This window comes from Eubalaena glacialis, chromosome 11, assembly GCF_028564815.1.
Source record: "Eubalaena glacialis isolate mEubGla1 chromosome 11, mEubGla1.1.hap2.+ XY, whole genome shotgun sequence".
In the NCBI taxonomy this organism is placed as follows: Eukaryota; Metazoa; Chordata; class Mammalia; order Artiodactyla; family Balaenidae; genus Eubalaena; species Eubalaena glacialis.
Window position 1 is genome coordinate 100,847,632 of NC_083726.1, and position 144,179 is coordinate 100,991,810.

The 144,179-nt window shown below is 38.4% G+C and overlaps 1 protein-coding gene, 1 non-coding gene and 1 pseudogene across 3 annotated transcripts; 1 reads left to right on the top strand and 2 right to left on the bottom strand.

The window, feature by feature from the left end:
• Positions 1-14,496: 14,496 nt before the first annotated feature.
• On the bottom strand, positions 14,497-14,568 carry TRNAK-UUU (transfer RNA lysine (anticodon UUU)). The gene has a single exon. It is a non-coding gene; the product is annotated as a tRNA-Lys (tRNA).
• A 39,328-nt stretch (positions 14,569-53,896) lies between these two features.
• On the bottom strand, positions 53,897-114,944 carry AEBP2 (AE binding protein 2). Of its 2 annotated transcripts, XM_061205600.1 has the most exons (9): positions 114,184-114,944; positions 91,154-91,361; positions 85,573-85,680; positions 70,037-70,223; positions 67,282-67,406; positions 62,060-62,127; positions 59,559-59,672; positions 57,194-57,220; positions 53,897-56,622 (listed from the first exon to the last, which is right to left on the bottom strand). In XM_061205600.1, the coding sequence occupies exons 1-9, from the start codon at positions 114,855-114,857 to the stop codon at positions 56,577-56,579; spliced, it is 1,557 nt and encodes a 518-aa protein (XP_061061583.1). In that variant the 5' UTR covers positions 114,858-114,944; the 3' UTR covers positions 53,897-56,576. The 2 variants fall into 2 exon arrangements, with proteins under 2 accessions (XP_061061583.1, XP_061061584.1); XM_061205601.1 differs by lacking the exon at positions 85,573-85,680.
• On the top strand, positions 108,110-109,518 carry LOC133100618 (heterogeneous nuclear ribonucleoprotein A3-like; annotated as a pseudogene).
• Positions 114,945-144,179: the final 29,235 nt, after the last annotated feature.

Below are 144,179 nucleotides of genomic sequence, written 5' to 3' on the forward strand. Positions count from 1 at the left end.
GAATGCACCAGACTCAAAGGAGAGGATCAATCACCCCCCACCCCAGGTCTTAAAATCCCTCTAAATATAGGACAGCTTCACAGATAACCAGTAAGACCTTGGTTACTCTGGAATTGGAAGGAGGATGATTCTTGGAACTGAGCTTATGTAGCAGAAATCCCATCCATGCCCCCATCCACAGAATACAGAAGAAGATGGCATTCTAGAATTCTGCAGTGTTATACTGAAATGCCTGAAGTAAAAAAAAAAAAAAAAAAAAAGACTCCACACTCGCAATACAGGGGGCCAGGGTTTGATTCCTGGTCAGGGAACTAGATCCCACATGCATGCCGCAACTAAGAGTTTGCATGCCATAACTAAGGACCCTGCAACCCACAACTAAGGAGCACACATGCCACAACTAAAGGAGCCCACTGGCCGCAAATAAGGAGCCCACCTGCCACAACTAAGGAGCCCACCTGCCGCAACTAAGACCCAGCACAACCAACCAAATAAATAAATAAATAAATAAATAAATAAATAAATAGATGAAGTTAGTCTCCCCTCTCCTTGAATCTGAGCCAATCCTGTGCTTATTTTCACCTGTAGAATCTGGCAAAGGTGATGTTTGGGGACTTCCAAGCCCAAACCTTAAACGAACTGACTACTCATACTTTCTTCACTTGAAACACAGGAACCATGCTGTAAGAAGAATTAGGACAATTGAGGATAATCAAGGTCAGTGAAACCAGCTGAGCTCTGGGCCAACAGTTAGCCCAATAGAGAAGACATCTTAGATATTCTAGCCCAATTGAGCCTTTAGATGCCCTCAGCTCCAACCAACGTCACATGGAGCAAAAGAGTCACCCTAGATAATTCTAGTCAGGCCAAAGACTCATGAGTGATTAAATGTTTGTTTTTTTAAGCCACTAAGTTTTGAGGTGGTTTGTTATACAGGAATAAATAACTGACAAAAAATATGAGCATAGTACTTGATGATAATGTAGAAAAGGAAGTCAAGTCATATGACTGTAACGATCATCTATTTTAGATCAATGTGTTCACTCCAGGAGAAAAAATGTAGGCCACACAGTGAGTCCATAAGGAGACAAAATTCTAGAATCCATCTCTCCTACTTTACCAAGCTCTAGAGTCCTTAAAGCAAAAAATCATTGAACAGACCTGTGTTCTCTAAACCACAGAGATACATTTCAGAGTTACTCTTGAACATGATGTAAAATCCTGTTTTATTCTTTTGAATAAAAGCAGGAGCAGCAATTTCTTAGAGGTCAACCTAGAGTTTCTGAGAAGATATTTCTATGACTATGTGGCATGTGTGAAGCAACATTTGATTAGTTTATTCAGACAAATGATTTAGAGAATGTCTCTCTTCACATAAAACTTCAGAAGAGAAAAGGCTGATAAAGAAGAAAATATGTTCATCTAAAAAAATTTCTATAAAGAACAGAAAAAATCTGGCTGTTGTTCAGAGTCATTTTTCAGGTGGCAAGGAGATCTGCAGACCATATGTTGCTATTCAAGGTTAGGAAAACGCTCATGGAAAGTGAAGTCTTAGCTATCCTGTGGATGGCAATCCAAACTAAAGCTACCTTAGTCTCTAGGAAATCATTCTTACCCTTTGAAGGACCATGAAAACTCTTTTTCTCAAACTTTTTTTTTCTTTTATTTATTTATTTATTTATTTATGGCTGTGTTGGGTCTTCGTTTCTGTGCGAGGGCTTTCTCCAGTTGTGGCAAGTGGGGGCCACTCTTCATCGCAGTGCGCGGGCCCCTCACCATCGCGGCCTCTCTTGTTGCGGAGCACAGGCTCCAGACGCGCAGGCTCAGTAGTTGTGGCTCACGGGCCTAGTTGCTCCGCGGCATGTGGGATCCTCCCAGACCAGGGCTCGAACCCGCGTCCCCTGCATTGGCAGGCAGACTCTCAACCGCTGCGCCACCAGGGAAGCCCTTCTCAAACTGTTTGATGATTAACTCTCAAGCAGGTTTACAAACATGACTCCACCTGCTTATCTTTGATTTCTCTGACAACTATCCTATTTTTTGGAAGCATCAACCATCGGATTTGTAGTCTTTTCCACTGAATTGTTGTCTTCTTAAATGAATACACATGAAAAAGCTTTGGAGGAAAAACACTTGGCAACAAAAGTTTGGTTTTATTTTACATGTTGAACAAATGAGACCTAAAAGGAGAAATGTGACATTTTCACTGTCATACCGTTGCAAGTACTTAAACAAACTTGACAAAATTCAATGTTCAGTTCAAATGACACCATGTGACATATTACTGATATATAAGTATCCAACTGACTTGCTCAGTGTTGCCAGCCAAAGTATCAAAATTTAGGGGAAAAATATAAATATTTAAAAGGATGATATATTTATTTTTAGTAATTATATTACACTTGTTTTCACCAGAGTAAAAGGATTATAGGCTTCGAACAAATTGCATGTTTTGCCTTGGCCCCTTGCCTTGGGAAAGAAGTAATTGTTGTGAATTGATAACTAAGCCAAAATTAAGTCTCAATTCACCAATTTAAATGGTCTTGAAAGACCTCCTCTTTCTTTCTTCACAGGCCTTCCTCCATGAATTGTGTTTTAGAATTTTAATTTTTCTTGGATTCTGGGTTTAGAATCTCTTTTCACATAAGATCTTATATAACCCTCTCTGTCCTTTTTCTTCTCATAAAAATTCAATAAACTTGTAACAAGGACATTGTGCCTTTACAAGGTGTCACAACATTTTATCACCATGAAAGGAGGCATGGTTTCCCAACTATAATCATGGGAAGTTTAATTATGATTTCTCTCAGCAAAACACATGAACACTGACTATCTAATAAACAAGATACTTGGGAACAGAACACTAAATCTTCCAAATAAGCATTCTTATGAATTAAAAGATTAATCTGATATTTGGATGAACTTTTCTCTGAAATGTGTATGGATTAAACAAAAGGGAAAATAATTAAATAAAAGCATTTTAGGTTTTGTTAACTACTTAGATAGCTCTTTAAGACACTATCGTATCTATTGTAATATCTATTGGTTCTTCTCAAGAAGAAAATATCTCCTTCAGTTTATCTTTTTAAAAACATGCATTGGGCTTCCCTGGTGGCGCAGTAGTTGAGAATCTACCTGCCAATGCAGGGGACACGGGTTCGAGCCCTGGTCTGGGAAGATCCCACATGCCACGGAGCAACTGGGCCCGTGAGCCACAATTACTGAGCCTGCGCGTCTGGAGCCTGTGCTCCACAACAAGAGAGGCCGCAACAGTGAGAGGCCCGCGCACCGCGATGAAGAGTGGCCCCCGCTTGCCACAACTAGAGAAAGCCCTCGCACAGAAACGAAGACCCAACACAGCCATAAATAAATAAAAACTAAATTAATTAAAAAAAAACATGCATTAATATCAAAGTAACAGATCTTTTCAATGATAGTTTTATTAAAATTTTTCAAAGAATGTATACTGATAACCAACTTACATAATCCCTACTGTTTACATTTTTATGACCTTTTCAAAATGTAAATATTTTTACATAAACAATCTTTGTTGATAAATTATCTTTTAATTTTTTATTTGAAAATTATATATATATACATAATCATTAATCTTTCCTCACTTCTATCTTTATATACTCTGTTTGGATCTCCTTTATTTGACCCTTCACAATTACAGAAATATCTCATGAGTTTTCCAGTCCAAACTAGCTTTTCTTTGGTGCCTGCTTAAGAAAAGGGCTAGATAGATGCTACCTAAAATCTCCCTAGGCCCCACTAGTCATTGCCTTTTCCCTCTGAATGTTACACCTATCAGGTCAAGTTCATCTCACCTAACACAGGTGTGACATAACTAGAAATATACGTTTGATCTCTACTTCTGGTTCCTGACACAGAACTCCTAAATTCCTTGGAATTTCCCAAGTCATAGGACTGTCTTTTGTTCTAATGAGGTGACTCTTGGTGGGCTCCTGGATAGCTTCAGAATGGCAACTGATCACCAGTAAGACCAGGCCATGATTAGATTAGCTTGGGATTTTTTTTTTTTTTTCCTAGCCCTATCCCCCATTCTCCAGGGAGTGGAGAGGGGCTGGAGATGGAATTAATAATTGTTCATGCCTACGTGACGAAGCCTCCATAAAAATCCCAAAACTATGGGGTTCGGAGAGCTTCTGGGTTGGTGAACACATCCACATCCTGGGAAGATGGTACACCCCACCTCCAAGGGAAAAGAAGCTCCTGTACTCCAGACCCTTCCAGACTTTGCCCTCTGTACCCCTTCATCTGGCTGTTCATCTGCATCCTTTATTATATCCTTCATAATAAATCCGTAAATGTAAGTAATGTTTTTCTGACTTATGTGAGCCATCCAGCAAATTATTGAACTGGAGAAGGGGGTTGTGGGAAAGCCTGATTTATACCCAGTTGATCAGAAGTACAGGTGACATCCTGGGACTTACCGAAGTGGGAGGCAGTCTTGAGGGATTGAGCCCTCAACCTGTGGGGTCTCTGCTAATGCTGAGTCGGTAGTGTCAGAGTTGGACTGTAGCACCCAAATGGTGTTGAGAGAGTTGGAGAATTGTTTGGTTTGGGAAAAAAAACCTCCACACAATTGGCATCAGAAGTGGTCCATGGGGTAGGGAAAAAAGTTTTTTCCTTTTAACAGGGTTTCTGCTTCCCTTATTCTAAGGATTCTATAATTCTCTTCTCCTTTCTTCCTTCTGAACACCAACTGGCACTTTCTCTACAAAGAAAATCTCCTTGATATGGCCAGTGGTTAAGGGGATGACTAGTGATTCTGTCCTGCCGTGTTAATCCTTGAGAAATCAAAGTATAATTGTCGTCATCGCTCAGCAAATGGAAAACTAGAGAGTTTCTTTGAAGGAACTTTAGACATCTTCTAGCCAAACCAGTTTCAAGTGAATTTCAAAGAAGAAGAAATGGTTGATTTTAAGGTGTTAATTTTTTGTTTCATTGTGTTTGCTTAATTTATGTGGCATGATATTTCAAAGTATTAATGATGTGCTCTTTCCCACATGCCCAGTAAAATGACTGATCTTCCTACAAGTTGTCAACGTATCTTTGACTATAAAACAGGGAGAAAAAAAGATGTCGCATTCTTAACCTCTAAATCAAAGGAAATTGCCTCCCCGACTCCTGCTCTGATAAGACGACAAAATATTACAAAAAGTAGATACAAACAGGGAGGACAGATTTTCCTTTTGCTCCCTTATTCCTCGCCCCAAATAGATCCCGGTAGGAGAAGGAAAAAGGAGAGCTTCAGGGAATGAAACAGCATGATGGTGGCATAGTGGCCAGTCACCAGGAGAGAGAAGGCAATATGGAAAACCTTTCATTGGGAAATCCCAAAGTAAAGAGACACGTGTTCAGCTCCAACTTTGGGATATTTTGAAAGCCCCAGCCATACAGAATCGCTCTGCATTGTAAGGGGACAAGACTGTGGAGAAAGCAACAAGGTGTATCTATACCAAAGAGGAGCTAGAAGCATCCCCCTGGGTTTCCCTGCAGCTGCTAAGGGGATGGTGAAGATCCAGAAGTTTCCGTGGGCCCCACATGGGTAGGCATGGTGTCCACCTGCCAGGAGACCATCTTCAGGGCAAAGGTATGTACATTACTTGAACCTCCTGACATAAGTAAAAGAGGACTCCGCAGCTCAATTTCAGAGCCATAATTTTTGTCAGCTTGTTTGGTATGAATTAAATAAATAGAGACAGCCTTGCCATTTACCCCACAGGGGAAACAAGCCAAGGGAAGACCAACAAGTGAAGTGTCCCCTCCTCAGCTATCTGAGGCAGCCCTTGGGGGTTAGAATTGGGAGCTGGGCAAGGGAAAAGGAGAAAAACCCTGAGACGGGGTCATGCCTACACTGGAATTATTTATGAAGCTGACATGGAAATGACGAGATTGGACTGAGGGAAAGACAAGGATGAAAAGGACTAGACCAAGCTGAACTCCACTAGGGGGCTGAGAGCTCAGGCTGGTCAGACATCAGCCATTAGATTTTAACTACTTTTAAAATGTCATTAAAAACACCAATTTTGAACACATCGGAGATCACCGTTCTGTTACCTCCCATTCAGTCTTCTTCATTTTTATACAGACCTTAAATTATAGCTTTTTCAGCCATCTCTAGCATATATATAATACACTGAACCGAGTAAGTAGTAACTCTGCACCGGTCCTTTTTTTTTTTTTTTTTTCCAAGTCAGACTTGCATGTGGCCTCTCCCGTAAAATTATACTGGTGAGTCGACTTCCCCTAACATGCATTAATCAGATTCATCTAATGCCAGACAAGGCTCACATGCTTCTGCTCAGTGCTTGCTCCTGTCAGAAAGCCACAGAAAGCTGCACGGCAAAAAAGTAACACATGTCATGATAATTATTTAGGCTTAAGTGTTATGGTAAGTTTTGGATACTTTTTGTCTAAATTAAAATATTTTTTCTCATGAGACTAATTACCTTTAAAAGTAGAAAGGAATCGTTGGTTAAGGAATTAAATTTAACGAGAAAATAAGATGATGAGTAAAATAAGCTTGTCTCAAGACAAAAAGTGCCTATTTGGCCCAAAGTGATAGTCAAGCAATGGTCAACCACACCACTGTAACAACGGTATATGAAATGAAAGCAAATGCCTATGAGTTTCACAGGAAATCTTCTGAAGTCAAGGAAGTACAATGAGGAATATCTGTCACCCAGAGTCGTTTCAGTGTATCTAAAACTGCTCAACTTCCTGTATTTCATGCAGTGAAATCATACCATCTTTAATCCTGCTAAATTAGAGGGTTTGGAAACAAAACACAAAAGTTCCAAAAGCAAGGAACTCAGATGTTCCTGCTCAGTGTCATCAGCACAAATTTTATGTGAACTAAATTTAAATCTGTCAATGAAAACTCCTTAACAGGAGCATCCAAAGCTACAAGTGAGGAAAAGACAAATTCTTGTTAAAGCCTGGGCTACGTTAAATAAGCAGACATGTACAGAAACATAATTACCCTCATTTTCTGCTGGCATTTCAGGTGAGACAAATACAAGTCACTTAGCAACCCTGGCTCAAAGAAACTTAGTGCCAGGTGTGCCCTTGGGTATTGAGACAAGCAAAAGGCTCCCACAGATTTGCAAATATCCTTGAGGACCCATATCACGCTGGGTAGCACCACTGTTCTTACCCCCAAAATACACATCAAAACACATCTGGTGGGAGCTTCCCTGGTGGCGCAGTGGTTGAGAATCCGCCTGCCAATGCAGGGGACATGGGTTCGAGCCCTGGTCTGGGAAGATCCCACATGCCACGGAGCAACTGGGCCCGTGAGCCACAACTACTGAGCCTGCGCGTCTGGAGCCTGTGCTCCGCAACAAGAGAGGCTGCGACAGTGAGAGGCCTGTGCACTGCGATGAAGAGTGGCCCCTGCTCGCCGTAACTAGAGAAAGCCCTCGCACAGAAACGAAGACCCAACACAGCCAAAAATAAATTAATTAATTAATTAAAAAAAAAAAAACACACACATCTGGTGAATTCCCTTAAAGCTTAGCTTTTATGATTCAATTGAATGAAAATATGGATTTGCCGATCTCTGTGTTTTGCTTGTTTTTTATACAGTCATCCAAACGAACTCAAGGAAGATGTATTAGATAAAACACAACTGGAGAAAAAAAAATTGTTTTCAGATTAGATTATAATATACCATTGAACAACTTGTCAAAAATGTAGCATGTCTATTCTGAGGCTATGGAAAGAGTTGCTCAGATAAAAGAAGTTGTTGAAACATGCTGGTGGTCACTGCACTTGCGCTAAATGGTTGTCTGTGCAGCATTTTGCAAGAAGTTGGATAAAGCCATAAAACTGTCAAATTTAAGGCACAGTCTTTAAACTGGGGACATTTCAGAGTTATTTTCGTGATAAGGGTGGTAAGTTCCAGAATGTATGTTTTTACATTGAAGCTTTTAGTAGTTTCAAGACAAGGTTCTGGAGCAGATATTTCAAATAAAAATATAAATAACTTTTGTGTTAGGAAAAAACCTCCATTAATTAAACATCTCTCGAATGTAACTTAGTTGGACCAGCTGGAGTATCTAGATACTGTTTTCAACCAGCTGAATGGGCTCCTTGGGGGAGTTCACAGTCCCCACGTTATGGCTTACAATTGCAGAGAAAGTTTCAGCAACAAAACTGAAACCAAGTTGAGACTTGAAATACAAAATAACACTACTTCCTACTGTTTTGAAATTTTGAGGGAATGTCAGACAGGACAGGCCACTAGCAAGATGTTTTCAAATGGTGCCATTAAACCCAGGGTATGATGACATTTGAAAACACAGTGTCAGCCAAATATAATGATGACCTAAGCTTCCTCCAGAGTCCAGTTATCAACTCCTTTTAAAAAGTGAACCCTCTCCAGTAAGGAAGGTGAGTATTGTTCAGGAAATTGTCAGTAATTTAATGTTGATGCATAAATTTCCCAGTGTAGCTCTTTCAGACCTCGGGATCAGTTTAAATGAAGGGATTAAGATTGAGATTGCAAAATGACATGTTTACATTTAAAAAAAAAAAAAAAAGGACCACCATTTACATTTACTTATTAGTGTGGACCACGATTTTTCTCCATATGGTGCTACCAAACAAAATACAGAAGTGAATTGGTTACTGGTGTTAATATAACCCTGCAATTGTCATCTGTCACTCTTATTATTGTTGAATTGCATCCCTTCACACAATGTTGAAATCCTAATCCACAGTCCCTGTGAATGTGACCTTATTTGAAAATAGGGTCTTTAAAAAAAAGAAAAAGAAAATAGGGTATTTATGTTAAAAAAAAAATAGGGTCTTTGCAGATGTAATCAAGTGAAGCTGAGGTCAGGCTTGATTAGGGTGGGCCCTTAACCCAATGACTGATGTTCCTATAAGAAGAGAAAACAGACACAGAGAAGAGATCGCCATGTGACGACACAGAGACACAAACACAGAGGGAAGACGGCCATGGGAAGATGAGCAGAGATTGGAATTATGTTGCTGGGAGCCGAGGAACGCCTGGGGCTGCCAGAAGTTGGAAGAGGCAGGGGAGGAGCATCCTCCCCAGAGACTTCAGTGGGAGCATGGCCCTACCCACACCTTGATTTTGGACTTCTGACCTCCAGAACCGTGAGAGAATAAATTTCTATTGTCTAAAACCACCGGTTTGTAGTAGTTTGTTACGGCAGTCTTAGAAAATTAATACAACTCCCATTTCAGTTGTTTATGAACGCCCAAATGGCCTCTGTTCTTATGGCTTAACTTTTAATAAAGATTAATTTAGATCTCATAAATTGTCTTTTATCTAAATGATGTACTGGAGTTTATGTAAGATTATGTTTGATAAGAGGACACTGCAGTAAGAAAAAAACAAAATCAAGTTTAAATTCACTGCCTCAGTTTCACCACATCATCTTACTGATCAGTTAACCAAGGTGTAGAGGGAAAGGAAATGACTTGCCCAAGATGACAAAACACATTCGCAGTAGGTATGGTGCTCGGGCTTTTGCATCTCTTGATTTCTAATCCAGAATTTCTCTCCCGCCCCTTTGGAATGAGGCTTCACTCTCCAGGGCAGGAAGCCAAGGATGATTTGGGAAAGCATAGAAATATTTAAATAGCATGCTTCCCACACAATCCTCTCAAGGGATTGCCTTTCATATTTCGACAAGTGTACATTCTTTACCCTAGACCCGTCTGAGATTTGTCATAAATTTAAAAATAATTCTCACGTCTTTGGGTAGAGAGCTAAATTCCTACTTTTATGACAACAAAAGCAAATTAAAATTAAAATTGCATCTATTGAGTCAGGGGGAAAAAGAAGAAAAAAAGAAAGGGGGATTCATGAAGGCTACCACTTCCAATATGAACAAAATACTTTTTTTCACCCTAGGATATTACTGATCAAAAAGAAAGAAAAAAAAAGTAGTAACATCTCCATGTTTTTTATTACGCTTGTGTCGCTGAAAGAAGTAACTTTCAGGGGTTATTTGGGTCTTATTCGGGATGATAGAAGCCCCAATACTGTGTTTTGGATGCTGTTCAGAAGTTTGATCCAGTTTAATTTCTTGGCTGAGTTCTTGCCTTTGTTGAATTCTCTCCAAAGGTTGAGGTCGAAGGGGCCTCACTAACAGCAGGCCGCCGTCTCTCCAAACAGAGGAAAGACTCAAATTGGGAAAAGAATGCAGAGGCAGCGATGCCTATTTGATTTCTACAAATCATCAGTGATATGGAGGGTCAAGAAAGCAGGGCTGAGATGGAAACAGTGTGTTTCCATTTTAAAGAGGAATGTTAACAGCATGGGAAAAACTCGCAAATATGAAGGTGGGTGGAGTTTTACTGAGACTCGGGGATTGAAGGCTGAAAGTCCCTGAACTCCCAGCAGCATCAAGATGGTACTTGATGCAAAACGGTACTGAATGGAGCCCAGTGTGATAAAGGAAAATAAGTTCAGTCCTTGGCTAAAGGGGAAAAGAAAAAACCCAAAAACCTGCAAAGGTGCTTGTTTCCCTCGGTGTTGAATCGCTGAATCGCGGTTATGAACTTGAACGTGACCCTGAGAGGCCCTGGTTGGTTACCCTCACCCCAGAAATACTGACACCTTGTTTTTTCAAACATGCTGTGTCTCCAGGCAGATCTAGACCTTGCCGTAGGTCTAAACATCATCACCGCCACCTGGAAGCTGTACCAATTAGCCAGAGAAGCAGGCTTTGCACACCATTTGGCTGTACAAAAGAGGCCGCCGGGGCTGAGTCTGAGTTTTCAGGCAGGCTTTGCAAACTCCGTATGAAAGGCCGAGGGGGGAGTGCCATGAACAGTTTAAGATTATTTCATCCTTCCTTCAAGCTTTCAGAAAAAGCTTGCCACCAGATTTGTTTAAAGGGATTCCATCTCACGTGAGGGATTTCTTGGCATGAAGAACCTTTTCTTTCATGTTATATTAAGAGCGTGTGTGCCACATTTCTTCAAAAGGCAAGTTTTCCTCTCAAACAGAAAGCAAGCTCACAGAACCTATAATGATCCTAAGCAAAGCTACGGGTGGGTATCCCAAATCCCTTAGCTTTAGAAAAGCTTGAATTATATTTACCTCAAACATCATGGCTTTGCCTGAATTGGTTCATATTTTGTAAGGTGCTTTGTTTTTTTTTTTTTTTTTGGCTATTAAGGAAACAATCTTTGCTTCCTGGTGCTAAAATCATCAATGGTCTTTCTCTCAGCATTGGAAAATAGGAATATGACACTGAAAACTGTTTACTGCCCAGCAAACACTCTGGCCCCATGCTCTGGAGTAGAAAGCAAAGGCATTTCATTGCATCAATTGCCTGCAGCTGGAATCTCTCTTCCCAGGCAAACAAGAAGGTGGAGACACAGAGCAGGACCTCGGGCAGCTTTCTGGTGAGCGAAGCAAGCTGATTTGTGATTGGTACTAAAAACTGTTATCTTGCCCCACTGCACAGAGAAGCATGCAAGGCGGTGTGCCCTTTCTAGTCACCTAGTTAATGATAAAGCCCTGAGACCCGCAGAAGCCAGTGGCCAGATCACAGCCAGGTAGGTGCATCACCCTCTTTTCTGCTTTTCACCTGAAGTCATTGTTGGGCTTTTGAGGTCAAACAAAAGATTTGATGCAAAACACTGAGAAATGCAGCTCTCCAGAGATTTTTCAGATTCCATGCTTTGAAATTAATTTTGCTCCTCCACAAAAAGATTGTGAGGCAAATGGAAATATCATTCCACTTATTGTGGAATTATTTCCAATATTATATCTGGTGTGGACAGAGAAGTGTAACGTTTTTATTTAGCAATTTCTGCTTTCTCCTCTCTGCATCTTTCTTCAGTGTGAAGCTTAGCACTGAACATAAATCACTAGATCATGTTTCGCTTTTTTCATGTACACCAAAAATGAGCTGTAGGACTATTGAGGATTTCAGAGTACAAGAAGATTTTACATGCTCTGTTTTTAGGACAAAAGTGGTATAAAGATAGGGGACTTGTCAGACCTCTCTGTAAAATGGACCTAATACCACCTTTCTTTCAAGGTTGTTGTGAGATTTAGAAATAAGGCATGATGTAAAGTGCCCGGTTCATGCTATTGTTATTATTGCCAAAACTACCAATGCCTAATAAAAATTACATGCTTAAAAGATCATTGTTCTGTGGATGAATGAATGAATGAATGAACATGTACTAATGGTTCTCCTTTGATCCCCTCAACTGCCTGTGATGTAATTACTATGCTAAAGCAGTGCCTCTCTAACCTCAAAGGACCTGCCAGTCAACTGGCAATCTTGTTAAAATGCATATTCTGGGTCAGGAAGCCTCAGGTGGAGTCTGAGATTCTGCATTTCTCACAAGCTCCCAGGCCATGCTGACTAAGTCCTAGATAATTCCCTTATTGAGGACTAGACCAGTTCTTTAGATACTCACATGACACCAAAATATACTATCCAAATAAAAACTGAACATCAGTTGGACACAGCTGGTTTTTCCCACCAGAGCAACTAATACTGGATTCCCAGCAGTACTGTCATCTTTGCTGAAGTGATCAAGGAGTTCAGCACCAATTACCTCATCAACGAACTTATGTGCCATGAGCTAAGAGTCAAATTGCAGCCCATGCTTCCTATCAAGAGCTGCATCATACCTCTCTCCAGCTTTGTCTTATAAGTCAGGAAATGTCCGCTGTTATTCATGGTAACTAGAAACTGAGTTTTGAATGTCTCCATAACAAAAGTCAAGAATACACGTGACAATAACATTTATTTGCAACTCCACTTCAGTTTGTTTTGTGTCCATTAGGTGTCAGACAACGTAAGCACCAAAAGGGGGAATGGGGAGGACAAGAGAAATAAAGCTTTTGGCTCCAGGGAACTTACACTCCAGTGAAGAAGACATACTGACACAAAGATGGACACAAATATGATCAGTATTTGGTGCCACAGGACCCTAACCTAACACAAGGGAGCCTCATCGAGAGAAAGACACCAAAGAAGGCTGCTCTGAGGGAGTGATGCTCAAGCCAAGATCAGAAGGATGGATAGATGATTAAAGCCAGGTATCCGGGAGGAAAGGTATGGAGAATGTTCCAGGCAGAAGGAACAGCATGTTTACAGACACGGAAGCAGAAGAGGGCAGGAAGTGCTGGAAGAACAGAAATAAGTCCAATAGGGCTTCTCTCCACCAGCCAGATGCTCACATACAGAGGACAAAAGGGCAGAGGCAAGAATCCCCAAGTAACCCATATGCCAAGATCTGTCAAGATTTTTACTGAGCTTTTAGTTGTAAGTGCTTATTAGCTTTATACGGCACATAGTAAGTGCTATGAACATAAGTGCTATACAAGTGCAAATAAGTAAATAAATAAGTACCTAAATCCGTAAATGCATTGCTGGTTGGCTTCACTCTGCCAGGTCTCGTAAAACCACCCAGCAAATGAGCATAACAGAGAGCCTCTCTATCCAAAGACAGAGGAAAAAAGGGAAGACAACATATTTGGGAGTATGTGACAATTATAGAGGAAGTGAAAGTAATTAATCATTGAAAAATAATACTTCAAAAGCCAAGTGCTTTGCAAAGTATTGTTCGCAAAGCAGTTTTTCATTTGACTCCCATAGGTTTTAATTATAAAAATGTGAGTAGGTATGAATTTGCTTCATAATAATAAGATTTAAGCTTTCTTTTTTTTTTAATTTTTATAAATCAGACTAATTTGGTTTTGGTCCCTGCCTACCTTCACCTAGTAGAATTAGTGGAAAATTCAGTGTAACATATTTTAGAAGGAAGAGGGTTCTCCCTCCTATTATTTGAGGGAAGATCTTCCCATCTGTTTCCTCAAGACCGCATAAAAATTCTGGGGGCTGATACAGTGCTTGGAAAATGAGGGGAGGAGCTTTAGTCTGTGGTGGGTGTCATGGTTACCACTCTTCCTTCTTCACCTGAAGATGCTGACAAGCACTGGTCACCATCACTTCAGGGCGGCTCTGAGATACAATCCCAGCTGTCCTTTCCTCTTACCTCAGGCTCAGCTAGACAGATACTCGGTAATGTTCCCAAAACCAAGGCCCTTAAAGTTCAGTCTGCACAGGCTTCCTGCCGTCACCCTCATACATGCAGTCATGGGTGTTATAGGCCAATGGCCTTCACCACTCTTCCCAACGTCAAGGGAGTTTCTTCCCAGAATCAGCTTTCAACCAACCCTGCCTCCATCCTCTTATTCTCTGAGTCATCCAGCTTGATCCCCATCAGTGGATCTGAAATACAAAACCCAACACTTTCCCCACTGGGGCTGGGAGGTACAAGCAGGTTGTAGAACCACTGAGACCTTTAAGAAACAATGCTGGGCTCATCTTCTGGGGTAGGAGTGGTAACAGGGATAATTTAGGCTTCCCGGTTAAACACACAGCAGCAACAGTATTTTGTTTGCTTGTTTGTTTGTTTGTTTTTGGCCGAGCTGCGAGGCTGGCGGGATCTTAGTTCCTCGACCAGGGATTGAACCCGGGTCATGGCGGTAAAAGCGCCAAGTCCTAACTACTGGACCACCAGGGAATTCCCCACAGCAGCAAAATTAAAACCCAAAATATCAATTCCTTTTTTTCTTATTAATTCACATCTCTGACAGAAGTATTTACAGAAATCTCTCTACCAAAAAAAAAAAAAGTCTCTACAAACCAAAATCTATTTCCACAAACATCCGGTCACATGTTAGTTCAACTTGAACATTTACTCACCTTTCATTCCCTCTCCATCTCAGCTCTCTGTGGTTATTCATATTCATTCTTCCCATTCACACCACATTTGAGCAGATTTAATTAATCCTTTGACATTTCTCTCCAACTCCCTTCCTGAATCCTATTTTGATTGCAGGGATCTCATTTCTAACTCCCTGATTCACCTAGGCTAAGTCTTTATCTCATACATCCTCCATGGATGGTAGAAACCAAGTCTCTTGTCTAGATCATCAAGAGGGACTTACCATCCCATCCCGTCCTATTCCACAGTCCCCCATCCCCACACATACACACAACAGAAACCACCACTATCCCTCTCCAGGGCAACCTCAACTTACGCTAAGAAGGATATTCGGGTCAGACTAAATTGTCATATTGCTAAAACGAAAAGTCACTTTTTCTGTTTTCTTCCTTAATTGATACACTAGACCCATGCAGCTGGGGGAGGTAGGACCTCCCATATCTCTAAGGAAATAACGACTGAGGGAGGTGATCAAAAATCAAAATTCTATAAGATGAAATACTTACAACCGTGAAAGGAGAAGAAATAAAAGAAGAAAACATAGGCACTTAAAGCCCAGAAACTTTGATGCCGAGACAGGAGTTTTGATCAACCAGGATTAAAAAGATTTCTGAGAAGAGAGTGGCTTTTCTTACAAAGATGGGCAATTTTACAATAACTTCTAGGGATGGACAGCTTTAAAGAAAGGGACTGGATATTTTTGGGAACTTCTAAGTGAAAACACCTTTCAATGGTTTTGTTATTTTAGTTGATATGTAACAGACCATCTAAGTACAAATTGTGTGACTGCTATGCAAACTCAGCTCAAGAAAATTCTTTTAGCCTCTCCACCAATCACATTGCTGCTCCTCCCCCTGTTATAACAACTTCCTGAGCTGCTACTGGTGTGAGAGCTAACTAGGGAAGACCAGTGTTCCTTTCACACAGGCTCTCACAAAAAATATCCATTGCCCTTGTTAAATATATATTTTTTAATCTGAAGTTATTCTGAGGGCGAGGATGCATGGACTTTGAAGAAGCTATTCCCACTTCACCTCCATCTTCAATCCCATCAGATGACCTCACCTCCAACATCTAAGACAAAAACAAATTCACAAGAACCTCCTGGGACTTCCCTGGTGGTCAGAGTGGTTAAGACTCTGCGCTTTCACTGCTGAGGGCCTGGGCTCGATCCCTGGTCGGGGAACTAAGATCCTCCCACAAGCTGCGTGGCGTGGCCAAAAAACAAAATCAAGAACCTCTTTAATTTCCTCATCTGTAAAATAGGAATAACAGTATCTATGACATACGGGTGAATAACAGTATGACATATGTTATGAGGATTAAATGAGCTATAATTTACACAAAGCACTCAGATCAGCAATGGGTTAGGAAGCATTAAGCATCAGCTATTGTAATTATTATCCCTCAACTCCCCCCCCGCAAGCAAATCTATAAACCTACCTACATCTGCACCCACCAATTTTCCTTTCCTCCTCCTGCTCCAAAAAGAGTAATGTCCCGCCTCCTGTCTAAGCCTCTTGTGCTCTGGAGATCCCATCTGTCCCAGCCTCTACAGGACATGGTTATTATCATGTTCCCTCATTTCTGTATCTTCAATCTTATCTTCTCCATAGGCTCCTCTCCATCATGAGACAGTAAACTTTAGACTCATTACATCTCCACAACAAGAAGTCCACTTTATGGGAATTCCCCTGGTGGTCCAGTGGTTAGGACTCCGAGCTTCCACTGCAGGGGGCACAGGTTCGATCCCTGGTCGGGGAACTAAGATCCTGCAAGCCACACGGTGCAGCCTAAATAAATTAATTAATTTTTCAAAAAAAGAAGAAGTCCACATGATAATATCTTTGTCACTTTTTAGACAGACTGTTGCTGCTTACTAGTAATGGTCGAAAACTGAACTCATGATCTCCACATCTCTCTGTTCTCGGAGACCCTTGGTTCAATTTCTGTCTAGGTCTGAAGTCCCAAACCTCCACCATTTACGACAAAATTAATAAACTTCTCCTATATTAGAGGGGAAAAATCAGGTTATGCTGCAGCAAGAAATAACCCCTATTGTCAGTAGCTTAAAACAAAAATGTTTATTCTTTATTCAAATTATACATCCACTGCACACCAGTGGGGCCTCTGTTCCACGTTTCCTCAGTTAGGGACCCAGGCTGACAGAGAGGCTTCACCATCTGAAACATGCTACTGATAGCAGCAGTTGGAAGGAGATAGAGGGAGTGAAAGGGAAATTTTGCTCCGGTTCTTAAATGTTTCCACCTGGAAGTATATGCCATTTCCACTCTTATTTCACTGGCCAAAGCAAGTTAGATGGCTATACCTAAATTCAAGGAGGTGAAGTATAATCCATCACGCACAGAGCCAGAAACCATGAGGACAGCCCATCTGTCTACTACATTTCCTTGTGGCTAACAAACAGGACTAGGGAACTGCCACTGCTGTCCTTTGACCTTATCCAATTTTTACTAATGTTTTCCTAAGGGATAAATTATATTTACATTATATATACATTTTGCAACAAGGATGAGAACAAAAAAGCTTGCGGAAGTTCTGTAAGACATCTCTCTGTCCACAAATTACGTTTGCCTACTACATATTATATATTTTAGAAAAAGTCTATACTTTGAACCTGTCACGTGGGTCATCACCTCTACCCGCAGGGAGACAAAAAATGTGTCAGAAACGCTCCCTGTTTTTTAAAACGCTCTATGTTGAGTCCAAACTGACTGCCCTCCAACACCAAGTGAGACATGACAGATCAGAGTTTCTAGAGTGTTTAGACTTTCAAAGTAATTCTACCCTCAAAGATTAAAACAGAAACTAATAAAATTATTCTATATAGGCAGTGGGTAGGAAAGAGGCAGAAAGTATAGGAGATGAAATGGGACTGCTAAGTACACTTTTTTTTAATATATAGTTTTGACTTTTGAATGATGTTAAATTTTATATATTCAAAATAGTAAAATTAAACAAAAGTAGAAAAAAACCCCAAACAACTAGAAGTGGTAGTTAAAAAAAAAAAGAAAATTTACAATAGCATCAAAAAACACAAAATATTTAGGGAAAATTTAAACATCTATATAACCTAGCCAAAGAAAACTAAAAATATAACTGAGAGAAATTTTAAAACACCTAAAAAATCGATGGATATATGCATGGATTGGAAGCCAATATTGTTAACTCGTCATTTTCCCCAAATTGAAGACTCAAGACTCAAGAAGACTTAAAGACTCAAGACAATTTCAATCAAAACCTCAGCAAGTCTATTTGTAGAAACAAACAAACTGATTCTAAAATGTATATGGAAGTGCAAAAAACCAAGAATAGCCAAAAACAATCTTGAAAAAGGAGAACGAGGTTGGAGGACTTGTATCACCTGATTTTTTAAGCCATTTCTACAACAAAAAATGAGGGAAAGAAGGAGGGAAAAAAGGAAGAAGGAAAGGGAAAAATATAAAGGGGGTGCCTACAGATTAAAAGAAACTTCAGTGTGTATTAACCAAAGGCAATGTACAAATCTTTTTTGATTCCTAATTTCAAACTTTTGAAAACAATTATAAGGCAATCAGGAAAATGACACTGAATGATTGATATTAGGGATTACTGTTAAATTCTTTATGTGTGATAATGGTACTGTGGTTATGTTTGAAAAAGTGAAATCCTTATCTTTTAGAGATACAACCCTAAATATCAACAGATTAAATGATACTCAAATGCCTGAGATTTGCTTCTAAATACCCCAAGAGTATTTGGGGGCAGATATAGATGGAACAAGACTGGCCATGTACTGATATTTGTTAAAGATGGGTGATGACCACAGATTCATTATGCTCCTCTCTGTGACTCTTAAATACACTTGAAATTTTACGTAATTGTTTTCTAAAAAATGAAATCAAGAAATAACTTGAAGAAAATAGCTTACTCTGATATTTCATTGGAAAGGACTTTCTACACATTAACAAACAAAAGATCCATAATGAAAAAGATTGAGTTTTGATTCAAAATCTACATAAAAACAACAAAGTTAGACAAACATTTTTTGCAACATACAAGAGAAAAGGATGAATATTCTTACATATGAATATTAAAATAAGAAATACGACCTGGTCAATAAGCATAAAAATACGCCCAGGCTTTATTGTACTAAAATAAATGTAAATTAAAACAATGAGCTATCCTTTATACTTACTTTTTAAAAAATTTTAATGATAATATTAAGGGTTGGAAGGGCACTTAAAACCAATGCCACATACATTTTCTAGAATGCAAACAACAAAAGATACCAGGAACTAAAAAATGTTTCTACTCTTTGAGAAAATAATTCCCATTGTACGAATTCCATCTAGGGAAGTAACCAAATACACAAAGTTTTCAGTTCAAGGATGTTTGTGAAAGCATTATTCATACTGGGGAGACACTGGAAAGTAAAATACTCAATAGGTGCCCAGCTGACTGAAGTATGACACATACATACAGTGGCATATAACATCAGTGCTAGGAGTAGTCCAATGATGGGAAGATGCTCAGCATATACATGATACTTTATTAACCCAACATGGAAAAAGATCTGTCTGTGTAGACAGAAGAAAACATCCTTGGAGAGTTCCCTGGTGGCCTAGGGGCTAGAATTCCGAGCTTTCACTGTTGTGGCCAGCGAACTGAGATCCTGCAAGCCGCGCGGCCAAAAAAAAAATAAAATAAAATCCTCACACGTTGTTATCTAATATATTAACAGTGATTTTTAAAACATGATTAGATGCTAAATTTTTATTTTCATTATTTTTTGTCAGTATTTCCTAAATTCTCTATATTGAATATATGTTACTGTCATACTGTATTTGGAAAATTTCCAAGGAAATTATTTGATTTCTTTTGGAATACTTTTGGAAAATGTACTTTATTGACTAAGAATTTCTCTAATTTTTTGTTCTTTTACCAAGGGGCTATTTTTTCCTTTTATGCTATCCAGTTGCTATTTTAAATAAAAATTTAACTATTTGGAGCACTATAGTGTCTTCTGAAATCTGGACCTGTTTTCTCCCCCAAAGAAAAGCCTATACAACTTAAATTCATGTTCTATACCTATATCCTCTTTATGGATTAGATAATCTTGTAAACCAAAAAGGAAAGCGTCCTTCAGACGTGCTATACAATTTCCTTTGGGATCAATCCGTCTGGCTGGGTCTTGTCACTGAAACAATAATTGATTTAGGACTGAAATCATCCTGTTCAATACTCTATACGTATAAGGCTGGAAACAACTTAAGAGTTTTCTTTACCAATTTTCCAAATACTATCCTAAGTTTTCTCCTTACTTCTATCTGGCTATACCTGGGTGAAAAACAAAAGCTATCCCAAATTCCTCCTCCTAGTTATGACCAAAGCAACTTTTCTCAGCCAGTTGTATGGCACCTAGCAAAAAATAATTCAGCTATTTCTCATTAGACAAAGAGTAAAAAGCTACAACTATAAAACCAAAGCAGTTTGCACAAACTACAGCTGGATATGAAAGTTATTGCTGTTTTGGCCAAGTAGGCAAATAAATTTTGTCAAAAACATTAGCCTTTCCAAAGCCAGCTGCAGTCCAGTACTGTTTGCACAGGTAAATTATCTCCATTCTGTATCACTAATGCACATAACGGTTCTTAGGAGATTTGTAAATTTTAAAAGAATTCCAGAGGGACTTCCCTGGTGGTGCAGTGGTTAAGAATCCGCCTGCCAATGCAGGGGACATGGGTTCGAGCCCTGGGCCGGGAAGATCCCACATGCCGCAGCGCAACTAAGCCCGTGTGCCACAACTACTGAGCCTGTGCTCTAGAGCCCGTGAGCCACGACTACTGAGCCCGTGTGCCACAACTACTGAAGCCCGTGTGCCTAGAGCCCGTGCTCCACAACAAGAGAAGCCACTGCAATGAGAAGCCCACGCACCGCAACAAAGGGTAGCCCCTCCTTGCCGCAGCTAGAGAAAGCCCGCGTGCAGCAACGAAGACCCAATGCAGCCAAAAATTAATCAATTGATTAATTAATTTAAAAAAAATAATAATAAATTTACAGTAAAAAAAAAAAAAAATTCCAGAGACAAAGTCTAACATTATCCTGGCATCACCATTCACTCACTAACAACTTCTTAAGCATTTGCTGTGGGCCCCATACCATCAGCCAGGAGAAAAATTATTTGTAGATAAAAGATTTTTTTCCTGCTGCCTTCTAAATATTCTATAAACTCACTATACCTCTGCGGACATTCTATGCCTTGCCCTGGTCTTGGACTGATTTTGTTCTATGGGAATGGACAGCTATACGTCCACAATGAAAAGTGAGCACCTCAATTTAGAGACTACTCCTTTACAGATGACTTTTTAGGAACTGCTTAAAGGAAAAAAGAAATACCCGTATCTGAGACTATGAAATCCTTGAGAAAGTGAAAATCAAATTGCAAACCTTATCGGAAATGGATTAATTTTCCTGCTTCCTCATGACTTAAGTTTTAAATCACTCTGATCTTATTATAAATATACTTTAGCTACAACACACACTGGTTGTTCAATATTACACATTACAAAATCCTTATTAATAGAAACACTTTATACCCATTAAAATTATTTACATACAAAAAGCTAGTAAATGCCTCATAGTTTAAGCAAACTATGCAGAAGTATAACCACTACTTCCTAATCTTTCATCATGCTGTATTTGCATAAACGGTGAAAATTGCCTCTTGAAAACAGTTAACTTTAGGAAGTCTTTTATCTTCATTCGATAACAATTTATTAAAGCTCTTTTAACATATGAAACACTATGGTAGAGACTGAAAAATACAAAGGTAACATGAGATACAAAAGTCAGTTATAATCATTGAAAAGTATTTTGGCTTTTGACTTTGGTGACAGCTTTGTGATTGTATCACTGTTGAACACTCCGGATCAATGGATTCATTAAACTGATGCCTGAAGTAAATAATGCTCAAAGATATCACTGCCCTAGAAGGAAACTTCCATTCTTTCCCTTCCCAGCCCTTTCTTGCTTCTTCCAATTTCCATGATAGTCCAGGTTTTCACGTTTATAAAAATGCTGCTACGCCAGCAGAGGTTAGTTGTTGTGACACAGACCATAAAGCCCCCAACATTTAAAAAAATATTTACTATTTTTATATTAAAAAAGTTTGCCAATTCTTGTCCTTCGTAATGTGTCCCTAGTCTCCCCTCACTCACTGTGTTTCACTACCACAAACAGAAGGGAACTGACACCTGAGTGGTTAACTGATTGACCTGAAGCCACAGAGCTGATTAAAACCAGCAGTTACAACAATCTTCTGGCTCACTTGCCATCATTCACATTCACTGAAGAGTTTCACTTGCTTCCAAGCTTACTGCCTTGGTCTCCAGTACTACTCTGATGATCCCTGTGATTCCAAAATGCACGTGAAGGATAAGGGCCCACTCTAGCCTCTCCGTTACTGGACTTCCTTACATCCAACGATCACATCTTCATTCACATCCATCACCCGTTCTCCTGGTCCTGTGTTGCATCTTTCTGGTAGCAATTAATGTATCAATAGCAAAATCTGACCAAACTCTTGGCTTTCTATTTCACTTCCTCCAGTAACAATGAGTCCAACAATTCTTCAACCCCACCAGGACCTACGATCTATTCATTTTTCACTCCCCACCCGAACTGGATTCCACAGACCACATACTTTCCCAGGACTCTCTTCCTCCATTCAACCTGCTTAATAAAATCCAAGTTCTAGTTCAATCCAACCCTCCACCAACTCCACACCTGCACCACACAGCTCCTCACGGCTGGGGGAGCATGTACACAGTAATGGCATCTACTTTCACTTTAAATTGATGAGGACAGACCTTGTGCTATTTCAGGGCTGTCTAGTATGTCTCTTACGTTTCCTTATTCCATTCACTCTCCCAGAGGATTTACACACCTTTTCTTTTCCCTGGAAGAGAGAAGACTGGAATACCTCTAACTGCCTACCTCACTTCTGGCACCTAAATGTCTAACACGCATCTCAGATTTAACCACACTTGACTTCTCCACCAAATCTCATCCTTGTGAAGTCTTCCCTAAACTGCCTTTTACTCAGTTGCTCAAATAGTCTTAGTCAGTCATCCTTGGCCGCTTCTACACACACACACACACACACACATACACTCTTCATCTAACACCCCTTCTTGCCAACACCACGGCTGCTACGACCTCAGTTCGAGGCACCTTCTCTCAACTCATACAAAACCCCCAATAGCTTTCCCTGCTTCCATTCCTGTGTGGAGAAAACGTTCTGTTCCCTGTGAAGCCACCAGTAATCCTTTCAAAATTAATCCTATCACTTCACTGACCTGCTCATAACCCTCCAGCGACTATGATCATATTTAGACTAAAACCCAAAGCGCTTTCCAATGGCCTATGAGACCCTATGTTAGAAATTAGCAAACTATGGCCCACGTGCAAAATCTGGCCCACTGCCTGCTCCTGTAAAAAGTTTTTCTGGAACACAGCTGCCCATCTGTCTATGTAACATCTATGGCTGCTTTCTCACTACAACGGCAGGGACCTTAAAGCCCCCAAAATAAAAATAAATAAAAAATTACTGTTCTTACAGAAAAAAGGCTTGCTTATCCCTGTCTTTCATGATGTGCCTGGCGTCTCCCCTCACCCACTGGGTTCCAGCCATGCCGACGGGCTTTCTATCCATCAGCAGGCCGGGCCTCCTCCCCCCTCAGGCCTCCGCCCAGAACATTCTCTCCCACGCACACACACACGCCTTGCCCCCCATGTTAGTCAGGTCTCTCTCTGCCCAAACGTTACCACCTCGAAGGGCACTTCCGTGGCTGTGCTGACTAAAATCACACCCTCCATTTCTCCAGCACCTCTCTGCTTTGTTTTCCTTCATGGCCTCATCACTGACTTCATGCATCTGTTTATTATCTCAGCCCTTCCTTCCCCATTAGGATGTGGGTTCCATGAGGACTGGGCCTTTCGTTTTGTTTATTTCTGTATCCCCAGAACACGGCACACAGTAGAAATTCGGTAAGTACTGAATTAATGAATTTTCTCAATCCTCATTTGATCCCTCCCTCCTTTTTGCTCATTTGATCCCTCCTTTTCCTTGAAGTCCCTCCATTTTGGAGTCATGTAGAGGAAAACAAAACTTAAAAATCATAAAAAGAAAAATACCGTAATTCTGTTTGAGAATGCTTAATGTACGATGACACAAATCACATAACACACAGTCTGGAAACACAATCCTGATCTTTGTATATGCTGAACCCTCACAGTAATGAAGCCAAAGCAATGGATGAATCAATAGCAGATTACTATTTATTTCTAATGGATTAAACTTCTGATTTCTGGTCTGGCATGTAAGGAGCTTGAAAGTCATCATTCTGCCCTAACAAGTAAAGAGCTGAATTGTCAATCAACAACTCTTCTTAGACCCATCGGAGAATTGAGGTCACAGGGCAAACCACTGCCCCCAAAACTGGAGAGACAGGCAGATACAGAGAATGACAACTTACCGGAGCAGAAACCTCCATGGACCAGTAACGGGATAGGAGAACCTAAACTGTAATTGGCAATTTGCTGGAGGCACGGTGTGGACAACTTTGAGAGCTGAAAACTCTGAGACCCAGTGTTGGGGGCCCCATCACACTTCTGTGAGTTTTACCTCCAGGAGCTCTACCAGATTCTCACAGTGAAAAGAGAGAAAAGTCCCCTCCTGCTCTTGGCAGGAGGAGGGAAAAGTAGTCATTTTGAAATACAGTCGTCCCTCAGTATTCGCAGGGGATTGCTTCCAGGACCCCTGAAGATACCAAAATCTACGGATGCTCAAGACTCATATAAATCTGCATGCAACTACACACATCCTCCTGTATACGTTAAATCATCTTTAGATTACTTATAATACCTAATACAATGTAAAGGCTATGTAAATAGTTGCAAATGCAAGGCAAATGCCGGGTAAATAGTGGCCCAAGTAGGGCAAGTTCAAGTTTTGCTTTTTGGAACTTTCTGGAATTTTCTGCTTCCAAAATATTTTCCATCCACGGTTGGTTGAATCCAAGGATGCGGAACAGCAGATACAGAGGGTCAAATGTACACCCAAAGCATTCTGCCATTCTTAACAAGGCCCACCCTCAAAAGAAGAAACTTGCTTCACCAGAGCCTAACCCTACTGGAGTTTTATCAGAGCCTAACTGACCTGGGAGAATCTTCCAGGTGGGACAGGGAAAGTCCCAACTCCAGCCTCCTCCGGCCACCCTGCCCCACCTAAGGAAGGAAAAACTGAGAAGCACTCCTGAAGGTAACAGTCTAGGCACAGGCTCACCTAATCATAGGACTGGTTCTAGGTATTTTGTCATAAGAAGCTTCATGCAAGCAGTTTCGCCAGACAACTGATTGGCCATAAGGCAATTTTGCAGTAAAAGACAAAATAAATGGCCAATGGTTTGGTTTGACAGTTTGGTTTCAATGCTGTAAAAGATAAAATAACCGGTTGATGGTTTCGTTTCACAGTTTGGTTTCAGCTGGTTAACAGTTCGGTTTCGTTTCTCCATTGATGCAGTACTCCCATCTTTATATCATAGAAATCTTGGGCCTCAATGGTCTATACAGTGATGAGTACGTGTGGAGGTCTTAAGATGTGGAGAATAACAAATGTATATCAACTTGATAGAAAATACGGTGATAGAAGACTTACTGGAAGTGTGAGATAAGAGAGTGTAAAGCCAGATTGCATACTCTACTAGAAAATAACAAATCGGTTTGCAGATCCTTTGGTGAGCACCACCATCCTCACGCTCGACAAAACCAGAAGCTTACCAAGCTATGGCTAATAATTCACAGCGGTCTTCGAGAGCACTCAGTCTCGATTCTTTAGCTAATTTAGATCCAACAGCTTGTTCCCTAACACCATCTTTACCAAATTTTTCATGCAATATTAGAAGCTGGAGGCAAAAGTGGAATCACACTCCTCCGATCCCCCAAAAAAGAAATGGTTACGTGATTCCTGACAAGTAAAAGTTTCTTGAAAATGGTGAAAGCTTTTTGCTATTTGATAGTGAAGAACATTATGTGGATGGAATTTTGGTATTGGCACAGAATCTGGCTTAGATGATTCAGTGAAATATAAGGAACTGAGCGTGTGAGGGAACTTTAAAAAAGGTAGTCCAGATATGTACTACCACTTCCATACGTTACACGTATGGAAAAGAAACAGCAGCATCCCTGACTGTTCATTTTACTCCTAGGGAAATCTGAAGAGACGTAGATCTCTTTACATCATAAAGAATTTATGTCTGACGTTAGATCCTGAATCTTTAGTGACTGTCTTTGAGAAAGATGGTATCATTTCTTCCTCTAAGATATACTCAAATACAACTATCAGCGTGAATCTACACATATTTTAAATGTATTCAAATGTTTTTTGGATTTTTCACAATAAAATCTTTTAAAATTTGTTATTGATTTTTCATGTTTCATTATATCCTTTTTTTTAATGTTCCTCTTTTATTTTCATTATTTTATCTTTAACGGCATAATTGCCTTATGGCCAATTAGCGATGTGGTGAAGCTGCTTGCAGTAAAGATGTTTACAGTGAAGATACTGAACATGCAGAGGACTAAAGAACGCTTCACACTGCTAAAACCCAGAGTTCTTTTTACTAGGTACATCCCATCCAGCTTTCAACAAATTACATGGGTACTAAAAGGTAAAAAACACATTTTTAAAGAGACAGAGCAAGCATCAGAACCAGACTTGGATACAGCAGGCATTTTGGAATTATCAGACTAGGAATTTATTTTAGTTATTTATTTATTTTTAACTTTTTATTTTATATTGGAGCAGAGCCGGTTAACAACACTGTGATAGTTTCAGGTGCACAGCAAAGCAACTCAGCCATACATGTACATGGGTCCATTCTCCCCCAAACTCCCCTCCCATCCAGGCTGCCACATAACACTGAGCAGAGTTCCCTGTGCTGTACAGTAGGTCCTTGTTGGTTATCCTTTTTAAATATAGCAGTGTGTACATCAGTCTGGGAATTTAAAATAATTAAAATTAATATGCTAAGAGAATAAGTATTAATATGCTATGAAAAAAGTAGACAATATTCAAGAACAGATGAGTAATGTAAGCAGAGATGAAAGCTAAAAGAATCAAAAAGAAATGCTAGAAATAGAAAGCACTGTAACAGAAATTAAAAAAGACTGATGAGCTCAGGAAAGCACCTATGAGCTTGGGGATATATCAACAGAGACTTCCAAAGCTGAAAAGCAGAGAAAAAAAAAGACTTAAAAAAAAAAAAAAAGAAAGAAAAAAACAGAATATTCAAGAACTGTGGGACAACTACAAAGGTATAACATATGTGTAATGGGAATACCTCTAGAAGAAGAGAGAGAGAAAGGGCCAGAAGAAATATTTGAAGTGATAAAGACTGAGAATTTCCCAAAATTAATGTCAGACAGCAAACCACAGATACAGGAAACTCAGACAACAATAAGCAGGATAAATGCCAAAAAAAATCTACATGTAGGCATATCATATTCAAACTGCAGAAAATCAAAGATAAAAATCTTGGAAGAAGCCAGAGGGGGCAAAAAATACCTTATCTTTAAGGATCAAGGATAAGAATAACATCAGACATCTCCTCAGAAACCATGCAATCAAGGAAAGAGGAATGAAATATTTAAGTGTTGAGAGAACAGAGCTACCATATGATCCAGCAATCCCATTCCTGGGCATATATCTGGAGAAAACCATAATTCGAAAGGATACATGCACCTCAGTGTTCACTGCAGCACTATTTACAACAGCCAGGACATGGAAGCAACCTAAATGTCCATCAACGGAGGAATGGATAAAGAAGATGTGGTACATATATAAAAAGAATACTACTCAGCCATAAAAAAGAACTAAATAATGCCATTTGCAGCAACATGGATGGACTTAGAGATTGTCATACTGAGTGAAGTAAGTCAGAGAAAGACGAATATCATATGATATTGCTTATATGTGGAATCTAAAAAAAAAATAGTACAAATGAACCTATTTACCAAACAGAAATCGAGTCACAGATGTAGAAAACAAACTTATGGTTACCAAGAGGGTAAGGGTGGGTGGGAGGATAAACTGGGAGATTGGGATTGACATATACAAACTACTGTATTTAAAAGATAACTAATAAGAACCTACTGTATAGCACAGGGAACTCTATTCGGTGCTCTGTAATGACCTATATGAGAATGAAGTCTAGAGGAGAGTGGATATATGTATATGTATGGCTGATTCCCTTTGCTGTACAGCAGAAACTAACACAACACTGTAAATCAACCATACTCCAATAAAAAAAATTAACTAAAAAAAAAGTGTTGAGAGCAAAAAACCCAGCAACCAAGAATTCTGTATCATGTGAAATTACCCTTCAAAAGTGAAGGAGAAATACTTTCTCAGACAAACAGAAATTGGGGGAATTTCTTGCCAGTAGACCTGCCTTGCAAAAAATATTAAGAGACGTTCTTCAGAGAGAAGGAAATGATATATGTCAGAAACTCAGATCTGGAAAAATAAAGAGCATTAAGGAAGGAATAAATGAAGATAAAATACTTCCAATGGTTTTGTACAACACTTACCTTGCTGTTTGTCATAAATTAAAAGCAATTTCAATCCTTAGGCAGAGTTGCATTAATAAGTGAAAATCGCTTGGAAGGAGACAAGGAGAAAGATGAGCAAGACTTGGTTAAGATTTCCTTGACAGTAACTAAGATGCTTTCTTTCAGAGATGCTTATGCTTTTAACACAGGCTTGCAAAATACATTCAAATAATAAACCACTTATCCAAAAGGCATCGTGGTAAGACCTCTAGGTTTAGAATCAGGCAAAAGTGGTTCAAACTCCTGGCTCGGCAACTTGCTGACTGTATAGTCTTGGGTAAGTTGCCTGAGTAACTCATCTGTAAAACAAAAATAATGAAACCCACATTTCATATGTCAAGTGTAAGGATCAAACGGGAAGGATATGCAAATTCACCTAGCCCTCTGTCCCGATAATTCTAAGTGCTTAATGACTGAGTTGTAAACAGTATGAACCTGGCAACTTCCTCTTTACATTAGCTTCACAATAAGCTTAGAGGTAGCAAGTTGATGATCAATCTCTAGCAAATGTACAAAATTTCAGAGCATGCATTTTGCGGACATCACCCCAGCTGTACTTTACATTGAAATTTTTCCTATGTATTAAATTTCTTAGTTTTTAAAAATATTATCTTGCTTCATACTTCATAATAGTATGAAACCTTTTGAAACAAGGAGAGAAATAAAAAGGTAGAGACCAAACCAACAGTTTTATATTTTCTCCAAGGAATGGATGAAACGATCCTCAGAAGTATCTTCTAGAAGTACCTCAACTGCCAATCTTCATAATACGGCATCCAAGGCAGACCCGCTGGTCCATGTTCCCAACCACAGGAAATGCCTATCACACACATAGTTATGGGTCACTATGATTCATTTCTGTATTTTGCTTTTTTTTTTTTTCCTGGCAAGGATTAAGTTTCAATTATTTGATGTTTACCAAATCTGCTTTGAATACCTGCCTCATGTTCAAATTTCCTTATAAACTACAAACATCAACAAATCTCTCTTGTACTAAATATCATTCTCTATTTCAGGAAATATTCCCTATGTTGGTAAGTTCCTCAGTGATGTGCACAATGTCACAAACTAAATCAAAATGCTAGAAGCAAAAAACAAATAATTCTTGGTTCAGTCCCATGTTAATGAGGCTATGTTTTCCCCTATTTGGAAATACATCTAGGCAGGACTTGTCTGCCAGTTTGAATATGATATACCATAAAGGCAAGACCGTCTTTAAGTGCTTTAAGTGCTTTAAGGACATTTTTGATGTTTTACCTCTCACAAAGATAAAATGGGCAACGTATTGTACTCTGTACTCCACACCCCACTTTAAAAGAAAACATGATGGTACAATTAGAGCAACACACAACACAGAGCTAAAAACGTCACTTAGTCTAGCCCTCAACTTCACCCGAAGCAAGTCTGAATTTAATAGATAATATATTTGATTAAGAACTGTAAGAAAAGAAAATATATTAATTTCCCCAGTAACGAATTCTATTATTTTCAATTCTTGGGGAACTACTTTTCAGTAAAACTTACACACTTTTGAAAATTATGATTTTCTTACCTTCCTTTTCTTATTTTCCCCTTTCTGGAGAGCGAGGCAGAACACACTTTGAGTAGTCTCCCCATCACCCCTCCACCGGGCCCAGGTTCTCATGTACTACTGGGCACAGTGGCCAAAACAAATCTGACCATTAGTCCCCTTCCTGAAACCTTAAATAGTTTCCCATGAATCTTCCACATGAAACCCAAACTGTGATGCATGGAAATAAGGCCGTCAACAGAGGTCCCTCCTTACCTCTGCAGGACCACCTCCAGCATCACCTCACACAGGCTGTCCCAGCATCCGGCACACGGAGCTCCCGCTGTCCTAACCTACTCCGTCCTGTCCTCCACTCTCCAGCACTAAGTCCCAGGTAATCTTTAAAAGGTAACTCTGAGTTCTCTTCCGAGGGAACCTGCCCCAGTGCTACAGGCCGGCCAGATGCTCTCGGCGCTGCCACGATCGTCCAGGCAAACCTCCAACGTGGCCCTTCACACTGCACAGAAATTATGTTAACACACTATAACCTTCCTCCTCCCAAGTCTGGAAAGTATGAACAGAACACCTGATTCATTTTTATTCAAAGTACTAAATACATGCTGGGCACTGAACATTTTCACAGTTGTACTAAATTTTCTGTCTTGTTTGCACATGCTATTTCCTCTGGCAAATTTCACCACGTCCTTCTATGTCGAGTTTGAAAGTCACTTCCTCCGGGATATTATTCACAAATTCTCCAAGAGATTTCCCAAATACTTACCGTGTGATCTTGGAAACATCACTTAACCTCTCACTTAACCATCACCTAATCTCTGCACCTGTTTTCTCCACCATAAAATGGAATGATCCCAGCTTCACAGAGATATCTTGAGGATTAAATGAATTAATATGCCTAAGACACTCAGAACAGAGTCCGGCACTTGTTGTCTGAGAAACGTTCACTATTCCTATTATTCCAAGCGATAATGTTAATGCCCTCTTATCCCACATTATTGTAGAAAGGATTTAAGATGATTCCATTAAATCAGTATTTGGTATACAGGATATAAGGGATAAGCAGTTGTCTTTCTGTTCCTAAATTTCTTTTATCACAAGCAACTCTCAAACCACTGACCATTCTTTACCACCACTTGGCACTTGATAAACCAATCAAAAACTATCTGTTTCTTCTAGGTCTTTGCTTGAATTCCTGCTGCTTATAGCTTGTTCAAAAACGGCCCAGCGGTGGAGGGGCAAGATGGCGGAAGAGTAAGACGCGGAGATCACCTTCCTTCCCACAGATACATTAGAAATACATCTACACGTGGAACTGCTCCTACAGAACACCCACTGAACGCTGGCAGAAGACGTCAGACCTCCCAAAAGGCAAGAAAATCCCCACGTACTTGGGTAGGGCAAAAGAAAAAAGAAATAACAGAGACAAAAGAATAGGGACGGGACCTGCACCAGTGGGAGGGAGCTGTGAAGGAGGAAAGGTTTCCACACACTAGGAAGCCCCTTCGTGGGCAGAGACTGCGGGTAGCAGAGGGGGGAAGCTTCAGAGCCACGGAGGAGAGCGCAGCCACAGTGGTGCGGAGGGCAAAGCGGAGATTCCCGCACAGAGGAGCGGTGCCGACCAGCGCTCACCAGCCCGAGAGGCTTGTCTGCTCAGCCGCCGGGGCGGGCGGGGCCTGGGAGCTGGGGCTCGGGCTTCGGTGCTAGCCGGGAGGGAGTCCGGGAAAAAGACTGCAGCTGCCAAAGAGGCAAGAGAATTTTTCTTGCCTCTTTGTTTCGCGGCGCGCAAGGAGAGGGGATTCAGAGCGCCGCCTAAACGAGCTCCAGAGACGGGCGCGAGCCGCGGCTATCAGCGCGGATCCCACAGCAACAGGGACGCAGAGGGAAAAACGGAGAGATTCCCGCACAGAGGCTCGGCGCCGAGCAGCACTCACCAGCCCAAGAGGCTTGTCTGCTCAGCCGCCGGGGCGGGCGGGGGCTGGGAGCTGAGGCGCGGGCTTCGGTCGGATCCCAGGGAGAGGACTGGGGTTGGCGGCGTGAACACAGCCTGAAGGGGCTAGCGCACCACAGCTAGCCGGGAGGGTGCCCAAGAAAAAGTCTGCAGCTGCCGAAGGGGCAAGAGACTTTTTCTTGCCTCTTTGTTTCGCGGCGTGCAAGGAGAGGGGATTCAGAGCACCACTTAAACGGACTCCAGAGACGGGCGCGAGCCACGGCTATCAGCGCGGACCCCAGAGACGGGCATGAGACGCTGAGGCTGCTGCTGCCACCACCAAAAAGCCTGTGGGCGAGCACAGGTCATTCTCCACACCGCCCCTCCCGGGAGCCTGTGCAGCCCTCCACGGCCAGGCTCCCGTAATCTGGGGACAACTTCCCCGGGAGAGCGCACGGCGCGCCTCAGGCTGCTGCAACGTCACGCCGGCTTCTGCCGCCGCAGGCTCGCCCCGCCTCCTCCGTACCGCTCCCTCCCCCCGGCCTGACTGAGCCAGAGCCCCCGAAGCAGCTGCTCCTTTAACCCCGTTCTGTCTGGTTGGGGAACAGACGCCCTCAGGCGACCTACATGCAGAGGCGGGTCCAAATCCAAAGCTGAACCCCGGGAGCTGTACGAACAAAGAAGAGAAAGGGAAATCTCTCCCAGCAGCCTCAGAAGCAGCGGATTAAAGCTCCACAAACAACTTGATGTGCCTGCATCTGTTGAATACCTGAATAGACAACGAATTATCCCAAATTTAGGAGGTGGACTTTGGGAGCAGGATATATTAACTTTTCCCCTTTTCCTTTTTTTGTGAGTGTATATGTGTATGCTTCTGGGTGAGATTTTGTCTGTATAGCTTTGCTCTCACCGTTAGTCCTAGGGTTAGGTCCATCCGTTTTTTTTTTTTTGTTTTTTGTTTTTGTTTTTTTTTTTTACTTAAAAAAATTTTTTTTCCCTAATAAATGTTTTCTTAATAATTTTTTCCTTATTTTCTATTTTTAAAAAATTTAAAAAAAAATTTTTTAATACGTTTTTTCATATTTTTTATTTTAAAAAAATTAAAAATTTTTTTTGCTTAATAAATTTTTTCTTAAATTTTTTCTTATTTTTAGTATAAAAAAATTAATAAATCTATTTTTAAAAATTAAAAAAAAATTTTTTCTTAATAAATTTATTCTTAATAATTTTTTTTCTTATTTTTTTATTATAATTGCTTTATTTTATTTTCTTTTATTCTTTTTCTTTCTTTCTTTACATTTTTTCTCCCTTTTATTCTGACCCGTGTGGATGAAAGGCTCTTGGTGCTCCAGCCAGGCATCAGGGCTGTGCCTCTGAGGTGGGAGAGCCAACTTCAGGACACTGGTCCACAAGAGACCTCCCAGCTCCACGTAATACCAAACGGCAAAAATCTCTCAGAAATCTCCATCTCAACATCAAGACCCAGCTTCACTCAACGACCAGCAAGCTACAGTGCGGGACACCCTATGCCAAACAACTAGCAAGACAGGAACACAGCCCCATCCATTAACAGAGAGACTGCCTAAAATCATAATAAGGCCACAGACACCCCAAAACACACCACCAGACGTGGACGAGCCCACCAGAAAGACAACATCCAGCCTCATCCACCAGAACACAGGCACTAGTTCCCTCCACCAGGAAACCTACACAACCCACTGAACCAACCTTAGCCACTGGGGATAGATACCAAAAACAACGGGAACCACGAACCTGCAGCCTGTGAAAAGGAGACCCCAAACACAGTAAGATAAGCAAAATGAGAAGACAGAAAAACACACAGCAGATGAAGGAGCAGGGTCAAAACACACCAGACCTAACAAATGAAGAGGAAATAGGTAGTCTACCTGAAAAAGAATTCAGAATAATGATAGTAAGGATGATCCAAAATCTTGGAAATAGAATAGACAAAATGCAAGAAACATTTAACAAGGACGTAGAAGAACTAAAGAGGAACCAAGCAACGATGAAAAGCACAATAAATGAAATTAAAAATACTCTAGATGGGATCAATAGCAGAATAACTGAGGCAGAAGAACGGATAAGTGACCTGGAAGATAAAATGGTGGAAATAACTACTGCAGACCAGAATAAAGAAAAAAGAATGAAAAGAACTGAGGACAGTCTCAGAGACCTCTGGGACAACATTAAACGCACCAACATTCGAATTATAGGGGTCCCAGAAGAAGAAGAGAAAAAGAAAGGGACTGAGAAAATATTTGAAGAGATTATAGTTGAAAACTTCCCTAATATGGGAAAGGAAATAGTTAATCAAGTCCTGGAAGCACAGAGAGTCCCATACAGGATAAATCCAAGGAGAAACACACCAAGACACATATTAATCAAACTATCAAAAATTAAATATAAGGAAAACATATTAAAAGCAGCAAGGGAAAAACAACAAATAACACACAAGGGCATCCCCATAAGGTTAACAGCTGATCTTTCAGCAGAAACTCTGCAAGCCAGAAGGGAGTGGCAGGATATACTTAAAGTGATGAAGGAGAAAAACCTACAACCAAGATTACTCTACCCAGCAAGGATCTCATTCAGATTTGATGGAGAAATTAAAACCTTTACAGACAAGCAAAAGCTGAGAGAGTTCAGCACCACCAAACCAGCTTTACAACAAATGCTAAAGGAACTGCTCTAGGCAAGAAACACAAGAGAAGGAAAACACCTACAATAACAAACCCAAAACATTTAAGAAAATGGGAATAGGAACATACGTATCGATAATTACCTTAAATGTAAATGGATTAAATGCTCCCACCAAAAGACACAGACTGGCTGAATGGATACAAAAACAAGACCCATATATATGCTGTCTACAAGAGACCCACTTCAGACCTAGAGACACATACAGACTGAAAGTGAGGGGATGGAAAAAGATATTCCATGCAAATGGAAATCAAAAGAAAGCTGGAGTAGCAATTCTCATATCAGACAAAATAGACTTTAAAATAAAGACTATTACAAGAGACAAAGAAGGACACTATATAATGATCAAGGGATCGATCCAAGAGGAAGGTATAACAATTGTAAATATTTATGCACCCAACATAGGAGCACCTCAATACATAAGGCAAATACTAACAGCCATAAAAGGGGAAATCGACAGTAACACAATCATAATAGGGGACTTTAACACCCCACTTTCACCAATGGACAGATCATCCAAAATGAAAATAAATAAGGAAACACAAGCTTTAAATGATACGTTAAACAAGATGGACTTAATTGATATTTATAGGACATTCCACCCAAAAACAACAGAATACACATTTTTCTCAAGTGCTCATGGAACATTCTCCAGGATAGATCATATCTTGGGTCACAAATCAAGCCTTGGTAAATTTAAGAAAATTGAAATCGTATCAAGTATCTTTTCCGACCACAACGCTATGAGACTAGATATCAATTACAGGAAAAGATCTGTAAAAAATACAAACACATGGAGGCTACACAATACACTACTTAATAACGAAGTGATCACTGAAGAAATCAAAGGGGAAATCAAAAAATACCTAGAAACAAATGACAATGGAGACACGACGATCCAAAACCTATGGGATGCAGCAAAAGCAGTTCTAAGAGGGAAGTTTATAGCAATACAAGCCTACATCAAGAAACAGGAAACATCTCGAATAAACAACCTAACCTTGCACCTAAAGCAATTAGAGAAAGAAGAACAAAAAAACCCCAAAGCTAGCAGAAGGAAAGAAATCATAAAGATCAGATCAGAAATAAATGAAAAAGAAATGAAGGAAACAATAGCAAAAATCAATGAAACTAAAAGCTGGTTCTTTGAGAAGATAAACAAAATTGATAAACCATTAGCCAGACTCATCAAAAGAAAAAGGGAGAAGACTCAAATTAATAGAATTAGAAATGAAAAAGGAGAAGTAACCACTGACACTGCAGAAATACAAAGGATCATGAGAGATTACTACAAGCAACTCTATGCCAATAAAATGGACAACCTGGAAGAAATGGACAGATTCTTAGAAATGCACAACCTGCCAAGACTGAACCAGGAAGAAATAGAAAATATGAACAGACCAATCACAAGCACTGAAATTGAAACTGTGATTAAAAATCTTCCAACACACAAAAGCCCAGGACCAGATGGCTTCACAGGAGAATTCTATCAAACATTTAGAGAAGAGCTAACACCTATCCTTCTCAAACTCTTCCAAAATATTGCAGAGGGAGGAACACTCCCCAACTCATTCTACGAGGCCACCATCACCCTGATACCAAAACCAGACAAAGATGTCACAAAGAAAGAAAACTACAGGCCAATATCACTGATGAACATAGATGCAAAAATCCTCAACAAAATACTAGCAAACAGAATCCAACAGCACATTAAAAGGATTATACACCATGATCAAGTGGGGTTTATTCCAGGAATGCAAGGATTCTTCAATATACGCAAATCAATCAACGTGATACATCATATTAACAAATTGAAGGAGAAAAACCATATGATCATCTCAATAGATGCAGAGAAAGCTTTCGACAAAATTCAACACCCATTTATGATAAAAGTCCTGCAGAAAGTAGGCATAGAGGGAACTTTCCTCAACATAATAAAGGCCATATATGACAAACCCACAGCCAACATTGTCCTCAATGGTGAAAAACTGAAACCATTTCCACTAAGATCAGGAACAAGACAAGGTTGCCCACTCTCACCACTATTATTCAACATAGTTTTGGAAGTGTTAGCCACAGCAATCAGAGAAGAAAAAGAAATTAAAGGAATCCAAATCGGAAAAGAAGAAGTAAAGCTGTCACTGTTTGCAGATGACATGATACTATACATAGAGAATCCAAAAGATGCTACCAGAAAACTACTAGAGCTAATCAATGAATTTGGTAAAGTAGCAGGATACAAAATTAATGCACAGAAATCTCTTGCATTCCTGTATACTAATGATGAAAAATCTGCAAGTGAAATTAAGAAAACACTCCCGTTTACCATTGCAACAAAAAGAATAAAATATCTAGGAATAAACCTACCTAAGGAGACAAAAGACCTGTATGCAGAAAATTATAGGACACTGATGAAAGAAATTAAAGATGATACAAATAGATGGAGAGATATACCATGTTCTTGGATTGGAAGAATCAACATTGTGAAAATGACTCTGCTACCCAAAGCAATCTACAGATTCAATGCAATCCCTATCAAACTACCACTGGCATTTTTCACAGAACTAGAACAAAAAATTTCACAATTTGTATGGAAACACAAAAGACCCCGAATAGCCAAAGCAATCTTGAGAACGAAAAATGGAGCCGGAGGAATCAGGCTCCCTGACTTCAGACTATATTACAAAGCTACAGTAATCAAGACAGTTTGGTACTGGCACAAAAACAGAAATATAGATCAATGGAACAGGATAGAAAGCCCAGAGATAAGCCCACGCACATATGGTCACCTTATCTTTGACAAAGGAGGCAAGCATATACAGTGGAGAAAAGACAGCCTCTTCAATAAGTGGTGCTGGGAAAATTGGACAGGTACATGTAAAAGTATGAAATTAGAACACTCCCTGACACCATACACAAAAATAAACTCAAAATGGATTAAAGACCTAAGTGTAAGGCCAGACACTATCAAACTCTTAGAGGAAAACATAGGCAGAACACTCTATGACATAAATCACAGCAAGATCCTTTTTGACCCAGCTCCTAGAGAAATGGAAATAAAAACACAAATAAACAAATGGGACCTAATGAAACTTAAAAGCTTTTGCACAGCAAAGGAAACCATAAACAAGACGAAAAGACAACCCTCAGAATGGGAGAAAATATTTGCAAATGAAGCAACTGACAAAGGATTAATCTCCAAGATTTACAAGCAGCTCATGCAGCTCAATAACAAAAAAACAAACAACCCAATCCAAAAATGGGCAGAAGACCTAAATAGACATTTCTCCAAAGAAGATACACAGATTGCAAACAGACACATGAAAGAATGCTCAACATCATTAATCATTAGAGAAATGCAAATCAAAACTACAATGAGATATCATCTCACACCGGTCAGAATGGCCATCATCAAAAAATCTAGAAACAATAAATGCTGGAGAGGGTGTGGAGAAAAGGGAACACTCTTGCACTGTTGGTGGGAATGTAAATTGATACAGCCACTATGGAGAACAGTATGGAGGTTCCTTAAAAAACTAAAAATAGAACTACCATACGACCCAGCAATCCCACTACTGGGCATATACCCTGAGAAAACCATAATTCAGAAAGAGTCATGTACCAAAATATTCATTGCAGCTCTGTTTACAATAGCCAGGACACGGAAGCAACCTAGGTGTCCATCATCGGATGAATGGATAAAGAAGATGTGGCACATATATACAATGGAATATTACTCAGCCATAAAAAGAAATGAAATGGAGGTATTTGTAATGAGGTGGATGGAGTTAGAGTCTGTCATACAGAGTGAAGTAAGTCAGAAAGAGAAAAAGAAATACAGTATGCTAACACATATATATGGAATCTAAGGAAAAAAAAAAATTAAAAAAAAAAAAAGGTCATGAAGAACCTAGTGGCAAGATGGGAATAAAGACACAGACCTACTAGAGAATGGACTTGAGGATATGGGGAGGGGGAGGGGTGAGATGTGACAGGGTGAGAGAGTGTCATGGACATATATACACTACCAAATGTGAAATAGATAGCTAGTGGGAAGCAGCCGCATAGCACAGGGAGATCAGCTCGGTGCTTTGTGACCACCTAGAGGGGTGGGATAGGGAGGGTGGGAGGGAGGGAGATGCAAGAGGGATGAGATATGGGAACATATGTATATGTATAACTGATTCACTTTGGTATAAAGCAGAAGCTAACACACCATTGTAAAGCAATTATACTTCAATAAAGATGTTTAAAAAAAAAAAAAAAAAAAAAAACGGCCCAGCGTCCTGCTTTTGCTCAAGCCCAGACTCCAAAGGAAGTCTATGAACTCTTCACTGGAGGTGAAATGATAAACTCGTCTTTATAAATATTTAACTTAACCTAGATTTCAAAGAAAGTATGTAAATTGCATTCACGGTCTTCAACTTTAAATCATTTCCACTATATATTCCTTTCTGACTCATGACACCCCTGCATGGATGTCTAATAAGCATCCCAAATATAAACCACTTGAAGCTTAATTCACCCCTCCCCAAACCTTCTCCACACCGCAGTCTTTCCCATCACTATCAGGATGGCAGCTTCAGTCCAAAAGCTGAAGTCATTCTTGACTCTCATACCCCATCCAAACTCTCAGCAAATCTACCTGCAAATGAATACCCGAATTCCAACTTTTTACCACCATCCATTCTGGTTCCTGCCTCTGCCCTTGTTCTTTACAGTCACTTCTTCAAAGAGTCATCGGACCTTCCCGCCTCCTCAAAGTCCTTTCACATCATCGCCAGCCCAACAACACACCAAGCTTGATAAAACGTCGGCTCCAAGAAGCTGGAATTATTCTTGTAATGTTTTGTTCAATGCAGCACCACCAATACCTGGGATCATGCTGGGATAATGTTAAGAACCTGATGACGTATTTGAATAATTGCTCTTGCCTCAAGGGTTTTTATACTTGCTGTTCTCTGCCAGAAACACTCTTCACTCAGATACCTGCATGACTCCTCACTCAGCTCCTTCAGGGCTTTGCTCAAGTGTCGCCTTACCAACTACCCTACTTACACTGCATCACAAATTCTCTCCCCATCCTCATTTTGTTTTTCTTCACAGCATTTATACCACACAACCCACTGTATAATTTTTTTCATTTGCAGATTGCCTTTCATCTCCCATCCACACACTTTTCAGTCCCATGAGACCAAGAATGTTTGCAGCGCCTTGCACTTTGCAGATGCTCTTAAGATTTTGCTTTCTATTACTATTTTATTAATTTTGTAGGCTAACAGCTAACTTCATGACATTCTAAGTATGACAGCTATATTTCTTTGCTAGAAATATTTGTTCTCACATGTCCGGTATAAAGAAATACCTAAAAACTTCCACCTTAAGCCACACAACTACCTTAAAAACAGACATAAATTATGAAATTATGATTAAACAATGTTTTTAAAAAAACAACTGCCTTAGTGTCTTTAATGCTGCCCAATCATATCCCAGAACCAGAAGTCCATTATATTATTTAGTAAATCTTTAATAACTGAAGTCAGAAGAATTTAGATAATTTTTAGTGTTCCCAATTCCTACTTAGAATACAGACAAAAAATACAGAAAAGAAAGTGTTTAATATCACTATAGAAGCAGAAAATGTAAATATTTACAGTATATATTGATCCATTTCAAAATCATTATTCTGAAAGAAATGAGACACAAAAGAGAACAAGTATGTATGATTCCATTTATATAAAATCTTAGAAAATGCGAACCAATCTATCAATACATTAAGAGAGAATACAGAACAGCGGCTGCCAGTGTCTGGGGCTGGAGGAAAGGACGACCTGCAACCCCGCAGGAGGAAACTTGTGGGAGGTGGGTGGGAGTATTCTGTATCTTGACTGTGTTGGCGATTTCATGGTTATGAGCATCTGTCAAAACTCATCTAATAGTACAATTAAAATTGATTAAGAGATAAATACTTAATAAAATTAATAAAATGTTAAAATGAGATTATTTTTATGACTACATGAGATTGGGGAGCTTTTTATTACCCAAGCATAATCAGAAAAACAAAGGGAACCTGCATGAGATTTCTTCCAATGACAAGAAAAGACCACATCCACAGTGGGTCTGAAGGGATCATAAGAAGATAGAAAGATTAAGATTGTACTCTTCAAGGACTTCCCTGGTGGTCCAGTGGTTAGGACTCGGTGCCTTCACTGCCGTGGCCCCGGGTTCAATCCCTGGTCAGGGAACTAAGATCCCGCAAGCCAGGAAGAGGCAGGGGGTGGGGGGAAGATTGCACTCTTCAAACCACACACATGCAAAACAACGACTACACGTCATCTCATTTTCACCTCACAACAAATCCTATCAGGAAAGTGATAATAGCATGCCATTTTATAAATGAAAAAGCAGGTACAGGGAGTTTAACTTCCCCAAAACCACCAGGTCAATTTTCAGCTGAACTGAGAATTAAATCCAGGCAATTCATACTCTTAACCCACTTTTCCACTTTAGATTGACTAAAATTTTAAAGATTGATAGTATTTAAGTATTGGTGCAGTACAGGGAAAAGAGCATTCACAACCAGTCGATGGGAGTTTATGTTGGCATGATGATTTGAGGAAAATATTTTGGCAATACCAAAACTTGTAATAGACACAACTCACAAACTCTTTAAGTCAGCTAGTAGTCCCTCACAGGAAACTGCAGTATAGAAATCTCTCTACAAGTATATTTTCAAGGATGCTACTGTATTAATTACATGACACAAAACCTGTAAACAATCTCAGTGTCAACAAGCAGGGATGGTTAAACGATTTACAGTACATCACACCTGGCCATAAAAAAGAATAAGAAACAGCTATATGAATGTCTTGAGTAAAAGCCAAACAGTAGAACTGGGCATATAATAGCAATTTAAATAGCACAAAATAAACATTTTGTAAGAATTCAACAAAATATTAATCTGGAGACTAGGAAAGTATGGTCAGTTGAAATTAACCCTATTATCCCTATTTTCTGTATTGTTAATTTCTTCTTTTTTTTTTTTTGGCTGCACCGTGTGGCTTGCAGGATCTTCATTCCCCAACCAGGGACTGAACCTGGGCCACAGCAGTGAAAGCGCCAAGTCCTAACCACTGGACCGCCAGGGAATTCCATCATTTCTTAATTTTAATAACAAAGAAACTAAGTATTTTTAAAATACTATTGATGTTTAAGATAAATTTTGAATGAACTGCTGACAATTCTGAGTTACATTTAAAAAGGGAATTAGATATTTTGGGTGATTTAGGGGAGAACATAGAGAGAAAAGGAAGAAATACAACGAAACTTAAATAAGCCCTCAACTTCTACAAAGAATGACATTTATGACACTTACTGCAATCTTCTAAAGGTATTATACCAGTACTAAAAATACACATAGATAACCAATTAAGCCCTCTTAATTTATGAAATTCAAGAAGACATAAGCTGGGAGTGACGTCAACATCATGGCGGCATGAGACACTCCCTTTCAATCTACATCCAGTAAAACATCCATAACAGAGGTTCCTCTGCTCATTAAACCAGAACACCAGAGAATTCCATACATCTGTACATCTAAAGGTGAGTGGATTACAACCCCCAGAGGAGGTGCCTATGATTTTAGCACCTCTGGCTCCAGCAGCTGAGCCCAGGAGAACACAAGTAGCAGGAGGGGAGGCAGTGCACGAGACTCCAGCGTCCTACCTACAGCGGTGCCTGCGGTCAGGGTGAAACTGGCAGCAGTGGCACAGGGGCCTGCGACCCCAAACCTCCGGCTACAGAGGCACCTGTGAGTCTGCCCCCTACGCCCCCCATCGCCTACAGCAGTGGCACCCAATAACCCCAGATGAAGCAGAGGCACCCAGGATCCTGGCTTTCCCCCACCTGCCCCTGTGGTGGCATAGCCCACACCCAGGCAACCCTGGGCCTGGCAGAGGTGCCTGCCTTCCCAGTGCCTCAGGCAGCAACACCAGCAACAGTAGTGGCAGCGGCAGCAGCAAGGCACCAGTGACTCAGGAGGCACAAGCAGCAACAAGGAGGGCACCAAGTGACACTCCCAGCAGAGGCAGTGCAGGGTGGAACGTGTTGATTCTCAAACACAACCAGAGGTGGTTCAGGTAAGAGAAACCAAAAACTTGTGCTACAGCACCACCTATTGGAAAACAAAAGAAAAGGCCTCTAACTACTAACCTGTTGAATTGTTAGAATCAAGTAAAAAAAGCTTTACCTAAAGAAAAGTATTCACTACTTCAAATGCACCAGCAGAGGAAAAATTCATCAAGCACCATGAAAAAACCATGGTAACATGGTATCACAAAAAGAAAATGACAATTCTCCAAATACCAAACTTAAACTCACAGAATATTGTAATCTAACTGACAGAGAATTCAGACTGGCTGTTGTGAAGAAACACAGTGAGCTACAAGAAAATTCAGAAAGGCATTTCAAAGAGCTCAGGAATAAAATTAATGAACAGAAAGAATACTTTATCAAACAAATTGAAACTGTAAAAAAAGAAACAAACTTCTGGAACCGTAGAAAGCATTGGAAATAAAGCAGGTGGTATGGAAGAGAGAATTCTCTTCAAGTGACCTTGAAGACAGAAATCTAGAAATGACACAGGTAGAAAAGGAAAGAATAAGATCTAAAAAAAGAAGAAGAAATTCTACAAGAACTATCAGGCTCTACTAGGAAGAGCAACATAAGAATAATGGGTATCCCAGAAGAGAGGGAGAAGGGAAAAGAGTTTATTTAAAGAAATAATAGCTGAGAACTTCCCAAACCTGGAGAATGAACTGGATGTATAAGTCCATGAAGCTAACAGAACACCTAATTACCTCAATACAAAAAGACCTTCTCTCAGATACATCATATTAAAACTGTCAAAAGTCAGTGGCAAAGGAAGAATTTTAAAGACAGCCAAGGGAAAAAAAAAAGAGCAACCTACAAAGGAACCCCCATTAGACTACCAGCAGATTTCTCAGTAGAAACACTACAGGACAGAGCGAGTGGAATGACATACTCAAAATATTGAAAGATAAAAACTGTGAGCCAAGAATACCCTACCCAGCAAAGTTATCCTTAAATATGAAGGAGAAATAAAGGCTTTTCCAGACAAACAAAAGCTGAGGGAGTTCATGACCACTAGGCCTGCCTTACCAGAAACGGTGAAAGGACAACGTCCTTCTGAAATGAAAACGCAAAAGTACACAGAACTTTTGAGTAAGGTGATAGACAGAATTAGAAAACTGTAACTCTGTATTAGAATAGGTTGTTAAACACTTAATTACAATGTAAAGGTTAAAGGGCAAAAAGCAGTAAAAATAACTAAAGCGACTTCAATTTGGTAACCAACTTACAACATAAAAAGGGATAATTGGGGACCACAAAAACATTGCTGAAGAGGAAAAGGACAGAAGTCATATAGGCAAATGAAGAGGCTATCAGCAGAAAAAGAACCACTTTATGAGAAATTTATACAAACCTCATGGTAACCATACAATATAATTCTAGATCAGAGACACGAAAAATAACAAAAGAGGAAACTAAGAAAAACATCATAGAAAACCACCAAACTAAAATGGCAGACAGAAATAGACACAAAATAAAAGAAACAATGGAGATACAGAGCAACTAGAAAATAAAAGATAAAATGGCAGTACTACATCCTTATTTATCAACTAGCACCCTAAATATAAATGGACTGAATTCATCAATCAAAAAGACACAGGGTGTGGGAATTCTCTGGCAGTCCAGTGGTTAGGACTCGGCGCTTTCACTGCCATGGCCCAGGTTCAATCCCTGGTTGGGGAACTAAGATCCCACAAGCTACACGGCTGGGCCAAACAAACAAACAAAAAACAAAAAAAGACACAGGGCGGTTGGACAGATTAGAAAAACAAGACCCAACTATATGCTGCCTCCAGGAGACTAAGCTCTAAAGACAAACACAGGCTCAAAGTGAAATAATGAAAAATGACACTCCAAGCAAACGGCAGACAAAAGAAAAGCAGGTGTAGCCATACTCATATCAGACAAAACAGACTTCATGCCAAAATAGAAAAATGTAATGAGAGACAAAGACGGACACTCTATAATGATAAAGGGGAAAATTCATCAAGAAGGTATAAAAGTTAATAATATATATGCACATAACATAGGAGCACCAAAATACATAAGGCAATTATTAACATACCTAAAGGGACAAATTGACAGCAACACAATAATAGTAAGGGACTTTAACACCCCACTTACATCAATGGACAGATCATCCAGACACGATGCCAACAAGGGAACAGTGGCCTTAAGTGAAACATTACATCAGATGGACTTAATAGATAAAGAACACTCCATCCAAATGCAGCAGGATACACATTCTTCTCAAGAGCACGTGGAACATTCTCAAGCACAGACCAAATTTTGGAACACAAAACAAGTCTCAATAACTTAAATAAAACTCAACTCAGATCAAGCATCTCTTCCAACCACAATGGTATGAAACTAGACATGAAAAACAAGAAAAAAGCTGGAAAATTCACAAATATGTGGAGACTTGACAACATGCTACTGAACAATTATTGGGTCAACAAATAAAGAAATCTTTTTATACCTGAAGACGAATGAAAATGCAAATACAACACACCAAATCTATGGGATGCAGCAAAAGTGGTATTAAGAGGGAAGTTCACAGCAACAGCAGGCCTACCTCAAGAAACAAGAAAAATCTCAAATAAATATTCAAACCTTACACCTAAAGAAACTAGAAAAAGAGCAAAATCTAAAGTCAGCAGAAGGAAGGAAATAATAAAGATCAGAGCAGAAATAAATGAAAGAGACTAAAAAATAGGAAATATCAATAAATCTAAGAGCTTTTTTTAAAAAAAATAAACAAAATTGACAAACCTTTAGCTAGACTGGCTAAGAAGTCTCTGATAAAATACGAAAAAAAAAGGAGAAATTACAACGGATACCATAGAAACACAACAGATTATAATACTACGAAAATTATATGCCAACAAATTGGGCAATCTAGAAGAAATAACATAAATACTTAGAATCATATAACCTTCTAAGACTGAATCATGAAGAAATAGAAAACCTGAATAGACCAATCACTAGGAGAGAGATTGAAATAGTAATCAAATACCTCCCAAAAAACAAAAGTCTAGGACCAGATGGCTTCACAGGCGAATTCTATCAAACATTTAGAGAAGAGCTAACACCTATCCTTCTCAAACACTTCCAAAATATTGCAGAGGGAGGAACACTCCCCAACTCATTCTACGAGGCCACCATCACCCTGATACCAAAACCAGACAAAGATGTCACAAAGAAAGAAAACTACAGGCCAATATCACTGATGAACAATAGATGCAAAAATCCTCAACAAAATACTAGCAAACAGAATCCAACAGCACATTAAAAGGATCATACACCATGATCAAGTGGGGTTTATTCCAGGAATGCAAGGATTCTTCAATATACGCAAATCAATCAACGTGATACATCATATTAACAAATTGAAGGAGAAAAACCATATGATCATCTCAATAGATGCAGAGAAAGCTTTCGACAAAATTCAACACCCATTTATGATAAAAGCCCTGCAGAAAGTAGGCACAGAGGGAACTTTCCTCAACATAATAAAGGCCATATATGACAAACCCACAGCCAACATTGTCCTCAATGGTGAAAAACTGAAACCATTTCCACTAAGATCAGGAACAAGACAAGGTTGCCCACTCTCACCACTATTATTCAACATAGTTTTGGAAGTGTTAGCCACAGCAATCAGAGAAGAAAAAGAAATAAAAGGAATCCAAATCGGAAAAGAAGAAGTAAAGCTGTCACTGTTTGCAGATGATATGATACTATACATAGAGAATCCTAAAGATGCTACCAGAAAACCACTAGAGCTAATCAATGAATTTGGTAAAGTAGCAGGATACAAAATTAATGCACAGAAATCTCTTGCATTTCTATACACTAATGATGAAAAATCTGCAAGTGAAATTAAGAAAACACTCCCGTTTACCACTGCAACAAAAAGAATAAAATATCTAGGAATAAACCTACCTAAGGAGACAAAAGACCTGTATGCAGAAAATTATAGGACACTGATGAAAGAAATTAAAGATGATACAAATAGATGGAGAGATATACCATGTTCTTGGATTGGAAGAATCAACATTGTGAAAATGACTCTACTACCCAAAGCAATCTACAGATTCAATGCAAACCCTATCAAACTACCACTGGCATTTTTCACAGAACTAGAACAAAAAATTTTACAATTTGTATGGAAACACAAAAGACCCCGAATAGCCAAAGCAATCTTGAGAACGAAAACTGGAGCTGGAGGAATCAGGCTCCCTGACTTCAGACTATATTACAAAGCTACAGTAATCAAGACAGTTTGGTACTGGCACAAAAACAGAAATATAGATCAATGGAACAGGATAGAAAGCCCAGAGATAAACCCACACACATACGGTCACCTTATCTTTGATAAAGAAGGCAAGCATATACAGTGGAGAAAAGACAGCCTCTTCAATAAGTGGTGCTGGGAAAATTGGACAGGTACATGTAAAAGTATGAAATTAGAACACTCCCTGACACTATACACAAAAATAAACTCAAAATGGATTAAAGACCTAAGTGTAAGGCCAGACACTATCAAACTCTTAGAGGAAAACATAGGCAGAACACTCTATGACATAAATCACAGCAAGATCCTTTTTGACCCAGCTCCTAGAGAAATGGAAATAAAAACACAAATAAACAAATGGGACCTAATGAAACTTAAAAGCTTTTGCACAGCAAAGGAAACCATAAACAAGACCAAAAGACAACCCTCAGAATGGGAGAAAATATTTGCCAATGAAGCAACTGACAAAGGATTAATCTCCAAGATTTACAAGCAGCTCATGCAGCTCAATAACAAAAAAAACAAACAACCCAATCCAAAAATGGGCAGAAGACCTAAATAGACATTTCTCCAAAGAAGATATACAGATTGCCAACAGACACATGAAAGAATGCTCAACATCATTAATCACTAGAGAAATGCAAATCAAAACTACAATGAGATATCATCTCACACCGGTCAGATTGGTCATCATCAAAAAATCTAGAAACAATAAATGCTGGAGAGGGTGTGGAGAAAAGGGAACACTCTTGCACTGTTGGTGGGAATGTAAATTGATACAGCCACTATGGAGAACAGTATGGAGGTTCCTTAAAAAACTAAAAATAGAACTACCATACGACCCAGCAATCCCACTACTGGGCATATACCCTGAGAAAACCATAATTCAAAAAGAGTCATGTACCAAAATGTTCATTGCAGCTCTGTTTACAATAGCCAGGACATGGAAGTAACCTAAGTGTCCATCATCGGATGAATGGATAAAGAAGATGTGGCACATATATACAATGGAATATTACTCAGCCATAAAAAGAAATGAAATGGAGGTATTTGTAGTGAGGTGGATGGAGTTAGAGTGTGTCATACAGAGTGAAGTAAGTCAGAAAGAGAAAAACAAATACAGTATGCTAACACATATATATGGAATCTAAGGGGAAATAAAGGTCATGAAGAACCTAGTGGCAAGGCGGGAATAAAGACACAGACCTACTAGAGAATGGACTTGAGGATATGGGGAGGGGGAGGGGTAAGATGTGACAGGGTGAGGAGTGGCATAGACATATATACACTGCCAAATGTAAAATAGATAGCTAGTGGGAAGCAGCCGCATAGCACAGGGAGATCAGCTCGGTGCTTTGTGACCACCTAGAGGGGTGGGATAGGGAGGGTGGGAGGGAGGGAGATGCAAGAGGGAAGAGATATGGGAACATATGTATATGTATAACTGATTCACTTTGTTATAAAGCAGAAACTAACACACCATTGTAAAGCAATTATACTCCAATAAAGATGTTTAAAAAAAACAAGAAACAAGAAACAAGAAAAATCTCAAATAAATATTCAAACCTTACACCTAAAGAAACTAGAAAAAGATCAAAATCCAAAGTCAGCAGAAGGAAGGAAATAATAAAGATCAGAGCAGAAATAAATGAAAGAGACTAAAAAATAGGAAATATCAATAAAACTAAGAGCTTTTTTGAAAAAAAATAAACAAAATTGACAAACCTTTAGCTAGACTGGCTAAGAAGTCTCTGATAAAATATGAAACAAAAAGGAGAAATTACAACGGATACCACAGAAACACAACAGATTATAATACTACGAAAATTATACGCCAACAAATTGGGCAATCTAGAAGAAATAACGTAAATACTTAGAATCATATAACCTTCTAAGACTGAGTCATGAAGAAACAGAAAACATGAATAGACCAATCACTAGGAGAGAGATTGAAATAGTAATCAAATACCTCCCAAAAAACAAGTCTAGGACCAGATGGCTTCACAGGTGAATTCTACCAAACATTCAAAGAAAAGCTAATACCTATCCTTCTCAAACTCTTCCAAAAAACTGAAGAGGAGGGAATGCTTCTAAACTCATTTTACAAAGCCAACACAAGGACAATACAAAAAAAGAAAATTACAGGCAATATCCTGATGAACATGGATGCGAAAGTACTCAACAAATATTAGCAAACCAAATACAACAATAATTAAAATGATCAAACACCATGATCAAGTAGGATTTATTCCAGGGATGCAGGGTGGTTCCACATCTGCAAATCAATATGATACATCATAGCAACCAAATGAAAGATAAAAATCATATGATCATCTCAATAGATGTAGGAAAATATTGGTATTTGACAAGATTCAATACTGATGTATAATAAAAACTTTTAATAAAATGGGTATAGCAGGAACATACCTCATCATAACAAGGGCCATTTATGACAAACCCATGGCTAACATCATACTCAACAGTGAAACACTGAAAGCTATCCGTCTAAGATCAGGAACAAGACAAGGATGCTTACTCTAGCCACTCTTACTCAACATAGTACTGGAAGTCCTAGCTAGAGCGATTAGGGAAGAAAAAGAAAAAAAAGGCATCCAAATTGGAAAGGAAGAAGTAAAACTGCCACTTTGTAGATGACATGATGTATATACATAGAAAACTCTAAAGACCCCACCAAAAAACTATTAAAAATAATAAATACAGGGACTTCCTTGGTGGCACAGTGGTTGGGAATCCGCCTGCCAGTGCAGGGGACACGGGTTCGAGCCCTGGTCCAGGAAGATCCCACATGCCACGGAGCAACTAGGCCTGTGCGCCACAACTACTAGGCATGCACGCCTAGAGCCCGTGCTCCGCAACAAGAGAAGCCACCGTAATGAGAAGCCCACGAACCGCAATGAAGAGTAGCCCCCGCTCACCACAACTAGAGAAAGTCCACGTGCAACAACGAAGACCCAGCGCAGCCAAAAATAAATTAATTAAAAGAAACTTTTTTAAATACAGTAAAGTTGCAGCATGCAAAATCAATATACAAAAAACTGTTGTGTTTCCATATGCTAACAACAAACTAGCAGAGAGAGAAATTAAGAAAACAATCCCATTTACAATTACAACAAAAAGAATAAAATACCTAGGAATGTATTGAACCAAGGAGGTGAAAGATCTGTGTACTGAAAACTCTAAGACATTGTTGAATGAAACTGAAGAACACACAAAGAAATGGAAAGACATTCTGTGCTCATGAACTGGAATTAACATTGATAAAATGTCCATATTACCTAAAGCAACCTACAGATTCAACGCAATCCCTATCAAAATCATATGAGTTTTCACAGAAATGAAACAAAAACTCCTAAAGCTTATACAGAACCACAAAACCCCAAATAACCAAAGCAACCCTGAAATAAAATACAAATCAGAAGCTGGAGGTATCACACTCCCTGATTTCAAGTTATACTGCAAAGCTATGGTAATCAAAAGAACATGGTATTGACAGAAAAACAGACACACAGACCAATGAAACAGAATTCAGAGCCCAGAAATAAATCCACATGTACATGAACAATTAATGTATGAAAAAGGAGCAAAGTACATGCAACAGAGAAATGATAGTCTCTTCAATAAATGGCGCTGGGAAAACTGGAGAGCCACATACAAAAGAATGAAACTGGACCACTATCTTACACCATACACAAAATGAATTGGACTTAAATATAAGACCTGAAACCATAAAAAACACATAGAAAAAAACACAGACAGTACACTCTTTGACGCAGGTCTTAGCAATATTTTTTTTGGATCTGGCTACTCAGGCAAGGGAACAAAAGCAAAAATAAACGAATGGGACTACGTCAAACTAAAGGGCTTCTGCACAGCAAAGAAAACCATCAACAAAATGAAAAGACAACCTACCAATAGGAGAAAAAAATTTGCAAATCGTATATCCAATAAGGGATTAATATCCAAAACATATAAGGAACTCATACAACAACAAAAAGCAAACAACATGATTTAAGAACGGGCAGAACAGCTGAATATACATTTTCCTAAAAATACATACAGATGCCAGCAGGTACATGAAAAGATGCTCAGCATCATTAATTATTAAGGAAAGGCAAATCAAAACCACAATGAGGTATCCCATCACTCTGGTTAGAATGGCTGTTATCAGAAAGACAAGAAATAACAAGTGTTGGAGAGCATATGGAGAAAAGGGAACCCTTGGACACTGTTGGTGGGAATGCAAAATGGTGCAGCCACTATGGAAAACAGTATGCGGATTCCTCAAAAATTTAAAAAATTAAATTACCATATAATCCAGCTATTCCACTTGTGGGTATTTATCCAAAGAATAGGAAAACACTCATTCAGAAAGATATATGCACCCCTATATTCATAGCAGCATCATTTACAATATCCTAGACATGGAACCAACCTAAGTGCCCACTGACAGATGAATGGATAAAGAGGATGTGGTGTGTCTGCATGTGTGTATATATATGCACACCTACACACACACGAAATGGAATACTCCTCAGTCATTAAAAAAAAAAAAGATGAAATCTTGCCATTTGCAACAATCTGTAAGGAACTTGAGGGTATTATGTGAAGATAAGTCAGATGGAGGAAAAACAAATACTGTATGATTTCACTCATATGTGGAATATAAAAATAAATGAAGAAAACCAAACAAAAACAAACACACAGATACAGAGAGACAGCAGTGGTTACCAGAAGGGAAGGGGGAGTGTGTGGGAGAATAAAATGGGCAAAGAGAGTCAACCGGTATGGTGATGGACAGATGGATGGTGAGAACACTGTAGTGTATACAGAAGTCAACATATAATGTTATAAACCAACGTTACCTCAAGTTTTATAAAAGAAGACATAAGCTGGGAATCTTCTGACCTACTCTTACGCAACACTCAATGATGTTTATGCTAAACTACTTGAACTGGGCTCAGCTATCAAGAGTAAATGCTCACAATGCTCACCTTTTACAATCTATTATTCTTCCCTAGCTACACACTCACCCCAAAAAACTTTACTTTTCTAAAAGGAAAAATCCCTCAAACATGTAATAATCTTATATGAGACTTATTAGTCATCCAAATATAAATGAATTTCTGAAATGGTTTTAACAGGAACATATAAATCCTTGGCAATTTCCTAATAAATTTGTAAGATTTATAAAATTTAACTTTTCCGTTAGCAGAATCTTATAAATACTGAAGAGGGAAAAAGGTCCTTTGGGTGACAATGCTGTGAGATGAAAACAATAAGATAATCAAATACTGGGTAACTCCTTTAAAATAGTGTTATTACTTTAAAACATGTTATTCATATCATAAATATAACTGAGATCTTAATTATTTTAAAAATGGGCCCTACAAATATGTGTGTGTGTGTATATGAATCACTTTGCTGTATACCAGAAACGAACACAACATTGTAAATCAACTATACTTCAATTAAAAAGGGAGAGGGGCCTCTACAAAAACATGATTGAGGACATTTTTAACAAAATTAAACAAACTAAAAATACTTACATTACAACTGAGTATGTAAAAATATAACATCAATAATTCTTTCCATTGAGAATGTTTAGACAAACTGAAATATAGTTTCCTTTATAGGTTCATATATAAAGTTAAATATTATCACAGAGTGTGGTTTAAGCCAGGTTGTTTCAACCAGTACTCTCCAAAATACCTTTCTTTAACAAGTATTCACCTATAATACTCATTCAACAAATATTTCAGAGACTAATTTCGTACCATGCATCATGCTAGGGACTAGCTATGGCAGAAACACTGAAAACAAATTTGTAGTGGTATTACAACGCACACTTATTTCCTCTCTCACGCTGTGAAAAGCTGTTTGGTATAGCAGAAAGATTACTGACCTAGAAAAATATATGGGTTGCAATTCCTGCTCTGGTTACAAGTCCTTTTTAATTTTCAGAGTAATAGAACCATGTGTTATATACCAGGCAAATCTGATTCAGAGAATGAACTGGACTATGTAAACATTTTTTAAAAAATTTTAATTTAAAATAATACATCATTTTGTCACATTCTTTAAGGCTACTGAAGCTCATACCATTAGAAACGACAAAATACTCTAACCCTTAAAAAAAAAAAATCCTTAGACCTTATTTATATTAAAGCTATAGTGTTGGAATTGCAAAACATTCTCCACTAGGTCAGATTCTTTAATAATTAAAAAAGAAAAATATGCAAGACGTTTTCTTTAAAAATCTTACCTTTTAAGAAATACTTTATACATTTTTAGAATAGAAAAATATTTTTCATTGAAACCCAAAAAAGTGCCACTTCTCTCAAAAAAAAAACAAAACAAAACCCCAAGACATTCAAATGACATATATGATTCAACTCCCTTTTTAATAAAGACTATATACATAAGCATCTCCTTGTAGGTCTGCAACCCTAGGCCTTGTTATACAGATATCAGTTTTTCAAATTGAGAATCTACCTCAACTAAGAATTTCTCTTTGTCTTTTGGAGAACTTATGCAGAGGTATTAAAGACTTAAAAAGAAAAAAATAGTTGTAACCATATAAAAAGCCCCCCCATCAACTATTTTAAAGACTTCAACCATATTTTCCCATTTTTATATTTTATTCAAATAGCTAACACTTTTATTAACCATACAGTATTAAAAAAAGAATTCAAACATCCAACAATAAAAGAGGTCTTAAATAACTGTGGCAAATTCTATCCTTTTAAGAGTACTTGCATATTTAAAACACTTTATTAAGGTGTGAAAGGGAAAAAAGTTTCACAAAGGTTGACTGAGGTGATTATCAATGCTTTCAAGTGAGAGTAAAACAAATCTTAAAATACGCATTGAGAGTCAATTACTGTCCATCTTAATTTCCTTTCATCTGAAATTCAGAGGTAATGTGTGTTCACTTTAGGGAAGATTTATATATGAAAAAGTAAGTTTATTAGAAAAATAAACAACTTTAAATTTTACAGTATTTTCCACTTCCAAGATTCTTTCAGATAGAGCAGATGTGCCGTATGATTTAAACATGATCTGATTTACAAAATCTCATTTAGTCCTATTTAGTAAAACAAAACAAAATACAAAAACAAACGGCGAAATGTTAGTAACTATTAAGAACTCCAATGTAAAAGTTAAAAAAAAAAACCCATCATTTGTTGCATGTACCTAATATGGCAATATTTACTCTGATGTATATTAAACAGCTCACTGAAATTTAATGTGCTTATTACCAAGATAATACTATCATATTAAAATATAAGTTGTGCGGTCTGGCTTTATTTTTCAGAAAAACTTATCAACTATAACCAGGGATTGGCAAATTTTTCCTTAAAAGGTGAGACAGTTAAGTATTTTAAGTTTGCAGGCAATAAAGTGTCACTACTCAGCTCTGCCACAACAGGGAGAAAGCAGTCACAAGTAAATGAATGGGTATGCCTGTGAGCTGCAGTTTTGCCTGCTGCTGAAAAGACAGTGGATTTTGAATAAGAGACTAATTATTTCAGGTGCCATATTACAAATATGTCATATATTGGGGGGGAGGGGGGGCCACAGGGGTAGGAAGAATAATATAGATGGATAGCTATCACTAAATGAACACTATAAAATAAAAATTTCCACACTTGTTTCCCAATCATAATTGCATGTGTGTATATATGTATACACACAAGTTATAAAACTATTTCATTTTGATTCAATATTCTTTTTGGTGTATAAATAGTATCAGAACAAAGTCAGATAAGCAGCAGAGTATCTTGAGTGACTGAGTACTCAGAGGCTAATCAATAACCATGAAATTTGGTTTGGACATCTTAGTATTTCTACACAATGGGAAAACTAATCTATTCGCTGTGCCCCTGAAGAAAATAGATGTATATTTTAGATGTTTTAAAATTTAATTGAATTGTTACAATTTTGAAACTAAATGTGATTTGCTTTGTTTTATTAGAAAAAATACTCAGGCAAGGTCTACAATCATCGGTCAATTAAGAATGACTTACAAGAACATGAGGCAATAAAATAAAAATACAGGTACAAACTATATATCTGAAACACTTCTATTTGGCAATTTTATAACAAATCAAAATTTAAAAAGAACAAAGGAGATTGCAGATTACTTCGTAGATACAGAATAAAGCAACTGATGAAGTGCTTAAGCAAAAGAAAACAAAAAAATAGTAAGAAAACACACTGCTTTTCTTCTTTTTAAAAATAAAATCACATTTGCTACAAGTCATATGAATAATACCCTTATTAAACAACCATTCCAGAATGTCTTATAGAAGCAGTGCTTTTATTTGCACTTCATTTAATTTTATATGACTCACTTCATGTATATAGCTCTTCACCCCATTGTTAACGAATAAAGTCTCCCATAATTTTTATTATTTTTTTTAAATTTTTTAAAGTAAATGAGAAATGACTTATGTATCATGGAACCTTTCCCATTTTGGAACCAAAAGGCTTATTAATTCTATATTTTTGTCTATTCTTTCTTTAAAAAATTTTAGTGTAAAAACTGCTGGTTTTTATATCACTGTAGTAAAGTGAAAACTCCTTAATCAGGAGTATTTTCTGCAGTTTGACTGCATATAACCACATACTTTACAATATGTCCTTCCAACAGTAAGGAAATAATTGATTTCACGGTCACTGTCAGAAATGAGTGCCATAATTCTATTATGGGTATAGGTCCTCCCTCAAAGACTTTCTGGAAGGATGTTCAATGTGTTTTGTTCTTACAGATATTAACAGTAGTACATAGTCCCTTAAGTCTGCAAAAGACATTTATTGTTAAAGAAGGTGCTTTATTAACAATTCCTCTGGCAGCACTAGTGAATTACAATATCCTTCAATATTATCTCTACCCATAATATATACATTTAACTTTTCATGCCTCTAGAAAAACATCTACAGTACATTTCATAATATAAAAATATATTACAAATCTGCTGAATTATTTACAAGCAATGTTCTATTATCTCTATGCAACATTTGTTTGATACAATACTAACAAGTTACACATATTTCCATTTCTGTAAGTTAAAAAAAAAATCCATATGGCTTCTTGCTTACCAAGCAAGAAAGTGATTTTATTTTCCTTTTCAAAACCAACTTTGGTGCATAAAGGATTCAGTTTGAAGATACTTTTAAAAAAAATACAGTTTTTCTTATGTTAAGAAAAACCAACTCATAAACCAAATGCTTTCCTCAGAAAAAAAAAAATTAGAGGCTTATATAGGTTAAAATGAAAATATGAGGGTTATTCAAATAATTTGAAATAAAGGTTTTTCAAAAACCGTTAACAGATTAGTTATATAGGTAAATATTAACATACTGTACTCCATGAGAAAACCCTAGTCCTGAAAGGGGAGCCACCAGACATACTGCAACACTCTTTAACAGAAATTTTCAGCCCTAATTCGATAGACGAATTTTTAGTTGATTGCAAATGTCGTTCACTGTTTGCTTAAATACAAATTGAACACTTTTCTTATCAGAGTTCTGCAAAAGAACACAAATGGCAACCAATCACATCTATTTATCATAGTTGAAAGGTAAATTATCTTTTGATAATTTTCATTGTCTAAATATTTCCTTACATGACTTCAAATCAATAGACACTGTCAAGACAAATATCCTTACAGTGTTTTTGGTATTTTTAAGGGCACATGTTGTAATTGGTTTTCTTTTCAATATAAACTACTGTAATCACTAAAGGGTTTTTTAAAAAAAAAAAAAAAAAAAAAAAAAAGGCAGCTTAAAGCAGCAAGCATGCAAAGCCTTTAAGAAGCTGTTCTACTAAGTTGCCAGAAGAGTGTTTGCTCAGTCTCCCACAGTACCATTCCATGAAAATGTGGATATACAGTAATATATTAATATATTCCACAGAAGAGCCTACTTCATTCACAGAATGTTTACACTAAGCATAAATATTATTCTAAATACTGGATTTAAGGGGAAAAAAAGGAAGGGGGTTGACTCTAATGTGCAACTTTTACTAAACCCATTGTCAGTGACTAAGACTGCAGGTGTCCCCGCTTGTTTGCTTTTTATGTATTTATTTATTTTTTACCTCTTCAACCTCTTCTGCGGCATTGTTCTAGAAAAAGAGAAAAAGGAGTATTCTTTTATTCAATTGAATGAAAAACACATTAAGTGCTTCAAAAATACAAATATGTATAAGAAATAGGCAATGTGATGATCACTGATCACCATGAAAATTTATTTCCAAAGCATTCACATGATGGATATAAATTTAGTTACATAATATATATACCTTGTTAAGAAATCCTTTTTATGTAGCCTGATAATGTGTTTCTAAAAAAGAATCTCATGTTTAACACATACATTTTAACCATACTTTAAAACTAACGTTTAAACCTCAAATAAATATGTCCTTTTTACTCTCATTTTGAAGTTAATATATTTTTGGAAGGTTTGTCATGCTTTCATTTTGAGATGTGCATAAGCTGTAAGTTATTTCTCCTGAAACAAATTAGAATAATTGCTTTTTCCCCTCTTAATTTCACAAGTTTTCCCAGTCAAAATCCAGGCATTGCTAAGATGTTACACCACGGCAAATGTAGTGGGTTCGAGGACTCTGTACCACTTTAGAGTAGACTTGATTCTAATTTCCAGAATAGTAGAAGCATGAAAGTTTAGCCTCAAGATTAAATGTTAAGATGGGGTGGAGGGTGGTTTACAGCTAAAGAAAATTAACACCACAGAAGCACCAAATATATCTTAAGAACATCTTCATTACTCCAGAAATCAGTAATAATTGCAGAATTATACCCTGAAAACAGGTGATGCAAGTCCTATGTACTTCTGGACATCAGTTCTGAGCTTGAATGATTTTTATTTGTCACTTTCACCAAAATATCTTAATTGCTTCCTATATAGCATAAGAACAGCAAAAATAAGCTGATTCTGTGAAAAAGGAAGACCCTTAGAGAGTGGGAAGTAGAATGCAGGGCAGACACACAGAAGTTAGTCTCAATCTTATAATTAAGATTCATGCCCCTTTGTCAACTCACTGCTTAAGGCATGTTTACTACCAGTCTTGGCTCTCCCCAAATACCACTCTTTTCGAATGCAAATTTTAATCACTCCCTTCAAAGAATAAGCAGAAATAAACCCTAAATTAGGTGCCAACAAATAAAGAATATTCAATTATTTTTCTTTATAAAGAGAAAGGTAAATCATAACTCTCTCATATTTTTGGTAGTGAATGTCCCTCAATCTTTTCCTTTAAGGTCATTTCACTATTCTCTCTGCTAGTTAATTTCTTGCTAACCTAGCTCATCCCACAAAAAACAAGTTTTCATTATATTTAGGACCTTCACCAAAAGATGCTTTAAAAGTTTGGAAGAGTCTCAATGTTTCCACACACAGCAAGGCCCATTATGTGAGAATTTCATTCTCAGAAGATGTTTCACATTCCAAAATGTTGAGTCATGGAATGAACAAAACCTTCAAAGTATTTGTTTCAAAATTTGGCATAAGACATAGTATCTTTACAATAGCTGAAATTCACATTTGAGATTATCAATTATTATGTCATCTTACTCGTACCCAACCTATTGCTATATAAAATATATACTAAACTAGAATTCCTTTTTAAAATATATAAAGTTCACTCATTAAGAGTGCCTTTTAAACATTTTCACCACTTTTTTAATCACCCTAGTATATGTCATGTGGATAGAGGCAGTATGGAGTTCAGCCACATCCTAGTTGTGTAACCTCTTGCCTCAGATTTAAGCTACTTAACCTCTTGCCTCAGATTTCCAATCTGTAAAACAGACATAGGAACACCTACTTCACAGGACTGCTGTGAGGATGAAGTATATGTAAAGCACCTAGCACAGTGACTCAGCACATAGCCAGAAATGTTGGTCTCTTCTCCTTCCCCCCCTATACCTTCATATGCACAGCACACTAAAACAAAGGTCAGATCAGAAAATTGTTAGAAACGTGAACACTCCGAGCTACCTCTTAAATAAAAACACAGTAATATTTAAAATGCTCTTTTGAAAAGTTTGGCGAGAGTACAAGTTTAAGAATTTCAACCATTAATGGTATTTAGGGCACATGCGATATATTCCCAGGTCAACACGTCTGATATTATAAAAAAGAATTACCTACTTAAACAAAAGGAACTTATTTTCAAAATACTATGTATATCACAATTTAAGCTACTTAAGGTAAATTTGGAATTAACCTGGCATATAAACTTTACCAAAATATTACCCTTCTAGTCTACAATTTATAAATCGTTGTGATGTAATTTCCATACATGAAACTCCAGAAAGCAAGATATGCTTGATACTGAAATTCAGTACTTAAAAATTAAGTCCTAACTTTATATCCAAAATTTAAGGAGATTTAAGATTACAATTCAAAAACATAAAACATCAAAGCAAGAATTAAATTACCTGTATATGTTTGGGTCCAAAAGCAAGGCAGTATCTTTGGGTAGCTTTGATAAATGAACTACTTTAGTTTTTAACTGATGTCGTTCACTTTCATTCACCCACACGTCAGGCAGACTACGAATTAAAAAAACAAGTCATATATAAAATAACATTAATTTTAAATTTACCCTTCACATTACCCAGCTTTTTCTGCTAGTCTGACTGAGGCACCTAGGTTAACAAGCTTCTCAGATGCCAAGGAAACTCAGTGATCTAAGTAGTGGGATGTAGAGTCCCAGCAAAAAAATGGCAAGGTGAAATTTTAGGCATAAATCTGGAAATGAATTATGAATTTTTGATGGCAAAGCCACATCAAACTTAGAAACAAATATTAGAACACACTGTCTGTCTTTTAGTTTGCTAAGTGGAACTATATCTGAGCTTAACTTGATGAAAATCTGACACCTAGTTTCTTTCTGAAGAAATAAGAAATAAAAACCCCACCAGATTAATTTCCACTTTAAAAAAAAGGCACATATAACCAAAATCCTGAATTAAAAAAAATTTAATCCTATAGAAAAATTCAAATAAAATGATTTTTATATTTGCATTGATCGATTTCCAAAATACTAAGAATACAGATATTTGAATATATTTTTTAAAGGAACTGTTTATAAACTTAATATAAAAAGGGCTCTTACAAATCAGTATGAGACAAGTGAACGCTCATTAGGTAAAAAGGAACAAGAGAGACAAAGGTCACAAACCATTAATTCACCAAAGATACAGTTTTTAAATTATCTTGCTCATAATCGAAGAAATGAAGAATGTAAGAATGCCAATAGCCAGTGTTGATAATAAGCCAGGGAAATAAGCTCTCTAATGCAGTAGATGAGATCAGAAATTGGTACAAACTTTCGGGACGGCGATGCCTATCAAAACCCATAACATTTTGCATACTTTGTAAATAAAGCCATTTTAATGTCTCTTTTTTTAACAGTAGAGAAAAATGGGTAACTTTAATGTTCGGTAAAAAGGAGTTCATTAAATAAATTTTACGCGCTATTTCAAAATATTTTAGAGTAGCATTTCCCTAAAACCTGGAAGGGGCGGGGGTAAAAGGAAGTGGAAAACATGTTCTACACTAATAGAAGTTTGACAATCACAGGATTTTTAAAAAGCTAAAGATGGGACTTCCCTGGTGGCGCAGTGGATAGGACTCCACGCTCCCAGTGCAGGGGGTCCGGGGTTGATCCCTGGTCGGGGAACTGGAGCCCACATGCATGCTGCTACTAAGAGTTCACATGCCATAACTAAGGAGCCCGCCTACTGCAGCTAAGACCTGGTGCAGCCAAATAAATAAATAAATAAATATTTAAAAAAAAGAAAAAAAAGCTGAAAAGATTTCTTTACTTCAATATGCTAACATGCATTGTAATCTTCCAAATCTATTTTTAAAGCTCTTAATTCACATCAGATTCATTAACATCTCTTTAGATTGGAGTCTGGGAAACAATATTACAGAAAAATATTTAATAACAAGTGTTAACCACATATTATTAATTTTTAATGAGATTCCACTCATTTGAATTTATTCTATTCTTGATGCTGATAAGATTTCTCTGATACATCTTCATTACCTTTTGCAACAACAAAAAAAATCATTTTTGAGAATAAAAGGAAAATTGAGCATGAAATTAAATTAAGGAGCATTTGGGCCAGAATTGCTCTAATAAAAGGGTACTAAAACTCAAAAGAAAAATTTAACACTCCTGGAAAACTGACCAATTGTTTTTTTCTATAAAATATCATTAATTGGGGCTTCCCTGGTGGCGCAGTGGTTGAGAATCTGCCTGCCAATGCAGGGGATACGGGTTCGAGCCCTGGTCTGGGAAGATCCCACATGCCGCGGAGCAACTAGGCCCGTGAGCCACAATTACTGAGCCTGCGCTTCTGGAGCCTGTGCTCCGCAACAAGAGAGGCCGCGATAGTGAGAGGCCCGCGCAGCGCGATGAAGAGTGGCCCCCACTTGCCGCAACTAGAGGAAGCCCTCACACAGAAACGAAGACCCAACACAGCCATGAATAAATAAATAAATAAATAAAATCTTTAAAAAAAAAAAAAAAATCATTAATTGTGTGCTGGAAAATGTTTAGAAATTTTTAAAATAAATGATTCAAACAAAGGCACAACTAAGGTTGCTTGCACCCTATCCTACTTGAGGGTCATTAAAAATTCTAAAAATAATCACAACCTAAAAATGATTAAAAATTGCTTTAACAGCTTACATTAAAAACAATTTTAAAAGCTAGTTTTAAAGCTTATACCTTTAGCCAGTTACTCTTAAGAGCTTTTACAGATTATCTTTTTAATGCTGACGACCTCAAAATGTTTTGTGGTTTCATTTCTGTTAAGTCTTTTATTTTGAACCCAATAGCTTAAGTAATTTTTGAGTATAAGATTTTAATAAAAATAAGACTGATCAGTTTATTAGTTATATATATAGTATTCCAAATACTTACATGTCTTCAGGCATCCAATGAAGCAAAAGTTTTATCTTTCCAGAATCCTCTTTTCTCTTAGCTATTACCTAGTAATGATATAAAAGAAATCATAAAACTATTTATAAAAGATCATTTTAATATGTTTAAAAAACGCTTTTGGTCCTAATCAAGAACTTAAGTTTTCATGTCCTGGACCAGATATTACCACCACAACATCTTGTTCTGCCCTGGTTTGTAGCAATTTCCCACCTTTGATCATATATTTTCACAAAAGAAAAAGAAAAAAGGAACTGAAGTAGCTGTGTACAGCCAAATACTAAAACCATATTATCTTTGAAAATGCTATTTATTTTACTATCTACAAAGTCTTTAGCTGAGCGAGACTGCCAACCAAGAATCCATATTGGCTGCAATACTTTTAAAGAGCAAATGAACAGTAAAGAAAAAATAATGCTAGAAAGGGAGAGGTCTCCTTTTTAGGATTAAGGTATTTGTCGTTTGCTTGGGAGTTTTCTGTTTGTTGGTTGATTTCTGTTAATTTAAATGAAACATTAACCAATCAGTGTTCAGTTCAGTTAGGAATCTACCTAAGTTAAAGTGTGGATCAACCACAACATAAAGACCTATATAAGTGTAGTAAAAACAATATGCTTGTCACTCATAACCAGATTCAGAAAACTAAGGTAATGATTTTTAAAAATCGATCAAAATGGTATTTTATTAACTCTTAGAACTGCCATATTAACCAAATTAGCTCTTTAGTGTTTTAAAAATCTAAATCTCAATATTTTTACCAAGTTTAAGTTCCAAACAGCCTCACAAAATAATGTCATGTGTCATCCTCAAAACATATTAGAAGTAAAAACAGCAGTTCATACAAATATAAAACAGTTTCTAGCCCCATTATTTAAAAACCTATAGTTAAAGTACCCTAATTCTAGACTCGGTAATGGAATCAATTAAAAAGCTCAAAGACAGATCTGCAGATGCTAAAACAAAATATCTCTACAAAGAAGTAAGATATAAAAATAATGCAATGCAACCAAGTATAGCAAGCCAACTGACTGGTAACTAGGATTCTGCTGACCTCTTCTGGAGACGGCTCAAAAGAAAATGTTTCAATTAAAGAAGACAAATTAGGCGAACTGCACAGCATAGTACCTCACATAAATATTTTTATGCAAATCTTTTCACTATAAATATGGTTATTTCCTATACAAGTTCATTTGGTAACTAGGAAACTTACATTTGCAGTTAGTATTGAACATCTGACTACTGTTTAACACAAACTGCCTCCAGCAACCTTTCCAGTCCTACTCATGGAACCTTAGAGAACTTCCTCACCTAGCTCCAAGGAAGACCTTTTCCCATTAGGGATGGTTCTTCCTTCCACTTCCCCCAGGAAAAAGCATTCTTCAGATTATACTACACCTTTGTGACTTTTCCTCAGTCAAGGTACCTCTGCCACCCCAGTGTCGCTTGGGGGTGTGAATCACTCTTATTCCTAGGTTTTTAAAATTTATGATAAACATAGGTAATCAATCATGTTCTTAAATCCTCTCAGATGTTTTCTACAGCTCGAAAACTTATTTTCATCTTCAGACTATTTTCACTCTGAGTAAATTTTAAGTTTTCTTCCAGACTCCTAATATCACATTTCTAGTTCCTTCATTTTTTTGATCATCTTTACTCCTGCCATGGTGAGCCTAAGGATTTCATCCAAAGAGCTGCTCTAACGAAAGCATGAAGCTGATGCTTCATTTTTTAAAACACAACCTTATTTATCATCATCACCTCTACTCCCTAACATGTAGAGATACTTGTTCATTACTAGACCATTATTTCATCAGATTTATTGCCCTTTCAATCATTAAATGTTGACAGGCCCCAAACCTCAGTCCTTTGATTTCTTCTCTTTTCTATTTAATACTTCCTAGGTGATCTTATCCAGTCTGATACCTTTAAATAACACTAATACGCTAGAAAGTTCTATCCTTATCTGTAGCCACACCTCTCCTCTAAGCTCAAACTCTTACACCCTTTTGCCTACATGACAGAAGCACCGGATGTTCTATAGAACGTGCTGAATTACGGCTCTTGATACTCCCCTCTCCCCGAACCTGCTCACCTCACAGCCTCTATTATACGGCAGCTCCATCCTTTTGGCTAGCTGCCCAGGCCAGAGACATTGGAGTCATCCTTTCCTCTCGTTATCACACCTGACATCTGATCCATCCATAATTCTTGTCAATACCACTTTCAAAAGATATCCAGAATCTAACCCTTCTTAGTATCTCCACTGCAACCATTCTGGTCTTTTCTCACCTGAGATACTGAAAAGACTGATCCCTTCTCTCCCCAACCCTGACCTACAATCTGTTCTCAATACAGAAACCAGTGTGAGCACATTAAAACCTACATGAGAGGAAAGAGATCAGTGAGTCCTCTTAAGGCAGGGGGCAGAGGCCGAGATGAAAAAGCTACACCAGGAATGTTCTGCGTGACAGGACTGTTCTACAGCTCAGCTGTGGCGGTGTGCTGGTTTCACAGGTTAAGTACAACCGTCAACACTCACAGAATTGCATATGTATTTTTTTGGCCGTGCTGCGTGGCTTGCGGGATCTTAGTTCCCTGACCAGGGACAGAACCCAGGCCCGGCAGTGAGAGCCACTGGACCGCCAGGGAATTCCCTTGTGTACTTTAAATGGGTGAGTCTGTATTTATTATATCTCAATAAAAATTTTATTTAAAAGAAATCACAACAGAGTATGGCTACTCAAACTCCTCCAATGGTTTCCCAACACACGCAGAACAAAAGCCAATGTCTCAGTCCAACAAGACTCTCCCCATTGCCTCTCCGAATGCTCCTACTCTCTCTGCCTCACTTGTTTCCTCCAGCCACACTGGCCTCCTCACGGCTTTTCAGACACACTTGCATGTCCCCACTTGAGGATCTTATGCTTGATTTTCCCTCTGGCTATGATGCTCATCCCCCTAATAACTGAATGGCTCATACCCTCACTTCCTTTTAAGTTTTTAATTTTACTAATTTATCTTGTTTATCATGTCTCTTCCACTAGAGTGTAGGCATGGTTTCTTGTTTTGTTTTAGTCTGTTTTGTTCACTGCTGTATCATTAGTACCTGGCACATGTAGGTGCTCAATATTTAAGTAAATGAACAAATTATCCCTAATGCCACACTCAGGGTCTGGTGACCACATCTTACTGACTAAAAAAGAACAATAATAATAGAAATCAAACTTACGGCTATCAAAGAGGAGAGGGAGGGAAGGGGGAACAAATTAGAAGTATGGGATTAACAGATACAAAATACTATATGTAAAACAGATAAGAAACTAGGATTTACTGTATAGCACAGGGAATTATATTCAATATCTTGTCATATCCTATAATGGAATATAATCTGAAAAAATATACGTGTGTGTGTGTATGTATGTATATATATATGGCTGAATCACTGCTGTACACATGAAACTAACACAATATTGTAAATCAACTATACTTCAATTAAAAAAAAACTCATGGGGGCTTCCCTGGTGGCGCAGTGGTTGAGAATCTGCCTGCCAATGCAGGGGACACGGGTTCGAGCCCTGGTCCAGGAGGATCCCACATGCCGCGGAGCAACTGGGCCCGTGAGCCACGACTATTGAGCCTGCGCATCTGGAGCTTGTGCTCCGCAACAAGAGAGGCCGCGACAGTGAGAGGCCCGCGCACTGCGATGAAGAGTGGCACCCGCTTGCCGCAACTAGAGAAAGCCCTCGCACAGAAACGAAGACCCAACACAGCCATAAATAAATAATAAAAATAAATAAATTAAAAATTAAAAAAAAAAACTCATGGATTAAAAAATTAACTTATTTTGTATCTGACATGCTTTTATTCAGTAAGATAATTAAAAGTCTACTTTATCAGATCATCATGAAATATTTTATGATTACAGTCAATCCTCTGCTTATTTCAACTTATAAAATGATTAATATTTTCTATCTCCTATTAACAATACATAAATGTAAACTTGGATAATAAATATTAGATTTCAACTTAAAAAAAAAAAAGAACAATTATAGACCTACCAAATCATAAATGTATGTTATCAAATTCCAAAGGAGGACTTCAACCATCACTGTCGAGCAAGCTCCTGATCTCGCTGAATCCCAACAAAATTCCCAGCACAGACATTTCTACTTTGTCTTCATTCTTATTTAGATAACTATATTTCCAACATTCTTTAAAAGAGCATAAGTATGGTACAACTTTCCTTAAACCCAAACTCACACCATTATGTGCTCCAATCTCAGAAAAGATTCCCTTTCCTTTGTGTCTGATCTTCTACCTTCTTGCCTTTAATTTTGGAAATCAAAATCAAAATTGGGCATTTTGAATTGGAAGTATACATAAAAGAAAAAATGAAAATATAAGAAAACCTCATTATTAGAGGAGATGGGAAGAATAAGAGATTCAAACCAGTAGAGATATCAATACTGATCTTTTATATTTAAATTCTCATGCATTTTGATTAGAATATATAAAATAAAACCTAAATTTAGTATATTTTCTATTTCAACAGGCAAAATTAAATAATCTCTCTTTCCGGGGATTCAAATCACCAAAAGTCTGGTCTAAAGTTTATTTCTACTAACTGACCTACACCAAACTATAGCAATATAAAGATGACTGGATAATAAAAATGGCAGGGGGCATGAGAAGAAAGAACAGCTCTCTACTAACTCCTACTTAACCAAAAAAATAAATTCATTATTTCCTTTTCAAATTCAATACTTTTCTTTTTCCAAGTAGGACAACACAGTTATTCAACAAATATACTGAGTTCCTACTATGTGTCAGGCACAATTCTAGACACTTGGAATACATTCACAGAACAAAATAGATTAAAATTCCCTCCTTCATGAACATTTCATTTGATGGAAAGCTTTAACACAAACTTTAGATTTGCATTTTATGCGTGATGGAGGAGCATGCAGCACATCGGGATGTGAGTTAAAAGAAGTCTAACGCTCTCACTTTACCTGCAAGGAAACCAGAGGTCAGAAAAGACACCTAGTTTACTTAAGGTCAGAGACTGATCTTCAAGTGCCTAGTAGCCCAAATGCCACCCCAATATTCTTAAATAGTTCAAATTAAAGGCTACAAAATTCAACGTAATCATTAAAATGTCAAATTGTGGGAAATATTTGAAAAAAAAAAAATCAAATACTTACAGTACTATGAAAAACAACACTGTGTCCCTTCCCTAAACTTTCTATATGAGCTGAGAGGTTAAAGCATATGGCTCGATGTCTTATCGCATCCAGTGTTTGTGCATCGAAGAAATCATGTGGTCGTGCTAAAAGTCAATATAAAAGAGGTAAAGAATATTTAGAAAAATATCAGTCTCCAAGCAGCATATTAGTAGTCCATTTTCCACAAAAATATGTAATAAGTAAAAATGACTGAAACAACGAATAAGTATCTATCTAGTGTTTAAATGCAAGATTTTCTTTGCTTTCAAAACACAGAACCTAGCTAACAAGGTAAGGATGTACAAAAGCAGAACTCCAACCAATGAGTAAGTGTGGGTTAATTCTGCCCCTTGGTGTGTGAGGTTCTAGCCTCTGACCTCACGATTGCTTATTTCAGCTACTATCTTTTTCATATAATTTTATATTTTACTCCAGCATCTCTCCTGAGCACCAGTCCTACATTTTCAACAATCTGATAAACGTCTCCATCTGTGCACTACACACAGATCTCATGCACCTCAGCCAAACATATGAAATACATTTCATGAATATTTTACATTAATATGCAATCAAAAATTTTTCCAGATTTGACACAGTGGTCATATTATTTTGGAATTTTTGACAAGCATTTTCTTGATTAAGAATAACTCTTCTAACAATAATCTAAGAAAATTATAAATGCTGTTTTTTTTTGTTTTTGTTTTTGTTTTTAATTTTTTGGCCCTGCTGCCTGGCATGCGTGATCTTAGTACCCCGACCAGGGAGTGAACCTGTGCCCCCTACAGTGGAAGCACAGAGTCTTAACCACTGGACCGCCAAGGAAGTCCCATAAATACATTTTTAATGCCAATGAGTCCACCAAAATTCTAACTCTCAATGCCACCAGTTATTAGCAATGTGACTTTGCACAAACTGCTTGATCTACCTTAGACTGCTTCCTTATTTGAGAAATGAAATATAACAGCTATAGATTATGAATAAGTAAAATAAATGTATATGAAAAATGCCTTCAGTCATAACGCAGTTTAGATGAATACGCTTACACCATTTATTAAAAAATAAATTCACAAACTTAAGAGTAAGCAGTCTTTTAGTATGATCACAACAAAGTTAAACATTGAAGATTTGATAAAAACATTTTTAAAATTTCTATTTTTATCCCACTAATATTATTATAAATGTGTTGTTTTTATTCCTAATAAAAACACTGTTCAAAGTAAGGAAAACGAATTTATTATTTTACAGTTGTGGAGCTTTCTAATATATGTAAAATATCTCAAGATCATCTGTAATTAAAAAGTAAATTTTACTGACAATAAAAGAAATGGCTTGATTTCCTGGTACAGCATATTCTGAATTACATGTATGCTGATTTACCACACTATTCTGACTTACCACTATGTGGACTGAAATTATCTCTACTATTCATGGAGTTCACTGTACATCTACACAAATCTAACAGCTGGCATACTCAATAAAACAACGTGAATAGCTCTTTTCTCATTGGATTTTTTGCTCAAAAGGAAATAAACAAAACACCAGCTAGTGATAAACTAACAGAACCCACAAGACTAAGAATGCAATGACAATGGGAAATCAGTTAAAAAAAAATTAAAAAATTTAAAAAAGAGAGATTTATGGGAGAGAAAAAAGTCATGATTTTACCTAAAGCTTAGAAACAAATCCCCTTCCTATTTGATCTGCTGCTACTTGGGGGAAAAATGTATACTTTCTCCATGCTCTCCAAATATGCTTTTTCCTGAGAAGGATAAGCAATTAGAGAAAATAACAATAACTCACCCCTCTAAATCATTCAAATAATCACTCCTCACTCAAGATTCAAACACAGAAGTCATCACTTAAATTAAATTCAGAATAATAAAAGCGCCCAAATTTCAGATTCTATGCATTCAGACCTTAACCATGTTATGTCCACTATTAAAGTGTCAAGAATACTAAACTAAAATAACAGTCTCCAAAGCAGGTGTGTGTCATGATCCATTAGAGTGGGGAAGAAAATAATATCACTTCTGGATTTTTTTCATCTCTGTTTTTCAGTATTCCTTCTTGGTAATTATAATGCACACTAGCAGTGTTACCTATATATACTGTATAAATACACACGTTAAGATTGGGTGCCCAACCATTTTTTTAATGAGCTGTATAATGAAACACCTTTGAAGACGACAAAAATAGAGACTCTTCGCCTGTGGTTCAAAAGTATACAATCATCTAATTATGTTCTATCCTAAATATCAAGGATACATCTCATAATTTGATGAGTAAGCACATAACCATTGTACATGTGTGTCACAGCAAGACTGTTAAGTAGAGAGACTACACGTAGCTTCGCTATTCACACATACCACTTTGGAGCAGACAGGTTACTTAACTTTCACTTGATTTTTATCTTTAACATGTTCAAATTTTCTAAAATATTGTTAGAAATACCAACACTGTCATAATTTGTCTTAATTTAGAAGAGAATCAAAGTAGCCCTCAAAATCTAATTACAGAGCTTGTATTCTAAGGCCACATATACTTACATTCCCTTAGCTACTATAAAACATACATCACTGAATTCTCACAGTGAAAGACCAAGATCCTATCTGTTCATTACTGTTAACAAAAATAGATAAGCAGAGTTGAAGAATGGTAAAAACTGAATTTGCATGAAAGCCCAAGACAAAAACAAAACCATCTAATACACACTGATTTTCAGTGAAACACTTACGTAATGAGCGTCGTCTTTTGTTCTTTAATTTCCTCCTTTTGTTCATTCCAGCTTTAGAAGGAGATTCTTCTTTGGCCTTTGGCTGGCTAGAAACTTTTGAGGAGTTCTGCTGACTGAAGTGTGTGGGTACATGGCGAGCTAGCCCTCCCTGAGAAGCAAAGCTGGCATTGCAGCCACCAACAACACACTAAATAAAAATTAAAAAAATGTCAGGGATGCTGTATAGGACACATGCAAAATATGAACGAGTGAATATTTCATATTTTCAGAACTAAATCAGTAACACTACAGAACTAATTCCAGAAAGGATCTATGAGGGACTAGTACAACCCTTTCACTTTATAGGTTGCACAAAATAATACAGATTAAGCAGTGACAGAGCCTGGAAAATTTCATGACTCCTTAGTTTACTGCTCTTCCCACCATGTGCAAGACAAAAATAGTGGAATCTTCGTCCCAGAAAAATCTGGAGTTTAATCACTTTTCTAAGAGGAGCAGTAAGTTGTTTTCACATCAAAGAATTAAGACAATCGAACTATTACTGGGATTCCTGGATTTTCAAAGTTATTTTTATTTTAAGATATATGCTACTTCAGGGAGTTCCCCAGTGGCCTAGTGGTTAGGATTCCGGGCTTTCACTGTCGTGACCCGAGTTCAATCCCTGGTCAGGGAACTGAGATCCCGCAAGCCGCGGAGCCACAAAAAAAAAAAATATATATATATGCTACTTCAAAACCTTCATCAGGCTCCCAACTGCTCTACACTGTTGTAACAGACAAGAAAGAAATACTGACTTTTAAGCTACTGGATCTAGTCAGTCAGAGAAGACATCCTGTACACTCAGGGTTGGTCTTATGCAACCCTCTATAAGTTCCATTAAATATTGCCTCCTCAGCCTTCTGTACTTGCAAGACAGAAAACAAGAGGTCAACTTAACTACCTGTCACCTGGCAGATCTGCTATTCCAACAATGAATGCAGAATGTTTGGATATCACTAAAATTACAATGCTCAAATTAGCTACAGTACAAGTGTGTGATTTCTAGTTAGATCTTAGAAAATAGTAATTGCAGGTCTTCTAACAAATGAATGTTACTAATTAAAACAAACATTTTCCAAAATGATCCCCAAATAGCAAAATCCACAGCTGGATTGCTGGTGGGTTTCTATTAGTAATTTATTAAAGTTGCTTAGTTTCTGACTTGACAACAAAACTCCAGGTATGCAAATTTGCCACGTATGCCACTAAATGTATCCATCACATTATTCCCGGGTGGTTCAACTTAATTACATTTTTCTAGATAATACCGCAAAAAAATCCACATGCTTCCAGGCTCTTTCTTTCAATCTAGGCACCTCTACCATTTTAAACTTCTAAAAACACACTACAACCCTCTCTTAGTAGAGATTATAACTTTATTCACAAAATCTCTCTAAATCTGCCCACGTGAAAGGGAGCTCATCCTCTTTTGAGGACATCCTCACACTTCCAGAGCATAATTAGATAATTTATCCCAACTCATCTTTTCCATGCATTTTGAAGGCAGGAACATACTTTTATGAATATATATATATATTACCAGAAGCATCTTGCAAATCACAGGTATTTCTAAATATACTGGCTTATAGATTCTGATAAAAATCAATGCTAGCTAAGACATTTCACAGCAAAATCCTTATATAGTGCCATTAATAATTATTCTATTTATTTCAATATACAAGAGACATGTTATGGGCTCTAACTGTACTCAGCATTGCTAACAAAAGGTTAAGAGGCAGAGGAATGACTCAAGATTTTAGTTCAAATACTTATCTATTCTATATTCAGTACTATGTAAGATGCTAGAAGTATAAGGATGATTAAGATACAGTTCTTGCCCTGAAAGTGCTTACATGTGATCAGCAAGACATACATACAAAGCAACAGCTTCAAAGGACCTATAGTCAGGGGTAAGGCACAGAGTGTTATGGGAATCCTGAAAAGAAGCAATTAGCCATATTCAGTGCTTACCAATTCATTTAATTCTTACAATCCTATCAATAGTGTGGTCCTCAGATAGCCTACATCAAGAATGTTCAGCTACAGATTCTGACCATGAGAAGTTTAGCATCTAACGGATGCTGAATTCTTAGAATTTAAAAACTTACTACACGTATTTTGAGTACCAGAAAAGAATAATGCTTTTTAAAGTTTCTGTCTTCTGTAGATTACCACATTGCCATAGAACACCACAGTCTACTACAGAAGCCACTAGCCAGATGCTGCTACTTAACATTTTAAATAAGGCTACTATAAGAAACTGAACTTTTATTTTTGTTTAATTTTACTAATTTTTTTGAGGTGAATTTCACATAACATACCATTTTAAAGTATACAATTCAGTGGTATTCAGTGTATTCACAATGTATAAACAAATACAAGGTTATACAAGGATAGCTCCACATCCTTGCCCAGACTTGTTATTTTCCATTTATTTTATTAAAACCATCCTAGTAAGAAGTGTTATCTCATCGTGGTTTTTATTTGTATTTCCTTAATAACTGTTTTAATTTTTAATTTAAAACCTGATATTCAGTTTAACTACTGAAAAACTTTTAAATATGTTTGGAAAACCTGAGTGTGTGAATCTACTTCTCCAACTGCAAATTTTATGAAATCTAAATACAGATGAAGATGGGGGGGGTGTTAAGAGTTTGGGATTAACATATACACACTACTATGCATAAAACAGATAAACAACAAAGCCTACTGTGTAGCAAGGGAACTATATTTAATATCTTGTAATCACCTACAATGGAAAATAATCTGAAAAAGAATATATATACATTTTATATATATGTATGTATAACTGAATCACTTTGCTGTACACTTGTAGCTAACACAACACTGTAAATTAACAACACTTTGATTTTAAAAAAATAAAATAAATAAAGATGAATTGTTTAGCACCTGAATTAAGAGTGCTGAAGTAGAATTGCCCTAATGGGTTAGTTTTACACTGTCCAATACATTTTAGTCATTAGACATACAGCTACTTAGCACTTAAATTGTGTCTAGTCCAAATTAAAAAGTGTTGTAAGTATAAAATACACACCAAATTTGGAAGATTTAGTACCAAAAAAGCAGAACATCTTATTAATTATACTGTATATTGATAAGGTATTGAAATGATATAATCGGTTAAGTCAAAGATATTACTTAAATTATTTTTACTTGTTTCAATTATTTTTAACACAGCACTGGAAAATTTTAAACAACACATTTGGGTCACACATATTTCTATTCTACAGTACTGCCTTAGACTAAGCCATGCAGTACTTATTTTTCTTTTCAATTTTAGATGTCATCCCTGTATTTCCTAACACCTATCCTAAAAACATACTTTAGGGCTTCCCTGGTGGCGCAGTGGTTAAGAATCTGCCTGCCAATGCGGGGGACACAGGTTCGAGCCCTGGTCTGGGAAGATCCCACATGCCGCAGAGCAGCTAAGCCCGTGCGCCACAGCTACTGAGCCTGCGCTCTACAGCCCGTGAGCCACAACTACTGAAACCCGTGCGCCTAGAGTCCGTGCTCTGCAACAAGAGAAGCCACCGCAATGAGAAGCCCACACACCGCAACGAAGAGTAGCCCCCGCTCACCGCAACTAGAGAAAGCCCACGTGCAGCAACGAAGACCCAACGCAGCCAAAAATAAATAAATAAAATAAATTTTTAAAAATAAATAAAAAATAAAAACATACTTTAAATAAGCATATTTTGTGTCCCATGTGTCAGATACTTCAAGGAATACAATATAAATAAAACAGTCTTAGCCCTTGGATTCCCAGTTTAGTACTGGTTATTCAAAAAAATTTGTTGAGAAACTCCACATTTCAAATTTTAGAACTGCTACGTGACTACAGTTAAAGCAGCAATGATAATAACAGTTCAGATCTAAGTTCTCAGGTTTAAATTGAAAGGGATTTTGTGATATGAATCCACCCAGGATTATCCTTAATTACAAGGGCCCAAATAGGCTAAAAGATTCATTTTGTCCTGGGTTCCTTCAAAACGGCAGAGAATAAGCCCTGGTAGTATCTAGAAGTGAGAGAGTAAATATCGCAAGTTTATTTTAATCAGCAATGATTCAATCAATGCTCAGGACATAAAATCAATGAGAATTCTAATAGAAAATTGTTTTATCTTTGATTTTGATTATTCATCAGTCAAGAATCAAAAACAAATCTAAAAAAGAAAATATAGAAAATACAATGAGAATTTAGAATGAGAGAAAAAGAGTACTTTTAATGAAAAGAAACACAACAGAATCACACACCTTTCACTAAAATACAAATTCTTTTACCCTAATAGAGAAAGTAATTTTAAGCAGCATCTAATCAATATTCCACTCATTTAGTGTTTATCCCAGAGAACAAGGTGAGAGACAAATCTGCTGCCTCAAATGGTCTTAGTACCTTAGTACCTTCACTCCTCTTAACACAAGCATTTCATGGTGCTGAGTGATTTTACTGTTCAAATATTCAATGTTTCATCCACACATACAACAATGACTACTGAACTCAAGCTACCACATATGGTGCTCTGATTAAAAAAAAAAAAAAAAAAAGCCTGTTTGAACAATCAGGGAAAAAAACTGGCTGTTGGACATTGAGTGTTTTAAATGTTCTGTCTCCCAAATCCACTGAAACATTCAATATGTCAGCTACTCTTGTGGGCAAGTAGCTGTTATAAAATTTGAAACATGGAATGACAGTTTTTTCAAACAGATTTGTTTGAATGAAGCAACACTAAGACTGTCTTTGCTAGTACAAAGACTGTCTTATTCATACTCATATTCCCGTTAAGTAGTATGAAAATCTACAAGGGGCGACTGAAACATAGAGCAGAAAACACCAGTTTCACAGAAGATATGGTAGTATTTATTAGCAGGTAATCTAAAGGAAAGCAAAAATTCCAGGTAGAAACGTTGGTTTCTTAGTTTTGACAAATGTACCACAGAATGTGAGATGATAGGATCGGGGGAAAAAATTGGGTGAAGGTACATGGGTACCCTCTGTCCCATCTTTGCAACTTTTCTGTAACTCTAAAATCTTTCCAGAACAAAAAGCTTTTAAGATTCTCAGGTAGAAAGCGCAGCCTATACAAAACCACAATGAGGGCAAAATGTGACCCATTTGAGATCTACAAGTAATGTAGTATGGCTGGAACACTATTTCCTATGAAGGTAAAGTAAGGGAATAAATGAGAGTAGAGAAGCAGGTAAATATCAGATATGCTATTATGCATCATGCTAAGAAATAGATTTTAATTTAGAGAGGAGTTATCAAGGATTTCAAATAGTAATAACTAAGTGAACATTAGAGTAACTGGGAATAATAGAGTGAGAGGTAGTAATAATACTCAAAATACACTGAGAGGCAAGCAAAGCGATAGAATTTGCTAATGCATGGCGGGGGTGGGGCGGTATAGGAAAAGTTAAGAGAAGAATCAAGAATATTTCAGGGCTCTTAAAGTCAGGGTAACTGGATGGAAGATCTTACTATTTACTGAGTCTAAAATAGAACCATGTCTGAAATGGAAAACCAAGATTTTGTACATGTTAAGTTCAAAATGCCCTATTAGACATCCAAGCTGAATATTCTATTCTGGAATCCAAGAGGGAAAGTCAGGGCTAGAGGTAATCTGGGAGTAATCAGAATATACACAGTATTTAAAACCAAAAGACTAGATAAAATAAGAACCCCTAGGGTGAGAATTTTTGACAGCACTCTCCAACATTTAGAAGTCAGGCAGAACAGAGGTCAGCAAAGCAGACTGGCAAGGAGCAGCCACTGAGTTTGGGTGGGGATGAACAACAGGCAAGTGTGATATCAAGGAGGCCCAGAGAAGAAAGAGTAAAAACAAGATCCCATATGCAACATGCACATAGTAAACACAGCATACATCTTTCTTCCCCTGTGCCTTTTTTCCTCCTTTCAACGAGCACTGAATTGGTAACCTCATTTACCAGAGAAATATTGCTTAGTTATCAGCTTTTATAACTAACAAAGTTCACCTAGTGTTATAATAAGCGGTATTTCTCTTACAAGGTCCCCCCATAAGAGAAATATCTTGTAAACAGAAGTTCTTAAGCCTGGGTACACATCCAAATCACCAGAAAGATTTCTTTAAATATAGCAATGACTGGCAGCACATCCCAGAGATTCTAATTTAATTGGTCATGGGTGCAACTCAGGCACCAGAATTTGAATATCGAGTGGCACAGCTCATATAGTAAAGAAAGAACTACCTCTTGATTCTTACCAGATTTCCAAATAATGAGATCCTTACCATTCTCCAATGGTGACCAATCGGTTTTTCATTTCTGGGGGGGGAGAGGAATCACCTTTTGTTTTTCAGTATCATCATATTCACTGCAGCTATTTTCCTTATTTTACTCAAACTGTACCATCTTTGGTCAGTGGGAGCCTCCTAAAAACTGTCTGCCAAGGCTAGGGAACATGAGAGCTTCAAATACACAGACACACAGAGAGACATACGAAAAGGTAAAGGAGAATTAAAGCTAGAACCGGGTGCTTAAAGCTTTGTATTATTACAGGGAATGTCTGTTGAAAAGCAAAAGATTCTCACCAAAAAAAAAAAAATATATACATATATATAATTTAAAATATATATATAATAAATATATATATAATTTTAAAATGTATTTTATACATGTATCTGTGAGGTGATGGATGTATTAATTAACTAGATGGAGGGAATACTTTCACAATTGACTAATGCATATCAAATCATCACGATGTACACTTTAAATATCTTACAATTTTGTCAATTATACCTCAACAAAGCTGGGGGGAAAAAGCAAAAGATTTTTTAAATTATCAGTATCAACTAACATTATAAAACAGGTTACAAAGGAACTGAAGGAAATTATTTCATCACCCATCGCAGTGAATGATGTATTATTAGCATCACTATGTCCTGTAAAAATTACCAGAATTTGCCTGTATGCACAACTGTAAGCCACCCACAGTGATAAAGATATAATAGTTTAAGTCTGGTTTGATAAAATTTCTTTTTTCTTCATCAACAATTTAGGCTAGGTTCTTGATTCCAAAACACCTAAAAAGATTGGCTATTTCATGTATAAGGCCTGAAAGAAAATCTGAGTTTTTCAAGCAATACTCTAACACAATAAGAAGTCATTCAGACGTGTCACTATTATGAACGAAGCCAATCATGTTGAGCTGCTGGAGACTAGTTGCTGAGGAAAACTTACAATAAATTCATTAACCCATGACAATTAAGTGACTACTAAGTACTGTGTTCAAAGTAAACAGAAATACTAGAGTAGAGTAGGGGAGAAACAAAAAAATACTAGAGTAGGGGAGAAACAAAAAAAAAACTATGGAGCCTATCTGAAAAGTACAACTATGTAATTTCTAACATACTATACAAATTTGTCCAGACAAGCCACTGCCACACTGGCAAAAAGGGAAATCAAAACAATCACCAAACATGCTGTGTATGACTAATTTTCATTTTCTTCAGTTAAGTAAAATATTTCTGAGCATGGTGAGTTGAAGCCAATTAGCCATGATAATGCTTAATACCAAATGACTAAGAAGAATCAAAATCACATTAAAAAAAAAAAAAAAAAGACCAGAGAATAGTTGAAAGAATTCCAAAATCCTAGTCCTATAAACACATGTAATGTATTCCAAACCTTTAATAATGAAAGGTTTCACTACATTTAACAAAATGGCAGCAGCAACTCCCCTTCACACAAACTCTAAATGCACATACAAAGCAAGGGTATATATACAAAACAAAGTGAATACGGGGAGAAGCTGGGGCAGAAGGTGCTTATCTAGGAATAATCTTTGCACTTTAATTATAAAAGATAAACATTATTAAAAGAAAAAACTATATTTACATTTTAGGAGTATGTTTGATTTTACAAAACTAAAATTTCATAACGAGCTGACATGATCAATTATTTTCATACGACATTAACTTCTCAAGCACAAAACAAACAAGTTTAAGAAACATCAAATGTAACTTAAACCTAAATGACACATCCATGACTTTCATTTATTTCCCATGTCAACTCAATTAGGTCTTACAGACTTCCAGTTTCTAGCCTTTGCCATTACCAACACTCCAATGGACTTTTACCATCTGAATCTTAGACAGTTGCTCCAGAAGCCACATGAGCAAAAATTGATAAATATATAAAAATCTGTATTACATGAGCATCAAAATGATAGTCATGTATTATAAGCCAAAGAATAACATAGGGCTTCCCTGGTGGCGCAGTGGTTAAGAATCCGCCTGCCAATGCAGGGGACACATGTTCAAGCCCTGGTCCGGGAAGATCCCACATGCTGCGGAGCAACTAAGCCCGTGCGCCACAACTAGTAAGCTTGCGCTCTAGAGCCTGCAAGCCACAACTACTGAGCCCTCGTGCCACAGCTACTGAAGCCCGCGTGCCTAGATCCCATGCTCTGCAACTAGAGAAGCCACCGCAATGAGAAGCCTGCGCACTGCAACAAAGAGTAGCCCCCGCTCGCCGCAACTAGAGAAAACCCGCGTGCAGCAACAAAGACCCAACGCAGCCAAAAATTAAATATATAAATTTATTTTTAAAAAAAGAATAACATAATACATGAGCCATTCTGTAGATAGATGATTGATTGACGGATAGAATAAAGAGCAGAAAGCGCTGAAAGTAAAATATCAACTTATAAATTTAGATGGGAAGAGAGAAAAAAACTCATTTTGTAACCCTCATAGTAATAAATGATTCAGGCAAGAAACATTAATGGATACTAAAACTAGTTCTAATGGGGAACAATATATTCATATAGTTCAAAGTATCTCTCCAAAAATTAATCATTAATTGTAAAGGGACAAATAATAAGTTTACGGTAGAGAACCTAGCAAATTCCACCTTAACCAAGTGATGCTAGGTAATTTCATCCATGATGGAACAAACTCTCATCAAGTGTCCCCTGAAGTGATACAGTGACAATTTTATTCTATGTTCACCAAAAATGCATAAACTGAATCTGATCACATCAAACAACCCCCAAATGGGGAACATACTACAAAATAAAATGTTTATACTTTTCAAAAATTTTAGTGCTATAAAAGATAAAGACAGGCTGAGGAAACTAAGTTTCAAGGAGTCATGAAAACTAAATGTAATGCATGATCCTCAATTGGATTCTAAACCAAGGGGGGAGAAAAAGGGCTATGAAGGACATTATTGGGACAATTAGTGAAATCTGAATAGCTGATGGCATCAATATTACATTTCTGGAACTTGGTAACTGTACTAAGGTTATGTAAATGAACGTCCTTGCTCTTAGGAAATAACACACACTGAAGTTATCTAGGGATACGGCTCCTCTTAAATGGTTCCCCCAAAATAGTGTGTGTGTGTGTGTGCGTATGTAGGAAAAAAGGGAGGAAAGGAGAGAGATGGGGGGAGGGAGACAGATGGAGAGATGGATGATGTACTGATGGATGGAAAGATACAGAGAAAGCAAATGTGGCAAAATGTTAACTGGTGAATCTGGTTGAAGGGTATACAGGAGTTCTTTACACATACATGTGTGAGAGAAATATATGGGAGTTCTTGTATCTTTTCTGCAAGTTGAAATTTTTCAAAATTAAAAGTTTAAAACATCTGTGTTTTAGAAAAAGCACCATAAAAAGTCAAGAAAAAGGTCAAAATGGGGAAAATATTTAATTCCTATCACAGGAGGGAAATTTTTTCCTACTTTATAAAAAAGAATAATGAGCTCAAAAAGGATTTCCATTCTAAAAATACAAAATAATTAATACAGGGGAAAAATGATGTGAATATATAGAAAAGTATTTATACTGTATTTACACTGTATGTGTCTGCACTGTATGTAAGTAGAAATGTGTTACCATATACCGGCAGATTGGTAAAGATAAAATTGAACAACAAGCCTCAAGTTTGTTGAGAAACAGGCACTATATTATACACTGCTGGTTAGAACACAAATTGGTATGTTTTTCTCTAGGGGGAATAATACCTTTCAAAAGCAAGCCTAGACATATAGCCTTTGACTGAGCAAAATAACTTCTAGGAATTTATACTAGCTCACAAAAGTAGTTTATAAAAATGTGTTAACTGATTATACTGTGGAAAATTGGACCAACAAAATCCATCAAGGAATGATTAAATAAAATATGGTAAACTATTACATAAAAAGATCACACAACCACTAAAAAGTTAATTTATTGACATGAAATGATGCCCAATACAAAACTAAAAAGGTAGGCTAGGGAATTCCTGGTCCAGAAACTAAGATACAGCAAGTCAAGCAACATGGCCCAAAAACAAAAAAAGGTACAATACACCTTTTGCACCTAGGTGCAAAATGATCCCATTTATTTCTTTACTTTGTACATATATGTTAAGAAGTCAAATATAATAGATAGTTAGATTATAGTTACACTATCTTCTTATCTAAGCTTTTCAATGTCAAATTTTTTAATATGAAGCAAGCATAACTTTTTTTTTTTTTGGCTGCATTGGGTCCCTGTTGCGGTGTGCGGGCTTCTCACTGCGGTGGCCTCTCCCGTCGCAGAGCACAGGCTCCAGGCGCCCGGGCCTCAGGAGCTGTGCCTCGCGGGCTCCGGAGCACAGGCTCAGCAGCTGTGGCGCACGGGCCCAGCCGCTCCGAGGCGTGTGGGATCCTCCCGGACCAGGGCTCGAACCCACGTCCCCCGCATCGGCAGGCGGACCCTCAACCACTGCGCCACCAGGGAAGCCCAAGCATAACTTTTATAACACACTTATTTCCATGTGACAGAATGGAGGAAGAAGAGCGAGAGTCTACTAGGAACTAAGGAAAAGCTTTGCTGGCTGTGAACTTCCCAGGTCTGTCATAGCCAGGCAACACTAGGCACTATACTAGCTCTTCCTTTTCCTATCCTCCATCCCTTTTATTTATTCAGGCTTCATTCTAAAGAATTAACTTTAAATGTTTTCAGTAAAGACAGTGCGCACTGGGGCTTCCCTGGTGGCGCAGTGGTTGAGAATCTGCCTGCCAGTGCGGGGGACATGGGTTCGAGCCCTGGTCTGGGAAGATCCCACATGCCGCGGAGCTACTAGGCCCGTGAGCCACAACTACTGAGCCTGCACATCTGGAGCCTGTGCTCCTCAACAAGAGAGGCCGCGATAGTGAGAGGCCCGCGCACCGCGATGAAGAGTGGCCCCCGCTTGCCGCAACTAGAGAAAGCCCTCGCACAGAAACGAAGACCCAACACAGCCAAAAATAAATAAATTAATTAATTAAAATTCTTCAGCCTAAGAGCATTTATTAAAAAAAAAAAAAAAAAAAAGACCGCGCATTTTAAAAAATTTCTCATCAAGATGATTCTATCAATTATCCCACACACAAACCATCCAACCACAAAGCAGCCACACCGATGTTGTTTAAGATATGAACACAACTGAACTCTCTGGCAAGTGCTTGAAGCCTATGGTAAAAATAAAAGACAAAAAATACAATGCAAACTCCTTATAATAATCGGATTCCAGACTAACAGATAATAAGAGATAAGAACAGTAATGCAAAGAAAACATTTAGCAACCAATTACTTTTATACTTAATTTCTAAAGAATCCAAGCTCACTAGTCAGAAATTTTTTTTTACATATTTTCAAATTGCCACCATAAAGTATCACTAAATATATGAAACTACATGTTATTCCCTAAATAGTGCACTCATTCTTTTATGCTTTCTTTTCTTTCTTTCAAAAGTACATATTTCTGTAATTAGTGGCGATAGTTGCACAAACCTATGAATACACTAAAAACTACTTAATTATACACTTGGTAAGTTTCATGATATGTAAATTATATTATTGTATACACACACACACACACACTTCTGAAATGATCTCCCTATTACCATGAGACAAAACTCTTAGCTCTGTTAAGATCCTCCTCATCTTCATATATTGAGGGTTGACAAAGATTTTTTAAATAGAATACAAGAAGCACTAACCATAAAATTGATAAATTAGATTTCATTAAAACTAAAAACTGTTCTTCAAAAGATCCCATTAGGAAAGGTGAAAAGGATAACCAAAGACAGACTGCAATAAGGCATTTACAATATACGTATCTGACAAAGGACTTGTATCCAAAATATATACAAAATTTTATATAATAATAAAAGACAAATCATTCAATAAAATAACAGAAAAGGGCTTGAAATAGGCACTTCACCCAAAAGAGGAAATTCAAATAGCCAAAAGCCCATGAAAATGTGTGCAACATATCATTACTCACCAGGGAAATAAAAATTAAAGCCACAATGGGATACCCCTACACAGACACCAGAATGGCTAAAATTAACAAGATGGCAAATACCGAGATACACAGCAACTAAAACTCTCATTCACTGCTGGTGGTAATGTAAAGTGGTATGACCAATCTGAAAAAGAGTTTGTAGTTGCTAAAGCTAAATATGCCATATTCTATGACTCAGTAATTCCACTAACTATACAACCAAGAGAAATGAAATGAGTACATGTGTGCCATCAGAAGACATGTAGAAGAGTTTGTTTAGGACAGCTTGATTAATCACAGCCAAAGACTAGAAACCCATGGGCAGAAGAATGGATAAACTATGGTTTATTGGACACTGGAATACTACACAGCAGCTGTTTTTTTTAATGACTGATGCCTACAACAAGGACAAATCTCACTGCTATTCTGTTGAGTGAAAAAAAGCCAGACACAAAAGTTCATACAACTAAGCCAGGATGACAGAAATCGTAACATGGCCTGGGGGAAGGAGCAGAGGATGGAGGGGGGTAGACTGGGAAGGGACATTAAGCAACTTGGTTTTACTGAAAATATTCTTCATCAGAATGGAAGTTACACAGGTGCATACAAACATACGAAACAAACCTTTAAAGTGCTGAACACTTAAGTGCACTTTAAACACTTTATTGTACATTATATCATGTTACAACTAAAAAAACTTTTCTCAAAGGGACTTGCCTCAAGCATCATCACCGCATCACCTCCTCTCTATAGTCAACTCCCACTCACCTCCTACTACTGTTTTCCAGACCCATTCGTCACTAATTCATGTTTCCAGAGAACCTTTTAAAGGTCACTATAGTGACCTATAGTGACATTTCACTACTTAAATCTACTTACATCTGTATAAACCTAAAGATGTAAGTTCCCTGAAGGGCAGAGGCCTGCCTTTCTTACTCACCATGCTTCCCAAATGCCTAGCACATTGCCATGTACTGCAGACATCAATAAATGTTTTTTTGATTCAAATGATTCCTATGACTTATAGAACAATGCCTCACTAAATCATACTCCTTAACTTTTGTCTTTTAAAGACATTTTCTTTCCCCCTCTCCAATGGGAATCTTCTCTGGTTTCTAAAAAGAGATCTGGGGTGGGGGGGGGGGGCGGAATCCATTTGTACAGGCTGTGAAATTAACCTGAACATCATAATCGACCAGCAACAGAATTGCTGCCTTAAAGAAAAATATATGGAAATACAATGAGAAAGGAAATGATTCTTTTACTTTAACAACAATCTCTTACATTTACTAGCTATATACTGTACAATTCTATGAGGTAACTATTATTACCAGTTACATGTTAGATGGGAAGTTCAAAAAACTGTCCCAGGTCACATAGTTCAGGGCCAGGATCTGCAGTATGACTACAGGGAAGACTAGGGGGTTAACGTTACAGGACCCACATGGCAACAGAAAGGTCAATGAGACTATTTTAAAAAGAACAAAAAAAAAGAAATCCCAATGGTTAAACATATGAAAAGATGCCCTACTTCATCAACAATAAAGGAAAAGCAAAACTACATCAGGAGAGGGAATTCCCTAACAGTCCAGTGGTTAGGGCCTGGCACTTCCACTGCAGGGTCCTGGGTTTTGATCCCTGATCAGGGAACTAAGATTCCGCAAGCTATGAGGCACGGCCAAAAAATAAAAATAAAAAACTACATCAGGATGCAATTTCTCATCTATTAGATGGGCAAAAACACAAAAGTTTGACAACACCCTCTCAGCAAGGCTGTGAAGAAGGCAGACGTTCTAACATTGCTGATGAGGGCACAACTCCTAGAGAGGGCAGTTTGGCAATATTTATCAAAATTACCAATGCTTATATAGCCTTTGATCCAACCACTCACATCATTTTGGGAATTTCTCCTACATATACAATTACACATGTACAAAATGACATATGTTCAAAGATTTATCACTGAAGTACTATTTGCAATAGCAAAAGACTAAAAACAACCCAAGTATCTATACAAGTTTGGTTAAATAAACTGCTACAGCCACACAATGGAATACTATGAAACTGTTAAAAAAGAGAATATTCTCTATGAACAGATATGAAAAGATCTCTACTAGAAAGTATGTTACAAAAGGTACACACACATACAATAAAAATGTTAATAACAGGGGAAACGGTATAGGACATACAGTAACTCTGCAATCTTTGTAATATTTCTATAAAGCTAAAACTGCTCTAAAATAAAAAGCTTATAAAAAATAAGATACAGACAGTATATAGTTTATTAGATTTTGTGTAAAAGGAAGGAGAATGATCCTACATATGTATCTGCTTGTAGTTTCATAAAGAATTCACTACTAACTAAGAACAATGGTTATATATTTGGGGGAGTGAAAATAAGGAACAAGAAAGGGAGCAAGATTTCTCAATATAAATTTTTTCTTTATAATTTTTTAAAATTGTTAATGATTATCTTTTCCAAAAAAATTAAGTAATTTTTTAAAAAACAACTCTGCAAGAATTACCTCTTTCTCTAACGAAACCCAAGGGAAGTTTCTGGCACAGCATTTATATACCAGCAGACACTGTTAACTTATGAAACTTCTTTAAATACAAACTTTTAATCTCTATGGTATATGCTTTCCATAGTTACAAACCAAAATATTTTAACTTTTAATGAGGATAAAAGGAAAAATGGTTTTTACAGAAAACTGCTCTTTGTACAGATTTCCCCAAATACATCTATTTGACACGGTAATTTACGACTGAGCTCAGTAGCATGACCTCAAAACTGAGTGAAAGGAATCAAATCCCTTAATGTTCTACAATTTTATTTTTTCATATAATAATCAGTACTGTTTGCTAATAAAAAGGTTGAAACCTATGACAGTGAGAAAATATAATTAGAGCACGAGGTATTAACCACAACCAAGCAATTTTAAAGACATACATTCAAGTCACTGGTCTGCACACTAACTGTTTTCAAGACCCTACCTTCACAGTGACTTTTTTCTGGCCTTCAAATTTTAAAAATTGGATTAAATTATCTTTACCTTCATCTATTTTATAAATTCCATGCATCTATGGGAATGTTAAAACAAATGGTTCTTTAAAAAACTTTTAGAAGGGCAAAAGTATGCCCATTAAAAAACATGTTAACTTGAAGTGAAGAAAAAAACTCACATACACTTACTTACCTTAAAAGGTTTGTCTCCACTGTGTGTCAGCATATGCCTCTGTAACCAACTCTGACTGGTTGACGGAGTGTTATATACTTTACAACCTTTCCATAAGCAAACAAATACCTGTTAAAAGAAGAGCCATAATTGTTTTCATCACTTATTTCAACAAGGACTTTTACTCCTTGTAAATTCAAATAAACATGTTGGAAGTCTTCAACTGACAAAGAGACATTTATTGTACAAGTCAATCAAAATGCTTACTGTAGATAAACTTTCTGAACTTCCAGAATGAGAGGCATAGTTTTAACCCTTCCCCATTAAGGCTGCTGTCCATTCCCTCAATAAGGAACTGATACACCAATCCCGAAGTGCCATTCAGAAGGAAATATACAAAATATTAACAATATAGCCCTAGGAACTAGAACCATGGACCATTATTTACATTTTTTGTATTTACTGCATGAGGGAACAAGCATGTATTAATTGTAAATATCAGGAATATATAAAGGTATAAAGAAACAATGAAAATAAATCAAAACAGTCAATTGGTGGACACTGATTCAAAGAATGAGTAAACAAATTATCCAATTACAATCTTTCTGCTCCTGATTTCCTATTCTCAAATGTATACTAATACTACTTACGTTTATATTGTTCTACTTATTAAAAATGATTTCCAATTATCTTGCTTATGAAGCAAAATCTAATACAGAATGTTAAAATTAATATAGTTGCAAAAGCAATGTCATGAGATACTCTATCATCATAATAGATCCACATTCTTGGGTTCAGGCAACTGAGTATGACTGGGTTAACAACTAACAACATAACCTTTTTCCTACCATTGAGATATCAATTTTTTGACCGATTCTATTTTTATCAAACTGAAGACTGAAAACTGCTCCCCATCATCAGTAAAAGAAGTATGAATCTACTGTAACCACTACCTTCAAAAAACCATATATAGGCTCTGTTCTTTTCTAAGGTTAGAACAATTATAAATAGAGCCACACTCTGAAGATGATAATGTACTGCCTATAGAACGGAACAAAAATACACACAGGACTGAGGAAACAATCATTAAACAGTAAGTGTAAAATAAAATTTTTTAGAAGTCTAGGAAAACAGTCTAAAGTAACTGAGATCAATTTTTACTCAAAATCATTTTACAACAAGACAACACTGCTACTGCTGTTTGATATGCTTAAAGAATGTTATCGCATATCTTGATTCTACAACAGATTTGCTGGTTTCTTTTAGTTAAGCAGATACTATAAGTCATAACATTTCCTCCTTAGTACTTAAAATTCCTGACCCTAATACATGTTTATAAAATGATTCCTAGAGTTCCCAGAATTAAAAGCTACTTTTTAAATGAATGTAGACAAAAATTTCTTTAGGTAAATTGTAAAACCCACGGCAAAATAATACAATGCAACCTGTAAAAGTCTAATAAGCATGCATAAGGAAAATTCCACTACTATTAGTAAAGTAAAATCAGTCAAATATACTCTAAATACAGAGCCAGTAAGCAGTATAATTTACATGCTCAAAGGGAGTGAAAAAAAGCCTACTTTTACTAATTAGGTCCCTTCTGCAGTAAAATGATACAAAAAGATTTTATATTAAATAAGAGAGACATAATCTAAAGTCAGGAAGGGGTTGAATGGATGATCTCATGGTTCCTTTAACCTCTTAGGAAAAAACTAGCTCAGTTTTTCACAAAATGTGAACATGTAAAAGAGAAGCAAATGTCTTTTATAATTATTTTGTCTCAAATCAGTCTGCTCTTTCAAGATCTGTCTAAAATGAAGGCTATAATTTTGTATCCTATAATTTTTAGCCACAGTAAATGTGCTAACATTTTCAATTTCCTCCGTTAAAAGGTATTTAATAAACAGAGGGCAAAATATTCAATAAACTATCCAAATACAAGAATAAAATATTTCTCATTTCTTGCAAAAGATATGACCAACTTCATGTTGTGTTCAGGAGATACCAGATTGGCAATCAAAACACAAAGTAACCTCCTAAGATTGATTCCACTTCCTAGCAGCATTCAGATTTAACCATGAGAGTCTAAAAGTATCATTTTAAATAACATAGAGGCAACTCATTCGAGTCTTTGAATAATATCTTATTATCCCCCCTCCTCAAAATCTCCCTCTGGCCCTCTTCCCTCCAACACACCAAAGAACATATACAAAAGTAAACTTAATAAAATGACACATGTAAAAGCACCCCTGCATCAAGAAACATAAACAGATTTCTTTCTGGCAACTGTTTTTAAAGTAAGAAGCAGTTAAGACAGAAGAAAACAGAACACTAATGGATCTTACAGAACCACTGAAATCCTACAAGATGAAGTTCCCTGCCTACCAAGACTTATGTTAAGAGGACACAGGGGTCTGAAATTTGATTAGTAAAACAGCTCAGCCTAGTTTCTGAAATCCAGTCATGCACGGAAGTATGAGCCGAAGAACACAATTCTATTTTACTTAACAAAAAAGGTTAAATTTTTCTTCCTTTTTTATAAATTTATTTTTGGCTGCGTTGGGTCTTCGTTGCTGTGTGCGGGCTTTCTCTAATTGCGGCGAGCGGGGGCTACTCTTCGTTGCGGAGCTCAGGCTTCTCATTGCTGTGGCTTCTCTTGTTGCGGAGCACGGGCTCTAGGCACATGGGCTCAGCAGTTGTGGCACACAGGCTTAGTTGCTCGCCGGCATGTGGGATCTTCCCGGACCGGGGCTCGAACCTGTGTCCCCTGCATTGGCAGCCGGATTCTTAACCACTGCGCCACCAGGGAAGTCCCTGTTTTTATTTTTTAAATACAAGAAAGTACTCTCATGATTCTTTTTTAAAAAGGTATATTCATAAAAGGTGTTTAAATGGTAAGTTTAACTTTTAATGTAGAATTAAGTGTCCACCCACTTTGAAAGGGTCAGGAAAACCTAAACTCCACCTGATTTCATCCTTCAAATATAAAGTCCACATGACATGGCAACATAAACAGCTTACAGGAAGGTAAAGAAGTTTCTAAGCTGTTATATGACAGTTTTGTTTTTCCCAGGGCAAAGATTAGAGTGGGATGACAAAAAGAACAGGAATTAATATAGTGTTTAGATCTTACTAACTTACTGCTCCAGAAAAATTGTCATTTCAGTAATTAGAAACATAAAATCCTGCAGAATTACCAATAATTTCCTCATTTGTTTCTGTTCCATTATGACAGTTTAGCACTTGGAGGAGAAAGAAGAGAAATAAAAATTCTTTAAAAATGTCATCAAAATCAGCTGTTTTCCACTATACATGAGGTATCTAGAATAGTCAATTTTATAGAGACAGAAAGTAGAATAGTGGTTACCAAGGGTTAGCGGAAGAGAGGATTAGGGAGTTATTGTCTAACAGGTACAGATTTCAGTTTGGGATAATGAAAAAGTTCCGGAGAATGACAGGAGTGATGACTGCACAACAATGTGATGTACTTAATGCCACTGAACTGTACACTTAAAAACAAGTAAAATGATTTCTTTTTAATTTCCCTTCCAAGAGGTCGTTTTAAAAAAAAATGTTCCAACCAACAACTACTCTATTGTAGATGAGATCGGGCGCGTTCAGGGTGGTACGGCCGTAGACACAACTATTCTATTTTAAAGCACAAACTAGATCAAGATTTCCTGTCTTATCTAGCAGTATCAAGTTTTCAAATTCTCATTCACACTTTCATTCTGAAAGCTTAAGTCTAGATATCAAAGACTGATATGTAGAAATAACTGGAATCTATTTTCTTCATTTAGCTAATCCTTTACGTTTATAGTTTAGCAACTAATGTCCTTCAAAGATCAGGATTCCTTTCTGAAGTCAAAACAGCATTACTCTTAAAATTAGCCAGAAAATCTTATTATTTGTAATAAAGTAATTTTATGAATAAGCATTCAAGAAATGACATGGGGGAGGGGGTTTCCATTTCAACAAGTTTATAGTTACTGTAGAAATACCAAAACTTCATGCCTAGCTCTGTAATATCAGTAAGATACGTGCAGGTGCAGTGATTACATGATACATTCAGACTGTAACTCCATTTTTTCTTCAAATCTGTAAAAGGCAGAAAACATTCTCATAAAGGCTGTGTGCCAACTCAACTTGTAGGATCAAGACTTAGAAATGTGAAATTCTCCTATACCTCCTAAGAGATCACCTACATAGCTTGGGATCCTATATGCAGCTGCTAAGTCAAGTGACTAAAAAGCATCATGCCATGGTTCAAAAGACTACCTTAGTGATATATACCAAGTAACAACAAGCAATGGCTCACAAAAGGCAACTCTGTAATGACCAAGAAACCAACTTGGTTAAGATAGTTTCACTAGAAATCTGATATATATACATATATATGTATATATATATATATATACATATATATGGGGGAAATAAAGACTGTTACCAACGGAGCTTAACCACTGAGCTGGGTTATGCAGTGAAAATACCATATGATGGGCACAGTTCATTAATACACGCTTTGGTGTCTACCCAGACCCCATATATGTTAAATCTAATAATATGACAAATGTTTACTTATCAAGTAACTAAAAGATTGATGAAACATTATAACATATTGTGATAACAGCAAATATTTCTTAAAAGAAATTTCAAATGCAACACCACTGGTAAAAACGTTAGGAGTGCCTGTTACGGTTGCGTGTTTAAAAAAAAAAGATCAGTAATACAATCTAAATATCAATACCACCATGGAAACAGTTACCCACTTACTTAAACCAAGAAGATTTTAACCATTTTAGTATCAGTATATCTCAAAAGTGATGGCACACTGACAGGCAATGTGTGGCCTAATAAATTATCTGTACTTACAATGTGACATTAATTTCTGGAAAACATACTAAGTATGGTTAACTATTCAAGACATAAACCTAGATAAAGTTGAAACAAAATTATAATATTATCAGTTTTATAAATATTTTGGCCCATTACACTGTGACTCACCTAATGTGCTTTAGCTCTTTATTTACTATTCAATAAAAAGTATACGAACTGACACAACTAAATGGATTCCTGAAAGAACACAGGTCAATACTAACTCAGCCAGCTCCGACAAGACCTGGGAAAGATGATCAATGATCACAAATAATGAGTACAGACTGCCATTTAACAGGACTGTTTATACTAATCCTGGTACCAATAGTTTCTCTAGCTAATTTCAGCATCAGGGATAACTTAAGACCACTCTAACAATAGAAATCCCAAACAGTGCCAATTCCTAAATGTCCTCAACTCAAAACATCAGAAGCTTGAAATACATAGTATTCATTTACAATACTCCCACTGTATTATAGAAAGCCTAATTTCTTCAAAGTAATACACCTAAGAGCAAATTAAAATCCAACACATAATATGTTCTATTTAATTTGATTCCATCAAATATGTGGGAAGTAAATAAAAGGGGGAAAAAATTTGAAAAAAATAAAGCCTGTGTAAAAGCAATCCCAAATTACTTTAAAAAAAAAAAAAAGCCTAACTAGCAATTATAAATTAATAAAACTAATGAAAACAGGGAGTGAAAAAAAGAAATGACAAAACCAACCCCTCCTCGCTGACCATCTACATGTATGGAACGGATGTGATCTGCCAGATCTGGACTAGAGTTGAAGGAAGCCTGGCACTGGTCCCAACAACAATTATAGGCAATATTTTTGCTTGAAGAAGTAGTGCTTCCTTGTCCATTCATCATTGCTGGAGTTGAACGCCCACTGGAAATTGTGCTGTCTACATCCATTATAGTACTGCTTATGCTACAAAAGAAGAAAAAAGGCTGTGTTATTCCTAGAAATTCACTAACATGAATATGATCTTATAAATAATTAAGATTACCACTTGACATTCTGCCCCATAAAGCATACTAACTATATTTTCCATTAGAAAACAACATTGCTTTAAAATTAGTTTCAAATAATTATTCTCTGAAACTAAATTTCAAATAAATATTATTTGCAATAAAGTGCAAATCAAGGCAAGAAAAGCTAGTTCCTCAAAACCAGATATGGGATAATTTGAGCAACTTTTGGCAGACATGAAGTCCCCAACACCATACCCTACAGAAAATAAACCAAACCAAACCACACACACACACACACACACACACACACACACACACACACACACACAGAGAGCTCATCACATTTCATCCCTTCCACAGTTCTAAGAAGCATGATAAAGTAATAAAGTATAGATTCCAACTGCAAATAATTCAGAATCAAAAGATTAATCTTTACAGTTCTGCAAATCACATGTTGATCTGAAATCTTTTCTTCTATTCACTAATCTGAGAATACAACTGCTACCACATCCTACCTCTTTCCACCTCAAAGAAGTTGGGAAATTTTGCTGTATTTTCCCTTCTTAATAATAGGCAGAAGAGAGAAATCTGAGTGCAATAAAAGTTTCTCTGATTTTACCAAAGTCTAAATAAGAAGTACTTTCCTGGCCCTCATTTTTTTTTTAAACTCCTATGCACCAAAAAGACTGAAAATGCCAATCAATCCCTTTTACTTTTTATTTACTAAACAAAGTATTACATGTTAGTAATTCTTTTATTTACTAAAAAATTATTACATTAGTAATAAAAGTAATAAGTAAAAGTAATTGAGTAATTTTGAATGTTCGTTCAAAATTTCACATCATAATAAAATGTAATATACTTTGCCTTCATCTTAAAAGCAATTCACTTTCTAATTCTCTTTTTTCAGTATCTTCTCCATAGAGAAATTAAATGGACATGGCATCAATCACAGAAGGACCAACAGTAAGAATGCTTCAGACTAAATCCATTAAAAGCTATATATAACTGCTTGTAATTTAAGTACCAGTAAATTATAAAATTGATATTAACTTTTAAGGGGTATGCTTCCCTACCCCCAAGCTTTTATTATAGAAAATTTCAAAAACACAGAAAAATATATCTAAATCTGAACTCAGATATAGACAACAAACTAGTGGTTACCAGTAGGGAGAAGGAAGCAGAGAGGAGCAAGACAGGGGTAGGGGATTAAGAGGTGCAAACTACTGTATATAAAATAAATAAGCTAGGATAAACAAGGATATATTGTACAGCACAGGGAATATTGCCAGTATTTTATAATAACTAGTAAATGGAATATAACCTTTAAAAGTTGTGAATCACTATGCTGTACACCTGAAAATCTATGTAATATTGTACCATCAACTATACCTTAATAAAAATAATTAAATCTGAACTTAACAATTAATACTTTGTCCTGTTTTTTGTTTTTTCATTTTTGGGGGTTTTTTTGGCCATGCTGCGTGGCATGCTGGATCTTAGTTCCCCAACCAGGGATCGAACCCTCACCCCCTGCATTGGAAGTGCAGAGTGTTAACCACTGGACCACCAGGGAAGTCCCTGTCCTGTTTGCTATATTGCTATAATTTGTTTTTCTCAATCATCTGCAGGTTGCAAACATAATACTTCAACCACAATTATTTCAGTACATGCCTTCTAAAAATAAGAACATTCACCTGTAACCACTACAACCTTATTTGTTCACACCCAAGAATTAAACTTTTTAAATAAGCTTAATAATGACTTGTGTCTAACATCAAATGAACCCATTTTACAAAGATAACGAAAATGCTTTTGTAGGATGCTTCAGAGGTGAAAAATGTCTCAGATTTCCCTTTGAAGGATATTCACGTATTTAAGTCCATTTGGCTATCTACCAGTCAATACATAGATTCTAAATTGCAACTTTAAAACGTCATTCTAAAACTCTGTAATCTCAAGAAAACTCTCCAGTGTGAATCAATTCTTGAATATCTGAAAATCTACTTATATACTGTTTGTTTTTGCAGGAATAAACTGTAAGTACGGTATATACTGAAATACAAGTTTTTACTTGAGCACTAGAAATTTCAAGTCTCATGAGGCCCTTAACTGCCAAATGGTTACCTATTTTCCTTATCACTTGCTTCATATATTCTAAAACATTTTAACTGTAAAGTTCATACTTTCATAAACCATACTAATTAACTCCAAAGGCAAACAAAATATTAACAATTTTAAGTGCAATATTGTCTACATGCAATATTATTCACTTGAAAAACAGTACTTCATGTGGATATGGATCCTCATAAAAGGAGAACATAATGCAGGTGTTAAAGGACATGAACTTTGTCTACCATTGGCAACAAGCTGCAAATGCAATGGCAGAGGAGGTAAAGGGCAGGTACCCTACCCTGGAAGACTCAAGAGATACTCCACAATTGGGCAGCATCCCCACAGAGCCTCCCAGAGCCCAGCAGGGCAAACTGGAGTCCTGCCTCACGATCCCTTCTTGGCTCCTCCAACTTCTAGAAAGTGTCTAATCCTAAACCTCCAGGCTACCTTTGGCCCCAGATCCATGCCGGAATCAGTGGTTCTCTCCAGTCTTAAGACTGATAAAGGCAACAGTCCTGATGCAGGAGAGCACAGGAGATGAGTTACAAGCTATTTCTGATTTTGACAGGACCCTGAGATAGATAAAGATTTCATAGAAAGCAGTGTCCTTCTTCCTATAATAGTAGGATAACAAGATGCTCAGAACTAAAAGGTGACATTCCACCTGACCTTGTGTCTACGTTCAAGCATATATTAAGATCTTTCATTCAGTTAGTTCTCCTTCCCAATGAACTTACTGATTCTGTAAAATGTGAACAAAAGCAGCCTAGTATTTTTAAGAAAACCTAAGCCAGAAAAAGCACTCACTCTATTCAAATAGTTTCAATAATTTAAAGCAGTGCTGTTCAAACTAATATGTATATGAACATCTGTGATCTTATTAATTGCAGATTCTGATCCGGTGGGTTTGGGGTAAGACTTGACATACAGTATTTTTAGCAAGAGCCTCCTTGTTGATGATGCTGCTACAACATTTTAAGTAGCAAGACTCTAAAAAGATCTCTTTCATTATTATTGCCCAACTGAAACTGACCAGACTATCTAAGGAATTGTCTCATATTGTAGAATAGTAAGCTAAAGCAACCGTGTGTGTGCGCGTACACACGCACACACAGATGACAGAAAATCCGCAAGTTAAAAAAAAAAAAAAAACACCACACATACATTGTTAGAGATTCCTATGCAATATTTAGGGAAGGATGTAAGACATTTTAAACATAACAACATTCCCTTTTTCCTCTTTTCCATGGGCCTTGTTAAGAAACTATCTGGCAGACCAGACCCTAACGTCTAGAGTAACTAACTACAAGGATTTTATAAAATGGTTTCCCTTGAGGATTCAAGGGCCAGTTCACGCATACATACAAGAATAGCCCCCTCTCTGATAACTCAAATTACTTCCAAGCAAAACATATGTTTGGTGGACGTGACCACTGTCAATAGGGCTATCAACATTGACAAGATCAGCTGCTAAATGACAAGATACAGGAGCAGAGGAAGCAATACACGGATGCTGTGTTATGATGGAGAAGGAAGAGACCATGGTCTTAATGTAACAGAGGAAGAAAAGTTCGTTGACATGGTTTCAGATTCCACATTGCAAATAAACTTAAAAAAACTATCACTTGTCAAGTTTTGGTATATTATCAAATAGCCACACAATTACCTTAAAAAGTATATTAAAATACTCTTTCCTTTTCCAACTAAATATCTGCACGAGGCCAGATTTTCTTCATATGGCTCAACCAAATCAATTCATTGCACCAGGCTGAATGCAGGCTGTTGTTAAGCCAAACATTAAATATAAAACAATGTCATTCTTCTATTCTTTTTAACTGGAAAAGTTATTTTGCATTTAAAAAAACTTCCTGGAACTTCCCTGGTGGCACAGTGGTTAAGAATCCGCCTGCCAATGCAGGGGACATGGGTTTGATCCCTGGTCCTGGAAGATCCCACATGCCATGGAGCAACTAAGCCCATGTGCCACAACTACTGAGCCTGAGTTCTAAAGCTCACGAGCCACAACTGCTGAGCCTGCACGCCATAACTACTGAAGCCCACGCACCACAATGAAGAGTAGCCCCCGCTTGCCGCAACTAGAAAGCCAGTATGCAGCAACGAAGACACAACGCAGCCAAAAAAAAAAAAAGAAAACCAAACTTCCTGTTACATACAATTGGTTTATTTTTTAGATTAAATAAATGTTTTTAATGTTCTCAGTTTTGATTTTTGATCCTGTAATAGTGATAAATGTAACGTCCATAAACAAGCTCTATGGTTTCTTCAGTAACTTTTTTAACAGCTTTACTGAGATATAGTTCATATTCTTCGATACTTAAGAAAGCAAAGGTGGGGCTTCCCTGGTGGCGCAGTGGTTGAGAGTCTGCCTGCCTGCCAATGCAGGGGACACAGGTTCGAGCCCTGGTCTGGGAGGATCCCACATGCCGCGGAGCAACTAGCCCCGTGAGCCACAACTACTGAGCCTGCGCGTCTGGAGCCTGTGCTCCGCAACAAGAGAGGCCGCGACAGTGAGAGGCCCGCGCACCGCGATGAGAAGTGGCCCCCGCTCGCCGCAACTGGAGAAAGCCCTCGCACAGAAACGAAGACCCAACACAGATAAAAATAATAAATTAATTAATTAAAAAAAAAAAAAAGAAAGCAAGCAAAGGTGTCCTTACAAGCAAAATGTTTGAGAACCACTGATCTAGACTATATTTAAAGCAAGGCTTAAAGGTCTCTCTGAAATAGATTGAGAAGAGTATGTTTCTGACCTGGAATATTTTTATTTTATTCTAAGGTTAACTGCTGAATTTGAAATTCAGTTTGAGGTCAAATGGGTAGAGGCAGCCTTATCTGCAATCTACTTTTCAGTTATCTGTGAGGAAACTCATTTGGAGCATGAATTTTCCTTGGTAACTTTGAGTCCTTCTCTTTCTAGGCTACTGTATGTGTAACTTTAAAGGAGGGTTGAGGACAGGGACCTGAAGGGGATACAAGCGTATAATGTGAAATCAAATATAATTTACTCTTGTCATCAAAAAACTAAAATATAAGAATTTCAGAATTTCCTATAAGTACGTCATTAATTAGCAAAGCTGCAGCTCTGCACTGGTGTTTCTCCAACCCTAACTTAGGCCTCCACTTGCCCATTCATATAAAAATTAGGTCTGCAAATCCCATATCTTATGCTTTATCCAATTAAATGCCTTCCAAAAAGACTCACAGTTACTTGCTGAATGCTCTCTTCTGCTAGGGGACTAGCCAGGTGGCTGGTAACAAATCAAAGAGCTGGCGTGAAACAATATTAAGAGTTTTATTGCTTAACTTTAAGATTCTAGTCACTTTGGGATTGACATATATACACACACTAATATTTATAAAATAGATAACTAATAAGAACCTGCTGCATTAAAAAAAAAAAAAAAAAAAGATTCTGGTCACTGTTGCATTTGTGATATGAAGTAAAGACAATTAAGACCAACCATTAAGTAATGGCATCTTCCAAACAAGGTTTCCATACTGGTAATCCCTTTTCATAGTTCTCGGCCAGGAGAACTAAAGTGTATATGGAGACTAAAGACAAGCTGCCCGTGTCCACAAGTCACATCTTCAAGATTAAGCAGCCAAAACAGAGTAAGAAAAAAACTGGATGCTAATACTGACATCAACTTGCATCATCCACAAACCTCACATCAAATTTAAGTTCATCTCAAAAAAATTTCCTATTCTGATTGACTTGATAAATTGTTAAATTTTTGAACTTACAAAAAAAATACTCATAAAATATCATTTTAATATATCTTATGCATTGGGGTTCCACATAAAAATTCATAACAACAGACCTCAAAATTGTCAAACTACTAACTTTTATATTAAAAGGTTAGAAACCACTGAGCTCTATTATATACAGATTAAGTGCCATAAACTTTAAAAATGTAGTAGGAAAACAGAATGATCAAGGCATCTAGCCACTCTCTTCAGGATCTGGAAGTTACTGATTTAAGTTCCACAAAAGAACCCCCTTAATCTCTAAAGGATTGAGGCTGTTTCTATTTTGTTTTGTTTTGGCTGCGCCACGCGGCATGCGGGATCTTAGTTCTCCAACCAGGGATCGAACCCGTGCCCCCTGCAATGGAAGCACGGAACTCTAACCACTGGACCGCCAGGGAATTCCCCAAGGCTGTTTTATTTTTGTTCTATCAGTGAAAAACACATAATCTTTAGGAAGCCTTCAGTTCATAGACTGTATCTGAATTATTATAAAATAAACATTCTCTAATTCTAACTTTTTAAGAATGGAACATGGTTCCCCATATGGACTGAAGAAAGTGCAACGAGCTACAGGAAGACAAAAATTCTACTGGTCTAAGTAAGGAACACTTAACAGGGTCAAGAGTTATAAACTTAGCTTAATTTTGTAACTGGTAATAAACTTTGGATAGAAATAAGTATACTATATAGTTTTCAAAGTACTTACCAAATTGTAGGTAAACATAACCACACACAGGGGATTCCTTATCTAATCATATAACAAGGTAAGCTATTATTTGGTTAAAAGGTGATGTTCCTTTCATCTATAATAAATAGCCACTCAATACTAGAAAGATTAGTCTGTGTCTCTCCCATACCTGTAATCAAAATTATTAAAATTCAGAACAGTACAAAACATGTCAGACAATCCTATATCTTTTCATTCAAAAATCTGAATCTAATCAATTCAATTAATTAAAACAAAGACCATATTCTATCATAGGCAGACTAAGGCATTTTGTGGAGGAGATGTTAAGTCCTTACTGATGTCAAATTATGCCAGTTGCTGGTCAACCAGTGACAATCCTATATTTTTGAGAAGTCTGAAGTTGTATACCTGGTATGATACAACTTTGAGTGAACTCTCTACTTCAATTATCCATACCAGTCCTCGCCCCCTTTTGTTGGAAGAGACCATGATTTTGTGCCCTGCTCCTTATTCTAGGCATTAACAAAGGAATTAAAAGCTAAAACTGAACCAGTTAAAAGAAACAGATACTTCAAGAAAACTATGAACTGCCTGCCTGTTACATCTTACGACTTTATCCTAAGGAAAAAAGGGATTATGTAACTTACTATATCAAAATTTGTATCACAAAAGTAAGGTGCTGTTTTTAAATCTGACTTCCCATTCTTTATCACAACAGCTAACAAGTACTATTTGCTATATGCCCTGCATTGTTCTTTGCACTTGTGTCAGACTGTATTTTCCAAAGACAGCCACCCCCATACACACACCTTCCCACATCCTCTTCTTACAGCTTGGCATCAAGAAGTGAGAGATCGGACTTCCCTGGTGGCGCGGTTGTTAAGCATCCACCTGCCAATGCAGGGGACACGGGTTCGAGCCCTGATCCGGGAAGATTCCACATGCCGCGGAGCAACTAAGCCCGTGCGCCACGACTACTGAGCCTGTGCTCTAGAGCCCGTGAGCCACAACTACTGAGCCCGCATGCCACAACTACTGAAGCCCGCGCGCCTAGAGCCCGTGCTCTGCAACAAGGGAAGCCACGACAATGAGAAGCCCGCACACCACAACGAAGAGTAGCCCCCGCTCGCCACAACTAGAGAAAGCCCGCGTGCAGCAACGAAGACCCAACACAGCCATAAATAAATTAATTAATTAATTAAAAAAAAAAAAAAAGAAGTGAGAGATCTATACTACCTCCCCTTGAATCTGAGCAGTCCTAAAACTCTTGCAGAAGTGACACTGCCAGAACTTCCACAGCTGGGTCATCAAAGGCAATACAGCTCGGCCTGGCTCTCTTGGGACATACAGCTTGGGAGCCCTGAACTACTTACTTACCCTATAAAGAAATCTGGCTCCCCTGAAGCCACTGTGCTAAAAAGATCCTGTGAAGAAAGTACACAGAGCTAGAGAGAGATGCCAGGAGCCCCAGCTGTTCTAGCTCCCAGCTGTTTGAGTCTTCTCAGCCCAGGCACCACACACGTGAAAGCTTCGGGAGCAAGCAAGCCTTCTGGTGACTGCAGTCCCCAGACTTTATACTGCTCCAAGCTGACACCAAGTGGAGCAGGAAGATCTAACCATGCCAAGCCCTGCTCGGACTGTAGATTTGTAAGCAATATAATGTTTTAAACTACTAAATGCTGGGAGTTGATTGCCATGCAGTCATAGTAACGGGAACAATGCCTGATGTGTATTAACTCATGTAATGCTTACAGCAACCAAATGAGGTAATTACTCATTATTTACTAATACTCAAGTATTAGTAGCCTCATCTTACAGATAAAAGAGACTGAGCAGATAAAAAGGACGAAAACACAAAAATTATGTGACTTGCCCAGTCACACAAGTACAAAACATTAATGCCAAACAATCTATTTGCCACATTGATACAAAAGAAAAATGAGTAAATTACCAATTTAAGAAATACTGATATGCCACCTATATTACATATCAAGATAACGTGACAGTTTCATCTGGTGTGCACACACAAGAAGCTGTTCCTTTGCTTTTGTACATCTACAGCACACACACACACACACACACAAGATGTTTAGCATTACATGTAATTTGACTCATTTGAACAGATGGTTTTACAAGAATGAACTATTAAATTTGATTTCTACAAGTCAATTAGCGCCATGAAAAAAATTAATTCAAGGTCAGTCATACAAAGCAACACTATTCTCAGGTAGAACTTGCTCCAAATTTAGAACTTAGGCCACTGAACCAGATTATGAGCCAAACAATGTCAGCGTAAAGTCCAACTCCAAAATACTCCAGGAACAACGAGGGGACACTTTAGTTTTTATTTATCAAAAACAAAGAGTAAGTTATGAGATTGGTCTTAACTGGGATTAAGGAATTTAGACCACATCTGATTTCTGTAAGGCTGCCTGGTTTGGTCTTTCAAACTGCTGTGGTGCTATAGGCTTTCAGAGCTTTAAACTCAGAAACAGGGAAAAAAAAGGAAAGATAAGTGCCTAGTTTATTGTATGTGCTATATATATGCTCAGGTCAAACTTCCCTAAGCTCTTTCCTACCCACCTAAGGCGGAAGGAATTCTGCTTCTTTATGATCTGGTTGATCTGTACTATGAGTCACCTATAAACCTCTTATTCAGAGTAAACTCCTAAACCTAGCTAGTGCCTTGCACACAGTAACTGCTCATATAGTTTTCAGTGACAAATTTAAGTAGGCTTTTTAAGGCAAGTAAAATACATGGCTTTGTCACACTGAGATATTCATTAAAATTAATTGGAGGCACACTAAAAATCATTAGCCAACACCAAGATATTATTATTACTATTGTTACTGTAATTATAAGCTATTATCACTGTAATTTAAAAAGCTAAATGGATTTTTCTAATCAAGAAAAAGACTACTCTCTATCCCTACAATTATTTCACTGAATAAAGACAAAAGATTTTTCCCCAAGACCCAGCAGTATTCACCAAATTGGCCAAAAGGGACTTTATGCAACAATGATGAAATATAGTTCATGGAAAACAAGTACGTTACACTCTTCTATCACCACTATGCGCTGTGCACATTATTTTCAATTTGTTTCTCATCTCTAGGCTGTGCCCTTTAAGATTACTCCACCCACATTTTTCATCCAGCTTAAGAGATCAGCAAGCAATTATCTTCAAAAAGATTTTAATACTAGAAACATTCTACTTCAATAAAACTACACTATAAGGAGTCATCTTTTACAGTCTTAAAAAGGTTTCCAGAAAAATGTCTATACACAATGATGGTATATTAAAAAATCTGCTATGAAAAACAATACCCATTTTATACAGAAGCAATCACATATTCATTTCGTGTTTTTTAAAGTTAGTGTTAAATCATAAAAATGATTTTATCAGATCATTTCAGTGTACCCATATCTGACAAGAATAACTACAGTAGAGTTCAACACCTCAGAAGACATGTTCAAATGACTGCCAACAGGAACGTAAATCACTAGAAAGGCTACTGCTCATTCATCCCACCCTCAGTACTTGTTAACAAGTATTTATATATTCATAATTTTGTAATGACAAAAATTTTATAATTTAGAAATGAACTAGTAAGTGTATTTACTAAGAAATACTAATACCCTTCTGAAATCTGTGTTTTCTCTAATTGGTAACACTTTATCTTTCTAGAAACTCAAAATATAAATGAAAACCAGAAAACAAGTCAAGGGCTTTGAAAAGTGTTAAAATTAAAGAAATAAAATGTCAATAAAGACTCTCTCTCTATTCCCCTAAAGACTGAATACCTATAATACTTAAAAAAATTAACTTCTGTATTTCATAGTCTTAAGAGGAATCTAGGTTACAAAGTCTAACTATATAATTACAAATGAGAATAAAGCCCAGAATTGTAAATGAACTCAAGCGCGTAAGTTATTCTTTGCAAAAGGGACAGGATGAAAATTAAAACAGCCGCTAATGTAAACTACTGATATTTTAATTAAACTTCCCTGGTCAAGGTTGTTACAACAGTCCTACAGGCAGTATAAGTATAGTAGCTAAGACCACGTCTAGAGCCAGGACTGCCAACATTCTCCAGGAGCTGTGTGACTGTAGACGAGATAGTCTGTGCGTGCTTCCTCGCCTCACTGGTTCTGTGGATGAACTTCATCAAATCCTTTCAATAAGCTCAAGTCTCAGATTCTTAAGCAAACTAGACAATCAATAGTGGGTTTTCTTCTAAAACAGTGTGTAAATATATTTTTTTCTTGGGAAACAAAATATAAGTTGGGAAATCCTGCTTTTTTTAAATTATTCAAATAACCACAACTTTTTTCAAATACTGTTTTCACATATGCTGCTTAAAAGAATTGGGGGAAAAAATAAGGCATAGAATGGTTCAACTCCTTGTTTCATGCAGCCACACTAGTAACAGTGAGAAAGAAGAAGTATGTATCAGGTACATCCACATTCAGCTGAATTCAACCAATTATAGAGTTACTGAATATACAGAGTGTAACAGGTGAGTGCACTACAAGTAAGTGCTGGAAGTATAAAGATAAATAGGACCTGATTTTAATCTTAAAAATGTTATAGCCTGGAGAAGACAAACACAAACACAAATGGATATTTCAATGCAACGCCATAAATATGAATTAGAATTATGGTGATTTTTGAACTCAGAAGAACCTAAAGTATCTTGGAGATCCTGGATGGAGCAAAGACACACCTGCAATATTCTGGGTTTGTCTAAAGGATAGGAAACACACAGACACACAGACACACACACACACACACAGCATGTATACAGAATAGGTTCCTATTCTCAGGGAGCACACATTCCAGCAAGAGAGATGAACAGTAAATACTTACTCAAATTGTGATAGGGCCAATGCAGAACTTGAGTGCGGCAATGAGCCTAACAAACAATTGGGGACAGTCTGCCTGAGAAAATGTTCAAGGTAAGACCTGATCGTGACTAGTAGTTACAAAAACAGAAGCTGGCGAACGGAAAAGAATGTGATTCACAATATGATACATATATTTATTCACAATATGATACATATATTTATCTTCTGACTTCCATTAGAGCACATGCCAAATCTACAGCAGATTTATCACATCTGAGCTCCAAGTTTCTTTATACTGTTTAGTCCAAAACCCTCACTTTAAAGAAAAAGAGTCAATCTACAGTTCAGAGAAATGAAACGATTTGCCAAATATCCTGCAGGCAGTCTCTAGTAATGCCAGTACTACAATACTGATTATTCTCAATAAAGTATTCTTCCCACATTTTACACACGAGAAATGGGAAAATAAATGACACTGAATTAATTACAGCCCTAGGCCCTTTACATATTCCGTCTCATTTAATCATAACACTAAGATACTTCTTCTAGGGCTTCCCTGGTAGCACAGTGGGTAAGAATCTGCCTGCCAATGTAGGGGACATGGGTTCGAGCCCTGGTCCGGGAAGATCCCACATGCTGCAGAGCAACTAAGCCCGTGCACCACAACTACTGAGCCTGCGCTCTAGAGCCCACGTGCCACAACTACTGAAGCCCACGCGCCTAGAGCCCGTGCTCCACAAGAGAAGCCACCACAATGAGAAGCCCGTGCGTCGCAACGAAGAGCAGCCCCCGCTCAACGCAACTCAAGAAAGCCCACGTGCAGCAACAAAGACCCAATGCAGCCATAAATAGAGACAGAGAGACAGATACTTCTATTTTAAAGATAAGGAAACAACTTCTGATAAGTTAAATTATAACGCCAAGTCTTTCCGACTTAGAGATTCATGCTCTTTCACTACCCAACGTTCCTTTAGCTGTTTTAGTGATAGATGTGTCTAGAAAAATATGGTAAGGTATTGTTCCAGTTATGTCCTCAAGAAAAAAAATTTTTACTCAGGAATAGTAACACTATTTCTCTTACTGATCACTCACGAAATTAGCTTTTCTTTCCTTTAATTCAGTTTCCCAAGCATGACTTTTTCCCCAACTTCTACCCCAGCTCAAGTCCCTTTATTTCACACCTGTACTACTCCTACTACCTCCTAATTGGTCTCCCAGCTCCCCAGCTTTCCTTCTCTACCTTTGCCACATGTGATTAATTTTCCGGTAACACAAGTTTCATCATTCATTCAAAATGTATTTTAAAATACCTAAAATGATCGTCAAGCACTGTGCCAGGTACTGCAGATAGTGCAATGTTCAAAACAGACGCAGTTCCTATTCTCAAGGAGCTCACATTCTAGGAAGAGAGGTGAACAGTAAATAATTACTCAAATTGTGATAAAGGCAATGCAGAACCTAAAGGGCTAGCAATGTGTCCAACAAAGAATCAGGGATAGTTTGCCTGAGAAAATGTTCAAGGTAAGACCTGATCATGACTAGGAGTTACAAAGACAGAAGTTGGGGAGAGGCAAAGAATCCAATTCACAAGCCTATAGAGAGAAAGATGGGCACACTTGTGTTGGCATGAAAGGTCACACTTTAGTCATGAATTCTTATTTCCCAGTTCCAATGTGGATCCTCTAATCTAGGCAGAAAGTTTTCTGAATATGCTAGGCTCTTTCCTTCCTATGTTTCATTTAGGCTTCCTAGAAATTTCTTTTCATCACTCAACTAACCCTAAAATCCAGTCCCTCTCCCATCAAAACTTTAGTCATCGACTATAATACTCCACAGTTTTAATTTTAATGTACTGTGTCACAAACAATTTACAGGAAAACTAGAGAACAATGGAATCATCTTTTTAGTCTTCTCTTTAAAAACTATCTGGGGATGCACATTTCTTTCTTATCACTAAACAGGGTTAAATGCTAACCATCAGTAAATGCTCAAAAATGACTTTTTAAAAAAAATTATTTATTTATTTATTTATTTTTGGCTGCATTGGGTCTTCGTTGCTGCGCACGGGTTTTCTCTAGTTGCGGCGAGCAGGGGCTACTCTTCATTGAGGTGCGCGGGCTTTTCATCACGGTGGCCTCTCGTCGCGGAGCATTGGCTCTAGGCGCGTGGAATTCAAGGCTGTGGCACGCAGGCTCAGTATTTGTGGCTCGCAGGCTCTAGAGCGCAGGCTCAGTAGTTGTGGCGCACGGGCTTAGTTGCTCCGTGGCATGTGGGATCTTCCCGGATCAGGAATCGAACCCGTGTCCCCTGCATTGGCAGGCGGATTCTTAACCACTGCGCCACCAGGGAAGCCCAAAAATGATTTTTTAAACATCTAAACATCTACCTGATCTCCTATCCATGCCCAAAATTGTCCATTTAGTTCTAAGGTCAATATCACTATTACTTTCACAAATGTATACTATCAGTCATAAAAATGAACTCAGTATGCGGTTAGATAACTGCAACTCCATTACCATTACTAGAAAACATATCCCAAAACCTTTTAGTAATAGATCAGCAGCATTACTTACATATTAAAAACTATTAAAAATAAAAGGTATTAAGAGGCCTTTTAGGTCAACCACGTATGTTAAAGAAAATGATTAAAATGTAGATTTTGTAATGAAATATTTTGGTATAGCGTATCCTTTTGCAAGTTTCTGCAGCACTCATTTACAGATACTTGCCACACATTTAACAGCTGGTACAGTACTTTTGGCATTTCAGATCTTAAACTGCTTCAACAAAAGACCAATGCTAGCTTTACTATCATCAGCTCTTGTGCACAGTCTGTCTCCCCCACCCATGAGGTCAGGTGCTTTGTTTTAGTCACTGCTGTGTACCCAACACCTAGAATAGTACCTGGCACATAATGGGGGTTCTATGTACATCTGTGGAATAAATACCTATCACATAATACATGCTTAGTAAATTGTGTGCCAAATACTGTACATGTAATCCCCATAGCTATCTTACAGGATAGGAACTATTACTGTCCCCCTTCTGCAGATAAGAAACCTGAAGTAGTAGAAAGACGTTAAATAACTTAAATGACTGTCCCATGGTCACCCAGCTTCAGTGAGAGCCAGAATTCAAATCCAAACATTCTGACTCATCTTGTACTCTTAACCACTTTTCTCCCTATACTTCTCTCCTTAACTTCAAATTTTCCATGTACCTTTGATAAAATGTTGGGCATTTTTCTACAATAAATGCTTCTAAACAGTGGTTTAAAAAAAAAAACCCTCGGGTGACTATCCACTTCAGATTTTCCATCCTTATACTTACTTTTAAAATAAGCTTTTTACAGAAATTTACAATTTCAAAGGTGTCCAATCATTTAAAAAGTATTTATTATGCACCTCTGGATCGCCTCTAAATTGGTAATTCTTAACTTAGACCAAACCCTTTTAAGACTCTGAGAAAAACTGCTGACATCTTCTCAGAGAAACGCCCACATAAAATTTTGCATACGACCTCAAAGGCCTTACTAGAGTACACCCCCAGAGAAAAGCTGGCCTTAAACTCACTATACTAAATACAATGATCCAGCCAAAGGCACCAATTCCTGGCCCTCACTTTATAGTCTTCTTTATACAAATTCTACTGTAGGTATTTCAATTTAATTCTAATAATTGAGTACTCACCATACACAGGTACTGTGCTAGATACTACAAAGATCTAAATGAGCTAAACTATCCCTGCTCTCATAACTACCATGATACAACAAAAAGGATGAAGCAAGCATTCAAGTGCTTTGAACAGCATGGATTCTTCCAAACGGTCCACAGGGCTCCTTAACAGAAGTTCACGTGGACCTTAGAACACCGTCATGGTTAAACCTAACCCTGTCGTCTTGCAGTTGAACTAAGGGTCAAAGATATTACTTAAAATCATAATATAACTAGCAATGCTAAAATCTGAATTGTGTCCTTTGACTCTTGATTACAGGCTTTTTATACTGCAATATTCTACATCCTTACATAACAAAGCCAGAAATTGAGATGAAAAAATAAAGAAGAAATACAAATACAGTAATTAAAAAGAAAAAAATTAAAATCAAGTTTAATAAGACCAGGAAAGAATTTGTCGTGGCATTTTGATGGGTTTTGAAAGGTTGTCTCAGTCAACAAAAATCGGAAGCAATTATTGTGTATCACAGTATGAATAAAAAGAAAAATAGGAAAAATGTATCTGCTAAGTGAAGATGTATGAAGAATATGTGAGCAGGTATATTTAGATCATAAAATCCTTGGCTCTCTTTCTCTCAGATGACTTGCTCTGGGGGAAATTAGTTGCTATGTCATAAGAACACAAAAACAGCCTTATGGAGATACTGACCTGGTGAGTAACTGAGGCCTCCTGCCAAAAGCTACATTAAGTGAGCCGATTTCCAGCCCCAGTCCAGCCTTCAGATGACTGCAGTGCTGGCCAACACTTTCGCTGCAACAGCAGACTCTGAGCCATAACCACCGAGCTAAGCCTCTCCATTCTTGACTTTCAGAAACCACATGTGATACCAAATGTGTGTTTTAAGTTGCTAAATTTGGGGGATATCTGTTACACAGCAATAAATAGCTAATACAACGGGCAAGGTGTGACATCTCTAACTTTGTTTAGAGTCAATAAAGTTTTGTGCTAGGAATTATGGCAAAACCACACTTTGGAATTAAAAGTTTCAGAGCAATATGCAAGATGGATGAAGTGGGAAGCATTTTGTCTTCCTGTATCCCACAATATCCAGTAGAGTCCTTCCTGCACACAGTAAATACCTACGCTTGGTAACAAACTAGCTTACACACAAGATTTCCTAACTGATCCAATGCAATAGTCTCAATGTTTCTTAAAAGTAAAATGACCCCTTAGAATCTCTCCATATAAACTCAATCCTGAAAGTTGTTTTATTGTTGTTTACTTTTTAGCACAGAGCCATACCTTCCTTAACTGAGAATTACAATCCGTAATCAATGAAAACTGAGACCTGTTAGAAGCTCTTCCCTAAATTTAGTCATAATTAAAAGGTAGCTTAAAACAGGGATTCTGGAGAGACTATGAACAGCTGCTTCAGAGCTGAAAAGTGAATGGTGAAAAGCAGTTCCACCATGAAGTATGAGCAAAATCTTACCTCTTATAAAAGTATTTTATTGCCTCAACCATACAGAGCCTTAATAGATCCTGATGATAGCCTCAACATGCAGCCTTCTAATATTAATCTGATTTAAAAGTTTAGCCTCATATTGAACTCGAGTTGGAAGAGGCGAGCCCGGTCTCAAAATGGAGGGCCATGATCCAAAGGAACCAGAACAGTTGAGAAAACTGTTTATTGGTGGTCTGAGCCTTGAAACTACAGACGATAGCTTAAGAGAACATTTTGAGAAATGGGGCACACTTACAGATTGTGTGGTGAGGAGAGACCCCCAAACAAAACGTTCCAGGGGCTTTGGTTTTGTGACTTACTCTTGGGTTGAAGAGGTGGATGCAGCAGTGTGTGCTCGACCACACAAGGTTGATGGGCGTGTAGTGGAACCAAAGAGAGCTGTTTCTAGAGAGGATTCTGTAAAGCCTGGTGCCCATCTAACAGTGAAGAAAATTTTTGTTGGTGGTATTAAAGAAGATACAGAAGAATGTAACTTGAGAGACTACTTTGAAAAGTATGGCAAGATTGAAACCATAGAAGTTATGGAAGACAGGCAGAGTGGAAAAAAAGAGAAGTTTTGCTTTTGTAACTTTTGATGATCATGATACAGTTGATAAAATTGTTGTTCAGAAATACCGCACTCTTAATGGGCATAATTGTGAAGTGAAAAAGGCCCTTTCTAAACAAGAAATGCAATCTGCTGGATCACAAAGAGGTCGTGGAGGTGGATCTGGCAACTTTATGGGTCGTGGAGGAAACTTTGGAGGTGGTGGAGGTAACTTTGGCCGTGGTGGAAACTTTGGTGGAAGAGGAGGCTATGGTGGTGGAGGTGGTGGCAGCAGAGGTAGTTATGGAGGAGGTGATGGTGGATATAACGGATCTGGAGGCGACGGTGGTAACTATGGCGGTGGTCCTGGTTACAGTAGTAGAGGAGGCTATGGTGGTGGTGGACCAGGATATGGAAACCAAGGTGGTGGATATGGTGGCGGTGGTGGAGGATACGATGGTTACAATGAAGGAGGAAATTTTGGAGGTAACTATGGTGGTGGTGGGAGCTATAATGATTTTGGAAATTATAGTGGACAACAGCAATCAAATTATGGACCCATGAAGGGGGGCAGTTTTGGTGGAAGAAGCTCGGGAAGTCCCTATGGTGGTGGTTATGGATCTGGTGGTGGAAGTGGTGGATATGGTAGCAGAAGGTTCTAAAAACTCAGAAGAAAAGGGCTACAGTTCTTGGCAGGAGAGAGAGCGAGGAGTTGTCAGGAAAGCTGCAGGTTACTTTGAGACAGTCGTCCCAAATGCATTAGAGGAACTGTAAAAATCTGCCACAGAAGGAACGATGATCCATAGTCAGAAAAGTTACTGCAGCTTAAACAGGAAACCCTTCTTGTTCAGGACTGTCATAGCCACAGTTTGCAAAAAGTGCAGCTATTGATTAATGCAATGTAGTGTCAATTAGATGTACATTCCTGAGGTCTTTTATCTGTTGTAGCTTTGTCTTTTTCTTTTTCTTTTTATTACATCAGGTATATTGCCCTGTAAATTGCGGTAGTGGTACCAGGAATAAAAAATTAAGGAATTTTTAACTTTTCAATATTTGTGTAGTTCAGTTTTTCTACATTTTAGTACAGAAACTTTAACAAAATGCAGTTTTGAAGGTGTTTCCTTGTGAGTTAACAAGTAAAGAAGATCATTGTTAATTAATATTTTGTATGAATTTTGCTAAAGTTAACTGTAAAGAAACACCTGCTGACTTGCAGTTTAATGGGATCTATTCTCCCCATTTCCTAACCATGAAATGAATGGGCTCTGACATGTGGAGAGAATAGATATTTGTATGTTTGCAATGTGTGTTTTAGATAATAGAATTGGGTATTTAAATTAGCATATTTGTGAATTTAATAGCATTAAGATTTACTTCAAATGAAAAATCTCAAAATTCTTATTTGGTTTTTGTGCATTTTCTTTCAAAATGTAATCATATGATTTTAGTGTATTAGCTTTGCTGAGAGTCCTAGCTGTGTTTAGAACATCTCCATTCTACATTCACCTTGGTCACATGTGAACTGCTGCCATAGTTTTATTTGGGTGTAAAGAATGTCTCCTGCCCTCTGTTTAAATTCTGGAAAGGGATAGTGAATGTTTTCCGTTTCCTCCTACCTTAAGAAACATTCTTAAAATCTTCAAAATACAGGACCACTAAGCCTGCTCTATCTGAGCGAATTAGTGGCTACCTTTTTTTTTTCCTTTTTAAAGCACAAGAGGCCCATAAATCTTCAGTTATTTTCCTTGGTTTAATATATACTTTTTTGATACGAGCTCTCAGAGCAAGAGAATAAAAATCATGCATTGTTGAACCCTTAACTGGCTGGCATGCTTTTCCTGTTTGTACCCTCTGCATTTTACTGGATGAAACCAAGGATAGTCTAGATATAATCATCCCAAGTGATTACTGCAGTAGAAGTGTAGCACAGTTGCTTAGTACAAACAAGCTTTTCACTTCCTCAAGACCTGAATTCAAATTTGGATAGTCAGAGTTTGTACTCACTAAAAATCCCAAAGAACACACTGTTATTTCCATGTGTATGCTTGAACCTAAATCATGTTGGTATGAGTTTACAATTTGGAAGACCCTGGTTGAGAAGAGTCTTAGATAACAAGGTCATATATATATATATATATATATATATAAACCAATGTCTACTGTTTCGCGCCAGCTAGTGCTTAAAATTTCATTCGAGCCCTAAAAAAAAAAAAAAAAAAAAAAAAAAGTTTAGCCTCCATACTAGAAAAAGATCTTCCTAATCATATTACTGGGAAAGTGAGCAACACAACCCTGTTTTCCCAGTGTCAAAACAATCTTAATTATACCTCAAAGTTTGCAACCCATTAGGTTGGTAATCCAAATTTCAATCCACAAAACAGTAAGGGCCTGTAGTGTTTGCTGATCATTAAGTTTCATACTAAATGCCCTTCCCTATCACCCCAACCTTATGCATGCACTCTTCACCTGACACCTGGATTTACCCAGAAAGGTTGATAAAAGTGGCTTTTTCAAAATAAGTTGTATCTTATATTCTAGATGGGAGGGGGGAACCGTAATAGAGACGAATAACCACAAAACAGAGACTGTTATTATCAATTTGCTTATACAGATAAGCAACTGAAGAGTATTTTCATGTATAATCTGATTCAACAGCTAGAACTAATTTTTACACTAAAATTATTTCAGAGGCATTCTAAAATTCTATTTAAAAGTCAACTTAGCCTCTGAAATTAACTTAAAAGGTGGTAACTTTTTAAAAGGTACTTAAGCTTAGATTCAAAGTAGAATAAAATAAAAGCTAGTTTTTAGTGGCCTCACGCAGCTAAATATTCCCCTCGAAGAAAATTCCATTATCTTTATAACCAAACTAAAAGTAAACTACATATTAACTTTAAGGTTTTCTAACTTTACCACAATAAACACACCAATACACTTAGGCTGGTTCTGAATAACCTTCTCCTGGGAAAAACAATGTTTTTGGTACCAAGTGTGATTTAATCATTTTATAAATTAATCACCTTCACAACACTTCGAATACATGTTTTAAACTGACTCCTTGGATCACAAGCTTTAATATCCAAATCTTTAAAGTTAGTTCTTTCTTAAAACGGAGCACTTACAGTTAAAAATATTTAAGATAATTTCAACAACTTATAAAGTATGTTAGATAAACTCAAAAGTATAAACTAATTTCAAAGTGAAAGAAAAACTCAATTGGCATTCTACTAGAGCAAATTCTAATGATAATAAAATCCTTGCAATAGGATGCCTCATGTTTCTAAAAAGCACTTTAAAACCACGATATCCTCCCATCAGTTACAAATATAAAGACTTCCTACCGTGAAATCAATCTATAAAATCCGTAGATTGATGTAATCTGCAGGACAGTTTATAAGAATTATGAATCCTCTGCAAATTTAAAATAACTCTTAAAAAAAACTCAAAGGCAAAAAAGGGGGAGTTTCAAAATTAAGATTATCAAGACCACAACCAGTTTCACTAGTAATATAAGGTTTTTTCATACACGTGATAAATTTATTACCCAGTAATGGTAAAATGATTGCAGTGTTTTGTAGTCTCTAATGTTTAAGCAACAAGAAAAGCAAGTACATTTGGTTATCAGGGTTTAACCTTATTTGGCACCAATATCTTACTCCTTACTCTGAAATATGATGTAAAAATTACATATTCAAGTGAATATCTAATAAAAATGAAGTCAAAACTCCACTTCCTGAAATACTGCTTGGCCAATTACTATCTCCTAAAAGGACTAGTAGACAGATATTAACTAAAAAAAAAAAAAAATGAAAAAAACCCCCAAATACCTGGCACATACTGCTTGTAGCTATTTAAAGTGAATTATTCTAACTCTTGTGAAGTGGAAATGGCAGAGAACCTTTGTTCAGATCCAGCTCCACCACTTCCGTTCTATACTTACTGTTTTGAGTAAGACACTCAACTTGCTTCTTCATCTATTAAATGGAAGTCAAAATAACACCTACCTTGCGCCAGAGTTGTGAAAATGAAATGATTAAGGCATTTAAATCGTGCAGTGCTAGGGAAGTGTGTTTTATGGGTGTATGTGTATACTAGGTAAATGGAACAACTGTGGTAGATGCTGACTGTATAAATTAATGCCAACTTTCAAATATCTACTGGTACCAAAGAAGGAGTATACAGTAAAATGATAAATGACACATGCTTCATTGTGCAGTTCACATCAATTTTTAATTTTCTTGAAGACATTCTCATTCCTGCCATGCCTGAATAGTTCAGGACAATTTTTCCAAGCTTTGCACTCTCTACTTTACCCCACTCGAGATGTTTCCTTAACTAGACATTAAAGTAAATGTCAAACAGAATTTGATGCTATATTTTCAAAATATTTAGAGCTGTGAATTCCTTATAACACTAAATATAAGCCATTGTGTTCATTTTTATGTTAACAATCGAATTCCTAGCACTTTAGAATACTTTAACTTTTAAATCCAAGTCAATAAAGATGGTTAAAAATTCTACCGCTCATCAAAATATTAGCAGATGGTCAAAATAACTAATATACTTTAGATGCATTATAATACGCATGACATGGTTCTCTCTGTTTAAAAAAGTACATTAAAAACCAATTAGTTAAAATACGAAGTTTTCCAGAGATCAAAAGTAATGATAGTAACAACTGAAACATACCGTAACAATAAACTTCTTAATGTCCCGAAAAAATGAAGCGCATTTTTGTCAGTCTCCACATTCTTTCTAAGAAGCTTTAGAAAAATGCTACTAATCCCTTCAGAGATCTCGCCAAAACATGACTTTAAATATTATCATCTAAAATCACGACTCTCACGTTGAAGCATTACTGTATAAAGATTTTAAAACGCATACTAACATGCTGTACCTTATGACTGCATTTTGTTACAATTCCAACTCTCTTCGATTCCGCAAAGTTATTTTAAAGGACACCAATTCATTATTCTTTTACACAACGATTTATACGTTTTTAAAACTTTCTCCCCAATTTGATCACCAACGAAATAGAAGTTACTAAAATCACTTTGGAGACCATGTTAATAACCACACATGAGGAATTCTGGAAGCGCGGATTAAATATAAAAGAATAGTCTTTACTTTTCTAAATAAAGGAAAGTGATGGTTGGGGGTCTCCTCCCTGAACAAGGAAGTTCTGTTACATCCAGGCGAGACCAGCCATGTTGGAAAACACTTGTCAATTACGGTTCTGACAAGTATTCGCGAACACGGCCGGATGAAGCTAACCTTGTGTACCGAGGTGCGTACATCAAGGCCCTCTTCGGCTCCGCCACAGGATCTGGGCCTACTTTGGGGATTGTTTCCGAGTTGGAGCCGTCCTTCGGTCCGTACGGAGTGCAGAGCCGAGGGGAAAGAGGGCGGGGAAAGGAGAGTTGGGGGGAAAAGGGTTTGAGAGTTGGAAGCCGCTATCCGCAGCGAGAGGGGCGCGGCGGCCGGCAGAGGTTTCCGAGTTGAGAGCCGGGGGGAGGGGCCGAGGATTCGGGGAGCAGGGGGATCTCAGCAAAAAGTCCCCTCGGGCCCCTCGGAGGGGCCCAGGAGCACAAGAGGAGGAAGGGAAGGGGAAACGCTTCAGTGCACTGACCTGTCCTCCGAGTCCATGCGGCTCAGGGGTTCCCCATCCGACGACATCTCCAAGCTGCCTCGCCGGCCCCCGGAGGTCGCGCTGCTTCCGCCTCCCCCGGTCCCGTAGCCCTCATCTCCGCCGCTGGAAACGACGCTGCTGCTGCTGCTGCTGCTGCCGCCCCCGCCGCCGCCCTGGCTGCCCCGCGGTCCCTTGGGCTCCTCCAGGCCCTCCTTGCCGTCCCCATCTCCGCTGCTGCTGCTGGCGGCACCGGGGCTCAGCGAGCGCGTCTCGTCGCTGCTGCTCCCGCCGCTGCTGCCCACCAGGCTCTCGGCGCTGCTCTCCTCCTCGCCCCCGCCGCTGCTGCTGCTCTCGTCCTCCTCCTCCTCGTCCTCCTCCTCGTCCTCATCCTCCCCGGCCTGGCTGGCGCTCTCGGGGCTCGGCTCCGACATCGTCTCCGCCTCGCCGCCCCCCACTCCGCCGCCGCCTCCACCGCCCCCACCGCCGCCGCCGCCGTTCAGCAGCAGCGCCGCCACCGCCTCGGCCTCCGCCTCTTCTTCCTCCTCCTCTTCCTCCTCCTCCTCCTCTGGCGGCTCAGCCCGACCCCGCGCCGCCGGGCCGGGGCTGCCGGGGGGCAGAGGGCTCAGACGGGAGAGCTCCTCCAGGTCGGCCATGTCGGTGATAGCGGCGGCCATGGCGGCGCCTGCTCCTGCTCCTGCTCCTCCTCCTCCCCGCCGCCGCCGCCGCCGCCGCCGCCGCCTCCCTCTCTGGACTCTCGCTCCCGTGCCCCCTCCCGAACGCCCAAAACTCCGCCGACGCCGCTGCAGAGCAGGAGGAGGGCCCGCGAGCTGCGTCAGCCTGCACACGCGCTACGGAGCCCGCGCGGGGACAGGCGCGCGACTGCGCGCACTCACGCGGAGACGGCTGCGCGCCTGCGCGGCGGCACGCGGTGGCGCCTCCCTCGCCCCGGCCGCGGATTCCGCGCCCCCGCCCGCGCCCCCGCTGGTCCCCGCCCGGCCTCCGCCCCGACCCGCCGAGGACTCTAGAGTTTCCGCGGGGCCTTCCCACGCCTTCCCTGCTCGCGCGGCGGGCGGGACACGCGGAACGAAAACCTGCGCGCTAGCCGGCGATTCTAACAGCCCTCCGAGGTCTCAAGATAAAGTCATTCATTCCGGGGGGTGTTTGGGGAGCGTCTCCGGTGCACAGGCGCTAAGCCAAGAATCGAACAAGTCCTTGGGCTTCTGAGAGCTGACAGTCTACGACGAGAGGCGATTAAAATGAGTAAAAATGAATAATACAGTGCGAGGTACTGAGTCCATACGCGCGACATAGAGCCACAGGTTATCATCTAACCTGCGCTCGAATAACCCGAGGAATGGTTAAATCACAGTCTCAGAGCAAACATGTGTGTTCAAGATCTTCAAACTTTTTAGCTCCTGAGCCCTCTAAAACGATTTTGTACATCCTTATACGGTTTAGAGTGACATCCACATTTTTTCCAGCTTCTTATATTTTATAACTGTCACACTTTTTTAAACGTAGCCAATGAACCCTTAACACCATAGGGATTTAACACCCACCAATATCCACCTTTTAGAATCCGATCTCTTTTATGCTTGGGCAATTTCCATCCTTTATCTTCTGGGGCTCATTTACATATTACATCCTGTCCAGAATTTTATCTTAATAATATATTTTATATTCGAACTGTTTTATTGATCATCTTGTATTTCCTTGTAACAAAAATGTGTACAGAAATTGAAATTTAACGGTTGTTTTTAAATCTCCTGTGATCATAACACTCTTAAGTCTTATTTCAACTGATCAAAACAAATATATTTCAAAATATTTATAAATAAATATTAAACACAAAAGTAAAATTTTGTTGGCAATGCACCTCACAAAGATGGAATTGAATACTTTTTTAAACTAGATTATCAGTGGATGAGTATTTCTAGAATGAGAATGAGCTGCTTCATTTCTATTCCAAGCTTTCAATTCCATGGATGTAAGCATTGAGAAAACTTGTTCACATAAATAAGTACATGAGAATGAATGGTGTTTTGTTACAGCAATGCAACTCAATTCTTTGAACTCTTTCCAAATTATATGCCCAAAAAAGTCACACAAAGATCTAACAAGAAAAAAATACTTTTAATGGTCTATCTGCTGACAACACAGACTAGATTCTCTTTCAACTTTGTTGAAAGCAAGTAACTGAAAACCACCTGACTTGTAAAAGGATGTGTTACTCATTCTCATTCACCAGTCAATTGTTCCTTTTTTGGTGTCCTGGAGGTTTTTGCATCCCCGGGGTACAGCACCTTAGGAAGATGTGAGGTGGGGCAGAATTATGCCTTTCTTTTGTAAAATAGGGGAGGGGCAATTGGGATAAGGGAAGCTGGAAAGGAGCCCACATTACCCTCTGACCCCAGGGCACATTTTCAGGCAGATCCTTTTAGGTAAAAGGGAAGTGAGAATCAGAGAACGGATGGATTGCCTTAAAACAGGCTCGGCGCTCATACACATCTTAGAAAGTCTTCATACACCATGAATACCCCAGTATTATGTCTATTGCCTTAGGCCTTTGGACAGCTGTTATACGTTCCATATGTTGCCTCAAGGGAAAGCAAAAATAAAAATAAGAAATAATAGTATGGGGCATTATGGCTTACAGATACCTTCACACACACACATACAATGCAAAATGCTAACCGCAAATATGTTAACCTCAAAGCCACTCTTTGAGATAGACTAGGAAGGTATTATCTTTCTGTGTTGTCAATTAAGAACTATTAGAGGGACTTCCCTGGCAGTCTACTGTTTAGGACTCCATGCTTCCACTGCAGGGGGCACAGGTTTGATCCCTGGTCTGGGAGCCAAGATCCCACATGCCGCGAAGTGAGGCCAAAAAGAAAAAAAAAAAAAAAAAAGAACTATTAGAGAGTTTAGCTGAAAAGTGTATAGTAAGTGTATGTGCCAAGCACTGTATGAAGCCCTAGAGATTTTGGCTGAGTTTGGCTGAGTTATTTAAGGAAAACTTAACAAAGAATGTAGGATTTGAACAGTTGTGTATGTAAGATATACTACATTTAAGTTTAAGTCATTTGAGCTGGATCTTGAAGAGTGAATAGACTAGAATTCTGTGTGAGGGGGAATTCTAGGACTGAGAAGCAATAACACTGGAAAAGCATAAAAATTTAATTTGTGACTGTTAATTAACCATGAGAAAACGAAGCTAAAAAGCTGAAAAAGAGTTCATGATGAGATTACAGAAAATCTTGAATAAAAAGATTGACTTTGAAAGATGACAGGTATATTTATATACCAGTGTGTGTGTGTGTGTGTGTGTGTATATATATTTAGAAAAAATATTTTTTAAAGGTGTGCTATGATTAAAGTTATAAGGGTATCTAATGTTATAGATGACATGGAGAAAAGTGTGAAAAGACTAAAAGGTGAATGGAGATTAGACACGTGGAAATGGCAGGTATCTAAGCCACAGATGAATGCTCCAACTACGGTATTTATACTTGAAGATGAAAACGAGCTATCTTAGAACTGGCTTTTTGGAGAAAAGTGTGTTTCCCATCAATGGAGAGGTTTTTTGTTGTTTTGTTTTTAATTGCAAATTTTCTGAAAATTTGAAAGAATTGGATAAAACACCTGTACACCCGCCTAGATTCATCAATTACTAACATTTTGCCACATTTGCACAGTCTGTGTCCCTCTGTCTCTCTTTCTCTATGTCCCCTCCCTCTCCCTCCCCCCTCTCCCTTTCTCTCTCTCCCTCTTGGTTTAGTTGCAGACATCATTACTCTGCATGCATCTCCTTAGAACAAGGCCACTCTCTTTCATAACCACAGTGTCACAATGTCATTATCGCATTCAGTGAAGTGTCTGACTAAAGGCAGGACCTCTGGGTGACAGAATTTTTTTTTTTTTTTTTTTTGGGTGATAGAATTTTTTCAGGTGGCATCAGGTGAGAGGTTGGATGAAATGCAAGCAGTGTGGTCTGCAGACCAGTGCCCATCCACCCCCTGTTCGTTACCAGCCTGCAGCTAGATACATGCTGAAATTAGCTTCAGGAAACTTTTATAACAACATGGTAGAGTAATTTTACATCTGCTGAACCTAATAATAAAAAAGGGAGGCTTATTTTTTTTTATGTCATCACTTTATTTTTTATCTTATAATTCTGGTAATTCACTCTTTTTTAAAATTTATTATCTTATTTATTTATTTGGTTGTGCCGGGTCTTAGTTGCCGCTCACGGGCTCCTTAGTTTCGGCAGGCAGACTCCTTAAATGCAGCATGCATGTGTGATCTAGTTCCCTGACCAGGGATCAAACCCAGGCCCCCTGCATTGGGAGCGGTAGTCTTAACCACTGCGCCACCAGGGAAGTTCCATCTGGTAATTCACTTTTATTGTATTTTTCAAAAGCCTCAGTCCACTGGAAAGTAAAAAACTGATCCTTCAGTTGAGAATCACTGTTCTATTTCCCTCCTGCCTGCTTGCAGAGTATGTGATTCTATGCATAATTATAAGTTACCCAATAATACACCATTGCATAAGAACTATTTGATTAGGAATAGTATTCAAACTCATCAACCACAGTACCAATGGGTCAAATTAGCAACAATAACTTGAATTTTACTGGCGCTTCTAACTACCAAGCCTGCTAACACAGGCAGGTCATTGCCAGTTTTCGGGGAGCCCCTGGGGTGGGGGGGGATCTCTGCTCACACCCTGCTCACCCAGTGGCCCCTTCCCCTGCTCTGCTCCTACCAGACACTGCAGGCTCCTCCTACCGGGACCTGTGATACAGACAAAACAGCCAAAGCCATGGTGTAGCCTGAAGAAATGGAGATCACTGTGTTGACCTCTTTCACGGGAACCCCGGAGCAGACTGCTTGGCTCAATATCATATATGGTTTTCAATGAAACAGCTCTTTATGGTTTTACTCAGAGCTCTGTCTCTCCTAGGGACCCAGACATGCTTTCATGGGCCTAGACTGGCGATGGATTTGAGTAACAGCTACCCCAAGCTGTATTTATTACTCCCCATCCAATGACTAAGTCTTTCTCATAGGGCTTCTCTGTCTAATTTTCTTTTCCACGAACATGAATCCTGTTCAAGGAAGCAGTCTCAGCCCCCAGGTCAGCAGGTTTCTTTCAGCCCTGCCTCACCAGTTTGCCAGACATGCCGAGACATGCTTGAACCCCAGCATCAGACCCAGCTTAGATTCAGGCTGAGATTCCTGCTATACTACGTGTAAGATACTTCTGAAAACTTCTCTAAAATATGCAGCCGTAGCAGGTTTTGCACCTTTATTTGCGGTTCCTCATTCCGCTTGTTGACGCTGCCATGGCGAGCAGAGTCAATAGCAATGTAATGACCTCATTCTCTGATTGACTTGACGTCTAAAGAAAGTACGTGTGAAAAGAGAGGACATCTTACTGCAAGATGGAATGATGGGATCTTAAAGCTGGAAAAGAACTAAAAATCTGATGTAAAGCTTCCCCAATCTGTAGATTGTCATCCAACAAAAATACAACCAACTAATTATTACGTTAGCTTTGTTTGTTTTTTAAATAGAAGTATCGTACATTTACTGTAGCACTTTCTGGTTTCTAAAGCATTGTAGCATCCCTCATCTCATCAAACTGGAGAGGCTGTGTGGTGCGGTGTTAAAAGCATGAGCTCTGGGGGCTTCCCTGGCAGCGCAGTGGTTAAGAATCCGCCTGCCAATGCAGGGGACACGGGTGCGAGCCCTGGTCTGGGAAGATCTCACATGCCGCGGGACAACTAATCCCCTGGGCCACAACCACTGAGCCTGCGCTCTAGAGCCCATGCTCCGCAGCAAGAGAAGCCACCGCAATGAGAAGCCCACGCACAGCAACAAAGAACCAACACAGCCAAAAATAAATAAAAATAAAAGAACTTAAAAAAAAAAAAAAAGCATGAGCTCTGGGGCCAAATTGCCTGGGTTCAAGTCCTGTTTCTTCCCTTTACATTTGTGACCTTGGGCAACTTACTTCTGTTCTCTGATCTGTAAAAGGAGGTTGATAATAGTATCTCCCTCAGGGTTGTTGTAAAGATCAAAAGCTGAGTATCCCTAAGGGGCTCAGAAGAGCACATGTTAGTTACCATCATTATCATCACTATCAGCATCATCTTCATGATTACAGTTTTTGAGTTAAAGTTTCTGTCCTCAGTAGGACCATTTTAAGACATAACTGCTTTGGCTGGTAACTTTCCACAATAAGGAGATCATAAGCATGTCTGGTATTTTGAATAGTTTCTCATTTTGAATTTAGTAAAATGCTTTTTCTATAAACTAGCAATGAAAGGATAAGCAAAATGTGAAAAGTGAATAACATAAATACCATGGTTTGGTTTTTTTTTAATGACAACTTAGTTTTCACTCAAATGAACGAACCTTTACATCTTGACCCATCAGTGTCCATTTCCTTCTCTGTGTCTTCAATCCCACCCTCTCTACTGGCTCTTTCTTTTCAGTTCATGAACACGATCAGGTCTTTCCATCCTTGTAAGTATTGATTCCGTTTTCATCTAAACTTCTAAAAATATGAACAAGAGTTGCTTGTTGCACTCTCTTACCTCCCATATACTGTCTCTCTACTGCAAAATGATATCCAACCCCACATTTTTGAAAACTACTCTCAGTAAAATCATTAATTGCCAAACCTAGGGGATACTCTTCAGTTCTTACAACTTTGCTATCACACTACGATGAAAGTAAGTCTCAGGTCAAATTCTGCATTGTGCACTTTGTGGCATATTCTCTTCTCTCTTGATTTCTACGATGCCACACTTATCTATAATAGATTGCCAATACCTTTCATCGTTTCTTCTCGATCTCCTGTTCTTTAAATGTTGGTTCCCAAGTCTATATACTTAGCCAACTCTCTTCTTGTTCTACAGAGTCTTCCTGGTAAATAACATCCAGTCCCCCGATTCTGACCCCTTGATGATGAATCTTGAGAGCCTCCCAGATTCATCCTCCACATGGCTGGAGAGCACCAATGCCTCCCTACAATAGAGGATCCTTCATTTATACAGCACCAATGTAAAAACTTGTATGTGTGTCCGTCCCACAGTTTTCCCATGTATTGCCAATTGACTTCAGCCTTTTGGGTCCTTCAGCAACTGTCAGGTACTTTGAGTAAATATCAATTTACTCAAAGTCCATTGACTGGACTAGACAGAAGTTAAGCATGCCCCCTCTCCCACCCAACACTGATGTCAGGTGGTAGCTTACAAGGAAAGCAAGCCTTTGTCGAAATTCTTCCAAATGTGTAAATTTTTATCTGCAAGTGGGCAAAAAAAGTTATAACCTGCTCATGTAAGGTTAAGGAAATTCTCACTCTCTGTCCTGAAGCATGCCTAAAGCATCTTGTAGGAGAGGCTCACGCTGAGGGGGGGTGCAGCAATATCCAAACAGCAGAACCACTCAACCTTCTATTCAGGTCTGTCAGTAGATGCCTCCAAGAATTGAATAGAAGATGGACCTAGAGATTATCACACTAAGTGAAGTAAGCCAGACAGAGAAAGACAAGTATCATAGGATATCACTAATATGTGGAATCTTAAAAAAAAAGATACAAATGAACTGATTTATAAAACAGAAACAGACTGACAGACATAAAAAATAAACTTACGGTTACCAAAGAGGAAAGGGGGGTGGGGAGGGATAAATTAGAAGTTTGGGATTAGCAGATATAAACTACTATATATAAAATAGATAAACAACAGGGCTTACTGTATAGCACAGGGAACTGTGTTCAGTATCTTGTAATAAACTATAATGGAAAAGAATCTGAAAAAGAATATATATATATATATGTGTGTGTGTGTGTGTGTATACATATATATATAAAATACATATATATGTAACTGAATCACTTTGCCGTACACCAGAAACTAACACAACACTGTAAATCAACTATAAATAAATAAAAAACAAAATTAAATAAAAAACAAAAGAATAAAGAAAACAATAGACACTATTTTAAAAAATTGAATAGAAGGCACTGGGGAGAGGTAGATAACACAGAACCATATAGAATTTAGACTGAGAAGGTAGTAGGTTGCTGGGCTTTCTAGCAACTTATTCACCATATATTAGATCTATTGAATGTCTCCTATGTGTCAAGAGCTGTTCTCAGCACTGGATATAGACCTATGGTGGGTAAAGTCAAGAAAAATTCCTACTTTCATAGAGCTTACTCTCTGGTTAGGTGTTCTTGTACCTCATTCTCACAAGAGTGTCAGGGCTGTGAAGTCTTTCTAGCCAGCCATATATCTGGGACATCATTTACTTCACCAATGAAAATGTATTTCTAACATCCCTTATGCTAATTAATGAACCTTCTGGTATAAATTTCAATAAAGATCCTTGAAATGCTTAAGTAGCCACCTGGGGAGTATGGATTCCTGATTAGGGCACTTCAGATGATAACTAACCACCTCTGGAGCGTGAATTCCTAATAGGGTAACTCTAATGATAACTAACCTCCCCTAGAGTGTAGATTAAAGTTAATTTACACACAAGTACATTACACTGTTTATAAGGAAGTATTTTAAAATAAATTATTACAGAGGCAATATGACAACATGGCAGGAAGTATGGTTGCTCAGAACTCCCAAGTTTCACATAGAGATCTTTTTTTTTTTTTCGGCTGTGCCGCAAGGGTTGCAGGATCTTAGTTCCCCCCACCAGGGATTGAACCTGGGCCCACGGCAGTGAAAGCACAGAGTCCTAACCACTGGAATGCCAGGGAATTCTCCACATAGAGATTTTAAAATCCTGAAGCACACTACCTCCCTAGGACTCCCAGATCCTTCCCAAGATCCAGCAACTACAGGGACAACAAAAGGCATCAGGACCCCCCCAGGCCCCTCCTACTGTCACATGGTTTCTATCCATTCTGAATGGCGAGTGCCCATATCATTCCAATCACTGAATATTTTAAATCAAATCTTTAGCCATGAAGAAACTGACAAGACTCTCTGGATCTCAACCCCATATACCTTGGGGAAGGAATTATAATCTTCCCAGTTGGTCCTGGGATTCACGCCCAAACTGATTGAGATTGGCCAGACCATAGGACCTTTACACTCTCATTGGGTGGGATGATGGGGTTGTTTGCAGATTTTGTGTAGGAATCCAAGACAGGCATACTGGATTGCTCCAGTGTCAGGGCTCTGCCAGGAGGGTAAGTCAAAAGGGCAAAAATCCAAAAGAGTTGAAGATGTAAGCAGGTGAATGGATAATGGAATGTAAGTGGATGGAAAGGGAAATAAAAACGGGACTTTATTAGATCATTTACAGTGTTTTAATTTTATATCAATAAAATATTGAATTTTATTTATATCAGAAAGAGCTATCAATGTACACTCGAAATGCTATAGATTCTGGTCCATGTATATAAATTCATATATGTAGGGAATTCCCTGGCAGTCCAGTGGTTAGGATTCTGCGCTTTCACTGTCGAGGGTGAGGGTTCAGTCCCTGGTCGAGATTCCACAAGTCACGAGGTGCAGCCAAAAAAAAAAAAAAAAAAAAAAAAAAAATATATATATATATATATATATATATACACACACACACATATATATAGTTCCACAGATGACCTGAGAGTGTTAATAACTGCTACTTTGAAGCAATAATATTTTCCATATCTTATTGTGATGTTGTGATTTAACAAGAAACATATATATTTTGGTCCCTGTGCCCTGCTCCTGGCCAGTGCTCCTAAAGTCTTTGTAACTTCCTAAGCAATATAGGTGCTAGGAGCATCTTTTGTTTTAATATATAGTCTCTGACCTCAGTTCCTGACTCAGAGTTCCTAGACCATTTGGAATTTCCTGGATGATAGCAGCATCTTTTGTTCTAACGAGGCAACTCTTGGTGGACCCCTGGATAAATTCAGGATGGGGGCTGGTCACCAAAAGACCAAGCCCTGATTAGAAGCTTGGAACTTTCAGCCCCATTCCCCTCCTCCAGGGAGGGGAGAGGGGCTAGAGCTTGAGTTAATAATCTATCATGCATATGTGATTAAGCCTCCATAAAAATCCCTGAATTACGGGGTTCAGAAGCTTCCAGGTTCATGAACCATAAGGAGAGAAGCTCCTGGGATCGGGACCCTTCTGGTTTGCACTATGTATCTCTTCATCTGGATATTCTTCTGTATCTGTTATTATATCCTTTATTATATAATAAACTGGTAAATGTAAATGTCTTCTTGATTTCTGTGAGCTATTCTAGCAAATTATTAAACCTGAGGAGGGGGTCATGGGAGTCCTGATTTATAGCGAGTGGCTCAGAAGCACAGGTGACAACTTGGGACTTTCAATTGGAGTCTGAAGTGAGGCAGTCTCGTGGGATTGAGTCCTTAACTTGTAAGCTAACTCCAGGTGATTGTGTCAGAACTGAACTAAATTGTAGGACACCCTACAGGTAGATAGAGTCAGAAGTATTGTGAGTGTGAGAGTAAAGGAAAACACAGTGTGATTTTCTTAGACACTTAACAGTAACAGGGTGGAATTCCCTGGCAGTCCAGTGGTTAGGACTCCACGCGTCCACTGCAGGGGTCACGGGTTTGATCCCTGGTCAGGGAACTAAGATCCCACAAGCTGCGTGGCGTGGCCAAAAAAAAAAAAAAGAAAAAAACAAACCAATAACAGGGTAAATGAAATGCGTCCTTGACATCAACTTCTGAAGAATATGGGGAGATTGGATTTTCAAGGACACCATGGTGTTCATTGGTGTTTACATTGTGTCCATTTCATTTCAAAGAAAGGAAAGTCGTATTTAGAAGATCTAGCTAGTAGTTGAATAATCAGAATAGGTGGAGTGTATGGTAAGTAAAAGAGAGTCGTGGACCATTGTTGTTTTGTAAAGACAGCTAAAGAGACAACGTGTATCCCAGATTATTTATAACAGCAAAAAGTTCAAAACTGTGAAATGGAAGTAATGAACAAATATTGAAAAGCTATTATGTGCAAGTCGTATTCTTGCAAACTAACCTGAGTCAATTTGGGCATGTGCAACTTTTAGGTCCTTTTTATTAGACACAAGCAGCCAAAAAATTTTACTTCAAGTAAAAGCCAAGAATCCAAAGGGAGAATTGGGTCAGGCACCCAGAATCTTCCAGTGTTCCTGGTGAGAGACCCCTTGAAGGATTTAGCCTAGGACATCATTGCTAAAGGTACAGGCTACAGACCTCTTAGGATATGTACACCCTACTCACACAATGGGAGGGAATACTTTTAGAAAAATCACGTATCTTGGGCATTCCCTGGTGGGCCAATGGTTAGGACTTCACGCTTTCACTTTCGAGGGTCCGGGTTCAATCCCTGGTCAGGGAACTAAGATCCCTCAAGCTGCGCGGTGAGGCGAAAAAAAAAAAAAAATCACATATCTTGAATATCTTTCATTTGGCCAGAAGAAAAAAATCTAATTTCCAACACTTATCCTGTTGTTCCATAGGCCATTGTTTTTACCAGTAAATCCCATTTCTCATGTTTGGTTGGCAAATTATAAAGTGTCATGGTTGGTCAAGTTACTGGTAACAGAAGCATTTGCAAAAGCTGCCTCTGAAAGCAAGAAAACCACCACCCCTGGACTGCGTGTTATTTTTTTTTCTTTAGCTTTTCATTATAAACATTTTTTTATACATACAGAAAAGTGGAGAGAATAGTGTAATGAACACCCATATACTCATCACCTAGTCCTAATATTCTTAACATTTTATCATATTTGCTCAAGTATTACATAGTTAATTATAGACATCATGATATTTCACCCTTAAATACTTCATGATGCATTTCTAACAACCTAATACATTTCCCCATGATCACAATACCACCATCACACTGAATAAAATTAACAGTAATCCCTAATATCCTCTCACGCCCAGCCTGTACTCAGATTTTCACATTTGTCCCCAAAAGGTCTTTTACAGTTGATTTTTAAAAACCAGACCCAATGAGGATCTTGCCTTTCATTTGGCTGTTACTGGCTTGTACCTTCCAGATTAGAATGCTGGTAGCATCTGAATTACAGCCTAATCTAAGTGGTACACATGTAATATCCCAATATATAGGCTAAAATATGTTAAAGAAAATTACAGAACTCATAATGACTTTACTAGATACTTTTACCAACGTCATCTCATTTATCTCTTTCCCAGAAAGGAAGAAGGTTTCCAAAGGACTCAGCCAAGCTAACATGTATTCTCTGTAGAAAAGACCTTTCTAGTCAATTTGAGAATTCTGAAGTTAAAAGAACAGATGATTCCAACACCACACTTGGAGAAACGCTGGCCAGTGGGGTAATATGCAGACTCTCACGTATGGCTCTGAAGGCTCCCTAGGATTTGGCCTCAAACCACTTTTCTACTGCCTTCTGTCCCCACATAGGTACCCGGAGCTATTCAATGTTTGCTGACTAGTCAGGCAGGGACTAGGGCGAGGAGAGACGCCTGGGACAGAAAGAGAACGCCACGCCTGTGCTTGCATGAAGGCGTCTTAAACTTTGTGTCCTGGGTACCTCCCTCACCTTGCCCTGTCCCCACCCTGAGATCTCAGGCACCTCACCTGCACAAACAATTTCAGCACATCACACACGGAGTTTAGGATTTCCTCTTATAAAAACTTTGGAAATCAAAGCGCATTCTTGGTAACGGTTCATAGGTTACCTGAATTTTGGCACCTGAAGATTTGAGATTCCTAGGGCCTCTGAGAATCCAGACAAAGCCTACATGTGACTTCTGAGAGGTGCTTTTGTCAGGACAAGACAGCCCTGCAGAGAGTACACGCTGGGCAGACACTGGCCTGGGAAAGTGCAAAGTCTGCTCCACCCAAATGGCAGGGATCTATCATCTCTACCTCATATGTGGGTGATGAGAAATGGGTACTGAATAGACCTTTCCAAATCCAAGCCAACCATTTGCCAGGAAACTTTGGGCTTCACCTGACTTGGTCGTGCCTGTTTCCTCATCTCTAAAATGTGAGTAATCATCATTACTTTTTCAGCATTATTGTGAGTGAAAGAGTCATAAGTAAAGCCTTTCTGCCTGTAACATAGTTGGTGCTCCTTAAATGCTAGTTTCTCTAGAAGAGCTTAATAGAGACTTAATACATCTGTTTCCTTCAGGAAATGTTCCAGCAGTGGTGGAGGTTTTGGACCTGCCAAGACCTGAGATGATGGTAAAAATAATAATGAGGAGGAGGGGGGAAGGGATGGTGAAAGGGAGGAGGAAGGAAAGAGGAGGGAAAGGGTGAGGGAGAGGAAGAAGGAGAGGAGAAGGAGAATTTATTTATTACTATTATTTTTAATTTTATTTATTTATTTTTGGCTGTGTTGGGTCTTCGTTGCTGGGCTCAGGCTTTCTCCAGTTGCGGCGAGCGGGGGCTACTCTTCATTGCGGTACGCGGGCTTCTCGTGGCGGTGGCTTCTCTTGTTGCGGAGCACGGACTCTAGGTGTGCGGGCTTCAGTAGTTGTGGCTTGCGGGCTCTAGAGCGCAGGCTCAGTAGTTGTGGCGCACGGGCTTAGCTGCTCCGCGGCATGTGGGATCTTCCCGGACCAGGGCTCGAACCCATGTCCCCTGCACTGGCAGGCAGATTCTTAACCACTGTGCCACCAGGGAGGTTCCAGGAGAAGGAGGATTTATTGTCTTTACTTCTGCCAGACATTGTTCTAAGAATTATACGTGGATTAACTCATTTAATCCTCCCAACCCTATGAGGTAGTAATTTGTAAAATCCCAGTGCAGAGATGCAAAACGGCCCTCTCCAGAGTCCTGAGGCTCCTCTGGCTCAGTGAGCTAAGGCAGAAGAGGAACTTCTCGTTGCTTTTTCTCTCTAGTCCATGTGGATATCTGGCCAGGCTGGGTCTCCTTACCTGGCCTGTGGCATAGCAGTCAGGGCACACACTGCCTGCCCAGGGGGTACCATGCTCAGATGAGGAGCATCCTCTCCTTTGACCAGTTTCTAATACTGTGAACTATCAAATAAGCTGTGCTCTTTGTATAATACTAGAGCTAATGATGAACACTAGATCCTAAGATGATTTCCTTTGTGTTTTATAAAATATGAGAGCAGGTTTGTTGGTTTGTTTAGTGGAGTTAAATGATTTCAGAAGATCCACTCCCAAATTGTAGTCCAAGTTCCCACATGCTGACTTTCAATCATCTGCCAAGAGCTTTGCCAGTCCTTTAGTTTATCGGTCAGCAAAACGATTGTGTGGGGACTTCCTGGTGGCGCAGTGGTTAAGAATCCGCTGGCAACGCAGGGGACATGGGTTCGAGCCCTAGTCTGGGAAGATCCCACATGCCGCGGAGCAACTGAGCCCGTGCACCACAACTACTGAGCCTGCGCTCTAGAGCCCACGTGCCACAACTACTGAAGCCCACACACCTAAAGCCCGTGCTCCACAACAAGAGAAGCCACCGCAATGAGAAGCCCGCGCACCGCAACGAAGAGTAGCCCCCGCTCACCGCAACTAGAGAAAGCCCGTGTGCAGCAATGAAGACCCAACGCAGCCAAAAAAAACCCAAAAAAATGGTTGTGTGTTTCACGAATGGTGTGCGTTTCACGTCTGTTAGCATCTCTGAGAACTTTCAGTGAACCTAGTCACTTCTGTCATCAACTTCTCCAGGCCATTGATATGGAAGTTAACTTTAAGTAACAAAAGTTAGTTTACCCAAAACAAATTATGCATTTTAGCACTTGTAAAGCATGTCATGTCGTCTCTCCATTGCCTCCCATGCAGCTCTTTACATTGCTGGCATATCAATGACAGATCTCTTCAAGCTCACAGCAATGAAAGGTCTTCAAAATGCTTCCAGCCCCTGAATTCTTGGCTATCAAGATCCACATGGGCAGAAACAGTTTTGATCATGTCCAGCCTTCCGGCAAACAGATCACGTATGTCATAATTTGGTATTTTTATTTATTCAGAAAATATTGACTGAACACCTACTATGTGCCAGGATTTGTAGAGTCTCTGGCAGAGAATTCAGAAATCTTCATCCGGTTGGAAAAGGGGATGGAGAAAGCCTAGAAAAAGGAGAGAAGCAATTCCTAGAGGCACAGGGAGGCTGTGGAGAGAGCAGGGCGTTCGCACAGACTCCCTCAGCTAGAGAAAACGTCTGTGAAAAGACCAGACACAATGCAGGTTCTGTCTCAAATATTTGAATCTATTCCATCTACACCATTTGGCTGGCAGGAAGTCCCTGCTCTCTGTGGATTTACTAACGGGAGACACAAACCTCTGACATAATGAAGTGGCAGGAGGCATGCTTTACTCCAGCTTCCCTTGAAGGGAGAATAGTGGCTAAAGTTTCTTCCGTTAATCCCAGGGCACACATTTTCGTGTGGGTGCACTTGCTGGTATGCAATTATCTGTTAAATCCAACAGGCTTCAGCTCTGTAAGATACAGAAAATTAACTCATTGGTATTTTCAAACAATAAGAAAAAGGAGGCGTAGCAGCGAAGTTTGGACACTGGGCCCTTTCTTAGAATGAGACAGAGTCTGATCTCTTAGAGGAGAAGCTTTGCTTGTACTGTTTTCTTGCCCTGGTCTGCTCCATCCTTGCACATTTCTGACAACTACACAAACAAGCTACAGGCTGAACTCAGTTCCCTTGATCATATTTAGCTACCAGTGAATCTGGGGAAAACTCTAGATTTTAGAAGGTTAAATCAGACAATAATTCAGAAAGTTTGCTTTTAAGGAGAGGCAACGTAATTATTGCTCAGGAGAAAATTTTCATGCAGCCCACAGATAATTAGCTACAAAACCTAAATTAGATGCAGTACTTGCTAAATCGACTTTCTGTAACCTAGAAAAAAAGATTCCTCAGCAAAGCCCACAACATTGTAATGAAAAAAGCCATCTACTAAGCCTGGCCTGATTGACTTGGTCAAATGGTATATAAATTAAATCCATCTGAAGAATTTGATCTCCAAATGGGATTTTCATTTCCATAAGACTGCAGTTTAAAAATGTATGTGAAGTAAGAAAGAATAAAATCATTTCCCCCCATGCCTGGTGAACTTGGCAGCCCACGTGGAAAATGAGCCAGCTCTTCCCCTGCTGAACAAATCCATTCAAAATGATTTCATAGTTTTCCTTCCTTATCCTTTGGAATGTGGAAGCCATTTTCCAGTGGGTTTAAAAAAAAAAAAATTCTGAATTTAACCCTTTGAGAGAAGATATTCATTCGCTTTTTAAATTTCTCTAAGGGTATGTAGAATAATGCAATGGAGTTTTTGTTTGGTTGGTTTTTTTGTGTTTTTTTGTTTTTTTTAGCACAAATGCTACAGGCAGAAAGTTGATTCAACCTTATTTAATGAGGACCCAAGGGAAATAGTTGTGCCTAATATAGTGCAAAATTCTGTAACTGAACTAATGTGATTTTGCAGCCACCTGCCAGGGAAATACCAATGCAGGTAGATTAAATGATACAGAAAACTTTTTTTTTTTTTGCTTTGGTATTACAAAATTAAATAAGCTAATTAAAAACACCAGTTGATGCAGCCATTATGGAAGACAATATGCAGGTTCCCCAAAAAACTAAAAATAGAGTTTCCATATGATCCTGTAATCCCACTCCTGGGCATATATCCAGAGAAAACCATAATTCGAAAAGATACAGGCACCCCAATGTTCATAGCAGCACTATTTACAATAGCCAAGACATGGAAGCAACCTAAATGTCCTTTGACAGATGAATGGATAAAGAAGATGTGGTACATACATACAATGGAATATTAGCCATTTAAAAGAATGAACTAATGCCATTTGCAGCAACATGGATGGACCTAGAAATTATACTAAATGAAATAAGTCAGAAAGAGAGACAATGGCCATATGACATCACTTATATGTGGAATCTAAAATATGATACAAATGAACATATCTATGAAACAAAAACAGACTCACAAATATAGAGAACAGACTTGTGGTTGCCAAAGGGGAGGGAGTGTGGGGGAGGGATGGATTGGGAGTTTGGGATTAGCAGATGCAAACTATTATATACAGAATGGATAAACAACAAGGTCCTACTGTGATAAACCATAATGGAAAATAATATGAAAAAGAATATATGTATGTATAACTGAGTCATTTTGCTATAGTACAGCAGAAATTAAATACAACATTGTAAATCAACTATACTTCAATAAAATTTAAAAAAAAATCTTCAGTTGAAGACTGCTAGCTTTTGTAGTCAAGTTGGATTCTTTCTGGAGTGTCATTCTTCCCTTGTGTAGTTTATCGCCTATCCTAAGCCAAACTCTATTCCAGGTAGAAAAGATAAATACATATTTGCTTATATATGCATAAAATACATCTTCCAGAAGAGAAACACACACACACAAAAAAAACTTTGTAATTTTTGCATATTTTATATTTTCTTCTTCTGTATTGATCAAGACAACTTGTACACTGGGACTCACAAAATGAAGCCAGCCTCCGTGGCCTGGCCCACATCACAAATTTCAACCTAAATCAGCCTGTGTTTATGGGAAACACCTGTCAAGAAACTGAACCTGAACAATCAAAATCCTCTAACTCAGCTTTCACTAGCTTAGCTGAGCGCAGAAAATAGGATGGCTGGCCTTATAAGGAAATCCCCCACCTCCTAGCCAATCATGCCCTATTTCCACGTTACCTCCTCTAATAAACTCCTCTGTAAAGCTCGCTCTTGCCCCAGATCTTGCTCCACTGCTCCTGAGGCACTGGACTCCCCCAATCCATGGAATATTTCCCTTAAATAAAGGACATCAGGGCTTCCCTGGTGGCGCAGTGGTTGAGAATCTGCCTGCCAATGCAGGGGACATGGGTTCGAGCCCTGGCCTGGGAAGATCCCACATGCCGCGGAGCAACTAGGCCCGTGAGCCACAACTACTGAGCCTGCGCGTCTGGAGCCTGTGCTCCGCAACGAGAGGCCGCGACAGTGAGAGGCCTGCACACCGCGATGAAGAGTGGCCCCCGCTTGCCGCAAATGGAGAAAGCCCTGGCACAGAAACGAAGACCCAACACAGCCATAAATAAATAAATAAATAAATAAATAAATTTTAAAAAAATAAATAAATAAAGGACATCAAACTTGCTACTAAATTGTTCTAGTTTTTTCATTTGACTAGTATAGGTAATTCTTTCATGTTAATCCAAACTGAGAAAGGATATACAGGAAAAGTCTTTCTATCCCTAACCCCTAGCTGTCCAATTTTTCCTTTCCAAAACAACTTATATTGTAAGTTTGTTTTGATTTTGTTTTTGTTGCAGTAAGGAGTGTAACTCTTTCTGAGACATTTTATGGATATTTAGGTAACTACATATATGTATTCTCTAAGTCCTAATCTTTATTTTTATACAAAGGGTAGCACAGCAAAATATTAATCTGTGCCATACCTTTTTTTAACTCAAAATATACATTTGACAAAGGAGCAAAATCTGTAACAACTGGATATCCACATCCAAAAAAAAAAAAAAAAAATGAATCTAGACACAGACTTTACATCCTTCACAAAAGTTAACTCAAAATGGATCATAGACCTAAATGTAAAACGTAAAAAGTATACAACTCCTAGAAGATAGATTTGGAGAAAACCTAGATAACCATGAGTATGGTGGATGCCTTTTTAAATATAACACCAGAGGAATTCCCTGGTGGTCCAGTGGTTAGGACTCTGCACTTTCACTGCCAAGGGCATGGGTTCAATCCGTGGTCAGGGAACTAAGATCCCACAAGCTGTGCATCACAGCCAAAAAAATAAAAGAAAGAAAAGAAGAAAAAAAAAGATAACACCAGAAGCATGATCCATAAAAGAAATAATTGATGAGCTATTTTTCATTAAAATTAAAAACTTCTGCTCAATGAAGGACATTGCCAAAAGAATGAAAAATCAAGCCACAGACTGGGAGAAAATATTTGCAAAAGACATATCTGATGATGGACTGTTATCCAAAATATACAAAGATCTCTTAAAACTCAACAATAATTGGGTATCATGAAAATATATTTGGTCTTTGCCCCCAGTTCCTAACACAGAACTCCTAAAACCCTAGGAATTTTCTGAGTAATAGGAGTATCTTTTTATTCATAACCAGCCCCTTCCAGCACAATGGGTTTATGCTAATGAGGTGGCTCATGGTGGGGCCCTTAGGTAACCTAGACCTAATGATTAGAGAGTCAGAGCTCTCAGCTCCACCCACCAACCTCAGGTGGGAAAGGGAGGCTGGACATTGAGCTCTAAGAGGGTTGGTGAACCCATTAAAGTACTAGGAGGGTGGTATATACAGAGTGGGTGTGGAAACTTCTTGACTCCTCCTACCTCCATACTTTGCACCCTGTGAATCTTTCCATTTGACTCTTCATGAGAGGTATCATTTATCCTAAATATAATTAAAATGCTATCCTGAGTTTTGTGAGCCATTGTAGCAAATTACTGAACATGAGAGTGGTTCATGAGAACCCCTGAATTTGTAGTTGGTCAGGCAAAATTGTATGTAGCCTGGGTACGTCATTTGCAGTTGGCATCTGAAGTGGGACAGTCTTTTGAGCCTGAGCCCTTTAACTTGTGGGATCTGATGCTAACTCCAGGTAGACACTGCCAGATGAATGGAATTGTTGGACACCACGTTGGTGTCAGAGGATTGGAGAACTGATGGTGTTGGAAAAGACACCATATATTTGGTGTCTGGGGGGGAAAAGCCTCGCAATAAGAAAATGAACAAACAACCTGATTAAAAATGCACTGGACGGGAACTCCCTGGTGGTCCAGTGGTTAGGACTCAGCGCTTTCACTGCCGGGGCCTGGGTTCAATCCCTGGTTGGGGAAACAAGATCCTGCAAGTCGTGTTGCAAGCCGCCCCCCCCAAAAAAAAGTTTTTTTAAATGCACTGGACTTGAACAGAGAAGATATACAGATGGCGAGTAAGTATATGAAAAGATGCTCAACATTATATATTATTAGGGAATTACAAATTAAAACAATAAGGTATCACTACACACCTATTAGAATGGTGAAAATCCAAAACACTGATAATACCAAATGCTGGCGAGGAGCCACAGAAACCACAGGAACTCTCATTCTTTGTTGGCCGTAATGCAAAATGCCACTTTGGAAGACAGTTTGGCAGTTTCTTACAAAACTGAACATACTCTTACTATGCAATCCAGCAATTGTGTTTCTTGGTACTTACCCAAGTGTGCTGAAGAGTTATGTCTACACAAAAACTTGCATACACATGTTTATAGCAGGGTTATTTCATAGTTACCAAAACTTGGAAACAACCAAGATGTTCTTCAGCAGGTGAACGGATACACAAACTTTTTTTTTTTTTTAATGAAGTTAATCTTACACCTGGTGACTCTCTTTCAAAATGATTCGTATTATTTTTCCTGAATTGACACAAAGGTTTGAACAGGTCATGAAACCTAATATTTATTAGGCAAGGAGAACTGCTGTTTGCTAAATCCCCACTGCTACTAACAATACCTAACACTTTTTTTGTTTTGTTTTTGTTTTGCACACCACAGATTTATTTATTCTCCATCCCAATCAGGCTCTACCCCTAGTAGGATGCCCCCGTCAGCACCCTCAGACCTGATGGTCTGTTGAACACACTCTTTCCTGGGGAATAAGGAAGCAGGAAGAGAAGCTGAGACATTTTCTTGACCACTAGACTCCTGCTGGGGGCCGACAAGTCACCACAATGAACGGACTTCGATTGTTGTGACAATGACAAGTTACTGTAAGTTCTTTACTTTCCTGCTGTAAGAATTGAGGGAGGGGGTGGTGTCTAAAAATGAGGATCTGCCACGGGAATATGTTGGGCATGTGACTTTTATCTGTCCCATGGGTCCCAGCATTGATGGGAAAGGCAGGTCTAGAAGTGTCCACTGAGGAAGTCCATAGCTTCCACGTGACAACCTGTCACATTAGAAGCAGCACTCACATGCCCCTTGACAATATCTAACACTTATTTAGCACAACTATATGTCAGCCACTATTCTAAGTGTTTTACATACTTCCAATTCCTTATAACAATCCTGTGAGGGAGTTTATATTATCTTTTTTTTTTTTTTGGCCTCACTGTGTGGCATGTGGGATCTTACCTCCCCGACCAGGGATCGAACCCACGCCCCCTGCACTGGAAGCACGGAGTCTTAACCACTGGACTGTCAGGGAAGTCCCTATATTATCTTTATTTCACAGATGTATAGACTAAGTCACAGAGAAGTTAAGTAACCTGCTCAAAGTCACACGGCAAGAGTAGTGGAGCTAGAAATTATAAGCAATTTGGCTTCAGAGGCCTTCCTCTTAACCATGAGGCTATATTCACTACTAGTTGCCAAAGACTGTATTTTAAATGTATTATTTCATTTTTAATCCTTACAGCCCTATCTGATTTAAAACTATTAAACCCATTTTACACATGGGGAAACACAGACTAAAAGATATCAAGTAACATGCCCAAGGTTACATACCAATCTTGGAGTTACTGGTATTCCAAAGCTGACCAGCTTTCTATTACTCCTTTGCTGCATCTCATATTGTCTACAAAACTGTACTGCTTTATTTACATACATATATACATGTATCCATTAATTTTATCTTTAGTCAAAGGTAAATAAATCTTGCAATCAGAGCTTCTGGTGAGGTTGGGTCATCAGAGATACCATACTGACACATCTCCTTTCACTCAAAGCAAATAACTTGACCTTACAGTTAACCCATGAAACCCTTTTGCAGAGAAATTTATTATTTTCCTTGAACTTTTAGAAAATGGCCTAGTGGCCCTTTTTCATTCCAGCATCTTAAAGGTCTCTCCTCTCATGAAAAGTGCTTAGCAGCCCTTTCTCCTCACTCTACTATAAAACACGATTAATTTAATATTTATTATCGTTTGTTATAGAACAGGCACTATCCTAAGAGCTGGGTTACAATGATGAACAAAATAGCCATGGTCCCTACACTTAGGGAAATTTCCATTCTAATGGGGAGACAGACAATAAATAATCATCCAAATTTATATTGATGAACTGTGATAATTGCTCTGATGGGAAAGTACATTGCTCTGAAAGCACATAACAGGGCAGCGGGTCTAGTTTTGGTGTGTGTTGAGGGGAGGGTGTTGAAGACAAAAATCCCTCAGGAAGTGGGACTTCCCTGATGGTCCAGTGGTTAAGACTTCGCCTTCTGATGCAGGGGGTTCGATCCCTGGTTGGGGAGCTAAGATCCCACACGCCTCAGGGCCGAAAAACAAAACAAAACAAAACATAAAACAGAAGCAATATTATAACAAGTTCAATAAAGACTTTAAAAATGGTCCACATCAAAAAAAAAAAAAAATCCCTCAGGAAGTAACATTTGAGCCAAGATCTGCAGAAAGGGGTGAGAGAGAAGGCATACTCAAGCGACTGAGAGGACGCCGGGGTGCCTGGAGCACCGGTGACCGAGGAGAACAGCTCACAGTTAGGCTGGAAAAGGAGCAGGCGTGAGCCAGAGAGCGTGCGGCACTTTGTGGGACCTTAAGGGATTTTGCTCTTTGGTCCATAAACAATGGAAACCCTCTGAAGGGTTTTGGGCTGTTTTTACTTATACCACTTCTGACACCACTTCTGTCTTTTCCAACACCATGACTCCAACTCTTTGATGCCAACTAGATGTGCAACAATTCAATTCAATTCTGATACTACCTACCTGGAGTTAGCATCAGACCCCACAGGTTAAAGGGCTCAGTCCCACAAGACTGCTCCCACCTCAGATGCCAACTGCAAGTCCAGAACGCTCTTACTTCTGAATGACCGACTATAATTTGGGGGTTCCCAGAACCATCAGAGAGTTCCCAGAACTCACAGAGCTGAGGAAATTGTTCTACTTGCTGTTACTGGTTTATTATAAAAGATAGAACTCAAGAACAGCCAGTGGAAAAGATGCGTAGGGCAGGGTATGGGGGAAGAGGCTCGAAGCTTCCATGACCTTTCTGGGTGGGTGGGCCATCCTCCCAGTACCTTGATGTGTTCACCAACTAGGAGCTCTCCAAACTCCATTATTTAGAGGATTTTATGGAGGTTTCATTATATAGGCACAAATCGTTAAATCATTGGTCATTGTTGATTGGACTTGGTGATTGGTCTCAACCTCCAGCCCCTCTCCCCTCTCCAGAGGTCGGGGGTAGGGGCTGAAAGTTCCAACCCTCTAATCACATGGTTTGGTCTTTCCTGGTGAACAGCCCCTAGCCTAGAGCTATCTAGGTGTCCCCAGCCACCAGCCATCTCAATAGCATACAAAAGACATTCTTATCACTCCAGAGATTCCAAGGGTTTTAGGAGCTATATGCCAGGAACCAGGGACAGAGACTAAATCTTTATTTTTTATTATTATTTTTGGCCATGCGGCTTGCGGGATCTTAGCTCCCCTACCAGGGATTGTGTTCCCTGCAGTGGAAGCGCAGAGTCCTAACCACTGGACCACGAGGGAATTCCCTAAATCTTTATTATTTATGATACTACAGATTTTAAGTGGAAGGATGTGCTCAAGTTTCCATTTTTGCGCAGGGGGAAAATGGATTGGGGGGAGATAAAAAGTGAGTGTTGATGGTAGTTTGATCTGGGAGACGGAGGAAGAGATGAAGAGAAGAGCATACACTTGAGGAATACGAGGGTCCAGCAGCAGGACTGGGAGGCAGATGTCGGGGGTAAGGCAGGAAGTGCCATGACTGCGATAGCTCCTTGGGGTCCGTCTGTGCAGCTGGACAGAGAGTGATGCCAATCGTGAGCTAAGAACTGGAGGAGGGCTAGGTTTAGAGCGAAAGTGTATGAACTCCGTTTTCAGCACGTTGTATTAAAGGTGCTTCTGAGACATTCAAGTGGAGATGTCAAACATGCAGCTGGAGATATTCACCTGAGACAATGATGTGCTTCCAGATATTTCTGTCTAGGGCTAGTCCCGAGATCACGGGGGACAGAATATAAAGTGAGAAAAGCTGGAGGCTGAAGCATGGCTTGATTATGTAGTTCATGAACTTGACCAAATTATCTTCCACTCATCATTTGGTTCCTAATAGGTACTGAATAAATGTTTGAAGAATAGAATCTTTTAATATTTTCAATGGTTATTTGGACCTCATCCTGGGCTGCTCATAAGAGCAAGTAAAACATCGGTTGGTATGTCTCCCTCCCTAGTTCCCTCTCAGTTACACATTTTTTAGGGAGTAGAAAGGAGACAACACTAAGAATCATTTCTTTGGTGTCTGGTTGTAGCACAGTAGAAAAGAACCCTAACCACCCCCCTCTCACCAAACCTCGTTGCCATTGCCTCTGGAAATCCTTTCCTCGTGCTCCCCATCCCATAGAAGAAAATCCCATCTTTGGATCTCCCTATATGGAAGATATACTTTCACGGTAGTAACACCCATCATTCCATTAGAGCATCAAGTGTTTCTTTGTTTCTGTCTCCCTGCAAGACTGTGAGCTCTTTCAAGGCAGATATGTTGTCAGAATCCATCTTTGTATCTCTAGCACATTGCTTAGCTCCAAGTAGGAAGTGCTCACTACATTTTTTAAATCAAAACTTTACTTTTTAGTGCTGTTTTAGGCTCACAGCAAAATGAAGCAGAGAGTACAGAGTTCTCATATACCTCTATCCCTACACACACATACCTTCTCCCACTATCAGCACCAGAGTGATACATTTGTTACAACTGATGAACCTATATTGACACAACAGAATCACCCAAAGTCCATAGTGCATGTTAGGGTTCACTTTTGGTGTACATTCTATGGTTTGGCCATCCATCATTATAGTATCACACAGAATAGTTTCCTGCCCTAAAAATCCTCTGTGCTCCGCCTATTCTTCCCTCCCGCCCTCTAACCCCTGGAAACCACTAATTTTTTTACTGTCTCCATAGCCTTGCCTTTTCCAGAATGTCATATAGTTGAAATCATACAGTATGGAGCCTTTCCAAAATGGCTTCTTTCATGAAGTAGTATGCATTTAAGGTTCTTCCTTCTCTTTTCATGGCTTGATTTCTCATTACTTTTTAGTGCTGAATAATATTCCATTGTCTGGAGGTACCACAATTTATTTAACCATTCACCTCCTGAAGGACATCTTGGTTGCTTCCAAGTTTCGGCAATTATGAATAAAGCTGAGATAAACTTGTGTTCATGTTTTTTGTGTGAACACAAATTTTCAGTTCATTTGGGTAAATACCAAAGAGTGTGATTGCTGGATTGTACACTAAGAGTATGTTTAGTTTTCTAAGAAACTGCCAAGCTATCTGGCAAAGCCAAGCCACTGCCAAAGTGGTTGTACAATTTTGCATTCCCATCAGAAATGAATGAGAGTTGCTGTAGCACCACTACACACCTATTAGAACAGCCAAAATATCTTTAAAAAGTTTTTAAATTTTCTACCTAAATGGATAGATTATATTTATTGGTTAGGTGCTGTGAAAAACCTCAGAGCTAAGAATTACTCTGGGGTTTCCCTTTTAGGAAAGCCCCAAACTCAAACTTCTAAAACTTTGTGAAAATTAGATTAGAACTAAAATGTAGGGGCTTCCCTGGTGGTGCAGTGGTTAAGAATCTGCCTGCCAATGCAGGGGACACAGGTTCAAGCCCTGGTCCAGGAAGATCCTACGTGCCGCGGAGCAACTAAGCCCGTGCGCCACAACTACTGAGCCTGCGCTCCAGAGCCCATGAGTCACAACTACTGAAGCCCACATGCCTAGAGCCCGTGCTCCACAACAAGAGAAGCCACCGCAATGAGAAGCCCGCACACTGGAACGAAGAGCAGCCCCTGCTCGATGCAACTAGAGAAAGCCCGCCTGCAGCAACGAAGACCCAACACAGCCAAAAATAAATAAATTTATTTTTAAAAAAAAGAAATAAAATGTAGATTTAATTTATTTGGTTCCAATTAGTTTATAAAAAGTATTCTCTATATTTTTATAAAAAGCATAACATTGGCAGATAAATAAGAACAAGAAAGAAGTAGTTACCGAGTGTACCTGCATGTTGATTAGGAGGGAAATCTAAATGAAGAAGTTAATTAAAAATTTAAAGAAACACTTCAGGAAGTTTTAAAATCTTTGCTGATTAAAATAAATGACAATAATTTGTTGCTCTATATCATTTTGGAAGAGATAGGACATTAGGTCGTTAATATTTGCCTATTTGTAAGATAAGCCCAAGTCATAAGTTACATCTACAATGCTGTCCTTATTCACTCGAAATGCCCTTTAACATCCTACTAAGAAACCTCCTATCCAATTACTTAAGAACACTTCAACTTCATAAATTGTGAGCTGTTTGGACAGGTTGATTCAATTAAGAGTATACCCCCCCCCAAAAAATCCATGTAACTATTGTTATAAAATTCTTTAAAATTATGCAAAAGCCATATGATCTTCCTGAGGTAAGACTGAAACACAAACAGAGCTGTTTGCTTTCTACTGTGTGTTATTAAGTTTAATTGCTTCATTCTCGTGATTGCTTTTGAAAGAGAAGAAATCAATCAAGCTTTCACTGAAAGTGGATACCACTGGATACCACTGCATTATGTATGAGGTTGGCAAGGGAAAAGAGACCTGTGACCTAAAAGGAAATCAGGATCTAAAGCACTTACAAATGTGAGGCTCTTACGCGTCCAAGTCTCCTTTGTCAAGAGGCATGCTGCTCTTGAACATGAACTTCAACATTATTCACTTAATATAAGTTTCTTAAGTTTATTTTTTAAGATCAGGCAGGCCCTTGAATGAGAAGAGGATGCTACTGATATATTAAAGAAAATATAAAGACATACTTTCCCCAGGAGTGTTGAAAAGGTTCTGTCTACACTGCTTTCTTAAATCCCTTGGGAATTTACAGCATTGTTTTTGAGGTGACAAAGCAGGATTAGAGGTGGTGATGATGGAAGAAAATGTGCCTGTGTTTGAATCCCTTGGTCCCCTGGGGGGAAGCCTTTGGTCTCCTTGGCACCAGAGTTCAACAAGCTGAGTCAGTTGGCCTAGATTCTTCATTTAAACACAATTATTTCACATCTGAAATTTTTTTTAAGATATGTGCAATTTATTTATATTTATTTATTTTTTTTTTAATTTTTTGGCTGCACCCCAAGGCATGTGGGATCTTAGTTCCCCGACCAGGGATCAAACCCACGCCTCCTGCATTGAAAGGCGGAGTCATAACCACTGGACCGCTGGGGAAGTCCCTCGTACCTGAATGTTTTAAGTGAGATGCTAGGGGTAGAAAAATAACCCTTGTGTTTCTCCCCTCATTTCTGAATCTGTCTACACATTAATGAGTTTATTTCCTTGCTATAACAAGAGGTCACCACTAGGAACTACTGAACATTCACAGTGATTGACTGATGATTGATTTGATATATACATATAACATATACGTATATATATATATAACATTCACAGTTTTCTTTTTTAAATTATTTTTGAATTTTTGGATTTTATTTTTTTATACACCAGGTTATTAGTTATCCATTTTATACATATTAGTGTACACATGTCAATCCCAATCTCCCAGTTCATCCCACCACCACTGCCCCCACCCCGCCACTTTCCCCCCTTGGTGTCCATACATTTGTTCTCTACATCTGTGTCTCAATTTCTGCCCTGCAAACCGGTTCACGTTATAACCCATGTTACCTTCCACCATACTTCCAGAGCAATTTCTCATATTGAAAGCCTTCTCATCCAACCTGCCAGCAAGACTGAGCTTTATTAATGTTAATTTGTTTGTTATCTTTGTAGGCAAGATGCAACAGGCTGGAGAAACAGCTAGCAAAGATAGGATATCTTAGTTCTAAGGGAAGAAATCTTAGGAGGTAAAATAAGAATTTGGTAGAGAAAGTGTCTTTTGATGGCCTTCTCTCTAGAAAAATCCCATCTACTTCTGCTCTGACAGAGATTTGATTCTCTAATCATTATAGTTCCATTGAACCTAGATATCATTGACAAACAACTTAAAAGCCATGTTTCTACAAAAAGGCAGGCATTCTTTTCGTAAGTTTCTAGTTTCTCTTTTATTAAGAAACATTTTAGTCTATCAAATGGTTGAACTTGGAGCCGGGCTTCCAGAACACACAGCCCTTCTTTCGCAGCCCTTGGGAGGATGGAGAGGGGGCAAAGGGAACTAATATTTTTTTGAGCTTCTCCTTAGAGCCAAGTACAGGACTGGGGAATTTCCCAACTTCTTTTACATACAGAAGAGGAAACTTTGGGGGAAGTTATGATGTCTGAGGATGGGCAGATGGTTGGGTAAACCGTAAGCAGTGACCACAGTCTGGTTCATGCCACCATCCCCAGTACCTTGCTGAAGAAGTGATCCCTGGTAGGAAGGGAGAAAGGCAGGGTTCACTGTCATTCAACTAGAGCAAGTAGAATAGAAATGCAATGAAGTTGTGGGTGTCCTCTTTGTTTGGGCAGTGCTAACAGAGTGTCCCTCTGTGCCATAACTATGTCTTGTACAGCCTATACTAATTTTTATTTATTTATTTATTTATGGCTTTGGTTCTTCTTTGAGGTGCGCGGGCTTCTCATTGCGGTGGCTTCTCTTGTTGCAGAGCACGGGCTCTAGGCGCGCGGGCTTCAGTAGTTGTGGCACACAGGCTCAGTAGTTGTGGCTCGTGGGCTCTAGAGCACAGGCTCAGTAGTTGTGGCGCACGGGCTTAACTGCTCTGCGGCATGTGGGATCTTCCCGGACCAGGGCTTGAACCCGTGTCCCCTGCATTGGCAGGCGGATTCTTAACTACTGTGCCACCAGGGAAGCCCAAAGGAGGTTTTTAGAATTAATTCCATTATCATCCTTTAAAACATATGTTTAGGACATCCCTGGTGGTCCAGTGGTTAAAACTCTGCACTTCCACTGCAAGGTGCACGGGTTCGATCCCTGGTTGGGGAAGTTCCGCATGCCTCGCGGTGTAGCCGAAACAACAACAAAAAGAAGCAAAAAAAACCCCAAAAACAAAAAACATACGTTTAATGTCAGTTGTCATCACTGCTGGGAACAGATTTTGGTCATCATTTGAGTCCATTTTCTAAAAAACACTAACCATCATCTGAGCCTTCAGCAAGTTGCGTAGCAGTAACATCAAAGATCACTGATCACAGATCACCATCACAGATATAATAATAATGAAAACATTTGAAATACTGCCAAGAATTACCAAAATGTGACACAGAAAAGCAAAGTGGGCAAATGCTGTTGGAAAAATGGTGCCAACAGACTTGCTCAACGTGGGGTTGCCCCAAACCTTCAATTTGTAAAAAACACAAATCTGCGAAGCGCAATAAAGCGAAGCTCAACAGAACAAGTTTGCCCATATTAAAAAACAACAAACATTTATGACATACTTATGCATTCAGTGAGGATTTACTATGTGCAAAGCACTCTGCTAAGTGGCAGGGATACAGCGATGATACACACATGTAGTTGCTGGCCTCTGTGGTTACTAAGTGCTGTGATAGGGGAGAAGTTAAAGCTGTGAGGGACACAAAAGAGGAGAGTTTCATCCTGAGAGGGGTGACACAGTCCAGAAAGGCTTCTAGAAGAGTGAGGTCTAAGCTGACTCAAGGGTAAGTAGGCATTTCTTAGACAAGGGCAGAGTGTGCGTGAGTGAGTGTTTGCGTCTCTACATTCCGTGAAGCATGTGCCAGCAGTCAGATTTGAGGGGACAGGGTAGCGAGAGGATTAAGTGCACAGACTCTCAAGCCCTCTGTCTTTTTCAAAACAATTATGGTAAAATACACGTAAGATAAAATTTACCATTTTAACCATTTTAAAGCGTGCAATTCAGTGGCATTAAGTACATTCACAACTATCTTGTGTAAAAACGTCACCACTATCTAGTTACAAAACTTTTTCATCACCCCAAATGGAAATCCCAGGGACTTCACTGGTGGTCCAGTGGTTAAGTCTCCGTGCTCCCAATGCAGGGGACC

What these genes read in the sequence shown, in the direction of transcription:
- AEBP2 (XM_061205600.1), bottom strand. Translation starts at nt 114,857, where the DNA reads ATGGCCGCCGCTATCACCGACATGGCCGACCTGGAGGAGCTCTCCCGT. An exon ending in CGCATGGACTCGGAGGACAG is followed by an intron (nt 91,362 to 114,183) that starts GTCAGTGCACTG and finishes CTTCTTTTGTAG; the next exon opens with CATAAGCAGTACTATAATGG. An exon ending in CAAAAGACGACGCTCATTAC is followed by an intron (nt 67,407 to 70,036) that starts GTAAGTGTTTCA and finishes ATTGACTTTTAG; the next exon opens with CACGACCACATGATTTCTTC.